The sequence below is a fragment of the Mirounga angustirostris genome, unplaced genomic scaffold (genome assembly GCF_029215605.1).
Source record: "Mirounga angustirostris isolate CCGP_5_RB_7025 unplaced genomic scaffold, mMirAng1.0.hap1 SCAF_13, whole genome shotgun sequence".
NCBI lineage: Eukaryota > Metazoa > Chordata > Mammalia > Carnivora > Phocidae > Mirounga > Mirounga angustirostris.
In genome coordinates this window covers 5,437,299-5,555,463 of record NW_026991721.1, presented here as the reverse complement: position 1 = coordinate 5,555,463, position 118,165 = coordinate 5,437,299, and the positions used below count along the sequence as shown (strand labels likewise).

The window sequence follows — 118,165 nt, the reverse complement described above, 5'->3', positions numbered from 1 at the left end:
AATGGCAAAAGTCTTTCTCTTCTGCTTAAAACAAGCTGCTGCCTTTTTCTATACCTACAGACATCCAGTTGCCTCTGGGACCATAGCACCAGTGTGAAAGACTGCTGCTTTTAAAATATATTTTACTGTAGTCTGAAAGACTTAAAAAGGCTTTAGACCTGATAGGGTTTTGGTGAAGATCTTCTTCACATCAGTGCTCCTGAGAATCTAAGAAGTCTGAACAAAACTGGTATCAGGATAAAGACTATTTCCCAGTGACTGGAATGCAAGAGGGTAAGACCATATTAACAAATCATTTTTTTAAAGTTTTTATTTTATTTACTATTTTTTAAAAAGACTTTATTTATTTGACAGAGAGAGACACAGCGAGAGAGGGAACACAGGCAGGGGGAGTGGGAGAGGGAGAAGCAGGCTTCCCGCGGAGCGGGGAGCCCAATGCGGGGCTCGATCCCAGGACGCTGGGATCATGACCTGAGCCAAAGGCAGATTTTTTAACGACTGAGCCACCCAGGCGCCCCTCAATTTTTTTATTTTAACTCCAGTTAACATACAGCGTAAATTAGTTTCAGGTGTATAGCACACCGATTCTACAGTTCCATACATCACCGGGGCTCATCACGACAAGTGCACTAACGAACCTTTCTTTTGTTGTTGGGAGATGTTGCAGTCCGCTATTGCAGAGCGCAGGACTCCTCTCCGTTCGAGTAATTAGGCAAACTCTTCTATACTTCAGTTGTCTACCTTTAAAATGAGTACAACACTCCCAAGGATACTGTGAAACAAAGTAGAGAACGTTTTTAAAACTCCCAACATGTGCATGTAGAAAAACATCCTGTGGTAATAAATAATACTACCTTGGGTTTACATAGTGCCTTTACCCTAGAGCTCAAACCTTGATAGAAACAGAAGCTATCATTACTTCAATTGTCTTTCTCGGTCTCCTAAAAGAGCTGAAGTTTGTTTATAGAAGTTATATGATTCACTCCATGTTCTTTCCCCTCTCCTGCATTCCTGAATCCCAGGATCAGAGGTTAAAGAGTAGGAACCCAAGGCAGGGAGAAAAAGATCTGTGTGACACCTCTCAGCAAGTGTGTAGCGAAGCCAAGAGTGTCGACCCGGATGCGTAACGCCCAAGCCACAGTCCTTCATGGGATTTATAATTTAAACGGGCCCCAAAGCACGAGATTGGCTGGGGAAATGCCCTGATCGCGGTTGGGCTGCTCGCATGGCGTTGCTCAGATACCTCTGGCCGAGCTCCGTCGACGTCCCCAGCCTGCTAGCCCGTCGGGCAGCTGTCGAGCCGCGGGAGCCCGTTCGTGGGCAGGGCCGGCGCGGCTCGGGCGGCCGCTGCCCCGTCGCTGACCCTCGCGCGAAGCTGCGCGCACGGAGAGGAGACATCTTCCCAGCCGGGCCTCCCGCGCCCGCCGCGGCCCGGGGCGGCGGGGTCGGCCCAGGGAGTGGGGGCGACCCGCGCACCCCTCCGTGGAGGGCGCCCCGACTCGCCGGGGGCGGGGTCACATCCCACCCGGGGCGCCGGGGGCACCGGCGCTGCGGAAACCTGAGCGTGGCCGAGGAGCGGGGGCTTGCAGGGCCACCTCCCCGGGCGCCTCGGGCCCGCAGTGGGCGCGCCGGCCGCCGCCGCCCCCGGGCCGTCGCGGAGACCACTCCCGCGCCTGGTACCTGTGGACGCCCTTGTCAAGCGCCTGGAGCTCCCCAGGGGGAGCCGAGCCCAGGACAGACATGCTACTCCCGTTTCCTGCCCCTTCGGAGCGGCGAGGAGTGGGTGAGGCGGGGCCGAGCCGCTGCACCGAGGAGCCCCCCGAGCCGTGGGCGAACGGGCCCCGCGGTGGGGGCGCTGGGGCCTGCCCGGGGATGGCGGGCAGGCCGCCCTCGGCCCACCGGCCGGCGGGCGAGGGGAGGGCAGCCAGGGGAAGGCGCCCCTTCCGTGCGCCCACTCGCCCTGGGCAGGCCCGAACACGGCGCCGAGGTCGGACCGGCCCAGCCCAGCAGCCTGACCCCGGGAGACCCCGCTTTGAGGCGGGCAACGGCTGCTCTGGCCCAGGCCACCCGGCCTTCAGGTTGTGTGACTGTGACGGGCCGACTGGGGCAAAGGGCGGTTGAAGGGGAACGGGGCGCTGCTTCCCACCGCTTGAGGGGGGTTGTTGTGCTTTGTGGGGGCTTGGGGGGGTCACCACCCTCCCGCGAGGGGTGGGGGAGGGCCGCCGGAGCAGCTGGCCGGCGAGGGGCGGGGCCACAGAGCCGAAGTGTGTGTGTTCCAGCGAGGGCGTGTGGGAGGGGAGGGCGCGCGGAGGAGGATCCTGGCCTGCGCGCAGGCGCGAGCAGCGGGTCGGGCCCGAGCCCAGGAAGAAGGCCCTGGGGGAGCGGGGGCGGTGGGCCGGCGGGAGGGCGGGCGGGCTGACGCGAAGGGGGGCGGGGAGCCGCGTCGGCGTCGCCGGGCGCGGGCGATTCGAGGCCGACGCATCCGCGCGTGCGCGCGCCGCGGAGTGTCCGCGTTAGAGGGGAGTGACGCGTGCGCGTTCACGTGCGCCCGGGAGAGCGGTAAGAAACGAAGGGAGGCCTGAAGGGGGTGGGGGTGGAGGCGAGCCGGAGGAGGGGTGGGGGGGCGGCGCCTGCGCAGTGCGCCGCGGAGGAGCTGTGTGTATGTGAGAGTCTGACGGGTTCAAAATGGCGGCGGCTGCTTCAGCGGCTCCTCCTGTGTGAGGGAAACAACACCCCTCCCCGGCGGCAGCGGCGGCGGCGGCGGCGGCTGCGGCTCGCAGAGCACCTTCCCAGCGGCTGGGCCTGTCGCCGCTCCGTCTATCCTGGGCAGGGGGCGCTCCGGGAGGAGGGGCAACGCCAGGGGGCCCATCCCCCGGAATCCCTCCTCTGCGACTGGGGAGTAGCCGGGGGCTCGTCCCGCAGCGCGGAGCCCGGGCTGAGGGGGAGACGCGAGGGGAGCCCGGGCCCCCAGCCCGGCGCGCCGCGCCGCTCCCGCCCTCTCCGCCCCCCGGGGCCGGGGCCCGCGTTCCGGGGGGCCGGGGCGGCGCGGGGAGCCTCGGGCCGGCCGGTCTCAGCTGATCGGCTGCCGCTCCTGGGCTCCGGAGGCGGCCGGGCGGCTGCTCGCCGAGGGCACGGCGAAGAGGGCGCTCCCCGCGGCCGGGGCTGGCCCGGGGCTCGGGCTCGGGCTGCTGACCGCTGGCCCGGGGGAGGCGCGGGCGCCCCGGGCTCGGCGCCGAGGGGTCGCGCTCCCCTCTCCTGACGCCTCTGACTCCCGGTCTCTGAAGCCTGAAGAGGAGGTTTGATTCAGCAACTGTTTCCTCTTTTCCGGGTCGCTCTGACCCTCTCTGGATACTGGGCTGATCCACGGAAAAAAACGAAGACGACGTTTGGGATTTAATTTTTCCTCTCAGTTTTTGGAATCTTTTACTTCTCACTTGGACAAGAACTCACGAGCAAAATCCCCGGTGAGATTCCCCCTCCTAGCCCCCCCACCCCCCCTGGAAGTTTGGTTCACCGTGTTATCTAAAGTCTTAATGTAAAGTTTCTATTTCTTTTTCCGATGGGTGAACCATTGAAGCGCCTTTCCTTCGGGGAGCCCGGCGAGATTTGCCATTTTTCCTCTCCGGCCCTGGCTGCTTTCAGTCCCCGGCGGTCCTCGCCCAGGGGGTGCAAACACGGTTTCTTTCCCTCCCGACTTGGGACAAGGGTTTCCTCTAGGAGGGCTCTGCCACGAACTGCTCTTGCAACTGTGTCATTGGGTCCTTTGGTCTTGTAGCAGTTTTGAAAGGATGCTATTAACGTGGCTGAAAGGTAGTTGCGAAAAGGGAAAAAAAAAATTCTGCATTCCCTATGGAAGCCATTATCCTTGAGAATATTTCGGAAAAAAGAAAAACCTTTCTTGGTATTATGGATCGACCGTCGCGCAGATCGGTCGTAATTTTTGGAAAAGATGTATTTTACTTATTTCTATAGATGGATTCGCTCATTTTATTACTTTATTCAAAAAGATCTAATGGAATTTTTGTCCCTGGTTTACAACTCTCTTGAATTTGTTTCAGAGTTGTACACATATTGTGTTGGGGTGGAGTGTTGGTTTGGGAATGAGAAAGATCCAGGGAGTCTAGGAAGGCAGGCAACGATGGTGTACGGCTTTACTAGAGGGGTATGGGAAATTGTTTTGGAATCTTTCTGTATCCTGATTTTTTGGTCCTTTTTTAATATAGTCTGCCCTTTTTTCCTTTAATTTCTAATTATCAGTGAGAGAGAGCTAATTTGGTTGGGATCTGGATTTGTTCAGTGCCTGCTTCACCTGGTCCGTTCTCTATAGATACAAGTCTCCCCCCCAACACGTTTTTTTTTGTTTTGTTTTTTTTTTTTTCCTACTACTGCCATCAAAGGGAGGCTTGCTTATTGTAATCCTGTGGGGAAGAAACAGTGGTGTGGCCCATCCACAAGGAACTGAAACCAACATCATCTCCTTTTGCCTAGGCCTCGGACAGTTGTAATGTGATTAACGGTGGTCATGGCATGGAAACACTTGCCCCAGAGCAGAGGGGTCCCAAACTGATGAAGAGGAACCAGATTTGTCAGAGAGCCTTTAACTTGCACATATCTTAAATACTTCTTTCTGTGAAAAGAAAGCTTGAGTTTGGGGATGAGTTCTCATCTCTGCTCATATCATTATGCTTTAGTGTTGCAACCTGGTTCCTAAGGAGGAAGAGGAAGGCAGCCCTGGAGTGGTTTCTTTACAGTAATTTCAACAGAGGAGTGAGAGATGGAACCCGAAGAAGAAAGGATTCGTTACAGCCAGAGATTGGTTAGTATTTTATTCTCTCTCTCTCCTTTTTTTTTTTTTTCCCCAATTTTGAAGCACAATAACTATTCTGTTTCCATTTGTGGACCTACTGTGATTAAAACTTTTCAGGTGGCTTTTCTGTATACCAGAGGAGAGATGATGTATTAATATCTCATTTGGTTTTTAGGCCAAGCAATTAGAGCCTTAATATTCATCCTGTTTGGAAATGGACTTATATGTAACCTTAACTTCTATAGAAACTGTTGTAAATCAAAGGATTTTGTGGATTACATCATGACAGGGATTACTAATTTTGCAATACTGACACTGTAATAAATCTGATTAAGTTAGATTAGAATGTAAATTTTAGGGGCAAAACTGAGGAACGTTAGTTCTGTATCATTTTTGTAGATTATGGTATGTCAGGATTTGTGGCTTTGAGCTGGGAAGTAGAACTATGGATTTCTATTTTTAACACAAGTAACACTGATAGGTTTAGAGGGTTGGTGGGGATTGATTGAGAAAGGGTAGAATGCCAGAAGTTCTGTATTTTGTATTTTGGGAAGGAAGTATGAGATATATCTTGTTGAAAGAAATTTTTACTTAGTAATGATTTGGAGGGAATTTGCTTATATGTGCCTATGAATATTTGCTCCTTTAAGCCCTATTTTCCTCTCAAAGTTTCCCTATTGGAGTTCAAGAATTTGATTTTTGTATCCCCTAGTCAAAGAGAACTTTATTAATATTCTCACCGTATATTCATTTGAGAAATTTGAATTTGTGTCTTTAGAGTAAGGTATGGGAGCCAAAGAATTGTCTCTATCATGTGAAATTCGGTGAACTGAGAGACCTAGAAGATTACTAAAGGAATTATGGTGGTTTTCTTTGGCTCTGTGTTTTAGACTGAGTTTGGAGGAAAACAGAGTGATTCTGTAATCATTCTCTGATGATCTCCACTCTTTTTGAAAAAAGGCTACTTTGTTTAAACGTGACTGTTAGAAAGGTGTGGAGTGCATTGGCAAGTATATCCAGCAGGCATATGCTCTGGCAAGACTTATTCCAGAGATTTGCCTCTTGTCTCCCAAAGCATGTATTGAGAATATAGTTCTTTAACATTTAGAAATAAACTACGGTTCTTTAACTTTCAGAAATAAACTATGTATGTCAGTAGTGAAATTTTGTATGCTTAAGGTTTATTTTTGTTTTGATATTTCTTAAACTTTTCTTCGGGACCATAGAAGAACAAGGATGCTGCAGAATTCTCTTCCCAGGTGTTATTCCCAGTTATATGGGGAATCATTTTTATCATGTCAGGCTTGTAGAATTGTTGAGCTTATTTTAAGCTCAACAATACATTGTTTATGTATTGTTACATAAATACTAGAGGGCTCTTGGATCTTGGGATCCAGTCTTTCAAAGGAAGAGCCTTTCATTCAGCCAGAAAAAGTTCATATTTTTTAACAAGGTAGGGAGGTAGTGGTAAGGAAATCCAGGGAATCTGTGACTTTTGTCTTGGTAAGATGATTTTTTAATTGTAAAATGATTGCTACCTGTTGCACACATTAACCCTTTCCATATCTAGCATATTTTTTCTTTTGGTTCATGTGCTGTTGTAGCAGTGTTGTATTAGGGGGGTACATCAGATATTTGGTGGGGATCTTGAAATTTTGGGTAATTCTGAAGTTTAGGATGACTGATGTCTTGTTTTTCTTTCTAAGATTACATGACAAAATTATATCTGAAGTGTAAATTCCTTCTGTAGCATACCTTTTGATAAGAGCATATTGGCAGCTTATTTGAGTGACAAGTTTGCCTACCAAACTTTTAATGTCTGTCTCTGTGGTGAGTCCTCATGTTACATTGATAATGGCTAATTTTTGTAGTAGTTAACTGTTTTTTAACACTGTCTGTCTTTAAAGGCGGTCAAAGTGTAGAACTTACTTTTGTTTTGCAGTTATTGGCCATAGAACATAAAGTTTGAAGGAGAGACAAACGACAGGTTTACTTACTTAGCTTAGTGATTAAAATTTGTGTGGTCTCATACAATATATATTTGTCAAATTGAATTGAATTACTTAGTACGTTGATTATAGTGTTATTAAATGTTACTTAATGTTGTTTTAGGGGATAAAACCTAAATGGGCGTCCCTTGTGATATACCTCCAAAATAGCCTCTTGAGAGAGAAAATGGTATCAGTATTAAAAGTCTGAGTCCAGACTCATTTTGTAATGACTTTTTTGTATTCAGGACCTTTTACCTATCAAGAAAAAAAAAAGTTGTATTCTTACTAGTAAGAATACTATTAAAAATTGAAATAAATCATTTTAATGCTTCTTACTGAGATAGCTATTTCAAGTGCACAGGCTGAATTTGGTAAATTTTGATATGTTTATATCAACTTTGTGACAAGTCATTTTTTAAAGTCAGAAATAGCTAGTTTAAAAAAAATGGCTTGCCTCTTGCCAAACTTTATTACATGTAGAAGAGAATTTTACCTTTGAAGTTGGTGTATATGTATAGATTTGGGGCATAAGCTCTACTTTCTGGAACTAGAATGCTTGTTTTGCAGTGTGGGAAATGAATGATGTTTTACTATTCTTAAGCAAGACATAGTTTTGTTTTGTTTTTTAATGAAAAGATTAGTAGTTTTGTGTATAGATTCCTAGAACAAAGCCAGACAGATCTCTAAGGCAAGTTGATGTACCTGGAAAGGGTATTCAAGTGAGAGGGATAGAAGCTTCAGCTTCGGCAATGGGTGGGTATTTGGTTGTCCTGAGGTAAAGAGGATTTATTTCTGTCTTTTTAGTAAATTTAGATGGAGGACCTAATTGAGAAATATTGACAAGTACTAAAGATGGAACTTCTTTTTTTCTTCATTTGATTTCAGCAGCTAAAGTGTTGGAGTAGGTTTAGATGTTTGTTTCTATCCATGTATATTTAAGTATTGATTTGTAGGGAATATTCAGCATAGTATCTTACAGTTACTTAATCTAAAACGTTAATTAGATCCTTAGCAGTTATAATTGATGATCTTTTAGGTTTTTGAAATCATACCAATTCTGAGTAATCCTTATTGCATAGAAAATCAAGGGCAAAATAGCATGCATCGAAGTGCTTACGTTAATATTTCTATGCTATGTAGTATCGTTTTAACTTGGGGCTTTTTTCATTTTTTTTTGGAAAAGATGACCTTTGTTATATATTTTAATACACTGGACTATGATATGTGCCCTTAACTTGTTAATATATTGTACATATCATTAAATTTAGTATGGAAAAAATTCATTAGCTCCTGCCAAAGGCAATTGTAGAAACAAATGGACACCTAAATCAATGTAAAAGAAAGTGAAGACAATATACTTCAGGGTAAAAGAAGTTATGTAACCTGAATATTTGTTTCTCTTGAATTCACCTAAGTCTAGTAGTGTTATCTGAAGGAGAGATGTTGATTTTCTTGAGAATTCAGTTTGATTGTCAATCTTGATGATGAGATTAAGAGATTTTCTAAAGGATATTATACTATTAGAGGTTCAATGCTGTTTATTTCTTACATATGTTTTTCTTTGAAATAGCTAAATCATTTATCTTTTGTAAGAAACTGGGGCACTGAAGCCCTAATGATACTCTCACCATTCTTTGGGTTACACTTAAAAATTGTCTCCTCAGATTCAGCATCAATTACCAGATTATCCCTTTTACAAACAGTCCCACTTTGAATGACCCCACTCTCAGTAAGGTCTTTCTGACCAGGAACAAACTAGGCAAAATAAAATCCTAGTTTTAAGCCGTATTTTCCCTAGCATGAAAATGTCATATTGTTAACAATTAGAAAATAATTATAGGTGGTCTAAATTGTTGAATTTGCTTATTTATAATTATTTCATTAGACTTAACCTTCAATCTGTGATGGTGGAGGAGTACATTGTTCTGAGTATTGCAGCCTCCTTCCTGATGATGTAGGAAAAACTTGTTGCCCATTTTTGGGTGATTCAAAATGCATATAATGAGGGAACTAATTCTTTATTCTTATGCATCAATCTTCCACAGTAAGCTACATTTTGGGGACCCATAATGAGGACTGTATTTAAGCCCTATCACTTTCTCTTGTTTTATTTTGCTGAGCACTAATCATTATCATACTTGTTTGTTTTGTTTGTGCATATCTCTCCTTTGGAGTGTAAGCTCCTTGAGAGTTGGGACTTTGTTTTGTTTATGGTATATACTGGATGCTTCGAATAGTGCCTGACACATAGAAAGTGCTCTAAGTAGCCTCAAAAAAAGAGAAAGTACTCCATCTACAACACAGAAAGTGCTTAATAAGTATCTGTTGATATTGTTGAAAGCCCTGATAAATACTTTTCTTTGCTACCAGTTTCTTGAGGGCCAGCAATAAGTCACTGGAATGGAGGAGAGTTTGTGTGTAGGGATGAGCAAAATATCTGGGTATTAGGTCTTGCAGTGTGCATAGAACCAGAAGCTTTAAGCTATGACAGAAAAAATTTATACTTAACACACATGCCAGATGAACACATTTATAGTATTTGGGCCATTAAAACCAATGAAAAAAATGTCTAGTTAACTTTAAAAGCTCAGTCTGAATTTTAAGTTCTTCCCTTAATCCTATGTAAATCTTCTGTTTCAAGGTTTTTGCTGGCTTTTAGACAACTTAAAGTTGTGAAGTTGCTAGTGATGGTGTTTGTGTTATTCTCAAGTCTTCGTTTTGGCCATTAAGCAAGACAAATAATTGATACATTTACTGTATACCATACGGAGAAACATGCCATTATTTTATATCTTTAAAATTTTTCTTCTTGGGGTGCCTGGGTGGCTCATTTGGTTAAGCAGCTGACTTTTGGTTTCAGCTCAGGGTCCTGAGATTGAGCCCTGCATCAGGCTCCACATTCAGCGAAGGGTCTGCTTGTCCCTTTCCCTCCCCATCTGCCTCCTCCTACCTCTAAAATAAATAAAAATAAAATCTTAAAAAAAATTTTTTTTTCCTTGTAAACGGACGTCCTTGACTAGGTTTCATTAATTTGCCCTGTGTAATCTCATTTTTGGAATAATACTATATTGTCACATTGTGGTTTTACATCAATTCAGTATTTATGTGCTGAGTACGAGGCTAGGTTCTCTCATACACATTATCTTGTTTAATCCTCAAAACTGGCCTGTAAGGTAGATGGTATAGTTTTAAATTTTAATTTTTTTAATTATGGAAATGGAGTTTTTGGTCTGTGACTTGCCCAAGATCACCAAGTTGGTGAGGGGTGGAAGCAGACCTTGAACCCCATGTTTCTTGTGTTATTTCATACAGAAAACATATGATACCCATTTCTGTTGTAGGAAGTTGCAGACTGAGTGCTTTCTCTTTTTTTGAGGCTACTTTTAAAATTTCTTCCCTTACAGATGTCTGCTTAACATCCTAAATGAGATAGCTACAAATATTTGACAGCCAGTGTTTCATCATGTTAGAAAAAGGTGGCACATTCTTTTTGTGAACTTTGAACTTATTGCACTTGATCTATTAAAACAGCAGTATTTGTGTATATGTCCAGCTTTTTATTTATGCATGTCACTCATATCATTGTTTTCTGTTTTAAATTTTAGGTTCTTGGGGGTTTTCTCTATCTGTGAGTACTTGGTAAAAACTTAAACCATAAAAAAAGGCAGCAGATAGTGACCAAGCGAGTGGTTTTGGCAAATACAGTGGTGAAGGCCTCCTTCAGGTAGGTAGAGAGGAGGAGGGAAGAGGGTGGCCTTGCAGGAGGTAAAGACAGCATAAGCTTTACTATGGAATGGGATGCTTATAAAGCCTAGTCTGAGGACATTTCATTAGATTCATAGGACTAAAGTAGAAAATTTCCAGGTATGGAAAATAGAGAGTCATTGGAAGTTGTGGTTTGTTTTTAATCAAATAGTAATTTGATCAAAGTGGTGTTTTAGGAATAATATTTTTGCAGTTTCAAGTCAGGGATGTGTCCAAAGGAATATTGAAATAAGTTATCTCTTAAGGTATTAGGTACCTGATCTCTAGGGCAGTGATTCTTGAAGTGTGGTTCCCTCACCAGCAGCCTCAGCATTATCTGGGTATCTGGGAACATGTTAGAAATGCACATTTGGGGGGCCCTGCCCTGTATTTACTGAATCAGAAACTCTGGAATTGGGGCCCAGCAATCTGCGTTTTAACAAGCCAGGTGATTCCATTACATGCAGAAGTTTGAGAGCCACTGTTCTGGGGTACAGTTAGTAGAAATGGAAAGGAAGGGAAAGTGAAGGACTGACAAAACTTGCTGACTGATGGATAGCAGCATGTTATGGAAAAGAGTTCTTGATTGAGGATCATGAGTGCTGAGTCCTAGTGTCAACTTTATCACCAGCTGTTTTGAACAAGAGAACTGACCTGTCATGGAAGGAGTTGTACTTAGTGATTTCTGAGGATTTTGGAGACAAATGAAGAATTAAGGTGGACTCTGGGATTAAGTCTGCATTATCAGCAAGATCAGGAGGGAGTTTTGAAAAGGAGAGGAGAGGACATTGGGTGGATGTTTTAGAAAAGTGGGACAGAGGGCGCCTGGGTGGCTCAGTTGGTTAGGCGACTGCCTTCGGCTCAGGTCATGATCCTGGAGTCCCTGGATCGAGTCCCGCATCGGGCTCCCTGCTCAGCGGGGAGCCTGCTTCTCCCTCTGACCCTCCCCCCTCTCATGTGCTCTCTCTCTCTCTCATTCTCTCTGTCTCAAATAAATAAATAAAATCTTTAAAAAAAAAAAAAAGTGGAACAGATTACTTAAAGCAGGGGTTCTCAACTGGGTGTGATTTTTTGCCCCCTTGGGATATTTGGCAATATATGGAGACTTTTTTTTTTTTTTTTGAGACATTTTTGATTGTCAGACTAGGGGAGTACTACTGGTATTCTAGTGAGTAGAGGCTAAGGATGCTTCTAAACATCCTAAATGCACAGGTCAGCCCCCCACAGCAGAGGGTTATTGGGTCCAAAATGTCAACAATGCGAGATTGAAAATCCCTATTTATTTATTTTTCAAGATTTTATTTGTTTATTTGACAGAGAGAGAGACAGCGAGAGAGGGAACACAAGCAGGGGGAGTGGGAGAGGGAGAAGCAGGCCTCCCGCTGAGCAGAGTCCGATGTTGGGGCTCAATCCCAGGACACTGGGATCATGACCTGAGCCGAAGGCAGACGCTTAACGATTGAGCCACCCAGTCACCCCTGAAAATCCCTATTTAAAGAGAAATACCCAGTAGAAAGGTTCTGTGTACGTTTCCATCCTGGTTTTCTGCTGTTAATCTTAGAGTTTTAAGTTTAACACAAAACATCTCAGAAGCACTCTCAGATTCCCTTTCGCAGGGCTTTGCTCAAAGTAAGCATAAAGGGTTTTGTTGTTGCTGTCAAATTTTCACAAAAGTAAATGGTATGGAAAATCCTCGACCAAGGTGCAGATTTATTACTCCTTTTAACTTATCCTAAAGCAACTTACTTGGATAACCAAAGTAAGTATTCATTGTATTGATTACAACAAGAAATTTCCTTTTGATATTCTCTCTGAAGGATAGAAAAATGAGTTAAAAGTTGTGGTATTGATGTGAGCAAATATTGACATACAGTGAATTGCACTGTAGCTCAATACCCTATGATCATTTTTAAGAAACAACTTCATGAGCTGGTTGTGGCCCTCAGTGTGAATTCAGTATGTAGCCTCAACCTTAATCCATCTCTTTATATCCCTGGATCTCAGAAGTTAGGAACTCTGTCCTGTCAGGGCAGTAATCTGGCCAACACACTTGCTTCTGACAGTGACCTCAAGAGAATGTAGATTCATAAATATAGTGATCACTTAAAGTACTTTTATAGTTTCCAAAGTACTTATCTGTTTCTTGTGTCTTTTGATCCTCTTAATCTTCTGATCATCCTAATTCTGTGGGGTTGCCAGAACTTGAGGTTGGTGCTACCATATTGCACAATTCCAGCAGGTGCCATTCACATATCTTAATCTGCTGAAAGATGCCCTTGGAGTTGTGTGGTCAACAACAACAACAAAAAATTGTGAGCCTTTTTGGGTGGATAAGATAAAGGAAGAGTCACCCCGTATATTTGAGACAAGGTAGGAAAAAGCCCAATCTGATGGATAATAGTACACATTGAGTATATACTATGTGCCTGGTACTGGCACTTTACACGTTTTAACTAACTTAATTCTTGGCAACCCTTTGAGATAGGCTCTATGATTCCCATTTTCTGGCTTAGAAACTGAGGCATAGTACAGTTAAGTAACTTGTCTGAGGTTATCCAGTTAAGAAGACAAGGAGGATTCAAAGCAGGTGGTCTGGCTCCCAAGCCTTCTACGCTATCCTGCCTCTTTTTGACTTTGTTGGAGGACAGTTTGTATATGTTTTGTTGATGAACTTTGGGTATTCCCCAGGTAATATTTCTCATTCAGGATATTCATTCGCATAAATGTTTCTTAGGTGCTTATACTGTGACAGCTACTTTACTTGGGCCTTACTTTTTCATAACTTCCAAATACTGTGGTTTCAAGTAGTGCTGAAGAAATTAGTGCGTTGAAGAAATTAGGAGGGTGATGAAATACAGTTGACCCCGAAACAAGCGGGGCTAGGGGCCCTGACCCTCTGCACAGTTGAAAATCCACATGTAACTTTTGACTCCCCCACAACTTAAGTACTAATAGCATATTTGACCAGAAGCTTTCTGTAACATACACAGCCAACAAACATATATTTTCTATGTATGGGAAAATATCTGCATGTAAGTGAACCCATGCAGTTCAAACCAATGTTGTTCAAGGGTCATCTGTACTTGTTTGGGTGAGGATTGTTCCTTTAGATTGATGGTTACTAAGGCTGCCTGAGAAGATGGCATTTTGTGACTGAGACCTGAGTGGTGAGGAGCCATTCTTGTGAAGTTCAAGGGCTTAAGGGGACCAGATCTGGGTCAGCAGAGCTCTGGCTAGAGGGACCAGCTAATGCAAAGCCCTGTGGTATGAATGAGAAAATATTACAAGCACTTAACTTTGTGTCAGACACCATGCAAAGCTCTTGGGATACAGTGATGAGTAAGACAGGCATGGTCCCTCTGTTGTGAAGCTTCCAGTCTGTCTGGTGGGGAAGTCAGTAATTAAATACTTCTGTTAGTAATGTCAATCATAGATACGCAAAGGACTACAAAGGTAAATATAGGATGCAGTGAGAATATATGATAAGGTGACCTAATCTAAATTTCAGGAGTGGGAGGAGGCATCAGAGAACGCTTTCTCTGAGAAAGCTTTTAAAACTGAGACCTGAAGGATGCGTAAGAGATAACCTGGCGAGAAGGAAGTGATTAGCATATGTAGAAATCCTGAGGTTGGAAGGAATCTGACCTGTTTGAAGAACCTACCAACCACACAAAACCAAAAAAGCTAGGGTAACTGCAGAGAAGTAAGTGGAGGAGAGAATTAAAATCCTGACAAGGTAGTCAGGGGTCAGGTCAAGTAGGGCTTTATTCTGAAGACGGTGGGAAGGCACAAGTTTAGCAGAGGAGTAATATGCGTGAGCTATTAACAGCTGCAGTATAGAGAAAGGATCAGGGAGGGAGAGAGAATGGATTTAATGATGCAAATTAGGAGGCTATTGCAGTTATTTAGATAAGAAACGATGGAAGTATGGTTGAGAATATGGATAGTGGAATTAGGGAGGTTTTGAGAAATACTTAGAAAACAAAATTGTAGGACTTTGGTTCCTTGGATGTGTGGGAGGGTGACACAAGGTTTTCTCATGTGAATGGCTTGTGGTGTAATAGTCCTTTTATTGAGAATAAGGCACACTGAAGGAAGAGCAGGTATGGAGATTGAGGGGATGAGCATAAGCTCAGTTTTGAGTAAGTTTGGACAGATTGAATGTGAGGTACTTGTGAAACATCTGGTAGAACTGTTAGAACTGTTGAGTAGGTAGCGGACTATGATTCTGGACCACAGGAAGGGCTTTTTGGCATATACCTGTGTCTCGCTGGCATATTATGGTAAATGAAGTTGGGTAGACATGGAGTAGCTTACAGAGGGAATGAAGGGGGCCCAGGGAGGTATGAGGAAAATCAAGAGAGTAGTGATGTCTTAGAAGCCAAGGGACTGTGGTAATTACTGTTTATCAAGCACTGTGTTAAGTGTTAGTGTGTTTTTATTCATTTAATGCTTGTAACTATGAAGTAGGTGCTTTCATTATCTCAATTTTATAGATCAGGAAAACTACATAAGAAGGGGCTATATAATTTGTCCCAGACCACCAGATAATAACTGGAGAGGTTATTGGTTTTTGAACCCAGGTTTGTCTGGCTCCAGTTTGTATTCTTAAACAACATTTCATGGTGTATAAAAAAGAGGAGGGGAGTGGTCAGCTGAGGTGGATGCCACCCAGAGGCTGAGTATATTGAAGACAGAGATTTTCGTGGGATTTGGCAACATAGAGGTTAATGGTGATTTTAAACATTAGTTTCAGTGCATTTGGAGCAGAAGACATTTTTCAAAATAAGTGTGAGATTAAACAGAGACAGTGAATGAAGAGAAGTTTAAAGAAGTTTGGCTGTGAAGAGAAAAGGGGAGCAGGTCATAGCTGGAAGTTAAAGTGCAGAATCCAGAGAAGGTTCTCTCAGGTTTTTGTTTGTTACATTTTGTTTTAAGTTGGAAGAGGCCACTGCATTTTTTTTGTTAATGGTGCTATCATCTATTATTCCTTCTTCTGTCATCCTTCATATTTAATCAGTAGCTAAGACTTGATGGATTTCTCATATTCATATATATATTTTTTAAAGATTTTATTTATTTATTTATTTTTTTTTTTTTTAAAGATTTTATTTATTTATTTGAGAGAGAGAGACACAGCGAGAGAGGGAACACAAGCAGGGGGAGTGGGGGAGGGAGAAGCAGGCTCCCCGCGGAGCAGGGAGCCCCAGGCGGGGCTCGATCCCAGGACCCCGGGACCACGACCTGAGCCGAAGGCGGACGCTTAGCGACCGAGCCACCCAGGCGCCCCTAAAGATTTTATTTATTTATTTGACAGAGAGAGAACGTGAGAGAGGGAACATAAGCAGGGGGAGTGGGAAAAGGAGAAGCAGGCTCCTCGCTGAGCAGGGAGCCCAATGCGGGGCTTGATCCCAGGACCCTGAGATCATGACCCGAGCCAAAGGCAGACGCTTAACGACTGAGCCACACAGGCGCCCCTCTCATATTCATCTTTATGTAGTTCTCACTACCACTCCAAACAGTTTGGACTCTTAGACTATTGTAGTAGTCTCTTCCTTGGATTTTTTTGGGGGGGGGGATATTTTTACCGTTCTTTCTTTCTTTTTCTTTTTTTTTTTTAAAGATTTTATTTATTTATTTGACAGAGAGAGACACAGCGAGAGAGGGAACACAAGCAGGGAGAGTGGGAGAGGGAGAAGCAGGCTTCCCGCCAAGCAGGGAGCCTGATGCGGGGCTCGATCCCAGGACCCTGGGATCATGACCTGCGCTGAAGGCAGATGCTTAACCACTGAGCCACCCAGGCGCCCCTACCGTTATTTCTTAATATTGTGCTTCCAGGGTTCTGATCATGTTGGTCCTGTCCTCCGTAATATTCCCACTCTGTAAAGTCAGTGGTGGTGTGGGTAACTTTATTTTTAAGTTTTTATTAAGTAAACTCTACCCCTAACGTGGGGCTCAAACTTAAAACCCCGAGATCAGGAGTCATATGTTCTACTGACTCAGCCAGTCAGGCGCTCCTATGAACTTTAACTTTTCATGTGTGGATTAGTGAAAATAAAACTTACCTTTTGGGAAAAAAAAAAATTTTTTTTTAAAGATTTTACTTATCTGTCAGAGAGAACACAAGCAGGGGGGACTGAAGGTAGAGGGAGAAGCAGGCTCCCCGCTGAGCAAGGAGCCCGATGCAGGACTCGATCCCAGGACTCTGGGATCGTGATTTGGAACTGAAGGCAGACGCTTAACCGACTGAGCCACCCAGGCATCCCTGGAAATTGTTTATAAATGCTTGGTTAACTTGAAGGGTTTTGCCATTGTAGGCACAAACTCCTTAGCCTGATATTCAGGCCCCAGTTGACTACTACAGTCTTATTAGCTACTCTTTTAAAGATTTTTTTATTTATTCATTCGAGACACAGAGATAGAGAGAGCATGAGCAGGGGGAGAAGCAGACTCTCCGCGGAGCAGGGAGCCTGATGTGGGGCTCGATCCCAGGACCCTGGGATCATGACCTGAGCTGAAGGCAGACGCTTAACCATTTGAGCCACCCAGGCGCCCCTTATTAGCTACTCTTAATTCATATATGTTCCAGCCAAACCAAACTACCTTCTTGGTTTTTTTCTACATACTTGTGCTATCTTGTCTCCCTGTCCCTACCATAGTTCTCATCTTCTAAAGCCCATTTGCAATACTGTTTCCTTAGTGTATTGAAGGCAACCTTTTCTAAATCCTCATATTTTTTTCTCCCTACCTCTTATGGTATCTAACTGGATACAAGATAAAAAATTTAATTGTCTTTATTATATGCTCCATGAGGACAAGTCATGACTTCCCTGGCACACACATAGCATAATACCATTTATATCATTGAGACTCACATTGCAGGTTGGTTAACTTTTCATGAAGACAAAGTATAGTGTAATAAAATTAATCTACTCCATTCTGTGGTTCAGTGCTGACAGTTATCAGAAGGGTGATGGTTAGGGCGCCTGGGTGGCTCAGTTGGTTAAGCGACTGCCTTCGGCTCAGGTCATGCTTGATCCTGGAGTCCCTGGATCGAGTGCCGCATCGGGCTCCCTGCTCAGCAGGGAGTCTGCTTCTCCCTCTGACCCTCCCCCCTCTCATGCGCTCTATCTGTCTCATTCTCTCTCTCTCAAATAAATGAGTAAAATCTTAAAAAAAATAAAAATAAAAAGAAGGGTGATGGTTAGAACAGAATCAGAGAAGGAGAGGCAAGGAATAAAAATTTGCCATATCTTGTTCTGGTTGTTAGAGAAAGGAGGAACAGACTACTCATTTCTTGAGACCATCTAGCTACCCTTGCTCTTATACTGTGTTCACTGGGCCACTTTCATAATTAGTTCGGTTCCCCTGTTTGTTGATGTTGGGAAATGGGCTTCCTGGATAATAGGCATGAGTATTCATAGTCTGTGCTAGGCGTTGTGAAGAAGTTAATTGACAGTCCTTTTGTCTTGCATAGTTGAGTAGTAGTAGCCTACCAAGATCCCTCCTTTGAACTTTAAAAGGACACAGAATGTCCATTTAATAGTAATAGTGTCTACAAACACTCTTCATGCGCAAAGGTTTGAACATGGTGTATAGAATGATAAAGTACCATTCTCCAGACCTTTTTCTTAGGGAAGCATTTCTTTGACTAGATCTTCCAGTTATAAATTCTTAAGAGTATAGTATAAAATATCTCTTATGCATAACACCTATCAAAATTGCAACTTTATATTTACTATATTTACTTGAATTATTGTTTGATTGTCTGTTTCCCTTTCAGATTGTAAGCATCATTAAAGCCTGCTATGATGCCTTTTCTCACCGTTTTATCCCCATGCTTGGTACAGTATCTGGTCCACAGTAGGTGCTGGATGGATTTTTTTGTGTGTGTGAATGTGCATCTCTAAAATGCTCTCCCTCCAGCCCTATTCTGTCTTCTTGGTAAGCTCCTAATTATTCTCCAAAGCCCGCAGACATTCTTCTCTTGAGTTCTCCTCAGTTAAATTACTGAGGCACTTTATTTATTGATTGATTGATTGATTGATTGATTTATAAAGATTATATTTATTTATTTGACAGAGAGAGAGAGAGAAAGCACAAGGAGGGGGAGCGGCAGGCAGAGGGAGAGGGAGAAGCAGGCTCCCCGCTGAGGAGGGAGCCCGATGCGGGACTCGATCCCAGGACCGTGGGATCATGACCTGAGCCGAAGGCAGACGCTTAACCAACTGAGCCACCCAGGCATCCCCCTGAGGCACTTTATATGCATTTCTGTTGTGGGATCACTTTGTGTTGTAATTATTTGACCATGAGTCTTTTCATCCAGCTAGAGTAGACTTCTTTAAGGCAAGGATCATGTCTTAATTTAAGTGCTCAGAAAAATGTCTATTGAATTGAACAAAATGTGTTGTGCACTTCTTAAAATATATAAATTTGTATAATATAATAACTGAACTCTAACAATGGGAAGAACCTTAGATTAGTAATCAGGAAGACTGTTATCCAAGCTTTATTTTATTCATCTGCAAGGTCTTTCTCAGTTCTGATAGTTTAAACTAGTTGTTTTCAAAGTGTGCTCCTTAACCACATCATCTGGGATCTTGTTAGAAATGCAGATTCTTAGGTCCTACCCCAGATTTACTAAATCAGAAACTCTGGGAGTGGCTGACTTCAACAAGCCCACCAGGTGATTCTGGTAGATGGTAAAGTTTGAGAACCACTGGAATTACTTTAGTAGTTTTTCTGTTTTCTGTGTGTTTCCGAAAACTATAATTAACTATCTTAATTTAAATTTCAGAGTTTAAAAGTTATTTTTAAAGCTTTTCTTCATGTGTTTTCTACCAGTTGAATTTGTGGACATTTTTTAAACTGATCATAGCTGTATAGCCATAGTGTCTGAATCACAGGCAGTCAGTTCAGAAGTATGTGGAAACTGCTGCTTAATGCTGCTTGCACAAAGCAAAGTATGTGCATGTGTATTTATATCTGTGTGAATGCACCACACACACACATACACACACGTGCTTTTCTCTCTGTCAGTGGAAATTTCTCCATGATGAGTGACTGAAGGAAGGGAGAGGTAAAGTACAGGCCTTTATGAGGCCAACTTGAATGAGTGGTATGGCAGAATAAGACATATCAAAAAGTAGAGGTTGCTTTTTTGCAGTAGCAGTTATATACATATTCATCTCCTAAACCAACGAGCTTATTTAATTTTATTTCTTTTAATTCACGTATAGTTAACATATAGTATTAAATGAGTTTAAGGTGTACAATATAGTGATTACCAAGGAGCTTTGTTCGCAATAAATATTTGCCTCAGTGTTACCTGCAGCAGGTTGTTCTGGACTGAAAAGTGCTGATTGTTGTTATTCATTGACTTCCTGTAGAGGGAGTTGCACACTTTACTGATAGAAGCCATATAATAGCATATCTCAGGTGTATATTTTGTGCTTGGCACCATGCTAGGTGCTTCATATGTGGCCCACTTCCGCCATTGTTGTTTTGGCTTAGTACCTTGAGTTTAAATTTACTCTGTTAAATGGAATCTTTTAGAAATGGAATTCCTAAAAAGAACTCCTTTAAGATACAGTGTTGGTGCCTAGTTGAAAACTTCTAGGATTTAGTCAGTAGTATCATTTGTTCCATTTACCTTTTGTACCTTTAGTTATAACACATCTCAGACTTTCTAAATTGAAGAAACCTGTTTTTTTTAGTCTTTCCTTACATGGAGTTGCTTCTTTTTTTTTTTTCTTCTTTAATTATTATAATTGCCTTTCTCCACATCTTTTCTACCTGTCAACTATTTCTTGATGTGGTTATCAAAACTATAAGTATTATCATAAGTTCAGAAATTTTGTTCTTTTTGGTTTTGTGCTCATTTATTCAACAAACATTGTCAGGCTTACTGTTGGTGTTTAATAAATGTGTTGGGTATACAGAAATGAATATCTTATACCCTGTCCTCATACTGTGATAAGAGCCATATAAACAAATAATTATGCTATACTGTGATAAATGAAATTTAGGAAGTACAAAGTACAGAGGCAAGAGAAAGGAGCGAATGACTGAGGAAGAAATTCAAAGAGGTGGTAACTACTAAGTTCGGTATTGGAATGTGAAGTATCGTCTAAGCAGGTCAGAAGGCAAGGAAGGAAATTCCAAGCAGAGGAACCAGCATATCCAGAAGCACATATATATGAAACAGCATTTCAAGATCAAAACAGCGTTGCCAGGAGTTGAGTGTTACTAGAACATAAGAATGGGAGGGAATCTGAGATGCGAAGAATCAATCCTGTAAAGTTATATGTACTTTTGCAGTTGGTAATGGGGATACATTAGAGGAAGTGTAAACATGGGGGAGGCTTGATTGTATTTCTTATTTATTTGTTTTAATTTAATTTAATTTTATTCTATTTTATTGAAGATTTTATTTATTTGTTTGACAGAGAGAGACACAGCTTGTGTTCCACAAGCAGGGGGAGTGGGAGAGGGAGAAGCAAGCTTTCCGCTGAGCGGAGAGCCTGATGCGGGGCTCGATCCCAGGACCCTGGGATCATGACCCAAGCTGAAGGCAGACCCTTAACGACCTAGCCACCCAGGTGCCCCTGTTTATTTGTTTTAGAGAGAGAATGAGTGAGCGAGAGTTCAGAGGAGGGGCAGAGGGAGAGAGAGAGGCTTAAGCAGACTGCACTGAGTGAAGAGCCTGACTCGAGCTCAGTCTCATGACCCATCATGACCTGAGCCAAAATCAAGAGTTGGAGGTTCAACCGACTCTGCCATCCGGGTGCCCCTAATTTTGATTTTTTTTTTTTTTTTAAGATTTATTTATTTGAGAGAGAGAGAGAGCAGGTGTGCACATGAGGGGACGGGAAGAGGGAGAGAGAGAATCCTCCAGCAGACTCCCCACTGAGTGTGGAGCCCAATGCAGAGCTCAATCCCAGGACCCTGAGATCATGACCTGAGCCCAAACTAAGAGTCAGCCCCTTAACCGACAGAGCAACCCAAATGTCCCTAATTTTGATTTTTTTATGTTAATTTTTATGTCTATGGTAGTATATTTAATTCACCAGTTATTGAGTGCACTTTATGAAAAACCCTACCCTACCAGAGATTCTTGGCTAATGTCATGAGGTATCAATATAGATTTGGATGACTTTTTATTGGGTAAAATTAGTTCAGAAACCATTTTATTTTAAGTTACTGTATGAATTACTTAATTTTTTTCTAGGCCTTTTACCTTACCCAAGTCAGAGGCTAATCATATAACATTCATTCACTTGGCTTGTGAGCTTTCTCAGTTTATCTCCCTGTGTTCGCAGTGTTACCCCCATGTTGTCTTCTGTGTCATTTATGAAAATATTAGGAACCATCCCAAACATTGTGTTATGGAGGACACAAACAGTTGGGGAGATCCATTTTCTTCTGTACTTTATTTCTTCGTTTTTTACCAGTTCTTCATATGGGACACAAAATTATTCCAGATTCTATATTTAAAAATTCTGGGGGTGCCTGGTTTGTTCAGTTGGTAGAGCATGTGACTTGTGATCTCAGAATTGTGAGTTTGAGCCCCACAATGGGTGTAGAGTTTAATTAAAAAAAATTGAAATAAAAAAAAATTGTAAAAATTCTGTACATGGCCTTATTAAAGGTTTTTATAATTCAAATAAATTATATTTTTTGCATTTCTCCCTTTATGGAATCCATGTGGCCATTATAATAGCACATTCAAGAAAGCCCCTCTTGATACTTGTGCCATCTTAAGTCAAGTTGGAACTTTGTACCAGCTGTGAGCCAAACTCCACTGGGTAAAAGTAGAATAGGAATTTCTAATGCCATGGTCAAGTGTGTGTGGTGGTTTTAGATGAAGTAAGGCAGCACATCTCTATGCTTCTCAGCCTTCCCTGTGTAAGAACAACCTTCTCATTTTTCATAGGTTGAGAATTTTCTAATCACCTGATGTATCTACTTAATTTGATGATAGACTTAGTTTTAAGACCCATCTGAAGGGGTGCCTGGGTGGCTTAGTCACTAAGCATCTGCCTTCGGCTCAGGTCACGATCCCAGGGTTCTGGGATCGAGCCCTGAATTGGGCTCCCTGCTCAGCGGGAAGCCTGCTTCTCCCTCCCCCACTCTCCCTGCTTGTGTTCCCTCTCTTGCTGTCTCTCTCTTTCAAATAAATAAAATCTTTAAAAAAAAAAAAGAAAAGACCCATCTGAAAACAAAACTATTGGCTAAAATTTCTCAAACTTGTTCTATTGTAATAATCATTTGAATGACTGTGTATACCTGCCCATATTAGTAAAATTCATTGGCTTCTGCTAAAGCTCTAATGGGAATAAAATGGCAAGCTGACACATGTCCATTTGAATAAAAATCTGTTCATTTCACAAGCATCTGATAGGTTCATTGCCACAGGACTTCAAACCAGAAGCACTGGCTTAGCTGTGAAATAGCTTCTATTCAGTTTCTGAAAAGAAGTTCCTTTGGGTATAATGCTTTTTTATATGCTGTTAAAGTCTAAAAATAGTTTATTGGCTAGTTGTACTAAGGGATTAATTGATATTAAAAAGACTCTAGAATTGTAATTAAATACAGGGATAATACAAAAGACTTGAGAAAAATTCAAATAAGATTTTCCCATGGGTAAAATTTTGTTTACCTTTTTCCATACTGATCAGTCTTTTGGAATGTAATAGTGATGACTCTTCCACAATTTATTAATGTTTTTGCTTCCCTCAGCTTTGATAGAATCAATATTTTTAAGAGGACTTTCCCCCCTCTAGTGATAAAAGTTACGTATGCCTGTTAGGAAAAATACAAGAAAGTCATTCATCCCAAACTTAACCAGCATCACCATTTTAGCATATCTTCTAGTTTTTTCCCATGCATAAAAGTATTTTTATGTACCTGAGATTATGCTTGATATAATTTTATATCCTTCTGAATTTATCACTGTCATTTACATGTCACTAAAAACTCTTGTGAAAGTTTACACTGTGGACTCCTCTAGTTTATTTGTTCATTTTTCTGTTATTGGGCATTAGGTTATATTCACTTGGGAGGGGCATTCAAAAGAAAAACACAGTGAACTTAATTATGTATTTGTTTGTCTTTGTTTCTGAGTATATCCTTGTTCCTTAGAAGTGTAGTAATTGAGGTTATAAACATTAAAAAACTTATGGAAAAATTTAAACGTGCACAAAGTAAACAATGGTGTAATGAACTGTATACTTAATCACCAACTGCAAAAATCATTGACATAAGGAACTCTTCTTTCATCTGTGTCCTCCACTCCCTCTCAGTTATTTTGAATTAAATCCCAGATGCGTTTATTTATTTCATCTATAAATATTTCAGTTTTATATATCTAAGTTCTTAGTAAGTCAGTAGGAAAAGTAAAACTTACTATTTGTGAAGTATAATGCACATAACAGAAAAGAACATAAAACATAAACTTATTATAGTTCAGTGAATGATGAATACCCTTGTAGCTACTACCACTCAGTCAAGACTTGGAATTGCCACCACCTCAGAAGCTTCCTCATGCCCTCTCCCAATCACTAGTTTGTTTTTCTTCCCCAGGGGAGACTTCTAGCACTGTAATTAGTTTTACTTGATTTTGAGCTTTTAAGAAAAATAATATAGTGTATTCTTTTGTGTCTGGCTTGTTTTACCCAACATTGTGAGATTCATTCATGATGCTCTGTAATACAAAGACTTTAAAAGCATAGCCACATTACCAATGTCACAGTAAAACAATGAACAATTTCTTTCTTCTTTTTTAGATTTTATTTTTAAGTAATCTGTATACCCAGTGTGAGGCTTGAACTTATAACCCTGAGATCAAGAGCCGCATGCTCTACTGGCTGAGCCGGCCAGGTGCCCCTGAACAATTTCTTAATATCTTTATTATTCAAATTTCCCAAATCTTTTTTTTTTTTTTAAGTGTTTGGTTATCTCATTTTTCAGACAATGTCCGTCCATATGTTTTGTATGTTGCTATGTGTCTGAAATCTGTCTCTCTCTTTTTAAAGATTTTATTTATTTATTTGACAGAGAGAGACACAGTGAGGGAGAAACACAAGCAGGGGGGTGGGAGAGGGAGAAGCAGGCTCCCCAGTGAGCAGGAAGCCCCATGCAGGGCTCAATCCCAGGACCGTGGGATCATGACCTGAGCCGAAGGCAGACACTCAACAACTGAGCCACCCAGGCACCCCTCTGCAGTCTCTCTTAACCTATAGGTCGCTTCTCCCCCTTTTTCTTTTTCTTTTCTGGTGGAAAAACGTGGTCACTTGTCTTACAGAATTTCCCACTTTCTGGATGTTGCTGATTGTATATCCATGGTGTCATTTTTTTAAAAATTGAGATATATGTAATGTACATTAGAATGCACAGATCTTGTGTTCAGTTTGGTGAGTTTTGGCAGTGTAGTCGTTATTCAATTCAAAACAGTATACAGAGAACATTTCCATCTCAATGGAAGGTTCCCTTGTGCCCATTTGCAGTTAGTGTCCCTTTCCATCCCTGTATCTGACTCGTATCATCATAGATAGGTTTTCCCATTTGGTGTTCATATATATGTGGAATTTTAGCACGTTCTCTTCTGGGAGGGGCTTCTTTCATGTAATACTATATTTTTGAGATTTGTCCATGTGTTTTCATAGTTTGTTCCTTTTTATTGCTGAATATATTCTGTTCTGTATGGATAGCACGATTTGTTTATTCTCTTTTTGGTGGACATTTAGGTTTTCCGTTTGGGGTATTATGATATTCTTATGCAAGTTGGTATGGACCTGTTTTCATATACGAAGCCATAATTGCTAGGTCATACGATAAATGTATGTGTAACTTTAGAGATTGTTAAACTCCTAAAGTGCTATTCCATTTTATACTCCATCCCACCAACAATGTATGAGAGCTGCCCTTGCTCCATATACCTGAGAGCATTTGTTTTTGTTTTGTTTTTTTAAGATTTTATTTATTTATTAGAGAGAGAGGGAGTGAGCAGGGGGAGGGGGCAGAGGGAGAAGCAGACTCCCCGCTGAGCAGAGAGCCCAATGTGGGACTCTGGCATCATGACCTTAGCTGAAGGCAGATGCTTAACCAACTGAGCCACCCTGGTGCCCTCATTTGGTTTTTGATATTGACCATGCTAGCGAGTATGAAGTAGTATCTCATTATTTTAATTTGTATTTCTCTGATGGCTAATGATGTTGAATGCCTTTCCATGTGCTTATTGGCCATTTGTATATCTTCTTTGATGAAATGTCTATTCAGATCTTTTGCCCCCCTTTTTATTGGTTTGTTCATCTTTTAATTGTTGATTTGTAGATTCTTTTTTTTTTTTTTAAGATTTTATTTATTTGACAGAGAGAGACACAGCGAGAGAGGGAACACAAGCAGGGGGAGTGGGAGAGGAAGAAGCAGGCTTCCCGCGGAGCAGGGAGCCCGATGCGGGGCTCGATCCCAGGACTCTGGGATCATGATCCGAGCCGAAGGCAGACGCTTAACGACTGAGCCACCCAGGCGCCCCTGTAGATTCTTTATATGGATACAAGTTCTTTCTTAGATGTATGAGCCACAAATACTTTTTCCAGTCTGTAACTTGTCACTTTATATATTCTTTTTTTTTTTTTTTAAAGATTTTATTTATTTATTTGACACAGAGAGAGACAGCTACAGAAGGAACCCAAGCAGGGGGAGTGGGAGAGGGAGAAGCAGACTTCCCGCTGAGCAGGGAGCCCGATGTGGGGCTTGATCCCAGGACCCCGGGATCATGACCTGAGCCGAAGGCAGACGCTTAACGACTGAGCCACCCAGGCGCCCCCACTTTATATATTCTTAATGCTGTATTTTGGTGAGCAGAATTCTTTTTTATCATTCTTTTGCTTTTATGGCTTGTTACATGCTTTTAAAAATTTGATTCTAGAGACAACCTTTTGAGGGGGAATATGGTAGTGTCCTCATTTTGCTCATTAGGAAATAAAGGCCTGAAGAGGTAAAGAGACTTGTCTTAAAGTTATATAACTATTAAGCTGTAGAGCAGGGCGCCTGGGTGGCTTAGTTGGTTAGGCGACTGCCTTCGGCTCAGGTCATGATCCTGGAGTCCCGGGATTGAGTCCCACATTGGGCTCCCTGCTCGGCAGGGAGTCTGCTTCTCCCTCTGACCCTCCCCCCCCCATGCTCTCCTTCTCAAATAAATAAATAAAATCTTTGAAATGAAAAAAAAAAAGTTGTAGAGCAAAGCCTGGAAATCAGGTCTTTTCAGGTTGAATTTCTTTCCATTACGCTACATTCTCCCTTTCTCTTTTCCCATTAACTGAAAATGATACTGTGCTCAGCTATTTTCTCTTTTCTTAAGAGTTCTGTGCCCTCTTTTACTTTGGGCCTTTGCATATGCAGTTCTTCTGAATTGAACACATTTCCTCCTCTCTTTAATTCTGTTTATCATTCAAGTCTCAGCTTAGATGTTAGTTATATCCTTTAGGAAATTTTTGACATCTCCCTCCTTTCCTGCTAGATAAGGTTCTCCGCTTCTCTTTTCTGCAGATAGCAAAATATAACCCGATTGTCTTTCTACTTATTCTCTATAGATTCTGAGGGCAGGAGCCATGCCACACTTAGTAACCAGCATATTGACAGTGTCTGGCACATGGCAGATGCTAAAAAAATGTCATTAATTCAATTAAATATAATTCCTTCCTGGGGCACCTGGCTGGCTCAGTTGGTGGAGCATGGGACTCTTGATCTCAGGGTCCTGAGTTCAAGTCCCATGTTGGGGGTAGAGATTACATAAAACAATAATAATAAACTACCTTAAAATAAATACACAATATGTACATAAATACATAAATAAATTTCTCTCCCTGACTACTTGTGATAATTTTTTTTGTACTCTGTACTTAAACCAAACCCTATCATGGATTTAATTTAGCATTTTTGTAGCATCATGAGGTTCCATTTGTGATTGTTGAATTCCTGGAAGGATAACATATTTTAAAGTAAGGGTTACAAAAATTATTTTTTATTCCTAATATACGTAGGAAGTGTTTAAAATTATTGAATTTGAATATTTGACTAGCTTTAGGAAGTTTTCTTTACCCATCTACTTTTTTTTTTTTTTTTTTGAGAGAGCTCGAGAGCGAGTGGGGTGGGGGAGAGCAAGAGAGGGGGGTAGAGGGAGAGAGAATCTTAAGCAGGCTCCACGCCCATCATGGAGCTTAATGTGGGGCTCGATCTCATAACCCTGAGATCATGATCCGAGCCAAAATCAAGAGTCAACACTTAACGGACTGAGCCACCCAGGCCCCCCCCCCGTACTTTATTTTTATCCTTTGACTTTTACTACTGATATTGTCTTAAAACTTCAAAGTTAAACTGTATAATTGCCTGAATGATATTACATCTGAAAAACTAATTTCTGAATTTCATAGCTACTGTTTTTGTCTTTGAACAGCAGGCATTGACTCCATCTTTCATTCCTGAAGAGTAGATTCTTAAAAAGTAACTTGAAGAATTTACCGAAGTTGACAAGTGTTCTGTGGTTAGATTAAAAAATATTCTTAGGAAACATACACTTAAGTATTTAGGGGTGAAAGAGCCATGGTATATGCAGCTTACTACTCTTAGATGGTTTGGGACTAAGTGAGAAAAAAATATATATACATAACCCCCCACATATATCCACATATATATGTACCAGCAGTCTTCACTTTGCATGGTAGTGTGGGGCTATAAAAATTACCATGCAAGCTGAAACCACACAAGATGATCAACGGGAAAAATTATGAAGTGACCTTTTAAATTTTTTGTTAAGGGCGCCTGGGTGGCTCAGTCGTTAAGTGTCTGCCTTCGGCTCAGGTCATGATCCCCGGGTCCTGGGATCGAGTCCCACATCGGGCTCCCTGCTCAGCGGGAAGCCTGCTTCTCCCCCTCCCACTCTCCCTGCTTGTGTTCCCTCTCTCGCTGTCTCTCTCTGTCAAATAAATAAATAAAATCTTTAAAAAAAAATTTTTTTTTTGGTTAAAATATTAAAAAACTATTTCATTGTTGGTTATAAATGTATGAGGAAATGCAAAAATAGTAAAACTGATATTTGGTATACTTCTTTATTTAGGTACACTAATTTAAAGGATTAGAAACATTGAATATTAAAGTGTTTTAGGGGCACCTGGCTGGCTCATGCAGTAGAGCATGTGACTCAATATCTGAGTTGTGAGTTCAAGTCCTGTGTAGGGCGTGGAGCCTACTTAAAAAGCAATCAGTCGGGGCACCTGGGTGGCTTAGTTGTTAAGTGTCTGCCTTCGGCTCAGGGCATGATACCAGGATCCTGGGATTGACTCCCACATCGGGCTTCTTGCTCAGCAGGGAACCTGCTTCTCCCTCTGCCTGCTGCTCCCCCTGCTTGTGCGCTCTCTCTCTCTCTGACAAATAAATAAATAAAATCTTTAAAAAGTAATAATAATAAAAGACATTAAAAAACATATTGAGCAGTTTAAGTAGTGCTTGCCTGCTCTTGTCATATAACTTACAATGTGGAGCAAGTATCTTTTGGATGCCATGGCTTCTATCATTAATCCTTTGCACTTTCAGTGTCATGTAATATCTTTGAGAGTTCTTTTTTTTTTTTTTGCTGGTGTCACTTCCTCTGGGACGTCTTCATCCTTGTTGTCGTAATCACTTTCCTTATTTATGTTGAAAACTTTGCCTGTACTAAGTTCCTCTGATGCATGTAACTCCATTTATTTCCTATTCAGATTTTACTTCCAGTATTATCACTTTTCATTTCTTTGCTTTCTTTTCTTTTTTTAAGTAGGCTCCATGCCCAGTGTGGATCCCAGTGCAGGGCTTGAACTCAAGACCTGAGTTGAGATGAAGAGTCAGATGCTCAACCAACTGAGCCACCCAGGCACCCCTCATCTTTGCTTCATTTTCATCTTTGTAGGCCAATTCTCTCTCTTGATTGTCCATTTTTGTAAATGGGTTTATCACTGGTAGACTAGAAGGTAACACAACTACATGCTATTTGCTGTTTGTATGTACAGAACTGAAAAACATGGCCAGTGACTCATCACTAACAGACTTTGAAAGAAGTGATGAGATTGGTTACTGATCATGATGCACATCTGTTGTGGACTGAGGAACCCACAGTAAAGTTTATATTTTATTCAACCACTCACAGTTTATATACCATGGTAATTAAAATTTGAAGGATGTTTTTGGGGGACTGGTGTTACTTAACTGTGGTAATTGAAATTTGTGCATATTGGGAGTATGCAAAACCAGTACTACCAGTATAAAGAGCATGTACAAATGAATACAAATGCTTTGATCTTTATAATGTTAGAAAAATTAACTCCTTGCAGGAAGATTTATGTTATTGTATTCATTTTTACTGACTTGTAGCTATGGTTTACAGGAAGAATCAGATGAGACTATATGTATATAAAAATCCTTTGTTAACCATGACACATCATAGAGAACGAATGTGTGTTATGGTTGGGCAACCTACATATAATAGCTCTAATATGCCAGGTGGTATTTTAGACATTTTACATTTATTAGATATGTTATTTGATTTTTAAAGCAACCTCTGAAGTTGGCAGTATTTTATACAATCTCATTTTATAGATGAGGAAACTGAGGCCCAGGGTTTATGTAAGTTTAGTAGGTAGCAGATCCAGAATTCAGAGTTAGGTCTCTTTGATACCAAATTCATATGTATTCTACAACTCCATTCTTTATGGGGGTTGTTGGGGGTCCTCCCAGAGACCCTTTGATAGTGGCAAAATTGAGACTAAAACATGAGGAAAAGAACATTTTAGTTAAATTTTAAGTTTATGAGGCTTTAGGTGGTTAGATTCAGGATAAATATTTTGGCAAAAATACTGTATCACTTGTGTGTATTTATTGTATCCTACCATGAGACACAGTATCAGGTTGCCTCACTCTTGGTGATGCTAGGTTTGATAACTTTGTTACAGGTATGACTGTCAGGTCTTTCCTGTAAAAATGTATTTTGTTCTTTGTACTTAGAAATAATTTATGAGGGCGCCTGGGTGGCTCAGTCGGTTAAGCGACTGCTTTTGGCTCAGGTCATGATCCTGGAGTCCTGGGATCGAGTTCCGCATTGGGCTCCCTGCTGAGCAGGGAGTCTGCTTCTCCCTCTGACCCTCCTCCCTCTCCTGCTTTCTGTCTCTCATTCTCTCTCTCTCAAATAAATAAATAAATAAAATCTTTAAAAAAAAAAAAGAAGAAGAAATAATTTATGAAAAAAATTGTGGGATGGTACTCTGAGATTCTCCCAAAAACTTTTCACTGATCATCTCTTTATTGTCCTTGCTCTGATATGCTTTAATCTATAAGAATTACCAAATAAATTTTTTTAAAGATTTTATTTTTAAATAATCTGTACAGCCATCGTTTGACTCGAACTCACAACCCCAAGATCAAGAGTCGCATATTCCACCAGCTGAGCCAGCCAGAAGCCCCCAAAATTACCAAAAATTTTAAAATTAAGTAGCATTTTTTTAAAAGATTTTATTTATTTATCTGAAAGAGAGAATGGGAGAGAGAGAGAGAGCATGAGATGGGGGAGAGTCAGAGGGAGAAGCAGACACCCCGCTGAGCGGGGAGCCTGATGTGGGCCTCAATCCTGGGACTCCAGAATCATGACCTGAGCCGAAGGCAGTTGCTTAACCAACTGAGCCACCCAGGCGCCCTAAATACATATTTTTTATTGTAGGAAAGAGAACTAGATGATCTCAAGAGAAAAGGTCCAAAGGCACCATTGAACTTTTATATTTTTATAACTTTTTAATTCCTAAATTTATCTCATTTTATTGTTTTTAAAGGTAAGAATCTTTTTTCTATTTTTTAAGAATTTAAAAAATTTAAAGATTTTTATTTATTTATTTGACAGAGAGGGACACAGCGAGAGAGGGAACACAAGCAGAGGAAGTGAGAGAGGGAGAAGCAGGCTTCCCACAGGAAGCCCGATGTGGGGCTCGATCCCAGGACCCTGGGATCAAGACCTGAGCCGAAGGCAGATGCTTAATGACTGAGCCACCCAGGTGCCCCAGAATTTTTAAATTTTTTTTAAGAGGAGAGGAGGGACAGAAGGAGAGAGAGTATCTTTTTTTTTTTTTTTTTGAAGATTTTATTTATTTGAGTGAGAGCACGTGTGCAAGAGAGAAAGGAGAGCACGAGCAGGGGGAGGGGTGGAAGGGCAGAGGGAGAAGTAGACTCCCCACTGAGCAGGGAGCTAAGGATGGACTCCATTCTAGAACCCTGGGATCATGACCTGAGCCAAAGGCAGACGCTTAACCAACTGAACCACTGAGGCTCCCCGAGGGAAAGAGAATCTTAAGCAGATTCCATACCCAGCCCCAATGTGGGGCTCGATTTCATGACTCCGAGATCATGACCCAAGCTGAAATTAAGAATTGAATGCTCGGGACGCCTGGGTGGCTCAGTCGGTTAAGCGTCTGCCTTCGGCTCAGGTCATGATCCCTGGGTCCTGGGATCGAGTCCCACATCGGGCTCCCGGCTCAGTGGGGAGCCTGCTTCTCCCTCTGACCCTCTCCCCTCTCATGCTCTCTCTTGCTCGCTCTCTAAAAAATAAATAAAATCTTTAAAAAAAAAAAAAAAAAAAAAAAAAAGAATTGAATGCTCAATTGACTGAGCCACCCAGGTGCCCCAGTATTTCCTAAATTATTTTAGAATTATGTATTCTTTTTTTTTTTAAGATTTTATTTATTTATTTGACAGAGAGAGGGAACACAAGCAGGGGGAGTGGGAGAGGGAGAAGCAGGCTTCCCGCCGAGCAGGGAGCCTGATGCTGATGTGGGGCTCGATCCCAGGACTCTGGGATCATGCCCTGAGTTGAAGGCAGACACTTAATGACTGAGCCACCCAGAGGCCCCTAGAATTATGTGTTCAATGAAGTATGTCAAAGGCACTATTGTTACAGTCTAGTAGAACGCAACACAACATACACATACACATTTGGCCTGTTAAAATTTTCTGAGTTTTTGGGGCGTCTGGGTGGCTCAGTCGTTAAGCGTCTGCCTTGGGCTCAAGTCATGATACCAGGGTCCTGGGATCGAGCCCCGCATCGGGCTCCCTGCTTGGCGGGAAGCCTGCTTCTCCCTCTCCCACTCCCCCTGCTTGTGTTCCTGCTCTCCCTATCTCTCTCTCTGTCAAATAAATAAAATCTTAAAAAAAAAAATTTTTTTTCTGAGTGTTTTTTTTTTTTAATTGTCATCAGTAAGCAAGATACAGCAATCAGTTGTAGAAACTTTAAAGAGAAGACAGAAGTTGAGCTTTACTTGGTTGGTCTAGTCTGGCAAAAGAGTTATTTTATGGTTATAAGTAGATAGAACTGGGTAGATTGTGGTGATAGGAAACTGGGTAGATTGTGGTGATAGGAATTCAGGAATCAGGATTAAATAATGGCTTTTCTGGAAATGGTAAATCATGAACTGGTGAGGGAAGAGAGCCAAAGAAATCATAATTTTAGAAAGTAAGGTGGGAAAAGCACAATATAGAACTTACTTGTCTTTGGGGCGCTTGGGTGGCTCAGTCAGTTAGGTGTCTGCCTTCAGCTCAGGTCATGATCCTGGGGTCCTGGGATCAAGCCCTGCATTGGGCTCACTGCTCAGCGGAGAGTCTGCTTCTCCCTCTGCCCCTCCCCCTGCTCGTGCTCTCCCCTCCCCCCAAATAAATAAAATCTTTAAAAAAAAAGGAACTTAGTTGTCTTAATATCTGAGTGAATTTACTGAGACCCACTGAGAGGGTGAGGAGGTAACTGTGTTGGGGGCAGGATGAAAGAGGGAGGGAAAGGAAAACTATAATTGTTAGCTTTTAAGGTTTTGATGTTCTTGAAAAAGTCATGAGGTCATCATTTATAAGGAAAGATGGTAGATGGGAGAATAGAGTTTGGGAAAGGAACTTGAAACAGCATGTGTAGTATGAACTGATGCTACTGAATATAAAATGAGCAATACCAAGACTGTAGATTGGACGTAACCGTTTCTTCTTCTTCTTCTTCTTCTTCTTCTTCTTCTTCTTCTTCTTCTTCTTTCTTCTTTCTTCTTTCTTCTTTCTTCTTTCTTCTTTCTTCTTTCTTCTTTCTTCTTTCTTCTTTCTTCTTTCTTCTTTCTTCTTCTTTCTTCTTCTTTCTTCTTCTTTCTTCTTCTTTCTTCTTCTTTCTTCTTCTTTCTTCTTCTTTCTTCTTTCTTCTTTCCTTCTTTCTTCTTTCTTCTTCTTTCTTCTTCTTCTTCTTCTTCCTTCTTCTTCCTTCTTCTTCCTTCTTCTTCCTTCTTCTTCCTTCTTCTTCCTTCTTCTTCCTTCTTCTTCCTTCTTCTTCCTTCTTCTTCCTTCTTCTTCCTTCTTCTTCCTTCTTCTTCCTTCTTCTTCCTTCTTCTTCCTTCTTCTTCCTTCTTCTTCCTTCTTCTTCCTTCTTCTTCCTTCTTCTTCCTTCTTCTTCCTTCTTCTTCCTTCTTCTTCCTTCTTCTTCCTTCTTCTTCCTTCTTCTTCCTTCTTCTTCCTTCTTCTTCCTTCTTCTTCCTTCTTCTTCCTTCTTCTTCCTTCTTCTTCCTTCTTCTTCCTTCTTCTTCCTTCTTCTTCCTTCTTCTTCCTTCTTCTTCCTTCTTCTTCCTTCTTCTTCCTTCTTCTTCCTTCTTCTTCCTTCTTCTTCCTTCTTCTTCCTTCTTCTTCCTTCTTCTTCCTTCTTCTTCCTTCTTCTTCCTTCTTCTTCCTTCTTCTTCCTTCTTCTTCCTTCTTCTTCCTTCTTCTTCCTTCTTCTTCCTTCTTCTTCCTTCTTCTTCCTTCTTCTTCCTTCTTCTTCCTTCTTCTTCCTTCTTCTTCCTTCTTCTTCCTTCTTCTTTTTCTCCTTCTCCTTCTCCTTCTCCTTCTCCTTCTCCTTCTCCTTCTCCTTCTCCTTCTCCTTCTCCTTCTCCTTCTCCTTCTCCTTCTTCCTCCTTCTCCTTCTTCCTCCTTCTCCTTCTTCCTCCTTCTCCTTCTCCTTCCTTCCTTCCTTCCTTCCTTCCTTCTTCTTCTTCCTTCCTCCTCCTCCCTCCTCCTCCCTTCCTCCTCCTCCCTCCTCCTCCCTTCCTCCTCCTCCCTTCTTCCTCCCTTCTTCCTCCCTCCTTCCTTCTTCCTCCCTTCTTCCTCTTCCTTCTTCCTCTTCCTCCTTCTTTTCTTCTTTCTTCTTTCTTCTTTCTTCTTCTTTTTGCTATAGAAAACTCTTCAGTTTATTATTGATTATAAACTATAATGCCATGTTTTCCCTATCATTTTAGTGGGTTTTATCTATTTATTCCTTAATTGGAAGTAAGTATTTTATAAAAGTTTTCAAAGATACATAGCTTTCTGATCTCATTTAGGATCATGTTAATGTTTGAAACTCTCAGAACTTGACTGAGTACTAAAGTTAATTTGTAGTGAAGATTTCCTGAACTAGATAAAAATAACCAGAAAAACTATGCAAGATGGAAGTTGAAACAGAGCTAATATTTATTAAAGTGTCTGCCATGTAAGTCCAGAGTATGTAATCAACTTAGAAACAATGCTGTTATGAAAGATTTGGTGTATAAGAGTAGAAATAAGCCTTGTGTGTATTTCATCCAGGCTTAACCACATCTCTTGTGCCATCCTGGGAAAGGTCAGGTTAAAAGATAGGCTGTTCACTGGATTTCAAGAGTCATTGAATGTAGCTAAACCTTATTAAAGTAAGAAGGAAAGAATTTCAGGAATCAAGGGCTTCCCCAGGGACTGAGTAGTTCCCTTACATTAGAGATTCTTGTAGCAAGACTCTTCTAGTGGTGATGTAAATCAAATTGGTACATATTGATTGAAGGAAGTGTCTTTACTAGATCGTTTATAGTTGGTGTAAAGAAAATTACGGGGTTTCTTGGGTAGGTAAAACTCAAATCATAGATTTTTTTTCCTTTATTAGAAACAGATCCATACCATAAAGTGCAGTCCGGCTGAAACTGTCTATTGTACTTCACTTAGAATTAACCAAAATAGCTGAGGTATGGGCCTGTGTACCTGGCTCAGTACTACAATTCTACTTAAATCTCTTAAAACTTTAAGTAAGTTCAGGATGCTACAACCATGTTCAGCATGGTTAATAAGCCAATCAAATACCTCAGAATGTTCATACTGCTTGCTTTATTGAGGCTGACAAATAAGCAAATTTTCTTTTGGAGCTCTTTAACAAGGGCAAAAGTTAAAAAGTGTTTTCACTCCTGAATTAACTCAGTATTCCTTTAGCAGGACTATAACTAATATGTTAAATTTCCTGTGTTTGCTTTAGTGTGGTTTTGGAGTTCCTTTTGGGTCCCAACATTTGTGTGACCTTGAACAGGGCACTTCCTAACTTCTCTGAGTCTCAGTTTACTCATTTCTAAATGGGGGGGGGGGGGACAATAATGGTATCTTCTTAGGGTTGTTTGAGGATTTAATGGGATAATGAATGTAGACTACTTTGTAAACAATGAACTTTCAATAAATATTATAATTTTCAAAACTGAATAAGTTATATAACCAACTAGTTCTATGTATTTTAGATCTGACTGGTTTTTAATTGTGCAAATAAAATATGAATGCATTATTGCACAAAATTAAAGTTTTACAGATAAGGTTAAAGAGGCTCTTGAACTCTCCAATCCTAATCCCTTCCCCAGAAGTAACCATTTTTTTTTTTTAAAGATTTTATTTATGTATTTGACAGAGAGAGATAGCGAGAGCAGGAACACAAGCAGGGGAAGTGGGAGAGAGAGAAGTAGGCTTCCTGCTGAGCAGGGAGCCCGATGTGGGGCTCGATCCCCGGACCCTGGGATCATGACCTGAGCCGAAGGCAGACGCTTAATGACTGAGCCACCCAGGCACCCCAGAAGTAACCATTTTATCAGTTCATGTATCTTCCATGTCTTTTTCTGTACACACACAGTTTCTACTTTATAGATTAAGAATTAAAAAGATAGTGATTTAGTAACTTTGTAAATATTTACAGTTACTAGTTATTAGAATCTATATTTTGTAGGCTCAGTAACCAAAGGATAGCAAAATTCTCCAATTTGTTATAATCTTGAGCCAAATTACAGATTTTTTTTATACACCTAGAAAGGCTTAATCAAAGGGAAGAAGCCAGAAGAAATAAACATAGCTTCAGCCATTTAGCTCAAAAATGTACATTTGCTTTTCTGGCCAATAAATAGATCAAAACTTATGAAATTTACTGTCAGCTTATCTTAAATTCCACAACTAGGGGTCAAAGATATTGTTTGTAGTCTGACAAGTAAGAAATATTTCCTTTTCTCAAAAATGTGAAAATTTTGCCACTTTCTTTTTGGGGCAAGGAAGGCATTTGGGGAAGGGTAGTAGGAAAGAGTAATTGAACTATTAGCTTATCATCGATCCTCAAGTATATTTAAATTACTTTTGTAGTGACTGTGGCATTTTTGTTTGTAATCTGTACGCATTGGGAAGTAGATTCCAGGCCACTTACGGAAGAAGTTTGATCTTGAAGTGAGGTTAGTTCTCTAAAAGCCACTTGTTCTGACAGAATTTTCTTTTTAAGTAAGGGAATGTCAGGAGGAAGAGGCCACAGTTAATTTGGGAGCAGGGATCTGAGTTGGAGAGTGTGGATTTGCATGATCTCTCTTTCGGGAGTTAGAAGTCAGTTGGATACAATTACGTGGAGGGGGTTGGTGGACAAAGGAAAATGCCAAGTTAAAATGGTGTTCTCTCTCATCACTTTGGGAGAGTGGTGGTGGAGAGTGGAGCAAAAAAGACTCATCTCCTCTTCTTTCATTCCAGTCTTCAGGCTGAACCTGGTGATGAAAGCCAAAGGACAGAACTCCCAATCCAATATATGTGTATGGGAATGTGTAGTAAAGTTCCTCTTACTCAGAATAGAGATGTGAGAACTTCCTTTGCTTGGATGATATCATGGAGGGTTCCAGAGCAGGGATTGAAGTTAGTTTGTAAGTTTATGCCTTGGTGAAGGGTTGTTTACTTTATTATCATATGAAAATATAGAACAATTCCAGCATATGTTGCTTTGGGAGATTCATATACATACATTAAATCACTTTCTTGGTAGCTCATTTTTAAGCTTGCTTCTGTTGCTTCTTCCAAGAGCTAGATTGTCCTGTCCAGTATAGTAAGCCAGTGTCACATATGGCTATTCAGCATGTGAAATGTGGCTCATCTAAATTGAGATGAGAGTGTAAAATACACACTGCATGTTGAAGACTTAGTATGGAAAAAGAATGTAAATTATCCCTAAATGTTTTTATAATGATAACATTGAAATGCCCTTTTTTCAGGGGAGGGGTTGTAAAAAGGTGATTTTTATTAAAGCACGGGGACAGGACCCATGGGCAGAAAGAGATACCAACATATTGAAATGCTATTTTGATTACATATGAATAGATTTATTAGATTAAATAAAATATATTAAAAGTTAATTTCACTTTAAAAAAATACAGCTGCTAGAAAGAATTACACATGTAGATGACATTATCTTTCTGTTGGGCCTTGCTGGTCTAGAACAACCTGCACTAGGAATAAATAACTTCTTTTTCTTGCTGTAAAATTTCATATGGGTCATTCCAGAGATGTTGAGTAATTTTAGTACAATAAAAATGTTTAAGGGCGCCTGGGTGGCTCAGTTGGTTAGGCGACTGCCTTCGGCTCAGGTCATGATCCCAGGGTCCTGGGATCGAGTCCCACATCAGGCTCCCGGCTCGGCGGGGAGCCTGCTTCTCCCTCTGACCCTCTCCTCTCTCATGCTGTTTCTCTCTCGCTCACTCTCTAATAAATAAATAAAATCTTAAAAAAAAAAAAATTAAAAAAAATGTTTAAGCAGTCGTTTAATTTCTATAGTTAGATTTTTTTTCCCTCTTGGGGGGAAAAGTGTTGTTTTTTTTTTTTTTCAAGTTTTTATTTAAATTCCAATTAGTTAACATACAGTGTAATATCAGTTCAGGTGTAGAATTTAGTGATTCATCACTTACATACAACATCTGGTGCTCATCAAAACAAGTGCCCTCCTTAATACCCATCACCCATTTAACCCATCCCCCTGCCTGGGGGAAAATTTTTTTTAATTTAATTTTATAAATCAGTGGGAATATAGGATTACAGTACCAAATTATGTGTGTTGTGTGTTATGTGCATGCATGTGTTATTTTTCAGGAATTCCTGTATTGTAGTGATCATGATGCATCTTATACCCATGTTCACAAGGCACAGGTCCAACCAGTCCTCCTACCTGATTAAGCCTGTCCATAGAAAAGCATTACTTTTCCAAAGGAATCTGGAACCAGGTATATTCCTCAGCCCAGCTCTTATCAACTCTTATTCCCGAGGAATGTGGAACATTAATCTTAACATGTCTGATTTTGTATTGGGCAATCCCAAGCCAGTTTTCTACATTCATGAAATACATTTTTCCCCAAACTTTTTTATTTGTTTATATTTAAAGATTTTACTCATTCATTTGACAGAGAGCACAGCAGGCAGAGGGAGAGGGGGAAGCCGGCTCCCCGCAGAGCAGGGAGCCCGATGCAGTTTCAATTCAGGAGTCAATCCTGTTTAGTCATTGCATTTAATTATGACTCTTTAGTCTCTCTTTATCTAGAACAGAGGTCAACATACTACAATCCATGTGCCAAGTCTCGCTAGCCACTTGTTTTTATACAGCTCACCAGACAAGAATAGCTTTTACATTTTTTTTCTCCTATATCAATAAAAAAATTAAGGTAAAACTCACATAACATAAAATTAACCATTAACCATTTAAAAATGTATAATTCATTGGCATTTAGTATATTCAGTAGGTTGTGTAACTATCACCTCTGTCTAGTTCAAGACATTTTAAGCACCCAAAAGAGAAACTCTGTATCATTAAGCAGTCTCCCCATTCCCTCTCCTGCAGCTTCTGGTAAACACTAGCTGACTTTCTGTGTCTGTGGATTAACCTCTTCTGGATGTTGCATATAGATGGAATCATACCATAGGTGACCTTTTATGTATGGCTTTTTCCACTTAGTGTTTTTGAGGTTCATTCACATTTGTAGCATGTATCAGCATTTCATTCCTTTTTATGACTGAATAATCCATTGACAGAGGTATACGACATTGTTTATCCATTCATCTGTTGACGGATGTTGGCATTGTTTCTATGTTTTAGCTGTTTTTTTTTTTTTTTTTTTTAAAGATTTTACTTATTTGAGAGCAAGAATGAGTGAGAGAGAGAGCGTGAGTGTCATGGGGGAGGGACAGAGGGAGAGGGAGAAGCAGACTCCCCTCTGAGCTGGGAGCCCGATGCAGGTCTCAATCCCGGGACCCCAGGATCATGACCTGAGCCAAAGGCAGACACTTAACTGACTGAGCCATTCAGGCGCCCCCTTTTAGCTCTTTTGAATAGTGCTGTTATGAACATCTGTATATAAGTATTTGTTTAGGTACCTGTTTTCAGTTCTTTGGTTTTAACATTTTTAAATGGTTGAAAAAAATCAAAAGAGGCATAGTATTTCATGACATATGAAAACTATATGAAATTCAAATTTCAGTGTCCATAAATAAAGCCATGCTTATTCATTTATGTGTTGTCTATGGCTGCTTTCATGCTGCAGTGGCAGAGTGGAGTAGTTGTGATAGAGACCATATGTTCCACAAAGCTTAAAATATTTACTCTCTGGCCCTTTGTAGTAAAAGTTTGCTGACTCTGAACAGTCCCTCTGTCTTTGTGTTTTTATGACATTAACTAGTGTTTTCTGTTGTTTTTTTAACTAATAAGACTTTATTTTTTAAGGATTTTACTTATTTTAGTGAGAGAGCACGTGAGCGTGGGGGGTTGCAGAGGGAAAGGAAGAGAGAGAGAATCCTAAGCAGACTCTCTGTAGAACCTGATGTGGGGCATGATCCCACGACCCTGAGATCATGACATGAACCAAAATCAAGAATTGGACGCTCAATCAACTGAGCCCCCTGGGCACTCCAAGACTTTATTTTTACTTGTTATTATTTTTTAAGATTTTATTTATTTGAGAGAGAGAGAGCAGGGGACGAGAGGGAGAAGCGGACTCCCTGCTGAGCAGAGAGCCTGATGTGGGACTCAATCCCAGGACCCCGGAATCATGACCTGAGCCGAACGCAGAAGCTTGACTGACTGAGCCACGCAGGCACCCTCAAAACTTTATTTTTAATGGAGTTTTTTTTTTAAAGATTTTATTTATTTATTTGAGAGATAATGAGAGCATGAGAGGGGAGAGGGTCAGAGGGAGAAGCAGACTCCCCACTGAGCGGGGAGCCCTATGTGGGACTCGATCCTGGAACTCCAGGATCATGACCTGAGCTGAAGGCAGTCGCTTAACCAACTGAGCCACCCAGGCGCCCTAAAGGAGTTTTAGATTTGCAGACAAATTGAGCAGGAAGTAGAGTTCCCACATACCCCTCCTCTGCCCCCCAGTTTCTCCTACTGTTAATATCTTGCATTAGTTGGCACAATTGTTACAATTGATGAACCTACATTGACATGATATTATCACACAAAGTCCATAGTTTGCGTTAGAGTTCACTCTTTGTGTTTATAATTCTGTGGGTTTTGACAAATGTGTATCGTCATGCATCCGTCATTACAATTATCATACAGAATAGTTTCACAGCCCTAAAAATCTATGCTCCACCTATGTATGCCTCCGCATATCCTTTTCCCCTTTCCCTCACACCAGCTGCTAGTGATGTTTTTATTGTCTCTGTAGTTTTGCCTTTTCTAGCATGTTGTATAGTTGGAATCCCAAATATAGTATGTAGCCTTTTCAGCCTGGCTTCTTTCACTTAGCAATATGCGTTTAAGGTTGCTCCATGTTTCTGTGTCTTGGATAGTTCATTTCTTTTTATTGATGAGTAATATTTCATTGTATGACTGTACTGTAGTTTATCTATTCAGCTACTGAAGGACATCTTGGTTGCTTCCAAGTTTTGGCAATTATGAGTAGAACTCCTGTAAACGTTTGTGTGCAGGTTTTGTATGGACATACTTTAAAGAAAATACGGTAGGGCGCCTGGGTGGCTCAGTTGGTTAAGCGACTGCCTTCAGCTCAGGTCATGATCCTGGAGTCCCGGGATCGAGTCCTGCATCGGGCTCCCTGCTCAGCAGGGAGTCTGCTTCTCCCTCTGACCCTACCCCTTCTCATGCTCTATCTCATTCTCTCTCAAATAAATGAATAAAATCTTTTAAAAAAAAAAGAAAAGAAAAGAAAATAGGCTATTAATTAATTAATTATTTTTGAGATTTTATTTATTTGAGAGAGACAGAGCATGAGCAGGGGGAGAGGCAGAGGGAGAGGGAGAAGCAGACTCCCTGCTGAGCTGGAAGCCCAACGCAGGGCTCGATCCCAGGACCTTATTATTTTTTAAGGTTTTATTTATTTGAGAAGGAGAGCGAGCAGGGGGCAAGAGGGAGAAGTGGACTCCCTGCTGAGCAGAGAGCCTGATGCAGGACTCAATCCCGGGACCCCGGAATCATGACCTGAGCCGAAGGCAGAAGCTTAACTGACTGAGCCACGCAGGCACCCTCAAAACTTTATTTTTAATGGAGTCGAAGGTAGATGCTTAGCCATCTGAGCCAACCAGGCGCCCCCAAATAGGCTATTTTTTAGAGCTGTTTTAGATTTCATAGCAAAATTGAGTGGAAGATAGAGAGATTTCTCATATATCCCTTCCCTGCTATGTGCACATAGCTTCCTTTAGTATCAGAATCTCACACCAGAGTGGTATATTTATTAACACTTAATGAACCTACATAGACATTACTCCCGAAGTCTGTAGTTTACATTAGGGTTCACTTTTGGTATTGTACACTGTATGGGTTTTGACAAATGCATGATTATATATATTGCACCATTCTAGTATTTATACAGAATAGTTTTCACTGTCTTAAAAATCTATGCCCTGCCTACGTCTACATCTCTTCCTCTCCATATCCTCTGGCACCACTTAACCTATTACTATTCATAGTTCTGCCTTTTCCAAAATGTCATATAGATGGAATCATACAGTATGTGTATAGCCTTTTCGGATTGGCTTCTGTCACTTAGTAATACACATTTTAGGTTTCTTTCGTGTCTTTTCATGGCTTAATAGCTCATTTCTTTTTAGAGCTGAATAATATTCCATTATCTGGATGTACCACAACTTATTTATCCATTTACTTAAGAACATCCTTGATTGCTTCCACATTTTGTCAGTTATAAATAAAACTGCTGTAAAATTTGTGTGCAGGTTTTTGTGTAGACTTAAGTTTTCAACTCCTTTTGCCAATTGGCTTATCTTTTCATTCTCTTAACAGTGTCTTACACAGAGCAGTTTTTGATTTTTTTAAATTAAATGGTAAAGTTCTGAGCAGTTTTTAATTTTAAGGAAGCCCAACTTACCCATTTTTTCATTCATGGATTGTGCTTTTGGTTTTATAGCTAAAAACTCATTGCCAAGCCTAAGTTTTCGATTATCTTCTAGAAGTTTTATTTTTTAATATTTATTTGTGCTCGCTTCAGCAGCACATATACCAAAAAGATATTTGAGAGAGAGAGAGTGCATGCACGGTTGGGGGGTGTGGCAGAGGAGAGAGAATCCAAGCTGACTCCTCGCTGAGTGTGGAGCCCAGTGCGGGGCGCTGTCTTATGACCCTGAGATCATGACCTCAGCTGAAACCAAGAGTCGGACGCTTAACCTAAGACTGTGCCACCCAGGTGCCTCTCTTCTAGAAGTTTTATAGTTGTGTTTTACATTTAAGTGTCTGATCCATTTTGTATTAGTTTTTGTGAAATGTCAATATTTGGATTTGGGGGGAGAATATATATATCTAGTTGTTCCAGCACCAATTGCTGAAAAGACTTTTTTCCACTTTGAAATGTTGAATTGTCTTTGGTCCTTTGTCAAAGATCAGTTGACTATACTTATATGAGTGACATTATCATTTAAAATAAATTTGTTTCTTCATTGTATAGTTTGTTTTTCTAAAATGTATCGCTTGTAAACTGGAACGTGGGTCTAGAGGATTAGATTCACATTAAACATTTTGGCAAGAATGCTTCCTGGGTGATTGAGCATTTCAAATCATATCAAGTCAGGAGGTACCCAGTACTAGAATGTCCCACTGGTAGTGATGGTTAAGATTGGTTAAGGTGGTAACCAGCAGATCTTAGCATTGTAAAGATGTATTTTTCCTTTTATGATAAGTAATTTGTGGGGTCATACTTGGGCCATGTAGCAAATGAATATTTGAATCTGTATTTGTCAGGCATGTGCTAGGTTCTGGGGAGACAGCTGTAAAAAGAAAGATTTCTACTCCCAGAATTTGCCTTTATCCCTCTAGGTTTCAAGACAATAGTGGGATTGTGTCTATTCTTAGAGGGGGATATATTTGCATCTTAGTGTACTTTGATAGAAAAAAATTAGATCTTCGAAAAGTATATGCCAGTAAGTACAGAGTTTCAGTATGGAATGATATAAAAGGTCTGGAGAAGAGATAGTGTGATGGTTGCATAACATTATGAATGGACATAATGCCATTGAACTGTACACTCAAAAATAGTTATGAAGATAAATCTTAAGTTATATGCATGTTACCACACTAAAGTATATGCCATTATGATACATCACTGAGTTTAGCCCTGCCTCTGTCTTTGATAATTTTCATCAGGCTTCCTATTGGTCTGTCTGGACTAGTTGGGAGAGAAACGATTTCTGAAATAAAATTCTGTAGTTCAGTTCTGGTAGAGAGGAAAAGGCGGTGATTTTATATTTCACCACTGCCTCCAGTAGAGTGGTCTTTGTGGCTTCTCAGGGAAACCATTGAGACTTCTGGATGTCCTGGATTGAGCCCAGGCTGTGGGTGGAGCTTCAGCTGTTGGTGCAGGCTGGCTCTGCCTTTCACTGTGTGCTGTTTCCATTTGTTGAAGTTTGCCAGATGCAGGCCTTCTTTTGCCAGGATACCAAGAGAGATCTACAACTTGAACCATTGTCCAGTCGGAATGCTGCAGTTTTGACCCAAGAAATCTTAGAGATTCAGGATGAGAGCAGTAACTATAATGTCTGTAGCAAAGTGATTGTTGACCAGTTTGATGTGAAGGCAGGCCCTTCATTTTGGAAGTGAATCCTGTGATTAAAAACAAGAGTTCTGTTTAGAGGGAAGGAAAGAACACCTTTATTTGTGGCTGATGGAACTTGGATAACCTCTCTTGTCTTCCTTTTTCCCTGAATTGACTGTGGAAGAGAAGGTGGTAGGAAAAGCTTTATTGATGGCTGTGACTAACAGCAGGATATGGTGAGGTGAACTGTGACTTTCTTATGTCTATAGAAATTTTATCCATCTGAAACCTTTAATTGCCTTCTTTTTTTTTTAATTAAAAAAATTTTTTTTTCACAGTCGGTGTCCTATAGACACGAGTTTATTAGAGGGGCCAGGGTCAAGAGTGGGTACATTTGGGAGGAGGTGACAGGGGTCCTGGGCAGTTCTGCCAGCCTGATGGCAATAAGACAGAAGGCTGGGGCGCGGGGGGGTGGCGGCGCAGCCAGTGGGGCTTGGGTCAGCTCTCTCGCTCTCTCTTTTTTTTTTTTTTTTTTAAAGATTTTATTTATTTATTTGACAGAAACACAGCGAGAGAGGGAACACAAGCAGGGGGAGTGGGAGAGGGAGAAGCCGGCTCCCCGCTGAGCAGAGAGCCCGATGTGGGACTCCATCCTAGGACCCTGGGATCATGACCTGAGCCGAAGGCAGACGCTTAACAACTGAGCCACCCAGGCGCCCCTCTTTTTTTTTTTTTTTAAGATTTTATTTATTTAGGGGCGCCTGGGTGGCTCAGTTGTTAAGCGTCTGCCTTTGGCTCAGGTCATGATTCCAGGGTCCTGGGATCCAGCCCAACATCGGGCTCCCTGCTCAGTGGGAAGCCTGCTTCTCCCTCTCCCACTCCCCCTGCTTATGTCTCCTCTCTCGCTTTGTCTTTCTCTGTCAAATAAATAAAATCTTAAAAAAAAATTTTTTTATTTATTTATTTGACAGAGAGATAGAGAGCACAAGCAGGCAGAGCGGCAGGCAGAGGGAGAGGGAGAAGCAGGCTGTCCACCGAGCAGGGAGCCTGACGTGGAGCTCAGTCGCAGGACCCTGGGATCATGACCTGAGCTGAAGGCACACACTTAACTGACTGAGCCACCGAGGCACCCCTTTAATTGCCTTCTTGGAAAATATCTGGTTTATCACAAATTCTCAGTTTTCCGTCTACAGAGTGTAGGTTATGTGTATGGCCTTTATTTTGGCAGAATAGGGAAATTAGTTGTTGTACAGTGTTTTCCACAATTTTTGACTGACCTGCATTAGAAAATACATTATTCTGTGTTACCACCTAGTACTTTGCATACAACTGGACATACATAACTAACAGAAGTCTCAGGAAATGGAACTTAACCCATACTACATTTTCTGATATTTTCCATTTCATTCTATTCTATTATTTCATTTTTCAAAAAGCATATATGACCTAAATTGATTTTTTTTTTGGTTTTTTATTTTTATTTTAAGTAATCTCTACACCCGAGGTGGAGCTCAGACTTGTGACCCCAAGATCAATAGTCGTATGCTCTCCCAACTGAGCCAGCCTGGTGCCCCAATGATCTATTTTTTTTAAAGATTTTTATTTATTTGTCAGAGAGAGCGAGGGAGAGAGCACAAGCAGGGGGAGGGGCAGGCAGAGCAGGCAGAGGGATAAGCAAACTCCCTTCTGAGCAAGAAGCCCGATGTGGGACTCGATCCCAGGGTCCTGGCATCATCACCTGAGCTGAAGGTAGACGCTTAACCAACTGAGCCACCCAGGCGTCCCATGCCCCAATGATCTAAATTGATTTTTGTAACTCATTGTTTAAAGATGATTGGTATGGAACAGTGGTTCTCAAAGTATGGTATATACTCAGGATTCTTTTATAGGGATCTGCATAGTCAAAACTATTTCCATAGTAATAATTAAGATGTTGTTTGTTTTTTTGTTCTCATTATCTAATTGGAGATTTTGCAGAAACAGTAGAGTTTTCCAGAACTATATGATGTGTGAGGACATTACTTGCCGAGCTAATGGCATGTGTAATTGTGTATTCTTGTGTTTTCTATAATTTCCTAAGGTAGTAGGATATAAATGTGCTTTTTCAGACATTAAACTCCATTTTCAGTACTCCCATTGTGCTCTTACTTTTGATTTATACCTACCTGCTCTAATCTCTATAATCTCATTGTGGTCCAGTGAATCATTACTCTGAAGTCCTGAAGTTTCCTTGAGTCTATATGGAAATACAAGCACTGTGTTGTCTTGTTTTGCAATTTTAATTTAGAGAATTCCTCTGCTTTAATTTGTGATCAGTAAATATTGACATAAATAACCTATATTAAACAAAAGCTATTTGGGGTCCTCAGTAATTTTTAAAGAAAATGTAAGGGATTCCTGAGACTACGAAGTTTGAGTTAAGAATGTCGACTTGGGGAGGGTGTCACACCGCGCGCGCGCGCGCGTGTGTGTATATTTAAAAAAGAAAAAAATATATGGCATGAAATCTCTACCCTTAACAAGTTTTTATGTATACAGTTTTGTTCACTATAAGTGTTGTACAACAGATCTAGAAACTTTTCATCTTGTCTAATTGAAACCTTAAAAACTTTGAACAGCACCTCCCCACTCCTCCTCCCCCTAGCCACAGTTTTACTTTCTGCTTCTGTGAATTTGACTAGAATGTAGACTTTTTTGTAACTTTTTTGTAACCAACCTTTTGGACCTAGATTGAAATCCGAATTTGGCTACTTGTTAAATTATCCTGGTTCAAATTACCCAACCTTTTTGATTCTTACTTTCTTCATAACTAAAATTGATATTTTACTATCTTATTTCATAGGACTGTTGTGAGGATTAAATGAGCTAGAAAAATGGCCTTGAAAATGCTTAGCATATAGGAAGCATTCCTATGTTAGCTATTATTATTATTATTATTATTATTATTATTATTATTATTATCTTATTTTTAGCTATTATTTTTGACTCTGTAGTAACATCTGGCCACATTGACATAGCTGTTGCATTTCTTTTCTTTCTTTCTTTCTTTTTTTTTTAGATTTTATTTATTTATTTGAGAGAGAGAGAACGTGAGCACAAGCAGGCGGAGGGGCAGAGGGAGAAACAAACTCACTGTTGAGAGGGAGCCCGATGCAGGGCTTGATCCCAGGACACTGGGATCATGACCTGAGCCGAAGGCAGATGCTTAACTGACTGAACCACCCAGGTGCCCCCAGCTGTTGCATTTCTTAGCCACATTCACCTGTGTGAAACTGGATTGTTTAAACTTTCTCTACGTTCTTGTTCTCATTCTGCTCTTGCCTGTGCCTCTAAACTTAATTCTTAATGAACTGGGTTTTGTTTTCCATACAAATTGTGGGCCTCTTGAAAATAGCAGTTCTCTTCTATTTCTTTCTGTTGTGCCTTAGACACTACTCTGCCTTCAGTAAGCACTCAAGATGTGTAAGTCCTCGAACAAAGGCCATGGGACACACAGGCTTAGAATTCCCATGAGGATGGTGGTGGGAAAAGAGCTGTTAGGTCCCTCTTCTGATTATTTACTCTGTCTGTCTTAGGAACTTTCTTCCCACTACTGAACAGATTTCCTAAGAAGTATAGTGAAGGATGAATTACAGTTTATTAAATAATATCAATTTCTTTGGTTAATCCCGTTCCTCTTGGCAGTATGAAATTCTAACATAATTGGCATACTTTTCACCAGGGTTTCTCTCATTACATTCCAACAATATAAGAGAATCGTAACAATAGATACCAAATAACTTAGATTTAGATGATTTAATTCTTACGGTTTGTAAGTACATATCATGGTTCCTTCTAAAGCACCTTCTGAGATTTAGAGCAACACAGGCAAACGGTGTGAATTTTGTTTAGGCCTTTTATTTTTGTTGGTCATCCCTCTTCTCTCCTTGAGTCTACTTTCAACCTTCTGCTCTAGTCTGTTGTTGTTTTTTTTTAATATACTTTTTAAGATTTTATTTATTTGTCAGAGAGAGGGGGAGAGAGCGAGTGAGCACAAGCGTGGGAGTGGCAGGCAGAGGTAGGAGCAGGGAGCCCGATGTGGGACTCGATCCCAGGACCCTGGGATCATGACCTGAGCTGACGCTCAACCGACTGAGCCACCTAGGCAGACGCTCAACCGACTGAGCCACCTAGGCACCCCAGTCTGACTGTCTTGACGTCCAGGAGTTTGTTCTAGTATAAGCTCATTGCTACTCTGTCTTCTGGCTCTACACCTTGTTCAGATTTGACAATTCCTTCAAGCTCCCTCTACCTAGCAATCAGGAACAGAACTAACTCTATTACTTAGAGCAGGGCCTTCTCCTGGATAACATCTTCCAGAAATTAAACCACTTCATATTAAATTGCTGGCAGTGAGGGGGTGGAGAGAATGCAGTTGTTGGTTTTCATAAAATTTCATCCCTAGGATTAGACATTTGGTGTGAAGAGGTTTAGAGATGGTGTAATCAAAAAAGAGCTCCATTCCAAAGGGATGGACTTGGAAAACTTATTAAAAGCCTACTACTTGGGATGATAAAAGAAAAAAAATCTTACCTGATATTTAATGCTATTTGAGAAGAGGCATGTGAAGTATGATTTGTCTCTAGCCACATAGACCCATTCTTTTTGGGAAGAATAGTTGGTTTCCCAGTCTAATTTTGATTCATGTTCAAAACTACAATTGCTAGGGGCGCCTGGCTGGCTCAGTCGTTAAGCATCTGCCTTCGACTCAGGTCATGATCCCAGGGTCCTGGGATCGAGCCCCGCATCGGTCTCCCTGCTCCGCGGGAAGCCTGCTTCTCGAGAACCTCTCCCACTCCCCCTGCTTGTGTTCCCTCTCTCGCTGTGTCTCTCTCTGTCAAATAAATAAATAAATAAAATCTTTAAAGAAAAAAAAACTACAATTGCTAATTTTTTTTGAGCCTGTGCTGGCTACCTTGTTTCTGTTTCATTTAATCTACATACAGTCCTGGCTGATGGCTTCTATTAGTTAAGTAGCTCATATATAGTGAGAGGCTAAACCAGGATTTGAACCCTGGAAACCTGGTCCAGACCCTGCCACTACTCTGTATTGCCTCTCTTTCTATGGGCACTTCACAGTTTGCAGAGTATTTGTACATATGTTCTCATATATTTATTTTTTTTAAAGATTTTATTTATTTGAGAGAGAGAGAGAACATGAGCAGGGGGAAGGGGCAGAGGGAGAGGGTGAAGAGAGAGAAGCAGACTCCCCACTGAGCAGGAAGCCTGACGTGGGGCTTGATTCCAGCACCCAGGACCATGACTGGAGCCGAAGGCAGATGCTCAACCAGCTGAGCCACCCAGGTGCCCCATATGTTCTCATTTAAACCTCACAACAATCCTGTGCATTAGGTGTAATTCTTGACATTTTCACCCAAGAAAAAGGCATCTTAGGGAATTTGAAGCTTATCGAGGCGGTACTTAGACCCAGGCCCACACCCACTTCTTACTCCAGTTCCTTTGTTCTCATTATGTAGTATTGCTAAAGATAATAAATAATGCATAGGGGAAATCGGAGGGGGAGACGAACCATGGGTGGGAGGATGGGTTAGCCTGGTGATGGTATTAAAGAGGGCACGTTCTGCATGGAGCACTGGGTGTTATGCACAAACAATGAATCATGGAACACTACATCTAAAACTAATGATGTAATGTATGGTGATTAACATAACAATAAAAATTTTAAAAAAATAACGCATAGAGTTGTACCTGAAGGTGATTTTTTTTTTTTTTTTTTTTGAGGGAGAGGTGAGGGGAAGGGCAGAGGAAGGAGAGAGAGAATCTTAAGGAGGCTGTGTGCCCAGTGTGGAGCCCGACGTGGGGCTTGATCTCACAACCCCAAGATCATGACCTGAGCCCAAATCAAGAGTTAGACACTTAACTGACTGAACCACCCAGGGGCTCCTGAAAGTGAATTTTCTTAGAATTTGAACTTGGCTGAAGGTGACTGGTAATATTGTAGATGTGATACTTAAGTCTAGAGAAATCTAGCAAAGATATGATCATTAATTTGCACTTTTGAGTTCTCTTCGTAGCTTAAGTATAACTGCCTTATTAAATATTTTCTTGAGGGATGCTCAGTTGGTTAGCGTCTGCCTTCAGCTTGGGTCATGATCCCAGGGTCCTGGGATCGAGTCCTGCATTGGGCTCCTTGCTTGGTGGGGAGCCTGCTTCTCCCTCTGCTTGTGTTCTCTATGCCTCTCTCTGACAAATAAATAAGTAAAATCTTAAAAAACAACAACAAAAAAAAGACTGGTAAACTGACCCCAAGCATTAAAAGGTCCAGCAACAAGAAAATATTTACCAGTCTTTTTTTTTTTTTTAAGATTTTATATATTTATTTGACAGAGAGAGAGTGAGTGAGCACAAGCATAAGCAAGGGGAGAGGGAGAAGCAGCCCCCTGTGGAGCAGGGAGCCCAATGTGGGGCTCGATCCCAGGACCCTGGAATCTTTTTTTTTTTTTAAGATTTTATTTATTTATTTGAGAGAGAGAGAGAGCATGAGAAGGGGGGAAGGTCCGAGGAAGAGGTAGGCTTCCTGCTGAGCAGGGAGCTGGACATGGGACTCGATCCCGGGACTCAAGGATCATGACCTGAGCCAAAGGCAGTCGCTTAACCGACTGAGCCACCCAGGCGCCCGGACCCTGGAATCTTGACCCAAGCTGAAGGCAGACACTTAATCGACTGAGCCACCCAGGTGCCCCCATTTTACCAGTCTTAAACTAATGTTCCTAGGTAGTTACAGGAGTGAAAACATAGTGTTCTCTGCTTTAACTTTAGTTGGCACAGATTCACCGGTGACTGAAAGCTCAGAAGGAAAGAGGTCTTGCCAGGATTATAATGTAGTCATGACAGTGGGAGAGGGGGGAGTGTATGTGTTTGTGGGGGACAGTTTAAAATATCAGCTCTTGATCTTTTGCCAATTACTTCTGGAGCTTCTACTTCTAGACATGAAATTTCATGCCCCTTTAAATCTCAAGTTTGACAGTTTGAAAAAAAGGTCATATGTTGCTTAGGAGATTGACCTTTGTGAATCAAAACATATCAGCTCTAGAGAGAAGGGACATAGAGGAAGGCATCCTGATGAGAGCAATGTAGCAAGACTGGAAATAGGTGCATTTATATAATCGGGCTTCCAGGGACTATTTGCTGGCTCCCTAAACTTAAAGACTTAGGAGAAGATGCATGTGTGGCATATTTCATTGTTTGTGTTATTTAATGAGCAAATGTCTCAAGTTAGTGTTTTTCGGAAGCTATCCTCTAAGGTCTGCAGTACCTTTCTCAGTGACAGGCAGAAAGATCATTTACTTCTCCTTTAGATTTAAGATAAAATTCTAGGGTTTTTTTATTTCCTTTTTCTATAAATTGTTATTGCCTAATAGGTATACTAATCTTTACCTTCTAGGAGCTGCAATGGCATGGCTTGTACCATGTATTATACTAATGACTTAGAGTTGTATCAGTTACATCAGTTACAGAAGATGGTGAAAAAACTAGGCATTATCTTTGTTTCTGTGTTCTGGGTGTCTGTTGCTATAGAAACAAATCAAGCAGTAAACAGAAGTGTTCAGGGAGTATTTGAATCTCAGTGGATGTTCATTGGCTATTGAAAATAAAGTTAAGAAATTCGTTAGGTTGAGCGAGAAACTGAATGTTTCTGAGTTCATTATTGTTTCCGTTTTTGGTAGGTGATATTTTTTGTTGTGTGGGGGTAATTTAAAGACTGTTTCCTAGTAATTAGGCCTTCTAAATTCCCTTTTTTGTTCTAGGAGATAAATAATTAGAAAAAGCAAACCTTTTATATTTTGTGGGGGGTATGATTTCCCTTAAACTAATTTTTAAATGTCAGATAGTGAAAGTGATAAGTTTAAAAATTGTTCTGGGGCCACAAAAAGTAAGTGAAGATTTGAAAGAATGGGACAGAAGGTAGAGTGAAGAATTACACATCTTTACCAGGCTACTTGTGGATAAACTAATTGAATATTTGCATGTTGATAGAAAGTGTAATATTGCTGATACTACTTTTGCCAGTATCCAAGGAGAAGAGTATGTGTATTCGAATTTTTGTTCCTTTGAGGGAACAAAAAGTGTGCTTTTGGTATAACATCTGAACTCAGATTATTTTTCTTCAGGATGTTGTTGAGATGCCTTATCTTCATCCTGAATTTCAGAGGGTGATTTTGCTACTTGTAGCCAGTTTTTTCCTTTGCAGAATTGTGGAGGTATCATGGTTAAATCTGCAGCAAGCACACTGAACAGTTGATTATACTAAATGGTATGTAGAAAAGCAGGCAATGTTGGTGGAAGGGATCCAGCACTTTAACTCATTTCTCAGCCAGTTGGTTTTGTGGAGGGCATATTTGTGGTCAGGGTAAGTGTATGTTGACTCTTTCAGAGAATTTTAGGATCATTCTGTATATATAGTAGGTATTTGACACTAGTTCTGAGAGAACTTTCAGGAGAAAGTTCACTTTGTGTCGTATATCCCTCTTTGAGCATTCTGCCTTCTCAGCTGCCTTTTTTCCCCCCAAATCAAGAGAGACTTAGTTATGAATAAGCTTCTTGCCAAATTCTGTAGATAATACCTTCCTTTTATGGATTATTTTGTCTTTTTCTTGGAATTAACTGTGGTCCCCTAAAGATTTCATATATAGAAAGTGTTCTGTGTACTGTTGATCTCTGCAGAAGTTGATCTAAGTTAGCCCAGAAAATACTTGAAGGCGGACATAGCTGAACTTTCAAAAAGAAATGCAGGCTTTTTCAGTCATGCCAGTTGATCAGTACACATTCTTTTAATGTATTGAAGCAGTTATATTAAAAAAACAAAACTAAGGGTGGGTTCTTCCTTAATCCTCGTGCTCAGGTCTCTTACTTTTGGGGACAGTAAGTGTTACATAGATCAAAAGTTGAAAACTGTAAGGCAGTGATTGCCACTATTTTTGTACTACCTTAAGATGTTCCCATTAAAATCCCCCATTAAGTAAGGTATAGTGAAATTATTCAGATTTTCTAAATAAAGATTACAACCTTTTTTTTTTTAAAAAAAGATTTTATTTATTTATTAGAGAGAGAGTAAGAGAGAACATGAGAGGGGAGAGGGTTAGAGGGAGAAGCAGACTCCCCACTGAGCGGGGAGCCCGATGTGGGACTCGATCCTGGGACTCCAGGATCACGACCTGAGCTGAGGGCAGTTGCTTAACCAACTGAGCCACCCAGGCGCCCTGAGGTTACAACCTTTTTAAAAAAAAAGAATTTATTTGAGAGAGAATGAGCAGGGTAGGGGGGAGCAGAGGGACGAGGAGACTCCCCGCAGAGCGCAGAGCCTGACATGGGGGCTTTATCCTAGGACCCTGACTGAGATCATGACCTGAGCCAAAGTCAAATGCTTAACTGACTGAGCCACGTAGGCACCCCAAGATTATAATCTTTTATTTTTGAAAAATGCTTGCATTCTCTCTATCTACCTATATCTTATTAATGAGATACTGAGAAATCCAGTAGGGTGAGGGGGAAGCCCAGAAAAGTTTGAAGAGGTCAGTGACCTCTTCATAGAGGTGCAACGTAAGAGTCTATATTCTTTGTCCTTGGAACTTAGTAGGTATTTAGTGAAGTTATACTTAATGAATAAACATTTCCTCCTCTATCAGTTCTTATGGTGGAGCCTTAGCCAACCCCTCTGTGCTAGTTGTTCTTCCGTCTGAGCTTTAATAACATTTGTATCTACTTGTCTTAATACATGTCACATTGGGAGCGCCTGGGTGGCTCAGTTGGTTAAGCGACTGCCTTCGGCTCAGGTCATGATCCTGGAGTCCTGGGATCGAGTCCCGCATCAGGCTCCCTGCTTGGCGGGGAGTCTGCTTCTCCCTCTGACCCTCCTCCCTCTCCTGCTTTCTGTCTCTCATTCTCTCTCTCTCAAATAAATAAATAAAATCTTAAAAAAAAAAAAGTATTAAAAAAAAATACATGTCACATTGAATTGTAATACTGTAATTTATTTACATGTCTGTCTCCCCCTACTGGCCATCAATCTTCTTGAGGGCAAGAACTGTGCCTTTTTCTTTGTATGGGGAGCATCTGGCTGTTATTCTATATTCTGTGTGTCCCTGCTTTATGAATGAATAAGTGTTCAGAAAATAATTTTTATAGTACACACATGCACACAGTATGGGGGGGTATAGATAGCAGTCTATCAGTGTGTGTATATATGTCTGCCTCTGTGTGGCCTTAAGGTAGAATATGTTGATTTCTCAAAAAACATGGAACAGAGAAAATGAGAACACTTTAAAGTTCACTTGATTTTGGGGATATGTATGTATTCATATGTTTGTGAAGGGTGGGGGAGGATGAGAGCCTGAGCATGTTTCTTCTTTTAAAGTGTATATAAGTGCATATTAAGGCTAATCAAGTGGGGATTTGGCATATGTTGCAAAAACCCAGATTTAATCCATCTAAATTCATAAAAATATGCCCTCAAACTTTTTTTTTAAATAGCAGTATCATGATGTGGGACATGAAAATCTAGTTGTTTCTTGACTTCTTTTTTTTTTTTTTTTAAGATTTTATTTATTTATTTGAGAGGGAGAGAGAATGAGAGACAGAGAGCATGAGAGCGAGGAGGGTCAGAGGGAGAAGCAGACTCCCCGCCGAGCAGGGAGCCTGATGCAGGACTCGATCCCGGGACTCCAGGATCATGACCTGAGCCGAAGGCAGTCGCTTAACCAACTGAGCCACCCAGGCGCCCGTTTCTTGACTTCTTATACCATCCAGCAGAGGCTCTGTAATTAAAATTTTTTTCTCAGGCAGTGGAGTAAGATCAGAATCTTAGAGAAAATAGGAGATGAAGAATTAATCTTGGTAAAAAAATATTGGCAATTTCATCTTTATAGAAGGTGTGTAAATAAATGTCACTTTGACTACAAATTTAGAGAATGAGAACAAATTTTAATAGCATACACAATAAATGTACTGAGTTCAAAGCACTCTGATATAAAATGGTCTCTGGTTAGGAATAGTAATATTTTTCAGTCAGAATAGATGAATGACCAGTAGCATAATTTGTCAGGTAAAAACTAGAATTAGAAATCAGGAATGGTAGGGGGCACCTGACTGACTCAGTTGGTGGAGCATGTGACTCTTGATCTCGGGGTTATAGGTTCGAGCCCCACAGTGGGTGTAGAGATTACTTAAAAATTTTTTAAAATCTTAAAAAAAGAGAGAGAGAGAGAGAGATCAGGAATGGTAGAATAAACAGTGGCAGAGCTAGAAATGTAGTGTCCCTTAGCAAATACCAGAAATCTCCCACCCTGGGGGAAGATCTTTTGTTAACCTCCTATCTACAAAGCAATTTTCTAATTTATAGAGAGTCTCATTTGTTTCCAAAAGGTCCCACCACTTCACCTCTCTTTGCCAGAGCCATTTCAGTTGTCTGGAGTCTCCTTCCTTTGCCAATTTCTTCCAGCTGCCTCAAGCTACCGGTGTGGCTGAAGTTTCATTCCAAACTAGTGTCAGCATAGGGCCGCAGTGAAGACCATTGGTTCTAGAACCAAAGTGTCAGAGTTCAAGTTCCAGTCACACCAATTTTACTAGCTTTGTAACTTGGGCAAGTTACTTCTGTCCTTCATTTTTTTGTAAAGTAGGGAGGATGATAATGTTTTGTGGTTGTTTTTTTTTTTTTTTTAAGATTTTATTTGAGAGAGAGAGAAAGAGAGATAGCAAGAGAGAGCAGGAGCGGGGGTGGCGGTGGGGGTGGGGTGGGAAGAGGGAGAGGCAGACTCCCTGCCGAGCAGGTAGCCTGACATGGGGCTTGATCCTGGCATCCCGGGATCATGACCTGAGCCAAAGGCAGATGCTTAACTGACTGAGCCACCCAGGCATCCCCAGAGGTTGATAATCTTATAGGGCTGTTGTTTGCCTTCAGAGCAGTAGCCTTTCTGGGTGTCATTAATAGTAACAGCCTTTTCCTACTTCATGCAACTTATTCCTTCTCTGATTTCTTTGTGCCTTTGGGGATGAGAATTGCCTAAGCTCTCCAGAAAGAACTACTTCTAACATCTGGTAGATTGAGATATGTGAAGGTTTGTTTAATAAGGGGGCAGGGGTTATGGGAGGGCAGGAGGAAGATGTGGAAGTCCCTAGGAGGGTTACCCTGCCAACCTCTGCCAGGTCTCTCCCTGGTCAGGACACAGGGAGCTGGGTCTAAAATTAGATACTCTTTGAATAAAGAGGGGCAAACCTGGGGTGGGGGGACTGGTATGTAGCAGATTTTCCACATTGTATAGTTTATATGGGAGCAAGACTGAGATCTTAGTTGGAACCAGATTGTAGAGGACTTTATTTTAGAACACAAAGGGACCTTAACTTACTTACCTCCAAGGGAAAATTAGGATCTAGAGAAGTTAAATGATTTACTTAACTGCCTAAAACCACACAGCAAAATAGTAATAGTAGAATTGACACTAAATAAGTTCTCCCTATAGACACTTTTGCTTTCTTGTTTTTCTGTTATCCAAAAAACTTAACTTAGGTCAATTTTACCTTTTTTCCCCCTCGTTTGTAAAATAATGCCATCCTATTTCCTGACTTTCATAGGGTGATTATCTTAGGCAAAAAAACCTATTTGATATAGAATTTAAAATGATAAAATTGTACATTAGTTCTCTAGGGGTGGTTTTTGGTATATTGTGTGATTTTTAAAAATTGTGGCAAAATATATATAACAAAAAATTTGCCATTTTAACTATTTTAAAGTGTACATTTCAGTGGCATTAATTACTTTCACAGCTTTGTGCAGCCATTGTCACTATTTTCAAAACTTTCTAATTACCCCAAATAGAAACTCTAACCATAAAGCAGTAACTCCCCATTCCTCCTCCCCACAGCTCCTGGTAACCTTTAATCTATTTTCTGTCTCTATGAATTTGCCTGTTCTAGGTTCTTCATATAAGTGGAATCATACAATATTGATCCTTTTGAATCTGGCCTATTTCACTTAGCATAATGCCTTCAAGGTTCATCCAAGGTGCAGCATGTGTCAGAACTCCATTCCTTTTTAATGCTGAGTAATATTCCATTGTGTCAATATCCCACATTCTCTTTACGTGTTTATCTGTCAATGGCCATTGGGATTGTTTCTACCTTTTGACTATTGTGAATAATGCTGTTATGAATATTAGTGTGAAAGGATCTGTTTGAGTCCCTGCTTTCAATCTTTTGGGTATATACCTAAAAGTGGAATTAATGGATCATATGGTAATTCTATGTTTAATTTTTTGAGGAATTGCCCTACTGTTTTCCATATAGGCTGTACTGTATTATGTTCCCACCAGCAATGCATAAGGGTTCCAATTTCTCCATTTCCTTGCTAACACTTGTTGTTTTGTGTTTTTTTTTTTTATAATAGATATCCTAATGGATGTGAAGTGTATCTCATTGTGGTTTTGATTTGCATTTCCCTGATGATTAGTGATGTTGAGCATCTTTTTGTATGTGTATTGGTCATTTGTTTTTGGTTTTGTTTTGTTTGTTTTTAAGATTTTATTTACTTATTTGACAGAGAGAGAGTGCGTGAACACAAGCAGGCAGAGTGGCAGGCAGAGGGAGAGGGAGAAGCAGGCTCCCCGCTGAGCAAGGAGCCCGATGCAGGGCTCCATCCCAGGACCCTGGGTTCATGACCTGAGTCAAAGGCAGTCACTTAACCAACTGAGCCACCCAGTTTCCCCTGTTTTGTTCTTTGGGGTTTTTTTTAGATTTTTATTTATTTATTTATTTGACAGAGAGAGAGAGAGAGACACAGCGAGAGAGGGAACACAAGCAGGGGGAGTGGGAGAGGGAGAAGCAGGCTTCCCGCGGAGCAGGGAGCCCGATATGGGGCTTGATCCCAGGACCCTGGGATTATGACCTGAGCCGAAGGCAGACACTTAGCGACTGAGCCACCCAGGCGCCCCTGTTTTGTTTTTTTTAAGATTTATTTTAGAGAGAGGGCGCCTGGGTGGCTCAGTTGGTTAAGCGACTGCCTTCGGCTCGGGTCATGATCCTGGAGTCACAGGATCGAGTCCCGCATCGGGCTCCCTGCTCAGCAGGGAGTCTGCTTCTCCCTCTGACCCTCCCCCCTCTCGTGTGCTCTCTCTCTCTCTCTCTCTCTCTCACTCTCTCAAATAAATGAATAAATAAAATCTTTAAAAAAAAAAAAGATTTATTTTAGAGAGAGAAAGCAAGCAAGCGCCTGTGCAGCTGGAGGAGGGGCAAGGAGAGAGGGAGAGAGAGAATCTCAGGCAGACTCCATGCTGAGCACAGAGCCTGACATGGGCTTGATCTCATGACCCTGAGATTATGACCTGAGCTGAAACCAAGAGTTGGATGGACACTCAACCAGTTGAGACACACAGGCACCCTGTATTGGCCATTTATATATTTTCTTTGGAGAAATGTGTATTTAAGTCCTTTGCCCATTTTTGAATTGGGTTATTTTGTTGTGAGTTCTAAGAATTCTTTTTTTTTTTTTAATTTTATTTATTTATTTGAGAGAGAGAGTGAGAGAGAGAAAGAGCACAAGAGGGGGAGCGGGAGAGGGAGAAGCAGACTCCCCGCCAAGCAGGGAGCCCGATGCGGGACTCGATCCCGGGACTCCAGGATCATGACCTGAGCCGAAGGCAGTCGCTCAACCAACTGAGCCACCCAGGCGCCCCTAAGAATTCTTTATGTATTCTAGATATTAATCGCTTATCAGATATATGATTTGCAGATATTTTCTCCCATTCTGTAGTTTGTCTTTTCACTTTGTTGATAGTATCCTTTGCATAAAAGTTTTCAATTTTGGTGAAGTCCAGTATGTCTGTTTTTTTCTTTTGCTTTTGGTGTCATGTCTAAGAAATCGAATGTTATGAAGATTTTCCCTGTGTTTTCTTCTAAAAATGTTAGAGTTTTAACTCTTTTGGTTAGGTCTTTGATCCATTTTAAGTTTATTTTTGTGAGGTGTGTATATGGTGTGAGGTAAGGGCCCAGCTCTATTCTTTTGCATGCAGATATCCAGTTTTCCCTGCATCATTTGTTGAAAATGTATTTAATCTTAATTTAAGTCTTAGAGCCACATGTGGCTAGTTGCTGCCATATTGGACAGCACAGATAAAGATGATCATATCATTTTTGTCCTTTAATCTGTTAATGTGGTGAATTATATCAGTTGATAGGAGTGGAAATTTTTAGAACTAACAAACTGCTTTTGCATTCCTGACACATTATGGTAGTTCATTAACTACTTAACTTTTTTTAGTCACTTGTCTATTCATATAAAATCAACTAAAATGGCTATGGCAATTGTTTAGAAAAAAATTGCGCTTTATCAAAAAATGTTATTAAGCAGTGTGTCTTGAATTAGTCTACATCAGACTCTGTTCTGATATTATCAAACTACAATGGCCTTTTTTTTTTAATTTGAGAGAGAGAGAAAGCAGGGGGTGTAGAGGGAGAGTGAAAAGCAGGCTCCTCGCTGAGCAGGAAGCCCAGTGCAGGGCTCCATCTCAGGACCCTGAGATCATGACCTGATCTGAAGGCAGACGCTTAACTCACTGAGCCACCCAGATACCCCTACCCCTGTATTGCTTTATTTAAACATATATGTGTATTACCTTTTTTCTTTTACAGATTGCCAATCATTTTTTATTGAGATACAATTCCTGTGCTATACAATTCACCCTTTTAAGGTTTACAATTCAGTGGTTTTTCAATATATTCACAAAGTTGTGCAGACATTACCACTATCTAATTCCAGAACATTTTCAGGACCTCAAAGAAACCCAAAACACATTGTCAGTGATTCCCCATCTCTTTTTCCTCCAGCTCCTGGTAACCACTAGTCTACTTTCTGTCTCTGTAGAAGTGCTTATTCTGGACATTTCACATAAATGTTATCATATAATATGTAGTCTTTTGTGATTTTTTTTTTTTTTTGCTGAGCATTGTTTTCATAGTTCATCTGTGGTGTAGCATGTATCAGGATTTCACTCCTTTTTATTGCTAAACAATATTCCATTGTGTGGATATACTATTTTAAATATTTTACTTATTTATTTGACAGAGAGAGAGAGAGATAGCGAGAGAGGGAACACAAGCAGGGGAGCGGGAGAGGGAGAAGCAGGCTTCCTGCTGAGCAGGGTGCCTGATGCGGGGCTTGATCCCAGGACTCTGGGATCATGACCTGAGCTGAAGGCAGACGCTTAACGACTGAGCTACCCAGGCGCTCCTGGATATGCTTTTTTTTTTTTTTTTTTTAAGATTTTTATTTATTTGTCAGAGAGAGAGAGACAGAGCACAAGCAGTGGGAGAGGCAGAGGCAGAGAGAGGGAGAAGCAGACTCCCTGCCGAGCAAGGAGCCCGATGTGGGACTCGATCCCAGGACCCCGGGACCATGACCCGAGCTGAAGGCAGCCGCTTAACTGACTGAGCCACCCAGGCGTCCCGGATATGCTATTTTTATCTACTCCTCAGTTGACGGACCTTGGGGTTGTTTCTGCGTTTTGGCAATAATGAATGATATTACGAATTTTTGTGGGTATATTTTTTCATTCTCTTGGGTACATACCTAGGAATGAAATTGCTGGGTCATATGGTAACTCCGTTTAATGAGGACCTGCCAGACTTCTTCCAAAGGGGTTGTACTATTCTGCATTTCCACCGGCTGTGTGTGAGGGTCTGACTTTCTTCACACCCTCGCCAGCACTTATTATCTGACTAGTGGGTATGAAGTGGTGTCTCCTTATGGCTTTTATGTGCATTTCCTTAATGATTAATGATGAGCTCCCGACTGATGATGTTTCATGTGCTTATGGAGCTGGTTATATATCCTTGAGAAATAACTATTCAAACCCTGTAAAAATTTTTTTTGTCATTTTATTATTAAGTTGTAAGAGTTCTTTGTATATTCTAGATGTCTATCTAGATGTAGATATATATTCCGGATACTTGTGAGATACATGATTTGCAAATATCTTCTCCCATTCTGTAGTTTTATTTTTCTTGATAGTGTTTTTTGAAGCACAAAAAGTGTTAATTTTGAGGAAGTTCAGATCATTTATTTTGTTAGACTATTTTGATGTCATATCTAAGAATCCATTACCTAATCCAAGCTCATGAATATTTACACCACATTTTCTTAAGAATTCCAGTTTAAGCCTTTACATTTAAGTCTTTGATCCATTTTTAATGTTTGGTCTTTTTTTTTTCCTTTTTTTTTTTGTATATGGTATGAGTTAGAGGTCCAACTTCATTCTGTCACATGTGGATATATAGTTGTTCTAGCAGAATTTCTTAAAAGGACTCTCATCCCAGGGTGCCTGGGTGGCTCAGTCAGTTAAGTGTTCAACTCTTGATCTCAGCTCAGGTCTTGATCTCAGGCTCGTGATTTCGAGCCCTGCACTGGGCTCCTTTTCCCATTGCATTGTTTAGGTAGGCGTCCTTGTTGCAAATCAGTTGACCGTAAATGTAAAGGTTTATTTCTGGGTTCTCAGTTCTGTTCTACTGATCTATATGTCTGTCCTCATGCCCACACCACACAGTCTTGATTATTATATAGCCTTCTAGTAAGTTTTGAAAGCAGGAAGTGTGAGTCCTCTAACATTATTCTTTTTCAAGATTGTTTTGGCTATTCTGGTTCCCTTCGTTTCCAATAGGAATTTTAAGATGATTTTGTTAATTTCTGCAGGAAAAAAGGCACCTGGGATTTCATTAGAGATTGTGTTGAATCTATAAATCAGTTTGAGGAGTACTGACATTATAATAATAAATTTTGCCGTCCATGAACACAGGATGTCTTTCCATTTATTTAGATCTTTAATTTCGACAGTGTTTTGTATTTTTCCAGTGTACAAGTCTTGGGCTTCTTTTGTTAAATTTCTTTCTTTGTATTTTTTTGATGCTATTATAAATGGAATTGTTTTCTTAATTTCATTTTTGGATTTTTCATTGCTAATATATAAATATATAACTGATTTTATTAACTCTATTTTTTGGTGTGTGGATTCCATAAAATTTTCTATGTACAAGATCCTGTCATTTGTGAATAGAGATAGTTTTACTTTTTTCTTTCCAAACTTGTATGTCTTTTTCTTGCTTAATTGCCTTCACTAGAACTTGTAATACAGTGTTGAATAGAAGTGATGAGAGCAGACATCCATGTCTTGTTCCTGATCTTAGAGAGAAAGCTTTCAGTCTTTTACCATTAAGTATGATGTTAGCTATGGGTTTTTGGTAGATGCCCTTTATTATTAGCTGGAGGAAGTTACCTTCTATTCCTAATTTATTCAGTGTCTTTTATCATGAAAGGGTGTTGAATTTTGTCAAATGCTGTTTCTGCATTTATTGAGAGGATCATTATCATTTTTGTCCTTTTTTTTAAAAAAAGATTTTATTTATTTGAGAAAGAGTGTGAGCGAGCACGAGTTGGGGTAGGGGCAGAGGGAAAGGGAGAAGCAGGCACCCTGCAGAGCAGAGAGCCTGATGTGGGGCCCGACTGAGCTGAAGGCAGGCGCTTAACCCACCCAGGCGCCCCTCGTGTGCTGATTTTTTTTTTTTTTAAGATTTTATTTATTTATTTGAGAGAACACAAGCAGGGGGAACAGTAGAGGGAGAGGGAGAAGCAGGCTCCCCACCAAGCAGGGAGCCCGATGCAGGGCTCGATCCTAGGACCCTGGGATCATGACCTGAGCTGAAGGCAGATGCTTAACCATCTGAGCCACCCAGGTACCCCCATGTACTGATTTTTAAACTTAATATTCCATAAGCACTTTTCAGTGTTATTTGTTGTAATAAACATGTTAATGATCCCATTATATTCACCAGAGTATATGTTCGCCTTGGATGGCTTAGCCGTTTTCCTATAGGACAAGTCTAGTTTTATCTGACCTTTAAAAAATGATTTCTCTTTCTCACCTCATTCCACTCCCACAAATATCTAAGAGAGGCAGATGGTTTCTGGCATCAGGGAATATTCCCTGCTCAGAATTCCTGATTTCCTGACTCTGCTCTGCTCTTTTACTTTTTAGGTGTATTACATAAAGGCATCTTAAGACAGTGCCCTTCCCATCATTCTTTTTTACTACATGTTTAGAAAAGAGAATGCCAAAAGTTTCTATATAATGATTGATAACCTATTTGCATCTAACCTTGCTTCATTGTCTTTTCTTCAGCTAATCATCTAGGAGAGATATTAGTATAACTAATATTTATATCCCTTGAGCTTGATCTATCAATCCTTGAGTTAATCTAAGTAGTCATTTATATGGCCATTTTTACCATTTAATATAGTTAATTACCACTTGACTAAGGGTGGTGAATATTTTTTAAGGCAGTTTAAAAATTCTTTTCATCATTTGGATCCTGGAAAATATGAGTTTGCTATATAGTTTGGTCATCTAAATAGAATAAACAGTTATTGGTTATAAACTCACTTTTGGGGTGCCTGGGTGGCTCAGTCGTTGAGCATCTGCCTTCAGCTTGGGTCATGATCCCAGGGTCCTGGATTGAGCCCCGCATCAAGGCTCCCTGCTCAGCAGGAGGCCTGCTTCTCCCTCTTCCACACCCTCTGCTTGTGTTCCCTCTCTCGCTGTCTCTCTGCCAAATAAATAAATAAATAAATAAATCTTTAAAAAAAAAAAAATAAACTCACTGTTGACCCTGCAAAGTACAAATTGCTTTTGAGTGAAAATGTGGTTGGAATAGATTTCAGTGTTCGGTTTGTGCCTGTTACTTTCTGTGACACTGGGTTCAGTGAGGGCTGGCATCTATGGGAGGCCAATAACTTCCTTTGAGCTGCCTAAAATTGCCTGTATGGAAATCACCTAGAATAAAGAAGCACAGCACGCTGGTAAACCATTTTGAATTATTTGATAATGTTGATGGGCTAGAGGAGATTGGTGGCTGCTTTCCTTAGTATTTAAAGTGGCCTTGTCTTTTGGGTTTTACCTATAGCAGATTGTGTTATTGCCTACTGATTTCCAAGCTTGAAAATGTTTTTGTGCTTTTTTTTAAAGATTTATTTATTTGTTTAGAGGAGGGACGGGGGAGGACAGAGGGAGAGAATCCTCAAGAATACTCCCTGCTGAAAGGTAGCCCGACTCAGGGCTCAATTCCAGGACCCTGAGATCATGACCTGAGCTGAAACCGAGGGTCAGACATTTAAACATCTGAGCCACCCAGGCGCCCCAGGATTGAATATATTTTTAAAGCACTTAGAGGGGCGCCTGGGTGGCTCGGTTGGTTGAGCGACTGCCTTCGGCTCAGGTCATGATCCTGGAGTCCTGGGATCGAGTCCCGCGTCGGGCTCCCTGCTCAGCGGGGAGTCTGCTTCTCCCTCTTCCCTTTCCCCTCTCATGTGCTCTCTCTCTCTCTCTCTCTCAAATAATAAATAAAATCTTTTTTTAAAAAAAAGGCACTTAGAGATTTGCTATAGATGTTTGTTTACTTGTCACCCGAATTTACGTTAAGAGGGGGATAGACAAAAAAAAAAAAACAACAAACATTCTTGACAGTTGGTTAAGCGTCTGCCTTTGGCTCTGGTCATGATCCCAGGGTCCTGGGATCGAGCCCCACATCGGGCTCCCCGCTCAGCAGGGAGCCTACTTCTTCTGCCTGCCACTCCGCCTGCTTGTGCACGCTCTCTCTGACAGATAAATAAATAAAGTCTAAAAAAAAAAAAATTAAAAACTGATACAAATAATTTTCACATTATTGCTGACATACCAATTGCAACAATCAAAAAGAAAACAATCCAGATTCATTTTTCTGTTGTCTTTAAGTGGCTTGGCTGGAGCAAGAGCCTTCCGCATATCCTTATACTCTCTATATTGAAAATGTAAATGGAAGAAGAAATCTTGAATATAGGAAGAAGAAAAGGAAGGAAGGATGGGGGAGCTTCTGGCTACCATGTTAGAAATGTTGGGATAATCAGGGTGATTATGTCCTCCTTACTGACGAAGAATCAGTAATGGTAGACCTAGGAAAGGTTGAAGTTTGAAAACATGACTAGGGGGGTGCCTGGGTGGCTCAGTTGGTTAAGCGTCTGCCTTCAGCTCAGGTCGTGATCTCAGGGTCCTGGGATTGAGCCCCATATCGGGCTCCCTGCTCAGCGGGGAGCCTGCTTCTCCCTCTCCCTCCCCTGCTCAATCTCTTTCTGTCTGTCAAATAAATAAATAAAATCTTAAAAAAAAAAAAATGCCTGGGATTTTTTTTTGACAAGTGTATTAGAAGTTACAGCACAAATGAGAGGAGGGGATATCTACATTTATTTTGATGGTATTGTCCTTGCTCTGTGATACTTGAAATTCATCTTTTGGAGTTCTCTTCAAAGACACATAAATAAAGTGTGTTAAGGAGGGGAACTGAGGATATCTTTTTTTTTTTAAGATTTTGTTTATTTGAAAGAGAGCACAAATGATGGGGAGGGGCAGAGGAAAAGGGAGAAACAGACTCCATGCTGAGAGGGGAGCCCGATGCGGGGCTCAATCCCAGGACCCTGAGATCATGACCTGAGCCGAAGGCAGACGCTTAACTGACTGAGCCATCCGATGATGTCTTTTACAAAAACAAATTCATTCAGCCACTGTGCCCCTGAAGCTACTGATGGTGGCTGGTATTGATGACTGCTATACCTCGGCCCAGGGGCTGTTTTGCCCCCCGTGGGCAACGTTGCTAAGGCCGCTTTTGACGCCATTTCCAAGACCTACAGCTACTTCACCCCTGACCTCTGGAAAGAGACTGTGTTCACCCAAGTCTCCCTATTAGGAATGTACTGACCATCTTGTAAAAACCCACACCAGAGTCTCCATGCAGAGGATTCAGGCTCCATCTCTGGCCACCACATAGTTTTATACAAGAAAAATAAAGTGAATTAAAGCTTGTTAAGAAACAAACTCATGTTAGAAATTGTCAGTGAAAATGCCCCCCATAAATGTATCTGAAAATATTTTGAGCAGTGATGGCATTATTGAAATAAGTGAAACGTCTCCCAAAATTAGGTCTTCTTTTGGCCTTTGAGCTGGGACTTTGGGCAGCAAAGATGCTAGGTAAGAGTGTTAATGAGTTTTTGCCAAATAATGGAAAAGCTATCAGGTATCCCTGTGTTTCAACCCAGACGTACCCTGGTATGTTAAATCTGGCTCTCCTCTGGTGTGTAATAGTCATTTTTATTTGCTTTAATTTTTATTTCTTATTACTCATTTCTGCCCCTTCCCTGACCCCCACTCCCCAAAAGACCTTTCCCCAATATCTAACTTTAAATTCCAGGTTTGGTTGTTCTTAGCACATCCTAGGGTAGGGTTACTGTATTTACCCCTGCCTCTATCATGCCCACAGATGATTGTCCTGTGTGTGTGTATTCAAGAAATTTCAGCAAAATTTGGCACTGGCTAAAGTAAATATACTAGAAGGTAAATTTGCAGCAGAAGCATCATGTTATCTTTTTTAAAAAAATAATAGCTTGTGAAATATTCATATACTGTAAAACTCACCTGTTTAAATGTATGTAATTAATTGGGTTTTTAGTATATTCACAGAGTTGTACAAATCTCACCATTCTCTAATTCTAGAATATTTTCATGGCTCCTGAAAGAAACCCAAACCATTAACAGTCACTTCCTATTCCTTTCCCCAACCCCTGGCAACTACTAATCTACTTTCTGTCTCTATGGATTTGCCTATTCTGGACATTTCATGTAAATAAAATTATATCATCTATGATACCTGGTCTGTTGCATTTGGCTTCTTTCACTTAGCATAATGTTTTCAAGATCCTTCCATGTTGTAGCTACATACCAGTATTTCATTCCTTTTTATGGCCAAATAATACTCCACTGTGTAAATATACTACATTTTTTAATCTGTTCATCCATCAGTTGACATTTGGGTTAATGCTGCTGTGAACATCTGTGTACAAGTTTTTGTGTGGACATAGGTTTTAAATTCCTTTAGAAATGTACCTAGGAGTAAAATTGTTAGTCATAAGATAACTCTATGTTTAATTTTTTGAGGAACTGCTAAGCTGTTTTTCAGAGTGGCTGCACCATTTTACATTCCCACCAAAGTGTACAAGGCTTCGTTTCTCTACATTCTCACCATCACTTGCTATTGTCCACATTTTTTAAAATTTTTAAAAATTTTTTAAAGATTTCATTTATTTATCTGAGAGAGTGAGCAAGATAGAGCACGAGTAGGGGGAAGGGCAAAGGGAGAGAGAGAAGCAAACTCCTTGCTGAGCAGGGAGCCCGAGGCTGGGCTCCTTCCCCGGACTCAGGGTTCATGACCTGAGCTGAAGGCAGACACTTAACCTACTGAGCCACCCAGGCACCACCCCTATTGTCCACCTTTTGATAATAGCCATCCTAGTGTGTGTGAAGTGGTGTCTCCTTGTGGTTTTAATTTTCATTTCCCCTAATGACTAATGATATTGAATATCTTTTCATGTGTTCATTGGCCATTTATATATTTTCTTTTTTTTTTTTTTTTTAAGTTTTATTTAAGAAATCTTTATACCTAACCTGGGGCTCGAACTCATGACTCTGAGATCAAGAATCCCAAGCTCTTTTTTTTTTTTTTTTTTGAAGATTTTATTTATTTATTTGTCAGAAAGAGAGAAGAGTTGCAGGCAGAGGGAGAAGCAGGCTCCCCACTGAGCAAGGAGTCCGATGCGGGACACGATCCCAGGACCCTGGGATCATGACCCAAGCCAAAGTCAGATGCTTTACCGATGAGCCACCCAGGCATCCTGACCCAAGCCAAAGTCAGATGCTTAACTGATGAGCCACCCAGGCATCCTGATTTGCATGCTCTTCTGACTGACCAGCCCAGCACCCCTATATATTTTCTTTATTTTATTATTTTTTAAAAGATATTTATTTCTGTGACAGAGAGAGACACAGTGAGAGAGGGAACACAAGCAGGGGGAGTGGGAGAGGGAGAAGCAGGCTTCCCACCGGGCAGGGAGCCCTATGTGGGGCTCGATCCCAGGACCCTGGGATCATGACCTGAGCCGAAGGCAGATGCTTAACGACTGAGCCACCCAGGTGCCCCCCCCCCCATATATTTTCTTTAGGGAGATATCCTTAAAGCTAAATATTGATGGTTTACTATTTGGAATCCTATTATTTAGGTTAACTCTCTTTTGTCTGATGTAAAGGAGTTTTTGCTTCATTAATTCAAATGTTTTAGTCTGTTCCTAAAGATTGTTTTAGAGAACTATTGTAGAGGGGCACCTGGGTGGCTCAGTCGGTTAAGTGTCTGCCTTCAGCTCAGGGTCCTGGGATTGAGCCCCGCATTGGGCTCTCTCCTCAGCAGGGAGCCTGCTTCTCCCTTTGTCTCTACCCCCCGGCTTGTGTTCTCTCTCGTGCGCTCTCTCTCAAATAAATAAATAAAACCTTAAAAAAAAAAAAAAAACAACTAATGTAGATACAGTTCTTTCCCCTGTGAAAACACTATATTTTGTATCCTGACCTGAAATGTCTATAAAGACAGTTGGTCCCCAATCTTTAGTGGACCTTATTTGGTTATATTTCTATTGTAAATTTATATCCCTAGGCTCAAAGAGGTAGCAGAGGTAAAATTCACAAGTAGGGAACCAGTGACTCATCAAAATTTTGTTACTCTCTGAACATTCGGAGGACATTAGCTGACCTTTAGTTGAGAGAAAGATGTATAAGGCAAGGAAAATTGATGTTTGACATAACAACTGAAGTTGAAAGTATGTGAAATTGAAGTGTGCATGTGTTTATGAGCTCTTTTAGATAGGCATGAAAAAGTACATGATTTGATCTTTATGTCCCTCTCTCCTCAGCGTGGTACCATGCGACGACGTTATGAAGATGATGGCATTTCAGATGATGAAATTGAAGGGAAAAGAACTTTTGACTTGGAAGAGAAGCTCCACACCAACAAATATAATGCAAATTTTGTTACTTTTATGGAGGGAAAAGGTCAGTATCCTTTTGGTTCAGGGGACCTATAGTCCCTTGATGTAGGAAGTTGTAGATTCTGGGAACTGTGGGCTCAGCATCTCTGCAGCTAAATATTGCCTGTTGATGTTGTGATGCTGTTTATTTTCTCTTATGACACAATGCCATTCACACACACACACATACACACACACCCCACCCTCCCCTAATCCTCCCACCCTGTGAGTCATTCCCTGCTATATGAGAAGAAACAAGCATTTATTAGGGCCAGGAGCATTGTTGGAGTTTTTCCCTGAAGGCCTTTCCCTTCTCCTCCCATCCCTTGTTTTGGGTTTAATTAAAAATAGTACAGTAAAAATTCATTTATGCATGCACCCCCTCCCCCCAAACAAAACAGAGGTGGGATTCCATATGCACCATGCAGCTTTTTTGCTCCTTGGCAAACTGACAAGGATATTATGGTATGTATGGTAGTGGACAGAATTAAATTTTTTGGCTATTAAGAGACAAGGTGATGATAATTTCTGTTTAGGATTTAGAAGATGACTCAGTTATAGTACTACCCCCCCTGTTGGTTAAATTCTGAATTTACTGTGTAAATATAGACTTAGCAAACCCCTTGAACCTTGCCTCTCAGTGTGCTTTTCCTGTATCCTAAGCGATGCTTCTTAATAACAAACATATATTGTCTAACAGAGCAAAACTATATACACAGAAACAGCAAAGACTATCTCCACCTTATTACTTAGGATCTTTTTTTATGATCCTTTCATCTTTTTCCAACTATACTTCTTGCCTTTCTAATAATTTATTATGTTTTGCTATGGTGACAGATTTTAATGTAGAGTATATCCAGCGGGGTGGCTTAAGAGACCCTCTGATTTTCAAGAATTCTGATGGACTTGGAATAAAGTAAGTATCCTTGGCCTGATTGGATATGGTTGTGAAATGACCATGTTACACCAGGGCTATAGACAATGCAGTATTGATAACCCAAAGCAGTAGATAATTGAAAATAATCCCCATTTAGATTTTAAAAGCATGTATTTTTCGGGGCGCCTGGGTGGCTCAGTTGGTTGGGCGACTGCCTTCGGCTCAGGTCATGATCCTGGAGTCCCGGGATCGAGTCCCGCATCGGGCTCCCTGCTTGGCAGGGAGTCTGCTTCTCCCTCTGACCCTCCCCCCTCTCATGTGCTCTCTCTCTCTCATTCTCTCTCTCTCAAATAAATAAATAAAATCTTTAAAAATAAATAAATAAATAAAAGCATGTATTTTTCTTCTTTTGTTACAAAAACATTTGATGGTTGTTATAGTTAAATGAGAAAATACGGTGAGCTAAAAAGAAATATCTTAAAATCTATTACCCTGAGATGTTCTTTCATATATTTATATTTATATTTAAAATATATTGTTTTATATATATTTAAAATATATTGTTAAACCTAAATGTAAGATTTATGTGTCTCAACTTAGGAGTTTTTTTGGGGGCGCCTGGGTGGCTTAGTCGTTGGGCGTCTGCCTTCAGTTCAGGTCATGATCTCAGAGTCCTGGGATCGAGCCCCGCATCGGGCTCCCTGCTCCCAGGGAAGGAAGCCTGCTTTTCCCTCTCCCGCTCCCCCTGCTTGTGTTCCCTCCCTCACTGTCTCTGTCTCTCTGTCAAATAAATAAATAAAATCTTAAAAAAAAACCAAAAAAACCCTTAGGAGTTTTTAGTACTCTAAGAAAAAACTCACACTGACTAGAGAAGGTGTGCTTCCCATTTATACTTACTGGTGTTTGTTTCGTAGGATGCCAGATCCAGACTTCACTGTGAATGATGTCAAAATGTGTGTGGGTAAGTATTAAGCTTTGTGGGCTTTGTGTCTTTTAGGCGAAGATATAAGACTTGGGACTGAGTTCTAAATTTCTGACTGAGATTTAAGACTTAGGAACATGCAAGTACATTATTTGATTGAAGTATACGACTTGAAGTAGTTTTTTGATAGAAACTACTATTAGCAACTGAGAATTTTCTCAAAGGGAGTTACAGAGTTGCTTCATTTAGTACTCATTAGGCGTAGGCATAGAACTCTTACTTCTTTCCTACCTACTGTTTTATCACTGTGTCCCTCCTTCTCTCTATGAAGAGCCTGTTCGAGGACATTTTATATCTCTGAACCAATAATGAAACTTCACTCATATCTGTGATTCTCTTCTGTTCTCTAAAAGCAGTACAGAAATGTCCTGGAAATTTTCACCAATGCTACATTTGGTAACTTGGTCAACGTTTAAAACTTTTTAAGCTGAAGCATGGAACTCTTGATCTGGGGGTTGTAGGTTTCAAGCCCCATGTTGGGTAGAGAGATTTCTTAAAATCAATCAATCTGTGTAAGCTGAGAAATAGATATATTAAAATTTCTCTTTGTCAGTGACTGGTTAACTTGTCTTTCATCTGATTTATATTTCAAAATTTAGGAAAAGAAAGCAAATTGGATCGATCTAATTAAAGAAAAAAACTTCCTGGTGTCAGTAAAGATTCAGGTCAATTTTCTGCAGACCATTTGGTGTTCAGTGTAGCCCTGAGACCCACTAGGATCCTTAGGAATTCAGACATGGTCACTCTCCTATACACATTAGAGCAGTATGGATTAAAACCTTTTGGAAATGTTTCCAGCAGGTTATGAAACAAAGGAGGTTTTTCTGATGCTTTCCTCCCAGCATTACAACTAAAGCTTTGTCCTCTATGTTGAAGTTCCAGTGCAACCTCTTGCTTTGGAAATTAAGTATTGCAGTACTGTCTCTTAGCCACTTGAGGGCCCTTTTTAGATAGCTGAATAACTTGTTTATCCAAGAGGTGAAAGTTACAGATAGCCCAGGTAGAGGAAAGTTCTCTAATTCCCTGTATTTTTCACTCCCTCACTATTTCTTTGTTATATTTCAGCTATCTGCCTGTGACTGTGTATTTTCTTTTTTTCTTTTTTAAAGATTTTATTTATTTATTTGAGAGAGAGAATGAGAGATAGAGAGCACGAGAGGGGAGAGGGTCAAAGGGAGAAGCAGACCCCCCGCTGAGCAGGGAGCCCGATGTGGGACTCGATCCTGGGACTCCAGGATCATGACCCAAGCTGAAGGCAGTCGCCCAACCAACTGAGCCACCCAGGCGCCCGTGACTGTGTATTTTCTAATATCTAGCATAATCTCTGGAGTATAGTAGGTACTCAGTAAATCTGTTGAGTAATTAAAATGTTTTCCCACTCTTCACAAAGCAGGGGCTCTCTCAGGGGACCTCAGAAAATCTTCTTGAGTACTTAAAGTCCATCATTGGACTTCTTTTCCTCATAGACCTCCAGGACAGTAATAAATTAATGGACCACCATAGCTTTTCTCTATTGGTCAGGCATTCTTATGGTTTGTGATCTGCAAATGCACTGCATCAGAATCATCTGTGGTACTTGTTAAAAATACTCTGGATTCCGTCAAAGACTTATGGTATCCAGATTTCTGAGCTATACACGTATGAGGACTTATTCAGCCACTTATTCAATCACTAGTCTCCTTTTGGATTTTTTCCCACTTCCTTCCCACTTTCCTATTTCTTCAGTAATATGTACACTGCTAATAATGATCTTTGGAACCCCTTCATAACCTTATATTTTACAAATAGACCTTTGGGTGGTGATAGATATCTTTGCCATGATTTAAAATAACAGCACTGGGGCACCTGGGTGGCTGGCTCAGTTAGTTAAATGTCTTACTCTTGGATTCAGCTCAGGTCATGATCTCATGGATTGTGAGATGGAGCCCGCATTAGGCTCCATGCTCAGTGGGGAGTCTGCTTGAAGGATTCTCTCCCTTTGCCCCTCCCGGTGCTCACTTGCGTGCACTCTTTCTCTTTTAAATAAATAAATCTTTAAAATAGAGCGGTGATTATATCTAACCTAATAGACTTAGCATAAATTTCAGCTGATGCCTAACTTTATATCCATCCAAATTGTTTGAAGTCCAGGTTTTTTTTTCTTGGATAACTAATGATTGTCAAAATGTAGTGAACAAAATATTGGTGATTGCAATAATCCATTATCACTACATGTACTTTGGCTAATCCAGTCTTCTTTTCTACCTCAAGTAAATGCTACATTTCCAGTGTCAGTTCATGTCCCATAAAGAAGAAAGCCAGTCTGTCATGTAAACTTTAGGTGATGGGGTATATTAGTTGAGAGTATAGACTCAAAACTGCCTGGTTTCAGATTTCAACTCTACTAATTACTAACTGTGTAACCTTGGACAAGTTACTTAAATATGAAGTGTTCAGAATAGTGTCTGACACATAGTACATGCTCGATAAATGTTAGCTATTATTATGATTCATTATTTTATCTAAGTGCTCTGGTACATACAGAGTCTTAGGTGCTCTGGTACCATTGGCAGAATGGAATTGCTTTTGCTTTGATACGCATTCTTGAAGGAAAGTATTCACTTACTTTTTTTTAATTGTGGTAAAATACAAATAACATAAAATTTACCATTATCATAGTTTTAAAGTGTACAGTTCAGTGGCGTTAAGTATATTCACAACGAGCAGCCATCACCAGTATTTTTTCATCACCTGAAATGGAAATATCTACTAAGTAGTCACTCCCCATTCCCTCCTCTGCACATCCTGGCAACCACTATTGTATTTTGTCTATGGATTTGCCTGTTGTGGATATTTCATATAAATGGAATCACAAAATATGTAGCTTTTTGTGTCTGTTATGTATGTATTATATTATGTTCCAGCATGTAACAGCACTTCATTCCTTTTCCGTGTTGAATAATATTCTACCATGTGGGTAAACCACATTTTGTTAATCCATTCATTTATTAATGGACATTTGGGTTGTTTCCATCCTTTGTTGTGACTAGAGCTGCTATGAACATTCATGTACAAATTCTTGTTTGAATATCTGATTTTTCTCTTTAGATACATACCTACTAGTGGAAATCACTGGGTCATATGGTCATTCTATTTTTAACTTCTTGAAGAACCACCACCCTGTTTTCCATAGCATCTGCACCACTGTACATTGTTACCAGCAAAGCCTTGATTTTCCTTGCCAGCACTTGTTATTTCCTCTTTCTTTTTTTTCTTTGACTTATGGCCATCATGGTGGGTATAAAATGGTATTTCAAGGCAATTTTGATTTAGGCATTCACATTTTCTTCCAAAATATGAAGGGTAGGTGTGGTTCATTGCCTTATATTATCAGTTGTATTTTATTGTATTCTGCCACATCTACTTTATTGTGGCCATATTCTTGTCCTTCTGTTATCTCTTATCTGTGACTAGCCTATAAACTTCTTGGAGGCAGGGGACCAGGTCTTAATACTACTTGTTATATCCATGAAGGCCAGGCATATAGTAGGTGTTTGTTAGTTTCTTACAAATTGAACAGTATTCTTAATATTCTACCAGCAGCTTTTTATTCTCTCTCTCCCTTTCTTGGCCACTAATATCTTAACTATTTTAGCTGTCCTGCCTCTCCATATCTTCTCTTAAACTGCTGCCTCTGCTTGCAATTCTCTGTTGAATCTTTCTTATTTAGCTTCTGCTTATTCTAAGGCCCAACTTAAATGACTCTTCTTCCTCCCGTTTTCCTAAAAGGTTTCTCTGGTCAGTCCAATGTTATTTAAAAAAAAAAAAAAGATATTTTCCTTTTATTTTTACTACTGTTTAATTGACACCTACTTTGTGTTAAACATTTTATTTCATTGACTAAATCCACACAGCAGCCTACAAGGTGATATTATTCCCAAGTTATAGAAGATATTAAGGTTTGGAGAAGTTTAACTTTCCCAACTATTATTAGAGCTGAAATTTAAATTTAGGTATCTTTGACTTTAAAGCTGTTGTTTTTCCCCCCCATGCTATTTTACACATTCTGCCTTTTGTTGTAGTTGTTACAGTTGGTTGAGAATCTGATATAGATCTTTATGTCCATCATGGTGTCTTTATCATTCAGCAAATATTTGTTAAATGAATGAAAAGGGGTTTATATTAGAAATGCTTAACAGGGGCGCCTGGGTGGCTCAGTCGTTAAACGTCTGCCTTCGGCTCAGGTCATGATCCCAGGGTCTTGGGATCGAGCCCCGCATCGGGCTCCCAGCTCAGCAGGAGGCCTACTTCTCCATCTCCCACTCCCCTATTGTGTTCCCTCTCAACTATATCTCTCTCTGTCAAAGAAATAAAATCTTAAAAAAAAAAAAAAAGAAAGAAAGAAATGCTTAACAGGTTTGGGAAATAACCCTTTTAAACAAAAGAATGTATCACTGTATAGTGGATCCTTTATTCAAATTGTGGGAAGGATCTAGGCCTCAAAACTACTTTAAAACAGTGTAGCTCGGTGGATAAGAGCATTGACTTGAGTTGGTCCAGGATTTTTGAGTTCTAGGATTTTTGTTCTGCAAGTTACCTAATACCTTTTTTCTCATCTGTGAAATGGAGATTTTAGTACTTAACATTTAGAATTGATGGGATTGAGTGAGATATTGAATATAAGATTCATTGCCTGACCATATAGAAATATGCCATAGGGAACTGCTTTTAATATTACCTGTTGTCTTTCCCATTCTCCGTGGTTTGATTTTCTGTTGATTATCCTCTTGAGTGACAACTCTCTGTTTATTCCTGAATATTCTAAATAAAGGACAGCTTGTTTCCTTCCACTTGTATTTTATATTCTTAATATATTTAAGGATAATAGTGGCTCAGAAGAGATGACTGATACACATCTTTCGTGGCAGGGAGCCGTCGCATGGTGGATGTCATGGATGTGAACACACAGAAAGGCATTGAAATGACCATGGCTCAGTGGACACGCTACTATGAGACCCCAGAGGAGGAGCGAGAAAAACTCTATAATGTCATCAGTCTAGAGTTCAGCCACACCAGGCTGGAGAACATGGTGCAGAGGCCCTCCACGGTTAGTCTCCGCATTTTTTCCACATTATCATTGTCACCAAGAGGGTTGTTCATATAATGGGAGAATTTACAACTTTTTATACATACCAAGATGAAATTGATGAACAAGACAATTTATTTGATAATAACCTTCATTTTTAGAAAATTCATCATTTTTAAAAATCACTTAATTTTATATAGGGAGGGGCCATTTAATTCTGATCACCAGTAACCTAATTTAAGAATAACATTGGTCTTGGAATGTAATGGAGAAGTGTCTTAAAATTCATTCTTGTGGGGGCACCTGGGTGGCTCAGTTGTTAAGCGTCTGCCTTCGGCTCAGGTCATGATCCCCGGGGTCCTGGGATCAAGTCCCGCATCGGGCTCCCTGCTCAGCGGGGAGTCTGCTTCTCCCTCTCCCTCTGCCTGCCACTCTGCCTACTTGTGCTCTCTCAGTCAAATAAATAAAATCTTTTTTTTTTTTTTTAAGATTTTATTTATTTGACACAGAGAGAGACAGCGAGAGAGGGAACACAAGCAGGGGGAGTGGGAGAGGGAGAAGCAGGCTTCCCGCAGAGCAGGGAGCCTGATGCGGGGCTCAATCCCAGGACCCTGGGGTCATGACCCGAGCCGAAGGCAGATGCTTAACAACTGAGCCACCCAGGCGCCCCTTATCATTTCTTTTAAAGTCAAGATCTTGGGTGCCTGGGTGGCTCAGTCGGTTGGTAGTTTGCCTTCAGCTCAGGTCATGATCTCAGGGTCTTGGGATCAAGCCCCACTTTGGGCTCCCTGCTCGGCGGGGAATCTGCTTCTCCCTCTCCCTCTGCCCCTCCCCACTGCTCCTTTTCCTCTGTCTCTCTCAAATAAATAAGTAAAATCTTTAAAAATAGTAATAAAAAATAAAGTCAGGATCTCGGTGTTTTATTCTATTTTCATTTAAATTATCCTAATTATACCTTTTGACTTTCAAAGTTAAAATATAATTGCTTTTATATATACACACCTATAATCAGCTTACTAGTAAGTGACATTGTTATTATCACTAAGACATTGAAATGTACAGACCAACAGGAAAATGTTCTCAGTATTTCACTATTATCTGAAGAGACAGTATATAATTTTTTGTCACTGCTTCTTGTTATTGGAGATGCTACAACTAAGTACAGAATTTCTTGGGGTGCCTGGGGGCTCAGTCACTTAAGTGTCCTACTCATTTTTAAAGATTTTTTTTTTTTTAAGATTTTATTTACTTATTTGACAGAGACACAGAGAGAGAGGGAATACAAGCAGGGGGAGTGGGAGAGGAGAAGAGAAGCAGGCTTCCCACAGAGCAGGGAGCCTGATGTTGGGCTCAATCCCAGGACCCTGGGATCACGACCTGAGCCAAAGGCAGACGCTTAACCGACTGAGCCACCTAGGTGCCCCCTTTTTTTTAAGATTTTTATTTATTTATTTGAGAAAGGGAGAGGGAGAAGCAGACTCCCCGCCTGCAGAGAGCCCGATGGGGCGCTCAATCCCAGGACCCTGAGATTATGACCTGAGTTGAAGGGAGATGCTTAACCAGCCAGGCCACCCAGGCGTCCCTTGTGTCCTACTCCTGATCTCAGCTCAAGTTTGACCTTAGGGTTGTGAGCTTAAGCCGCATGTTGGGCTCCACATTGGGCTCCATGTCCAGCCCCATATTTAAAAAAATAAAAACTGTTTTAGGTGGCTCCATTGGTTAAGCATCTGAGTCTTGATTTCAGCTCAGGTCATGATATCAGGGTTGTGAGATCAAGCCCTGCATTGGGCTCCGCATTGAGCATGGAACGTGCTTAAGATTCTCTCTCTCCTGGGGCACCTGGGTGGCTCAGTTGGTGAAGTTGGTGAAGCACGGCTCAGGCCGTGATCCCAGCGTCCGGCTCCCTGCTTAGCGGAGAGCCTTCTCCCTCTCCCTCTACCTCTCCCCCTGCTCATACTTCCTCTCTTCCTCTCTCTCCAATAAATAAATAAAATCTTAAAAAAAAAAAAAAAGATTCTCTCTCTCTCCTCCTCCCTGCCCCTCCCCACTCGCTCGCTCTCAGAAAAAGAAAATTGAATAAATGAAAAATACAGAATTTCTCATTAGGAAAACTTTATTTCCCTAAAATGATAAAAATTCTTTTTATATTATCATTTGTTTGGTCATATGGAAATACAAGAAGACAGGTGGTTAGAATTTAGCCTTGTTAGGGGTACCTAGGTGGCGAAATTGGTTAAGTTTCTGTCTCTTGGTTTTGGCTCAGGTCAGGATGTCAGGGTCGTGAGATCAAGCCCCTTGTTAGGCTCTATGTGTGGAATCTGCTTAAAAGATGGTCTCTCCCTCTCCCCCCAACATACTCCTCTCTCAAATAAATTAATATTAAAAAAAAAATTTAGTTTTATTATTAGTCAAATATGGTCCACTTAATAAAGAATAAAGGGCGCCTGGCAGACTCAGTAGGTAGAACATGCGACTCTTGATCTCGGGGTCATGAGTTCAAGCCCCACGTTGAGCATAGAGCTTGCTTTAAAAAAAAATTTTGGGGGGGGCGCCTGGGTGGCTCAGATGGTTGAGCCTCTGCCTTCAGCTCAGGTCATGATCCCAGGGTCCTGGGATCGAGTCCCACATCTGGCTCCCTGCTCAGCGGACAGCCTGCTTCTCCCTCTCCCTCTGCACCTCCCCCTGCTCATGCTCTCTCTCTCTGTATCTGTCTCAAATGAATAAAGAAAAAAAAAATTTTTTTAAATGTACAATTGAGTGGTTTAAAATAAATAAAGAATAAGGGAGGAATCGCAGTAACATTATTTATGAATTGTTTATAATATTTATAAATTAACACTGTTCATATTTTTAGAATTTCAATTTAAAAATAAAATGATTGTAGCTGTAAAAGTAAAACTTATAGGGCACCTGGGTGGCTCATTTGGTTAAGGTTTTGGCTTGATGGTGATCTCACGTTGTAGGATCGGGCCCCATGTGGGGGCTCTGTGCTTGTCCCTCTCCCTCTGCTCCTACCCCTGCTTGCATGGGTTCTCTCTCTCTGTCTCTCTCTCACTCACTCACTCGCTCTCAGATTTATAAATAAAATTTTTAAAAATAAATAAAACTATTCATACCTTTCCATTCTTAAAATTTAGAAATGTGTCATTACACTTAAAGCCTTTTTTTGTAACATTCTTGATTTATTCATTTTGTCCTTTTAATGATAAAAATGCTACGTCATTTTATAGCAGAAAAATAATGGACCATTAAATGGAGGAGTAGAACTATGAAAGGGCTCAAAAATAGAAAAAAAAATTTTTTTTTTTAAGATTTTATTTATTTATATGACAGAGAGAGACACAGCGAGAGAGGGAACACAAGCAGGGGGAGTGGGAGAGGGAGAAGCAGGCTTCCCGCCGAGCTGGGAGCCTGACATGGGGCTCGATCCCAGGACCCTGCGATCATGACCTGAGCCGAAGGCAGACGCTTAATGACTGGCCACCCAGGCGCCCCAAAAATAGAAAATTTTTTAGAGGACAGAGAACAATGCACCAGTATTTTTTAGGGACCCAAAACATAGCTGGAAAGATTGAGTGAGCTATTACCAAGGTCCCCTCCTGAAAGCAGAAAACCTTTTGATGACCTTACCATGTAAGCAATAATATGCTTATTCTGCTGGGGTATTATTTATTTATTTACGGGAGTATTTTTCCCCCCACAGTGTATCTTTCCATTTATCTAGGTCTTTCTAATATATCTCAATAATGCTTTTTCAAAAACCAACTTTATTGAGGTACAATTGACATACAATAAAGTATACTCGTTTTAAGTGTACCTTTCAGTGAGTTTGAATAAATCTCATTCGTGTAATAATCTTTCACATAAACTACATAATCTCTTGTTCCCCCTGACATTCACACCTTCAGAGTTAGCTTATTACTAGTTCGAGTGCCTGCCACATGCTGAGCACTATGCTAGTTGCTAGAGGACCTGTGGAAAATAAGGTCATTCTCATTCTCAAAGAAATAAGGTCATTCTCATTCTCAAAGAACTTAAGAGTCTCACGGGGAAGAAAGACCAGAGGATAGACATTTCTGCAGACCACAATAATGGTGAGTGCCTCAAAAGTGAATAAATACAGAGTATTGTGAGGGCAATAGGAAGGACCCCCCCTAACATAAACTGGAGGAGAATTAGGGAGAGGAAGCTCTTTGGAAGAAGTGATGGCTAAGCTTGACATGAAGGAAATAAGGAGGCAGAACGAAGACCAGAATTCCAGGCAGAAGGTGTATAAAAGTAGGTACAGGGAGAGAAAGGTGGGCAACCTTTAAGTGCCTTTTATGGGGTGTTAGCATAAAGCGGGATTATCTGGTGAGAAGAGAGAGATCGTTTTCTGCTGTCATTCCAACAGTACCTGAGAGGTAGATGAAAAGCAACATATACAATGTGCAAATTTGTTTGGTGGTGGGGAAATTAGTTCATGGAAGGCCATGAAGTTGTGTGTGTGTGTGTGTGTGTGTGTGTACAGTATATGAATAGATTAGTTCCTAGGTGTTGGACTTCTTACCACTTTGGCCCTAGTATTGATGCAGAACAGGTAGAACTGGTGATTACCTCTACTGGAGACTTGCTCTCACATAGATCAGGACATTTAGCAAAAGACCTATCCAGAGCCTAAAGGTTAACCTAAGGAAAAAAGTATGAATACCTTAACACAATATTCTCTTGGCAGTCAGACGATACCTAATAATACCAGTTAAAGAGAGGCCAGAATGAGTAACTTACTGCTGCAGGTGGGAAATTCTGGCCAAAGAAATTCAGCTTTCTCTGAATGAACAATTGATTAAAAAAATACCCATGTGTTTCTAACCTTTCCTTTCCCCCATCCAGACATAAGAGCTTGTAGTGTCTTGAGCAAGTAAGATCTTCATTATTCTTCAAAGGCTTTCCAAAGGAGAATACCAGGAGATGGGAGATGAAGAGAACATGAAAGAAAACAGAAAGTAGATTTTGTTTGAGGGAAAGAAGGAAGCTGGAGTTCATTCAGTGTTCTAGGCCCAGTGGATGCTTGGTTAAAACTGTTGGCTTCCTGAACAGAAATCCTTTAAAGTAAAGCAGCAAGTTAACCTTCATAGTTGCTCTTCAGTTCTCATGTCATTGGTGATCCCTTGTACCCACTCCCCCACAGAAATCTGAGTGTTCCATAGACGCCTGCCTCATATCATTATGCACAGATTGTATGCATTTGTGCAGGTCTGTATTGTAAGGGAAATAAATGATCAAATATAGATTTTGTTGTAAAGCTTACCAGATACATGTGTTTTATAGCCTTAAGTTAGATATTTGCAATGTCAGTATTGTACTGGATTCGTGGTTTGGCTCACATTTTAGCTACCTGAGACTGTTTCTTGGAGGTCAGTGGTGGGGTGGTACGCACATTTGAAGGTACAGGACATGCTACAATTCATTGTAAAGTGCAGATAAGTTCTTACTGCTGTCACTTCTTCTTTCAACACGTATTATTTAAAATAGATTCCGGGGCACCTGGGTGGCTCAGTTGGTTAAGCGTCTGCCTTTGGCTCAGGTCATGATGGGATCCAGCCCTGCATTGAGTCCCACAGTGGGCCCCCCTGCTCAGCGGGGAGTCTACTTTTCCCTCTCCCTTGGCCCCTCCCCACACCTGGTGTGCTCGCTCTCATGCTTTCTCTCTCTCTCAAATAAATAAATAAATCTTATTAATTAATTAATTAATTAAATTCCTAAATTCTGATAACATTATTTTTAAAAAATTTTAGCATGTATTTACATGTAATCCTCATAATATCACTCTGAGTTAATTATCCTCATTTTTACAAATGAGTTCCAGGGACTTGCATGTGATCCTGAGAAAACATGACAGACCTGGATGTTCTGATTCCTAACCTAGTAGATTCTACAGCACATTGTTGTGCAAGGCTACAAATCCCTATTGGATTTCTTTCCTTTAATTTATTTTTATTTTTATTTTTGACATCTTAGCTGCTCTAACAGTGTTACATCTTTTGATAAGTTTATGGTACCTTCCAGACAGTGCCTTTTATTGAATCAGAAAAAGACAGCTGATTATACCAGTATTGACACAGAAGAGATACTGCTGTGTTCTTTAATGACTTCATTTTGATTAGTGCTATCTTTATGGTCATGTTGATGGAACCATTAGTCTTTATTCTCACTGAATAATTATTTCTAGAATGTTTGCCTACTGACCCTGTGATTCACCAACAGATTGTTTATAATTAAATTATCGTCTTTCAGGGGTGCCTGGGTGGCTCAGTTGGTTAAGTGTCTGACTCTTGATCTCAGTTCAGGTCTTGATCTGAGGGTTATGAGTTTAAGCCCTGTGTTGGGCTCCACGCTGGGTGTGGAGCCTACATTAAAAAAAATAAATAAAATTAAATAAATAAATTGTAGTCTTTCAGTGTGTATTTTGAGAAATTCTATTTTCCTGACATTAAAATTTTCTTTAATCCCAATCCTTCCATTGAATCCTAAATGTTTCCTCCTCTTTAAAGGTGGATTTCATTGACTGGGTAGACAACATGTGGCCAAGGCATTTGAAGGAAAGTCAGACTGAATCAACAAATGCCATCTTGGAGATGCAGTACCCCAAAGTGCAGAAGTAAGTGGCTTTCCCTGCATTTCAGGTGCATTGGGAAATCAAAGTGATAGCAAGGACTGGTTCCTCCCTTCAGAGCCTTGCTTTGTGTCCTAAATGATCAAAAAGATGAATTCTTGGACACCTGGGTGGCTCATTTGGTTAAGCGGCTGCCTTCAGCTCACATCATGATCCTGGAGTCCCGGGATCGAGTCCCGCATCGGGCTCCCTGCTCGGCGGGGAGTCTGCTTCTCCCTCGGGCCCTCCCCCCCTCATGCTCTCTCTCTCTTTCTCTCTCTCAAATAAATCTTTTAAAAAAATAAATTCTTTAAACAGTAGGCTTTACAGTTCCAAAGGGAAGGGTGTATATAGTAAGTGTCATAACCATGATTACGTACTTTAAAGAAAATGTATTGTCTGGTACTATGATGACTTGAAATTGCATTCCTCTCACTGGGAATTGATTAGGCGGAAAATGGGGTGCAAAAGGGGAGAGTGTGGCATTGGGGTAGGGCAGGCTCTCTTTTTTTAATCAGTGCACTAATGCTGCTGCTTTTTTTGGGTCAGGTACTGTCTAATGAGTGTTCGAGGCTGCTATACTGATTTCCATGTGGACTTTGGTGGTACCTCTGTTTGGTATCACATCCATCAAGGGGGAAAGGTACGGTCATAGTCATGATGGGGGTTGGAATCTGAAGCTGGTTTTATGACTCTGCTTCAGTTCATGCATGCTTAATATACCCTGGAAATGAATCTACTAGGGAATTGTCCCCTATTCTAGAGAGAATCCTAGATAAGTTGATCTTCTTGGCTAGACTTCAGTAGGAATTAGTATTCATCTGGTCTGCTATCATTACACCAATATTAGCACAGTACTTAGTAAACCTCAACAGTCCTATTTTTAGATTCCCAGGACAGAATTCACCACATGAAGGTGGGGAAGTGGTTTTAGGAAGACAAGATAATTTCTCTACATGGAAGTGTAATAACGTAATAGAAGGCAACACAAAATTTGTATAGATTCACAATGATATCAGCAAATTAGAATCCAGACCACCTTTCCCTATATGAAGGTATTGATCTGAAATGTGGTCAGAGGAAGCCTTTAAGACCTCTGTAAGGATATGAATAGATTTTGAAAGATTATTCTCATTCATAAAGAACTATATTCCATCTTGTCAGATTGTTTCTGAGTGCTATGTGAGAACAGAAATCTGGGATTAATGTCAGAGGTTTATAGTATTATACTCTTATTGTTACCCTTTTGTGAGAGAAAAGGTAGAACTAGAATGAAAACAGACAATGCTTTTAAAATGTGAGGTCCTAATTTAGAACAACTGTACCTCCAAATCCAAAGTCATTTTGTTTACTTTGGTTCCATTTCAGTGATATCTCAAGTTTTGTCCTTTTGATCTTGGTTACTACCCTGGAACAAAGTGACCTAGGCCTGTCTCTTGAAGATATTATACCTAACTGTACTTCTTAGAACTATAGAGGCCAGACAGCTAGGGGCAGGTAAGGGACTTCCTAGGTAACAAACTGAATGCCCCCCTTCTCTCTCAATCCTGGATGGGTTATGGACTCTACAGTCAAACCCCTGGGAAGCTCTAATGTCATTTCAACAAGTGAAGGACAAAAAAAGATCTACTTCCTTAGGGCCTCTAGAATTTCCCAAATGGTCAGGTTCTGTAAGCTGGGAGAATTGCTTGCTGCTCTTCTACCTGTTGGCCTTAACTTTGTACCTGTTTATCAGTTGAGGGAGACGACTGGGTCATGTCAATGGCTGTTAACAGACTGAAGTTTTTTAACTCACAGGTCTTCTGGCTCATCCCCCCTACAGCCCACAACCTGGAGCTGTACGAGAATTGGCTGCTGTCAGGGAAACAGGGAGACATCTTTCTGGGTGACCGGGTGTCAGATTGCCAGCGCATTGAGCTCAAGCAGGGCTATACCTTCGTCATTCCCTCAGGTAAGCAAGATGGGGAAAAATGTGTTGTTTAGCCACTTTTTCTTTAAGAAAAAGGAATTGATGGATTATCATCAAGAATGGGTATGATTGGGTGAGCAGAAAACAATAGTGTCCTTTTCTGTCATTATGGAGTATCAGATGCTAAGAATTTGGATTTTTTTTTTTTTTTTAAAGATTTTATTTATTTATTTGACAGAGAGAGACACAGCGAGAGAGGAAACACAAGCAGGGGGAGTGGGAGAGGGAGAAGCAGGCTTCCTGCCGAGCAAGGAGCCAGATGTGGGGCTCGATCCCAGGACCCTGGGATCATGACCTAAGCTGAAGGCAGACGCTCAACGACTGAGCCACCCAGGTGCCCCAAGAATTTGGATTTTTTAAAAAGGCACTCATTTTCTACTTAAAGGGGCGCCTGGGTGGCTCAAGTCGGTTAAGTGTCTGCCTTCAGCTCAGGCCATGATCCCAGGGTCCTGCTCATTGGGGAGCCTGCCTCTCCCTCTCCCTACTCATGCTCTCTCTCTTGCACTGTGCGTTCTCTCTCTCAAATAAATAAAATCTTAAAAAAAAAAATTGCTAGTGGTGGCTTTTCAGATTTACGTGTTTGGGCCCCACATTAGCTCTAGGTAATCAGAATCTCTTAAGGATAAGACCTGGTCAGCAGGCGATATCTAACCTCCAGATAAGAGCTACCTATTCTAGGGTGCCTGGGTGGCTCAGTCGGTTAAGCGGCTGCCTTCGGCTCAGGTCATGATCCCAGGGTCCTGGGATCGAGTCCGGCATCGGGCTCCCTGCTCAGCGGGGAGCCTGCTTCTCCCTCTCCCTCTGCCTACTTGTGTTCTCTCTCTATCTCTCTGTCAAATAAATAAATAAAATCTTAAAAAAAAAAAAGAGCTACCTATTCTAAGGGATGGCTGCAAGGAGTGTAGAAATTAGTGATATTTTTATCAGGTCACTAGTTATAAATAGAGCACAGATTTTGGAGTCACAGACATGTATTAGAATTCTATGTGTTTACCTGCTAATACTATGTTGGTCAAATATTTAAATCTCTGTCACATTTTTTTGTGAGGGGTAAATGGAAATACATGTAAACTCTCTTGTACTGTGCCTTCACAGTAGGTGCTACCATAAATAGAAGCAGCATTTGTTAAACGTGCTGTATGCTAAACACTTTACATGCATTTTCTGATTTAATGCTTACTAACAACCATAAAAAGTTTAATTTTTACAGAGGATATTGGTTTTATAGAGGATATTGAGGCTACAAGAGATTAAATAACTTGACCAACCACTAAGTGGCAGAATCAGAGTAAAATGTGTGATCTAGGAGTCTTTTACTAGTTCTCTGAGAGCCGTATTATAACATGTGCTTAAGCCACTGCCCTCCACTCCCTTTCTTCTAGGCTGGATTCATGCTGTGTATACTCCTACAGACACATTAGTCTTTGGAGGCAATTTTTTGCATAGCTTCAATATCCCCATGCAGTTAAAAATATACAACATCGAAGATCGGACACGGGTAAGTAATTCTGCCTAACAACTGGATGTGAAAGAGTTGATCTCCATTTTAGACAGAGATTCATTGGTAGTTATCTCCAAACTTCCATTTTTCTCTGAGTTAAAATGCAGTGTTCACATTTCGAGGACACCGAGAAGAAAACTTTAATGAGATCTACATGCTTGGTTTGGGGGTCTCTAATTCTTTGAGGGTTTTGGTATCTTAGATTTTTTTTAGGGCTAAAAGTGGACATTTGGTAATTGATGTTTTTAATTTTTATGCTCTTAGAATAATTCGATGTAATGAGATTTATCAACTCAGGAGTCACAACTTTGAATTCATGTATCTCTCTTTACTGCGATTACTATCCACCACCCAAACTGTTGTACTTGAATAAATCAATGTGCATACTGCTTTTCCCAGCTTGGGTTCCTTGAGAGAATGAAGTCCTCTAGAAAATGATTTGTGCATCTTACTTTCTTGGTTTTCCCTGGGAGGGTATGGAGCTGATACCATTCTAGATATATAGGAAAAAAGTTAAGTTCCTTACAGTGCAGTGGATGCCCTGGCAAGAGTTGGCAAACTTTTTCTGTAAAGGATCAGATAGTGAATATTTTAGGCTTTGTGGGCCGTACAGTATCTGCTGCAAGTACTTAACTGCCTTGTAGAATGAAATACTTAAATGAATGAGCATGGCTCAAATAAAATAAAAATTTTATTTATGGACACTGAAATTTGAATTTCATATAGTTTTCCCATATAACAAAATGCTCTAATTTTAGTTGTTTTTTTTTCCAGTCATTTAAAAATGTAAAAAACCCTCTTAGCTCACAGACCTTGCAAAAATAGGCAGCAGACCAAATCCGCTTGCTGCTGTTTGCTGGCCAACCGATGTCTTAGGGAAACAGGGCTTAATTCTTTAGCAGAACCCAAATTGGTAAGGGCTGAATTACATATGATTGAGGTATAAATGGCATTGACCTTAAATAGCAATTAGAGTGTAGAATCTTTAGAGGGTATAATGTTCCCCTCTTTCTCTCAAGTAGTTCAGCAGAATAATAATAACTGTATATGAATAGAGATTAACAAATGTGGGTAAATGTTAATAGCTGGTGAATCTCGAATAATGCTGTAGGCAGTGTTTGGTACTGCTCTTAAAACTTTTTGGTGCATTTGAAAGTTTTCATTGTTAAATTTTTAAAAAATCGCAATTAGGGTGTGCCTGGGTGGCTCAGTCGGTTGAGGTTGAGCATCTGCCTTCGACTCAGGTCATGATCCCAGGGTCCTGGGATCAAGCCCCGTGTCAGGCTCCCTGCTCAGCCAGGGAGTCTGCTTCTCCCTTTGTCCCTCCCCCCGTTCATGTGCTCACACATGCTCTATCTCTCAAATAAGTAAATCTTTTTTAAAAATTACAATTAGGGGTACTCGCGTGGCTCAGTTGGTTAAGCGGCTGCCTCCGGCTGGGGTCATGATCCCTGGGTCCTAGGATCAAGCCCTGTGTGGGGCTCCCTGCTCACTGGAGAGCCTGCTTTTCCCTCTGCCTCTGCCCCTCCACCCCGCTCATGCTCTCTCTCACTCTCTCTATCTCAAACAAATAAAATCTAAAAAAATTTAAAAATCACAATTAGTGAAGAATTTACAATTTTTAGAAGGAATGGTCATTGACCTATTTATTGTGAACATGGTCAACCATTTTGGTGCCTATTTGAAACTGTATTTTGGTTAGCAGCTACCTATAATCGAACACACAAGAGTAGTATTGTTGGAGTTATAAGGATTGCCCTGTTAGAATTAAGAAGATGCAGTGCTGGCGCCAGTCGGTTAAGGGGCCAACTCTTGATTTCCGCTCAGGTCATGATCTCAGTGTCCTGGAATCAAGCCCCACGCTCAGCAGGGAATCTGCTTCAGGATTCCCTCTCCCTGTGCCTCTTCCGCACACACGCACGCTCTCTGCCCCTCTCTCTCAAATATATAAATAAATCTTTAAAAAAAAGGGGGGGTTGTCTGGGTGGCTCAGTCAGTTGAGCATCTGCCTTTGGCTCAGGTCATGATCCTGGGGTCCTGGAATTGATCCCCGCCTCGGACTCTCTGCTCAGCGGATAGCCTGCTTCTCCCTCTCCTGCTCCCGCCCCCCCCGCTTGTGCTCTCTCTGTCAAATAAATAAATAAAATCTTAAAAAGACGATGACAATCCAGTGCCCTTGTTTATTGGGGTGCCTGGGTGGCTCAGTCGGTTAGGTGTCTGCCTTTGGTTCAGGTTGTGATCTGAGGATCCTGGGATCGAGCCCCATGTCACAGAGGGAGAGAAGCTTAAAGCAGGCTCCCTGTTGAGCGTGCAGCCCCACACGGGGCTTGACCTCACAACCTGAGATCATAACCTGAGCCGGAACCAAGAGTTGGACATTTAACTGACTGTGCCACCCAAGTGCCCCTGCAGTGCTTTTAAATGCCCTTTTTTATTATTATTTTTTTTTTTACTGTCAATATTACTCAGCTCTCAACAGAGTCCCAAAGGGCTTTAGAATTTTGGGTTGTCCTGAACTTTTAATAAAGACCCTTCCAGAAAAGTGTTAATATGCGTAAAAGGTAAGCAGAGAGGCCTGTGTATTGTGTTTAATTTGGGGGGACCTAGTATATATTAATTGTTGTGGTTCCCCCCACACACCTTACTAAAAGTAAATTAATAGGATCTTTTTAAAAACAAACTTTTATTTATGTATTTTTACGTAGGCTCTAGGCTCACTGTGGGGCTTGAACTCATGACCCTGAGATCAAGAATTGCATGCTCTACCGACTGAGCCAGCCAGGTGCCCCTAATTTGACTTTAAAATAAAGGAGGAAAAACCTCTTAGTTGTTAAAACTGTAGTCACTTATGAAACCCAGATTCAAAGCCTAGCTCCTCTGAATTGGAAACCTAATGAAAAGTATATGCCTCTCCTGCCTAGAAAAGTAATCTCATTCCACAGTCATGCTCTGTGACCTGGTGAAGGGTTTTGAAAAGGGCCTTCCATCCAGATCTCCTTGATTCAGGAATACTGCCTGACATGGAGCTTTGAAAAGGAGATTAAAACGTTCTCAGTTGCATATTCAAAACAATCTATAAGTATTGTTGGGCTTCTCCTTTTGAAAGCTGTCCTCTAAAAGAAGACAGCAAAATATATAGGGTAGTCCCCATTGTTGGTCTTCCTCACTGATTAATCCATGCTGATTTGCCTTTGTTTCGACTATGCTAGATCTGAAGGGCAGTTCTTTTTGTTATTATTCAGCTGGAATGATTTTATGCTGCTTCTGGAGAGAATGGAAGGAACTAAAGGCAGTGGCTGATTAGGCCGAGTGGAGCAGCAATCTAATTTGTGGACCTGCCATTGGGGCAGACTGCAAATTACTGTACAGACCAGCGGAGAGCTGATGGTGGGAAAACGCGCAATCTTATGTCCTAGACTAGACATAGCTTGAGAATGAGTATCTCTAATCATACTTTCATAGATAAGGACATAATAAAAACATATAACTTCATCTCGTGTCCTCTTGCCCATTAGATTCTTTGTCTCATGGTCTTCTGATTCAGATTAAAACTGTAGTAAAGGTAGGACTGCTTGGCAGGCCTTTGTATCCTAAGAACCCTGAAACAATTTTCTCAAGTATGTTGTGTCTTACTCTAACACTTCACTCTCTGTCCCAAAACTTACTTTTGATGCTTTCCCAAGACACCTTCTTGGTGGTTCTGAAATACCTTTTAATTTTAGTGGTTGTTTCCCAAGACCAATTTTTAGGTTGACAGATCCACTTAGGTTCTTGTTCCAAATGCCTCCCTAGGTGTTGACTACAGTGTTTTTCCTGGCTTAATTTTTTCAGTGATTCAGTTTATCTTACTCTCTTTCCTTGAAAATTGTTATCAGCTTGTTTTTCCCATTATTTTGTTCCCACGTAGGTTCCAAATAAGTTCCGTTATCCATTCTACTATGAGATGTGTTGGTACGTGTTGGAGCGCTATGTGTACTGCATAACAAACCGCTCCCACCTAACTAAGGAATTTCAAAAAGAGTCCCTCAGTATGGGTAAGTGTTCTGCATGAACATGAATTTACCCGCTTGGAACTACCAAATTCATTCATTGGAGTTGAACACTGGTTACAGCTGATCTCCTACCCAGACATGAATTACTAGGCAACATGAAATATCTGGATCTCCTCTTTGTTTGAATTTTTAATACTTAGCTCCTTAAGAAAGATGATCACTTGTCTACTCTGTTTTATTATATACAGAATGGTCTTTGGCACAGTAAAAACTAAAACTTCGTCATGCTATCTCTTACTATATTCCAGGCACTTTACTAAGCAGTTTATATACATTAAGTTCTAATTATTACCTGTGAGGTAGGTATTATTATCCTCACTTTACAAATGGTGACATTAAGTTTCAAGGAGATTAAAAAACTTGTCCATGATCTTATAGCTAGTAAGTGTGAAAGTACAGTTTGAATCAAGTTGGTAAGACTCTAAAATCTATATCCTTAACCTCTGTGCTTTAATGTTTCCCCAACTTATATCAAGAGAAGTATTTTATTGGATGGCAAAATACTTTTAGTTACACATTTTTAGGCTGTTTCATGCCCTAAGGTGTAAAGGAGCCAACACTGTAATATCCTATGGTCACATCTTTCATGGAATCTTCAATCTCAGCCAGATATTTTTTTTGCTTCAGCATTATCCTTTGAGGATAGTTTATATTCTTGTTTGAAAATAAAATGATCACCCAGTACATTAAAGCAGGATACAGAATTGTATATGCAGCATAATCCCAGTGCAATCATAGTCATGCACATACACATAGAAAAAGATGGAAGGGTGCCTGGATGGTTCAATCAGTTAAGCACCTGCCTTCTGATCAGGTTGTGCTCTCAGGGTCCTGGGATCCAGCCCTGCAGTGGGCTCCCTGCTCAGCGGGGAGTCTGCTTCTCTCTCTCCCTCTGTCCCTCCTCCCACTCCCCTCTTTCTCTCAAATAAATAAATAGAATCTTTAAAAAGAAAAAAAAAAGATGGAAAGAAAGTACATCAGCTGTTGAGTTGTTACTCAAGGACGGAGGGGTAAGGGATGACTTTTTTACTTCTTTGCACCATCCTACATTTTCTAAATTATTAACAGTAAACATATTACTTGTTTTCCCCCTTTGGATTGGTTAGGTAATTTTTATACTTTAAGTTTTTATTCAAATTCCAGTTAGTTAACGTGCAGTGTAATATTAGTTTCAGGTGGACAATATAGTGATTCAGCTCTTCCATACAGCACCTGGTGCTCATCACAACAAGGACACTCCTTAATTCCCATCACCTATTTTCCCCATCCCCCCACCTACCACCCCTCTGGTAACCATCAGTTTGTTCTGTATAGTTGAGAGTCTGTTTCTTATATTGCTTTCATGATAAAGGACCAGTGAACATTTAACAATTTTTCTTTCATTAAAACTTTTGACTCTCAAAATCTTTTAAAAAATACTTGTTTTGTTTTGTTAGCCATATTGATAGGATTTCAATTCCAAAGTTTAATTTTATGACCAAAACTTTCAACAAAAGCAAATGTGCTTTGTACTATCTGCTTCTTAAAAAGTTAATGAAGGGTGGCTCAGTTGGCTAAGCATCTGCCTTCAGCTCAGGTCATGATCCTAGGATCGAGCCCCACCTCAGGCTCTTTGCTCAGTGGGGAGCCTGCTTCTCCCTCTCCCTCTGCCTGCCGCTCCCCCTGCTTGTGCTCTCTCTCTGTCAAATAAGTAAAATGAAATAAAAAATTCATGAAATCATAACCTCAAATTTCAGTTTGGACTTGAAACTAATTTACAGCCATTTTCAGCTGACTTATTTCTAGCACACAGTTCACAGACCCTTCCTAATCTTTTGAAAAATCAGTTGATCATTACCTTAGTTGTCCCACTAACTCAGGATCCTATTCTTACCTGTAACTGTGGGCAAATAGGTTGGGATAAAGAGAGACCATTTAAAAATATCACAGCTTTGTCATTTATAACCTCAGAGTCCCTCCCATGCTGCCTATTTCTCTTGTTGATCTCGTGGGTCGAGTGTCATGTCCTTACTATATTCTTTCTTTTCATTGGCAGATTTGGAGTTAAATGGGTTGGAATCTGGAAATGGGGATGAAGAAGCAGTGGATCGAGAACCGAGGCGCCTGAGCAATAGGCGTTCTGTCCTCACTAGCCCTGTAGCCAATGGGGTCAACCTGGATTATGACGGACTGGGCAAAACCTGCCGAAGTCTTCCAAGTCTGAAGAAAACCTTGTCAGGGGATTCATCCTCTGACTCTAGCCGGGGCTCTCACAATGGCCAAGTGTGGGATCCCCAGTGTAGTCCCCGAAAGGACAGACAGGTGCATCTGACCCATTTTGAGCTTGAAGGCCTCCGCTGTCTTGTAGATAAGTTGGAGTCTCTGCCACTGCACAAGAAATGTGTCCCCACAGGGATAGAAGATGAAGATGCTCTTATTGCTGACGTGAAGGTAAGGGTTGGTTATGTTGTATAATAGCCACTGATCTGGCTCGGGCAGGCAGTTTCTCAGTTCTTAGAAAGTACAGGAATTCTGGACAATCTGGTCCATTCAGAAAGAAGTTAATACACATGCGTGCACATGCGTGCACAGTGTTTAAATTCCTAAAGTGAGGTTAGGTCCCTGCTGGGAAAATACTGACATTTGTATGTTCAGTTAGAACTTAAATTTAGACCTAAAAACACAGCTTTCAGATTCATTCTAAAAATAAAGGAGAGCCTAAGAATTAGTATTAGGAAATATTATTTAAACAAGTTACCCGCAGATAAAGCCTGTTTCAGAATAAAAGTGGCCGATAACAATCTCTAGTAGTCTCACCCCAAGCAGATAAGAAAGAAGTTTTTCTCTTTCTTGAGTAGGTGTCACATATTTAGTTTCATTTTTATCTACTATTAAGATTTAAATTTTTAAAAATCATTGGGACAGCTTCTGAGAAAGTGTCATTGTAAACATAATCTGTCCTGTGGCGCCTGGCTGGCTCTGCCAGTGGAGCATGCGACTCTTGATCTCAGGGTAGTGAGGTCAATCCCCACGTTGGGCATAGAGATTAAAAAATAATAATAATAAAAATAACCTATCCGATTGCTGTATCAGGATTGCTATCATTTGCTATAACAAATATATTGTTATATATTTTTCTACTTTTTCAAGAGGTCTCCCAGTATTAGTAATTTCCAGAGAGTCTGTCCCACCCTTCATGTATTAGTCTCAAAGAAATGAGCTTACTTTTCAGGAATCCAGATAACAGCTGTCTAAATTGGAGGAAGTTCTCTTAAGTCTTTCCTCACAAATAACCATTACCATGAACACCAAAAATTATAAAGCTGGGAATATCAGTTTTCTTTTCTTTTTCTTTTTTTTTTTTTTTTAGAATTTTTTTTTTTTTAAGATTTTATTTATTTATTTGACAGAGGGAGACACAGCAAGAGAGGGAACACAAGCAGGGAGAATGGGAGAGGGAGAAGCAGGCCCCCCATGGAGCAGGGAGCCCGATGCGGGGCTCCATCCCAGCACCCTGGGATCATGACCTGAGCCGAAGGCAGACGCCCAACGACTGAGCCACCCAGGCGCCCCTATCAGTTTTCTTTTTAAGTCATTGTTTGGAGTGACAGTTTGGATGCAAGGCATGGATATGTGAATTAGAAAGCTGGTTCGCAGTTGGTAATAAGTATTTTCAAAACTTGTCATATAGATTATTTTAAGCCACAGAAGTATTTATATTGAATAATTTTATGTGACCCTAAGGAAGATGGGCTTAATATCTCAGTATGTCTTTTCCATCCCTGATTTCCTGATTCACGTTTTTCCTTGGCCACTTCTGCCAGCCACCTCAGGAAAGAATTCCAATGTCTAGGATAGGACCTGAACTTTCTTTTCTTCTTGTTTTTTCTTTTTATGATAAACTTTTTATTTGTATCTTAATGTTTATGCATCAGTGAAAGGGTAAAAAACTAAAGAGGCTAAAAAAGAGTGGTAACCTGGTGAGGTTGGTCCTCTCCAGTAGTGATAGAAATGGGGACAGTTGGTTTTATAGTTTGGTTTTATAAGGTTTGTTCTAGAAAAGACAGGTGGTATCATTGTGGCTTGTATTTAGGGGAGGAAATAACAAAGTTCCAGGTGTAGGTGTGGTCCTATTTCTATAATGATTAATATGCCGCAAAACAAACTTAACCATACTTTTCCAGACTCACAAACTAGATTTTAAATTCACTTTCCACCCTAGAGTGAGCAAAGAACATTTAAATTTTTTCTTTTCCATTGTGATAGGACATATATGTTTATACTTTCCTGAGAGTTTGATTGTAGCATCTTTCCCTTTTTCCCTCAGAAGTTTCTTTTTTATGTAGCTATTCCATCATAAATACATGTAGGAAACATTAAATTAACTTGCCTATAGGATCCCTAAAAAGAAAGATTTCTAAGTTTATATTTCACTGACATTCTTTTGGTCTGGATATCTGTATTTCTGAAAGGGATTTGACTCCATTGAATCCAGGTGTAGGAAGCCATATTATAATCCACCAGTCAGTTGTACAAGGTCAAGTGTCATGATAGAATACAGAAACTCCCTTAACTATAGTAGTTAAATAAAGATATTTGAGGAGGCAGAGCGATAGGAGAAAATGTAGAAAAATTTGGGTTAAATACTAAGAATAAAAGGAAGCAGCAAGAAAGGGAATGAGTTAGAAAGATCTCTAAAGAGGGCTCTTAGCATTATGAAAAGTGTCTAGAGAGAGCTTCCTTGTGTTTGTCAGGAATCGTGAAAAACATGGCTGCCATCATGGGCTAAAATAGAATGGCATAGAGACCAGAGCATGAGGAAGGAGTGGCCACCAGGATGACTAGTGGGCTGACAGTGTTTGATTATTCCTGCAGGGGCTTGTCCCACACCTTGTCTTGTTTACCTGATACCATAGTTAAAATGCAGCTGATACCAGAAGACAACAGATTTAGATCCCAGCTCTGCAGGTAGTTTCACTTAAGATCAAGTGGATTAATTATTCCTGCATTTGACCGTTTATGCTTAATCCGACCTTAAGACAGTAGTGAGTTTAGAGCTTCAATACTTTGAGAATCTGAACATCACCCAAAAGAAAAGAAGCATTGGATTGAGTAGGTGCCATTCCTGCACAGCTGGAGCCTGCAGTGCTAGAGAACTTGCTGCAGTGGAGGACAGCTGCAAACCCAGAGTTTACTCTTCCTGCAGAGAGAGGAATTGTTTCTTGATGCAGCCTGTGTGGCTCTCACGAAGAACTAGCAGAAGAGATGAGAGCAGAAGTGGTGAGATGAAAGATCCATAATTCCGTATCCCCGAAAGAAAAGTCCATTTTAGTGATGGGGGGGAAGGGCTTTGAAGATTCTAAATGTTAAATTCTGCATGTTGAAGGAAGATCATAGAATATAAAATTGGAAGGGGATTCGAGAAAAAAGGGGACATTAAAAAGTGTTGACTTATTGGTAAAGATCAGGGGAAAGTAATCAGTAGTGTGTATGTTTGGGAGGGTGTGGTAACTTTGACTCCTAAAAGTGTACTAAAGGTAGAATGGAGTTCTCTCCCACTCCAGAAAGTATCCAGAGATACTTTCACATCTCTGAAATCAGAAAGTCTTGTGCTTGATAGATGTTGATTAGAGACAGAACTTAGAGCAGTGTGTATATAGTACAATCCCATTAATGCAAGAAAAGTCTCTTTTGTATGTGCATTGCAGGGGTGCTGGAGAGAGGGACATGCCAACTGTTGCCAGTGGGTCACAGCAATGTGGTGGGCGTCAGCTGGAAGACTGAAGACTTTATTTTGTTGTTTGTATTTATTTTGGTCATAAAGGAGCTTTTAATATATGTACATAGGCTGCCCACCTCAGTGAAACAAATTCAGTGTTGTGTATTTACTTTCTTGGTTTCTCTAAGCTATTTTTTTTTTTTTAAGATTTTTATTTATTTATTTGAAAGAGAGAATGAGATAGAGCATGAGAGGGGGGAGGGTCAGAGGGAGAAGCAGACTCCCTGCTGAGCAGGGAGCCCGACGCGGGACTCGATCCCAGGACTCCAGGATCATGACCTGAGCCGAAGGCAGTCGCTTAACCAACTGAGCCACTCAGGCGCCCTCTCTAAGCTATTTTGATAAGCTTAGCAAACATGTGACTTTTGGTCAAGATACTAGATCTATGAAAGCCTATTTTCTCTTCTGTAAAATAGCATCTACCTCAGTGGAGCTATTCTGAAAATTAATGATAATGTTAGTAGAGTACTTAATAAGCCATATCACTATTACAGAAAATAAAATTAGATGTTACAAATCTTTGAAATTCATTTATTCCACTACTCTGAATAATGCCTGCCTACTCTGTGCCAGGAACCAGGCTGAGTATTGGAGTAAATATGCCAACATGCTATGGATCAAGCCCTCAAGGGGCTTACAAGTCAGTGGTGGAGCAGGCATTTAAATGGGCTGAGAAAGTAAGTGCATTCTAGGTTTACAGGTACCATGCATGACGTAGAGTGTTGAGTGAACACTGTGGGTGGGTGGGTGGATTCTATCCTGAGGGAAGGAGGTGCCAGTCTTATTAATTCAAAAGTTAAGGGGCACCTGGCTGGCTTAGTCGAAAGAGCATGTGACTCTTGATCTTGGGGTCGTGAGTTTGTTCCCCACGTTGGGTGTAGAGATTACTTAAAAATAAATAAATAAGGGGTGCCCAGGTGGCTCAGTTGGTTTAAAGCATCCTGACTCTTGATCTCAGCTCAGGTCTTGATCTCAGTGTCATGAGTTCAGGCCCCATGTTGAGCTCCATGCTGGGCGTGGAGCCTACTTTAAAAAATAAAAAATAAAAAATAAATAAAAAGTTAGGGGCACCTGGGTGGCTCAGTCGGTTAAACATCTGCCTTCGGCTCAGGTCATGATCTCAGGGTCCTGGGATCAAGCCCCACAACGCATCGGGCTCCCTGCTCAGCAGAGAGCCTGCCTCCCTCTCCCTCTGCTGCTCCCCTGCTTGTGCGTGCACACGCATGATTTCTCTCTCTCTCTCTGTCAAATGAATAAATAAAATAAAAATTTCAGGCGAGCTCTTAAAAAAATAAATAAAAAATTAAAAGTTAATAAACTTTCCTATTAGATGATACATATTCATTACCAACATTATATAAATGGCTCTCAATTTATAAATTCCAGAATTCTTCTTTGTGGTGCAATAGGCTACTACTCCTGCTCTGATCTGAGATTCTAACATTTTGTAACCATGATCTAAAAATTTACAGTAGGCTCTATCTCAGGAGTACGATAGAACTGAAAGCAGAGAGTCATGGTTTCAGATAAATATAGACACTAATCACAAGTTTGCGTCATCTGACACTTTGGGGGTGATTCTGACACTAGTTAAGGAGAAGAACTGGTAGAGGACCCAGTATTAGATCTTAATCCATAAACTAGATTAGCGGGGGGAAAAGGCACCCTCTATAAATAAAACTTCATTTGCACTTTTTACTGTTATATGTAATAATTCACACATTCTTAATAAGTGATAAGTTTTGTTTACTTATACTTATTTTTTTTTTAAGTAAACTCTCCACCCCCTATGGGGCTCGAACTCACCACCCCAAGACTGAGTCTCATGCTCCACTGACTGAGCAGCCAGGCACCCCTAAATAGAAAGTTTTAAATAATTTAACAGCTACAAGGCATATAAGGTTAGGTTAAAATACATATAATTCTTCAAAGTGTTTTCATTATATTACTGTATTACATGTCATGTTCTTACTAATTCTGATCTTTGTTGCCTATCTTTTATTCTAAATTAATAGAAAAAAACTGGCCTTGTTTAACATTTGTGATTTGGAAACTTATTTGGAGTTCCCTAGTATCCTGTCTGGGTTTTGTCCTTTCCTGGTGACCTTTACGGTTTTCACTTGCTACAACATGATAATATGTTTTTCCTAAGTATTCGTTCTTTATCATCCCTCTAGGTTAGATAGGACTAACACCAAAACAAGGATTTTCCAAGAAGACCTCTCACACTATTAAGGAAAGTTTTTCAAACATAATAGGCTGATTGCCTTGGTCTTTGAGTCTTAAGATAAAGTGCAAACTAGAGGTTTAGGATTGGGATGATCACAGAAACTTTTTCAGGAAGAGCTCAGCCAAAAAGCATAGAACTCCCTCCTTTCCTTGGTAAACTACTGTAAAAATTAAAATATGTAGCCCCTGGCAGCAAAGCCTAGGCCCCATAAAGCCTATTAGCCACTGACTCTGCACTAGAAACTCACTGAAACAACTGTCCTGGAAATAAGAATGTTTCTTAGCTAGGTTCTTAGTGGCCTGAGATGTTTATTTCAAAGCAGCTTCTGTAATTTCTGAAAAAGCCAAGTTACATTTATGAGAGTCTAAAAATTACATAAATCTGGATCCAAAAATACAGTACACTGTAGCCTGAGAGAGTGCTCATTCAGTCTGAGCTTCGCTCTGACCGTGATCAATGCATGGAGAGTGCATGACACACATCATTCGAGGGGTTGTCAGAAATGGCATGGTTGAGGTGTCTGACAAGATGCAGAGTCGCCAGCTTCATCCAGGGACATCAAGAATGGGGCAGGCAAAATAAACAGCTAGAATACGAAATGTGCAAGAGTGCTGGAGTCCTGGAGAGTCTGAGGAGACTGGTGGATATGGAGTTGGCAGACACAAATTCAGTGGCTCCTTGTGCTGGTTCCGAGGCAGGAGAGTAAAGCACCTCGACCTGAGATTGAGCCTCAGCTAGTTTGACTTGGTCATGATGGAACTGTTAGAAGAGCTGCCTAGACATTTCTGTTCTGGTGGTAGAGTGCCCAGTCGCAACCAGAGGCAGGCATCTGTTGTAGAAGTAGTTGATATTAAACAGACATATGTATTGAATATCTCAATATTGGTTGAAATGTGTCGTTCCTGAAGGTTTTCCTGGAAACACGTATGCTTGTTCTGGATCCTGGGCTTGGGAGAGCAGCAATGAGGGCAGGTGAAGCAGGCGGGTGTGCCGGAAGAAAGGAACTCAGAGGAGCTCAGCTCCGGGTGCCTGGTTCTTGGACAGGCTGAACTTCGGGTGACTTGCTGTTTGCCTGAAGAGCAGGGGAGAGAATTGTGTGTGAGTGGTCAGCGAGAAAGAGTGCTGTCTGTAACAATAAAAGGTGACCCTGAGGGGAAGGGTGTGGACGGAGGCAAGGACACTCACGGGCCCAGGTGCAGAATGGGTTAAAGCCTTTCCTTTTGCTGGCGCCTTCCGAAGTCGGCCAGAGGGAGCCCTCTGGGGCCGGCCTTGGGTTCTCCTATTGCAGTGGTGGTGGGAGGGAGGAGGCGGGGGCGCGGCCCAGCTTGCCTCCTGGGCAGCCTTTCCTCCAATCACCGGGCCGCCAGCCCTCGCCGAGCACACCCCCTCCCGACTCTGCAGCAGGACGGCTGGGCGCTCTGCCTGGCTCGCTCACTCGAGCTCAGCTCCCCCTCCTGCCATCTTCCGTTGCAAAGCATTTCTGGGAGCTGCATGTGGGTGACGCAGCAGCATTGTTCGCAGGCACAGGAAGCCGCGGCTGAGCTGAAGGGCTTGAGAAGGAGCTCAGAGCACGACACGCTGCTCCCTCTGGTAGCCTGAAGGGTTATAGCCGGACTGCCCTGACTGATGTACTTTGGGAGATTCCAGAATTTTCAAGTAAATTGGGATTTTCCTAGAGGGAGAAAACCTAACTCCTTCAGCACAACTTCCAATACAGAAAACAAAACAAAGACGCTGGGGAAACTTCAACCAAGAGCCTCGGCAGCTCCAGAGCGACGAAAAACGCAAGGTCAGGCGGACGGGCGGCAAACCCTTTCTGACTCGGGGTGTGTGTAACTGTAGGGACTTTGTCTCGGCGAAGAGGCAGAAGAAGAGCCTGCCGGGCGAGTCCAGGACAATGCTCAGGTTACTTAGTGTTGCGTGAGCCGTCGCTGCACTTGTTCCCTCTCCTGGTGGGATATGCTTTTGAATTGGGTCGCTTGGCTTTTGGGAATCCTTTTCCCTTCTCTGCCCAGACGCCCGCTGTTCTCTTCCCCTTCCTGTGATGTGTGGGGTGTGGGCTTGTGTTTGAATGTTCTCCCGAATGCCAGGAGCCTAGATAGGCGTCAGCCTTTCCGCACTCCACCCCCGCTCTCGGCTCCCCGTCCCAAACCCCCTCTGGTGAAGGGTGGTGGCTTCTTTATATGGTTTCTTAGAGGGCCTCAGCTGGAGTCTGCCTTTTTTGATGAAGCAGGGCGAGCTTGGTCGTATGGCCCCAACAAAATAAGGCTTGGAAGGAAATCTGCATTTCCCTCCACACCCACACAGACCCCAGTAAGTGAGTGGTATATGGGTGAACAGCTGTCCCCTACCCCCCACGCAGAGACAGTTTCTCTACCCACCTTTCCCTATCCCCCACAAAAAATCTTGCAGGTAGAATTAGATTGCTTTTGGTGAACAGTTAGGTTCCTTTCCTACTCTTAAACAATCGCAGATCTTTCTGTGCGGTCTGTTTTGCTGAAAGTGGAAAGTCCCTGTTTGTGGACAGCTCAGTGCTCTCCGGCAGAGGAAATGGGCAGAGTCCTACTCCTCGCAGTACGAAGTGGGGGAGGGGAACTGTGCACTCCCTAGCACACATTTTGAATGGACCTGAGTTTTTCACCCTGGGGAGATTTGGAGCCCATGCCAGAGCCTAGTCCCACGTGGCACCGCACCCCGCCTCTTCACCCCCACGCTGTGCGGTGTTAAACAGGAGGCTTCAGAATAGGATGCCATAGCAACTTGAAGTAAATAAAACGTCTGCAAATGAAATCAGTTTGGGGGAGGGTGAGAGGCATCTGGAGACTTGGCAAAGGGGATCTTTGTGGAGGAGCTTCCTGGGTGTGAGTTTTAAAGGGTCTTTCTGAGTCCCAGCTCCGGGGTTTGGATCATGATCCTTAGGTTAAGGGTGAAAATGCTTGGTAGAGAAGTGCTTCATGCTTCAAAAAGTCCTGGTCTTCTAGGCATCGAGCCCATAGGAATATGGAAATGATTATTAAAGATGGCCCAGGAATGCTCACTGTCTAGGATCAAAGTTTAGTTTTTGTTGAAACAGTTAATATACTAGGGCAACCTGAAAGGAATCTTATAACTTATCTTCTGGATTTGTGTTCTTTTGCTGTTACCTTTGCATTAGGGCTCATGAGGTCAGAGGAAGAGGGATTTCATTCTGCTAGAAGGTTTGGGATTCAGAAATTTCTGTCTAAAACATAAAGACTTGCGTCCAAATAACACTCAACCAGTATAATTGACTTAAGTGGCAGTTTCTTACTGTAGCATTGTCCTCAAGTCATTCAAAGTAGATTGGTTAAAGCCATCTAAACTGTTGTCCCTACGTTTGTTCCTGCTCCATTTGTAAGAATAAAGCCAAATAATTGACTTTATGTGTGTGTGAGAGAGATTGGTCAATTGATCGGTTGATTTGAAGTTGAGATTTCTGTAATCAGCCTTAGAGCTCTGGGTTGAATCAGGACATTAAGACTCTGCCGTTCATATTATTAATCCAGTACTAGACAATCTTTTTTGCTACTTTGCCGAGATCTACAAAAATGAAGGCAGTACTTACTTCTTGATAATATTCATTGACTGGTATTGAAAAGTAAAGGGGCAATATAAAGTTTTACTGCCGTATACAGAACTGTGTGACAAGTAACACTTGTCGCCATGTAGCTAGTTACTTCAGCGCACATATTAAAAGTACAGTGAGTATGCAAGTGTGGGGTTGGGAGCAAAGGTAAATTCAAAGTCTTGATAGTACTACGCTAGTTGGAGTTTTCTCTTTCATCTTCAGTTTATTTGTTTTGCAGTGAGTCTCTATAAGTGAAGGGAAAACACAGTTGCCTGCCTGCCCTTCCCACATTGCTTTTAGGGACTGGGGCTAAGTCTAGATGCTCTTGGGAGTGGTTGGCTCTTTGTTCACTGTGCCCTGCTTTTCTTCCCCCTCTTCTGTCCTATCCTACCCTTAGATTTTGCTGGAGGAGCTTGCCAACAGCGATCCCAAGTTAGCCCTCACTGGAGTCCCTATAGTACAGTGGCCAAAAAGGGATAAGGTAAGAAACTATTCTTCTTGATCTTCAGGCTGCTGAAGCATTTGCTGGCTGACCATTACCATTCCAGGAAGAAAAAGAACGAGAGGCAGACAGCTTTTGGTGCATTAATATAAACTGACAGAAAATCATTACTCAGTTCTGTTTTAACTCTTAGGTCAGGATAATTGCCTATCTTTGGAGGTGACTCTCCTAACAGAACTATCAAACTAGAAACCTGCCTCCAGGTTTAGATGCAAAAGTGTGCATTTATTCGCCAGAATGGATTGGTTCCTATCCTTCTGGCCTGGTGATTCAGTTATTTTCACAGATATTTTTTAAAACTAGTTAAAATAATTACATATATATTTAAATGGCCAGAGTATTTCTATGATGGAGTGAGTGCACACTCAAGAAACCCCTTAATGTGGATTTTTCGGTATCAAATTGAAAAAAGAAGGAAAGGATTACCTGTTAGCAAATAAATTGTCAGGAGTTTTCATGCCTCTTCAGTTAGGTCCTGTATAATTTTTTCCCATATTGTTCTTTGTCAAGGTTATTTATTAAATAAAAGTAAGGGCTAGCATTCTGATCCTGGCCATGAGTCTGGCATGGCCAATCCCAGATCTGGCATAGGCCCTTCTTTGGTGTTCCCCAGTTGAAACTTGCAGAACCATCACATTCCAGGAGTGTTTAGGTGTATAGCTGTGAAACATGTCTTAAAAGAGCCACTTCCCAGGCGGAGGGGTCCCACTTAGCCTGTGCTTAACCACATGAGACTGCCTCAGAACAGTTTGTAGTCATTTCTGGCTATTGAATGTTTTGTGTCAGAAACATGTTTAAGGTGCCATGGAAAAATAAAGAACTAAAAGGCCCAGTCCTTGTTCTTGAAAAGATTACCAGGATGAATGCAAGTAATAAAATTATAACTGTATACCTGAGAGAGATATTCTACACTTAAGGGCTATTGAAGTATCTGTTATGTACCAGATTCAGAATACTAAAGAAATGAGCAAGATCCATCTCACCCTCAAGTAGTTTACGGTCTTCTTTACGAGTATCTTCTGAGTAGTAATATTCAGGTTAAGGAAATATTGGAGGGCTCCTGGAGTGACTTTGGTACATAGAAAGCTTCAGGGAGGGGGCACTGTCACAGTTCAGCAGAGTGAGAGGGATGTGGCTGAAGTAAAAAGCCTGATGGGATTGGCAAACCTTTTCTGTAAAGGTAATACATAGATGATAAATATAATAAAGGCAATAAATAAATATTTTCAGTTTTGCAGGCCATACAGTCTCTGTGGCAACTTCTCAACTCTGCCATTGCACGTGAAAGCAGCCATAGGCAATACGTAAACAGATGAGCGTCATTGTGTTCTGGTCAAATTTCATTTACAAAAACAGGCAGTGGGCAGATTTGCCCACAGGCCATAGTTTGCCAAGCTGTGTAATCTTCTACCCTATCCAGTCCTTAAAGTTACTTGATATATTTGACCTCACTGCTTTCTCTTTCCAGCTTAAATTCCCCGCCCGGCCAAAGGTGCGGGTTCCTACCATCCCCATCACAAAGCCTCACACTATGAAGCCAGCTCCTCGGTTAACACCTGTGAGGCCAGCTGCCGCCTCCCCCATAGTGTCAGGAGCCAGGCGGAGACGAGTGCGCTGTCGGAAATGCAAAGCCTGTGTGCAAGGAGAGTGTGGAGTCTGCCACTACTGCAGAGACATGAAGAAGTTTGGGGGGCCTGGTCGCATGAAGCAGTCCTGTGTCCTTCGGCAGTGCTTGGCAGTAAGTGGCCTGCTGGGTAAAGAACTTGGGGGAGGGGGAGAAGGGGGGGTGCCAAAGGGATTGAAGTATAGGTAGTGAGAGTTCTAAAGACTTAAGAGATGGAAAGAAATCTCTCTTTTTGGCTTGCTTTGTTTTGTTCCTTTTCTCTGTGGGTTCAGAAGAAAGATATCTAATACTAAAAATGATCCTATTTAATTTTTCATCCTTCCTCACCCAGTTTTCAAATGAGAGAGCAGTATTTCAAGGGCAACTCACTGCTGTCTGTCCCTTTAAGTGGATTAGAAAGGAGGGACATGTGAGGCCTGAGACAGACTGGGGAGAGTAAACTGGTCTCTGTCTCTAGTTCTCAGCTGGTTTGTTCTATCTTCTTCCTCCACTGGTTTCTCTACCAGAAACCTCTTTTCACCCAGTTTCCATGCTCCCTGAATGTTCCCAAGAGAATTACAGGAAGCAAATCACCCATCTTGAGTTAAAGGGAAGCTGAACTGATAAGGATCTAAGTCTCCTCTTTTCTTGGTTTCTATCTTTGTCTTCTTGTAGCCCAGACTGCCTCACTCAGTCACGTGTTCCCTCTGTGGAGAGGTCGATCAAAATGAGGAGACACAGGACTTCGAGAAGAAACTCATGGAATGCTGTATCTGCAATGAGATTGTTCATCCTGGCTGCCTCCAGGTGAGGAGAGGCGTAAGGGCACCTGAGGCCCCAGCTGGTAGAGTGAAAGCACTGAGTGGAGCAGAGAGTGGGAATTTGTCACAAGAGGCTACCAGCATCCCTGATGTGGACCATCAGCTATGAGTCATGTCATGGTCTAACATCTGTCCTTGATTCAGATGTCTAGACTGTGTGTCAGCCACTGTGCTAGACCCTGAGGATAGCCCAGGACATAAAATAATAGGTCCAGTTCCTGTCCTCCTGCAGTCTGGCCTCCAAATAGTGTATTTGGAGTCCCTAGGCCATTGTGGAACTGCCTGGTCTATTTTGGAATGCGTTGTGCCTTTAAGCATCTCTGCTATGTACTTCATTGTATCTCTGGATATGAGTTCCTGAAAGATGGTGAGAGTTACAGTATCAGCTAATGTTTAATGAGTGTTCATTCTGTATCAGGCTTGGTACCCACTTGAGGGCCTCTTAAGAAGGTAATAAGGAAGTCGATGCAGTCCTTAAGAAGTCACGTCCACTCTTCAAGCATGGACCCTGGGCCTAAGTGTGTTACAGAAGCTCCTTAAATGATACTAATGTTTAGCTGGGGTAGAGAACCACTGATTGATTGATTGATTGATTGATTCTGAGAGGGAGGAGGGGAAGGACAGAGGGAGAGAGGATCTTAAGCAGGCTCTACTACCAGCTCGTAGCCTGATGCAGGGCTCCATCTCAACCCTGTGGACATGACCCAGGCCAAAATCAAGAGTTGACCCTTAACCAGCTGAGCCACGCAGGCACCTGGGGAACCACTGTTTTACATGCATTCTCTTGTTTACATCTTTTTTTTTTTTTTTTAAGATTTTATTTATTTGACAGAGAGAGAGACAGCGAGAGAGGGAACACAAGCAGGGGGAGAGGGAGGGGGAGAAGCAGGCCTCGCACGGAGCAGGGAGCCCGATGCGGGGCTCGATCCCAGGACCCCGGGACCATGACCTGAGCCGAAGGCAGACGCTTAACAACTGAGCCACCCAGGCGCTCCTTGTTTACATCTTTTTTAAAAAAATTTTTAAAGATTTATTTGAGAGTAAGAACACGTGAGTGGGGGAAGGGGCAGAGAGAGAGAGAATCTCGAGCAGACTCCCCGCTGAGCACAGAGCCCAATGTGAGCACGAGCCTGAGATCATGACGTGAGCCAAAATCAAGAGTCAGACGCTTAACTGACTAAACTACCCAGGCACCCCTCTTGTTTACATCTTGAAGACAGCCCTATGAAGTCTGGTCTACCCTATTTCTTCATGTTTCTTTCAATTTAAAGGGCATTGGTGCTGGTATTTTGTTGATTTTTCCAAGGGTGACAACTATATCATGACTGCCACTTGGCTGACAGTGATTGTAAGGTACTGTTAATTGTGAGAAGCAGCCTAATTTTAGAAATACTCAAATGTGAAAAACTATGCATCTTAGGATCAGTAAGATAGGGTATCATCTCCATGTTGATAAAGTGCTTACTATATGCTAAGCATTTTCCTAAACACTTAACAGGTAATTTATTTAATCCTCACTACAACCCTGTAAGATAGGAATTGTTATTTATCCCCACTTTACAGTTGAGAACACTGTCACAGAGACCAGGCCACTAGTATCTGAATCCAAGCAGTCATAATTACTGTGCCCTACAATCAAGATGAGGTCTGGCACCTTCTGAATTGTGTAGTCAGTTCCTTTTGCAAAGTGGCAGGAAACTTTCAGGAAAATAAATGTGTTGGAAGAGATAAATACATACATCTGTATGTCAGGAGAGACCCCACATTGACCCAGACTCTTGGGAATCTCCTCATGGAATCTAACTTTGATCAAGTAACCAAGAGTGAGGGTGGCCACTCTCCCAGTGGCTGAGTTTTTCCTCCCCTATGGGTCAGCGTGTTTACGAATAGGTAACTTCCACGTTCTTCCCAACCATGTGGCTATTACTGAGTGATAAAGGAGCCTTAAGAAACAGGCTGGGGTGGGGGCGCCTGGGTGGCTCAGTTGGTTAAGCGTCTGCCTTCGGCTTGGGTCATAATCCCAGGGTCCTGGGATCGAGTCCCACGTCAGGCTCCCTGCTCAGTGGGGAACCTGCTTCCCCTCTGCCTGCAGCTCCCCCTGCTTGTGCGCTCGCTTGCTCTCTCTCTCAAAAAATTAAATCTTAAAAAAAAAAAAGCTGGGGTTTGTTTCATTTCGTTTTGTTTGTTTTTAATGAGACAGATTTTTAATATCCCTGTCTTACTCTAGATGGATGGAGAAGGGCTGCTTAATGAGGAATTGCCAAATTGCTGGGAGTGTCCAAAGTGCTACCAGGAGGACAGCTCGGAGAAAGCCCAGGTAAGGGAGCTTTTTCCAGACTGCCCTGGAGAAGAAAGGAAATGCTGGGCTTGGGGGATGGCTTGAATACGTTTGCCTTTGCAACTTTATTCACATGGTTCTTGTGACCCACAGAGATTATTTTGTATTGTGTATGATATCTTCTTCCCCCCTTTGGTTAATTATTTTTTTTCTTTTGTTTGAGTTTTTAATGTTTGGGGGTTTTTAAATTACTGAATACTGTTCCACTTGGAGTCTGCAAATTGCTGAGGTCCTTTTACACTCTGGGACCCTAAAAAAAGAGGCAGCACAGGTGGGTTCTTTGAGGAGGGCAGTGAGGCGAGCACAGTTGCTCCTGAGGAATGAAACTAGAAGGAAGGCAGTGACCTGAGGCAGTGGGTAAGTACAGTGGTGTGCTGGAGTTTCCAGTTAAGCAGGCTCACATTTTTGTCCTCTTCACCTTTGTGGCCTTGCAGAAAGCCCTGCCCATGTGCCCAAACATGTCTTACAGAGGTAGCCCCTCCCTGCAGGGGGACCAGTGCCATGACCTTGGCCCTGAGTAGTGGAGGTTGCTGGCCCAGTGGGTAATGCTAAAGGGCCAAAAGGACTCTGGTTACTCAGACCAGCAAGAACAAGACCTGTTGAGGGCACATGCGGAGGAGGCAGCTGGCCTAGTGGCAGCCATCCAGGCCCCAGTGGTCTCCCCTGGGTCCGTTGCAGCACAGGAGTAGAGACAAGTTTCCTTATCTTCTTTCTGTTTCTTCCCACTTGGGCACTGAGGTAGTTGAATTTTCAGTCTGTCTTGGGAGTGCAGGGATTTAGAGTTGACTAGTGCTGAAGTTCTCCTTACCTCAAGTTCTTATACTGGAAGCTTTTACATTTTTCTTCATTGGCAGCAGCGGCAGCGGGGGTAGTGGTGGGTGTTTGCCTCCCTCCTGTAACAGATGGGCTGACAGATGCTGTGTTTTAGGGTTACCTTCTTGCATTGTAAAAGCCGGCACCCAAAAGGTGGTCATTCTCTTCCAACCGGAGTGCTCTAAGAAGGTATAGAGGAAAGGGAGTGGGGCTTGTTGCCGAGGGACAGAAACGGTCTCCTTGAGGAAAATGTGAACCCCTGCTCGCTGATCCCTAGTGGAACACTGGTTCAGCGTCATCACGGCAAAGTCACAGTGGGCTCCAGGAAGAGACAAGTGGCCTAGGATGAGGTTGTGGGCCTTTGTGGAACGTTGGCTTCACTGAGCCCAACCCAGATTCCTCTTCTTCATCCAGCGCAGATGCATCTGAAGCATTGCAGTTCCTCACAGAGGTTCTCGTTCTCTGCTTTATCTCCCGTGCAGTTGCTCTCTAGGGATAGGGTGGGGTATGGAGTGGAAGCAGCAACCGGGGAGTCCATCTAAGACACTGGTGGAGCTAAAGTGGTGTTCACGGCTGTCAGATTCTTTGTCCTAGTTGAAACGGCATCTGTGCGCTGCTCTTCTTCTACCACAAGCATCTACCATCAGAAGCATCTCCAGGGTGAAGGAGCTCTCTGAATTAAAAATGGTCAGATTGCATAGGGGTAAAGTTGTGGCCTCTTTAAAGGATATCTTTATCCAGGGAATAATAATCCCAAAATTTGGGGCAAGAGATGCATAAGGTGGGCTGTGGAATCATGCAGCCCAAATTTGGATCTCACTCCTCTGTACTTGGACACAGACCTTTGTGTTACAGGTAGATTTCCCAAGTGACCTATTTTAAGGGTTTGTTCTGTAATCAGCTTTCTCCAGCAGACTTGAGCTCAGTTGCCGATCCAGCAGATTGCAGACTCTGAGGAAGTGACCACCCTGTAGCCTGCAGCTACCCCTTTCAGCGTAGAAGAGCAGCAATCTGTCTTCTTTCGAGTCTCCTGAGAGCAACCATGAGGCTCACGTAAATTTAGAGGGTTTTGGAGAAAGGCGCTGACGGGGCTTTTGGGGGCCTGTTTTGCAGAAGCGGAAAATGGAAGAGAGTGATGAAGAAGCCGTGCAAGCCAAAGTCCTGCGGCCCCTGCGGAGCTGCGACGAGCCCCTCACGCCCCCGCCTCACTCACCCACTTCCATGCTGCAGCTCATCCATGACCCAGTCTCCCCCCGGGGTATGGTGACTCGGTCATCCCCTGGGGCTGGCCCCAGCGACCACCACAGTGCCAGCCGCGATGAGCGCTTCAAACGGCGGCAGTTGCTGCGGCTGCAGGCCACAGAGCGCACCATGGTACGGGAAAAGGAGAACAATCCCAGCGGCAAAAAGGAGCTGTCTGAAGTTGAGAAAGCCAAGATCCGGGGATCGTACCTCACTGTCACGCTGCAGAGGCCCACCAAAGAGCTCCACGGGACCTCCATTGTGCCCAAGCTGCAGGCCATCACGGCCTCCTCTGCCAACCTTCGCCATTCCCCCCGTGTGCTAGTGCAGCACTGCCCAGCCCGAACCCCCCAGCGTGGGGATGAGGAGGGGCTGGGGGGAGAGGAGGAGGAAGAGGAGGAGGAGGAGGAGGAAGATGACAGTGCAGAGGAGGGGGGTGCAGCCAGGCTGAATGGCCGGGGCAGTTGGGCTCAGGATGGAGACGAAAGCTGGATGCAGCGGGAGGTCTGGATGTCTGTCTTCCGCTACCTCAGCCGCAGAGAACTTTGTGAATGTATGCGAGTGTGCAAGACGTGGTATAAATGGTGAGCAGGGATACAGGGATCAGGAATAGGGGTATGGGAGTAGGTGGCAGGTTTTCCATATGAGAACTGCATGTGTCGTGGCATCTGGAGGCTGGCTGGGTCCCCAAGGACTGACTCAACTCAGTCTGTTCCCTAGATAGTGGGTCCTGTTAAAGATGTGGCCATTTGTGCCTACAGGTGTCCTCGGGGAAATTTGGCCCTTTGCTTCCTCTCCCTGCTCCATATTTTCCCGTTTCTCTTTACTGGATATATGAAACTGATGTAGGGGATGTATTTGTACAGTTTGTGCTAAAACTTTAGTCATTAGTTTTCCCCCCTCAAGTAACCTGTACTCATCACACAGTCGTTGAAGAGCGTGTGCTGTGCCAGTCACTCCTGTTGCTGGTGACACAGGTGACCGCTCTTAAGCTCCTGCCTCAGTTACCTCTCCATCTGCTGAAAGAGGTGGACATGCTTTTCAAAAAATGTGAATGTGTTCACAGTTTTCCAGTTTTTGTTCTTAAGCCCTAAGTCTGGACCAGAAATCCTTTCTCCAGGAAGCAGAGTCCAGTTTTGAAGCTTCCTGAGACTTATTCATCCTTCCTAATGAGACCTACCGTTCCTTCTCAAGCTCAACAGTAAGACACTTAGGGGGGGAAAAAGTCCCTCGAGATGATGAACAAACGTTTCCATAGGGCATTAATTTTTCCTGTGGTTCCTAGACGCTAGGACATAGCATATCCTTTGTATCTGGGTCAAGCCCAGTTACAGTAGTTCTCAAAATGTGATGCTCAGACCACTGGTGGACCACTGGCATTACCTGGGATCTTGTTAGAAATGCAGATTCTCAGGGCCCGTTTCAGTACTTCTGGGTCAGAACCTTTGGGGGTGGGGCCAGGCAATCTGTTTTTAACACGTTTTCCAGGGGCTTCTGATACATGTTAAAGTCTGAGATTCACTGCTCTATCATAAGCAGCTTGTTTTTGCCACACAAGTCTTATGTGCCATTGGTGAAATATTTTCAGTCTTTAAATAAAGACCTCATTCTTTGCAAACGCGATTTTATTTCCCAAATCTGAATTAATATGTGATCTACCCAAATTGTCCTAATATTTTCTCTTTGTAGGGCTAGCGGGCCTGCCTGGCTCTATCTCTCAGTTTCCAGGCCAAGTCACATAAGACTCATATTATGTGCTGTCTCCCCTTCCCCTGCTGACCAGACTCTGAGCCAGGCTTGGGGGCAGGGGCTGTAAAATATTAAACAGAAGCCTGCATGTTACACTGCTATTTGTGGCCTATGGACTGTAGACTGTAGTGGAAAGGCAGGCCTTTCCCTTCCAGTTCTGGTCTGGACTGGAGCAGAAAATAAAAAGATAGCACTGAAGAAACCCAAGACAGGGAGAAGACTCTCCTGGCCTGATGATGAAGAGCCTCTTTCGGCCTGATACAGTAATGGGCTCTGTACAGCTTAAGGCAGGTTGGATTGTATATGTGCCAAGGAACGCCCGGCATCCCAGGCGGCTGGGCTTGACTGACAAGGGAGAGAATGGAGGCAAGCCTAAGGCTTCAGGCAGTAAGAAGTCAAATTTTTTAATACTTCCTTCTACAAGCTTTGGCGGGAGCCATATTTTAATACAAATGAGGGGTTATAGTATATTGTTTGCTGTGTGTTCCTAACAGTTGTGTTCCCAGCCCTTCCAGAGCAAATCGGTGAACTGGTCAAGTTATCCACTACTTACCCTGTAGGGTTGCAGTAAAAGACAAGCCCTTTTCTCTGAGGCAAAACAAAGAACCCAGGGCGTGGTACTTGTCTGCTTGTAGAAGAGCCTAACTAGGAGGGCGGCTCTCCGCGAGCTCTGCTTCTCCCAGAAGCCCATAGCACCCTTTGATGGGAGCTCCTCTGACAAGGGGTACCGGGTTACTGATGGCCAGTTCTCTCTCCTTCTATCACAGGTGCTGCGACAAGAGACTTTGGACAAAAATTGACTTGAGTAGGTGTAAGGCTATTGTACCCCAGGCTCTCAGTGGTATCATCAAGAGGCAGCCAGTCAGCCTTGACCTCAGTTGGACCAACATCTCCAAGAAACAACTGACGTGGCTCGTCAACAGGCTGCCAGGTGAGCAGGCAGGGAAGGCTGGCTCTAGGAAGTGCTGCTTTAAATTGCTTTAGGGCAGGGTGCCTGGGTGGCTCAGTCGGTTGAGCAGATGCCTTCAGCTCAGGCCATGATCTCGGGGTCCTGGGATCGAGTCCTGCGTCAGGCTCTCTGCTCAGTGGAGAGCCTACTCCCTCTCCCTCTGCTTGTGCTCTCTCTCTGTCAAATAAATAAATAAAATCTTAAAAATAAAATTGCTTTAGGGCAATATCGGGCAGCAGTCCCATGCCATTGTCATCTTCCTGCTTATTAGCAAGGGCTTCACCTAGGGCCCTCTAACTGCCAGTCCCCAAGGCACCACTCCAGACTAACTGGACTAGTCAGTTACCACCCGGACAGCAAAGACCATGAATCTTGTTGGCACAGCCACTGCAAAGATTTGAGTATGACACCGCCATGATTGGCCCCTTAGAATGCCTTCTTCCCCTCAGCATTTTGAGGTCCTAGGAAGACAGGAAGTCACTCACACTTACTATATTATTCTGGTAGGAACTAAGCAATTGGTTTTACCACCAAAGCTGGAAAATGTAATAGAGTGTATGGTTGGTTTCTTCCCTTGTAGGACTGAAAGACCTCCTCCTAGCAGGCTGTTCCTGGTCTGCAGTGTCTGCCCTCAGCACCTCCAGCTGCCCCCTTCTCAGGACCCTTGATCTTCGGTGGGCAGTAGGAATCAAGGACCCTCAAATTCGGGACTTGCTGACTCCACCGGCTGATAAACCAGGTATGCTCTGGGCCTGACTTCTCTGTGTTCATCTTAGGGTAGCTTTGTCTTTCGACAGACGGTCTCAGAAACTAAGGAAGTGTCCGAAATGATGCTGTGGATGAGTGCAAATGGAGAACAGAGTGATAGGCTGTGTGTAAGTGCAGGTTAGCTATTTACAGCCGTCTGCCTGCCTGCAGGCAAAGGAGGGAATCGTCTTAGGGGGTGCTGGAGTTTGGGACCCAGACAGTGTTATCGTGAGGAAGTCCGGGAAGTCTTCATGGTTGAGGTGGGACATTAAAAGCTGTTTGCGTTGTGGCCTAGAAAAGTGTGGGAGTGTGGAGAGGGGTGGAGCGTTCCACACATACCCTTTTGCTGTGTAAATGAGGCATAATCTAGCAGCTGGGAAGAAAGAAAACGTGTCTGGTTTCCTAGAAACTGCCCCCACACCCTGCTCACTGCCTGCAGGCAGGACTGGGTGTGGGCAGTTCTGCTTAACCCCTGCAAGGAGGTCTGGCTAGGAAGAAGCTGAAGCTGCCTGCAGTTTTGGAGCTGGACTAGGGGTAAGAGTTTTGACCTAGGCTCTTTCCTTGCCTGTGCAGGTCAGGACAATCGCAGCAAGCTCCGGAACATGACTGACTTCCGGCTGGCAGGCCTTGACATCACAGACGCCACGCTTCGCCTCATCATTCGTCACATGCCCCTCCTTTCTCGACTCGACCTCAGTCACTGCAGCCACCTGACAGATCAGTCCTCCAATCTGCTCACCGCTGTTGGGTCTTCCACTCGCTACTCCCTCACAGAGCTCAACATGGCAGGTACGCCGCTGTGACGTTTCATGACAGACAGTGCCCTGTGCCTCCTGAAGGGCTCAGCCCTCCCTGGAGCTTGACCAGTAAAACAGAGGACCTGGGTCTGTTTGAATGGAATTGTTTCCTCATATCTGGACAAGGACACGGATTTCTCTCTCTTTTCACTGATTGGGGGATGGAGGCCTCAGGTAGTTGTCAGGTGCCTGAGGGCGTGGCCATTGCCGGTGCAGTTGGGTCAGCCCTGTGGAGCAGGGAGTGAGGGGCATCAAGGGGCACTTCTGGTCTCTGAGCCAGGTAGTTACGAGACAAAGAGGGCTTTTGCTTAGCATTTATTTTAAGGGAAAGCTGGGGAACTGGGTGGCGGAGGTAGGCTCCTGTGGCTGTGTGTACACAGCATTGTCCTCATGCTCACTGTCCTCACAGGTTGCAATAAATTGACAGACCAGACCCTGATCTACCTACGGCGCATCGCCAATGTCACCTTGATCGACCTTCGAGGATGCAAGCAGATCACTCGAAAAGCCTGCGAGCACTTCATCTCAGACTTGTCCATCAACAGTCTCTACTGCCTGTCTGACGAGAAGCTGATACAGAAGATCAGCTAAAACACACGCAGCCCAGACTGCACAGGAAACCGATCTTCCCCTGACTCCCCAGCCAGGAGAGCCTCTCTCCCCGACCCTGCACGGGCTCTGAGGCCAGCGTCACACTCCCTCTCTGCTCTCTTGTCCCTTGAGCCCTTCCCCTACAGGCGGGGCAGAGAGGGTGGTAGACACCAGGCTTACCTGCCTGCTCCTCTCCCTCCTGAGGAGAAAGGAGTAGAAAATTGATCCGAATCCAAGGGGAAAGCACAGGCTGCGTGCTGTCGAGGTGCCTGCTCGCTTGCTCACCTGCCCACCCGCCTGCTCGCTCACCGGCCAGGAGGCCGGGCTCTCAGTTTGGGGTGTCTGCAACCATCATCTGTGCGGGGCCCGGGGGCCCTTCTCCCCATCCATGGTCCCCAGCCGTGCCTGGTTCTGAGCAAATTTCCAGGGAAGAAAGCGGCCCTGTCTCTGTGGCCAGGCTCTCCTTGTGGTGTCCAGTGCGTGTCTCTCCTCCACCACACTCTCCCGGCTTATGCAGGAGGGGCCAGCAGCCCCAGGAAGGCCAGACCCATGCCGATCATACTGGTGCTGTTGAGGTGTATAAAACCTCTCATCCGTGTCCATGCTCTCCCCCTTCCTTTAGCTTGATCCTGTCCAGTGCTCGTGGTAGTTCACGTAATGAGGTTACCCCACCCCAGACTTGCCTGCTAGTCTCTATGAGGTCCTTGTTGCACTTATTGGGGTTGAAGCTCTTCAGAGGAGCTGGAACTGTGTACCCCAGGGACACCCCCATTTTATTGCTTCCTAGGCAGATTCTGAGACAGGCACCATCTCCTTACTCCCCTCCCTCTTTAGCCTCCCTGCCCATTCCACATGTTCCTCCTTGCTGCCTGGACAGGGCTTTCCCAGGATGTGTGTCCTCAGAGGGAGCAGCTGATCTCCCCGAGCTGGGGAGAGCAGAGAACTTGGCTCCCCACCTGCCTCCCAGCAGGCTCTGGGCCTCCGGTGTAGTGTAGCCCCCAGAGCCCAGCCTGTGTTCAGCCCCAGTGGCTCACTGATCTGGCACCTTGTGGCGGGGTGGGGGGGAGGGGGGTCCTGCTTTGAAGCCAGTCACCTGCCCTCTGCCTGTAGCCGTGGAAGGGGGTGTGCATGTGCCTCGGTGTGTGTGGCTGAGTGTGTTACACGTGTGTGTGGAGGGAGGGAGGGAGGGGAGCATGGTGTCTCCCCCTCCACCGCCCTGTGTTGAGCCCCATCAGCTGCCCCCTTTTACTTTGCATTGAACGGCCTGTCCAAAGATCCTCTCTCTAGGGCAGCAGAGAGCTTTTTGCACTTTAAAAAAAAAAAAAAAAAAAGAAAGGTCGGAATTTCTTTTGGGTCAATATTTAAGTGTGTGAGGAGATGCTCAATAGCAGCAGCCTGTGGCAAGAGCTTATAAGTGATAGACGCGGATTTGCACTCTGCTCCCCATCTGTGAGGATAGCGATAGCACAACCTTGCCCCGCCTTCTCGTCCTCCAGGCCCCTCCCTTCCTGGCCCCTTTTCTGCAGCCCAGTCTCAGGCTCTCCTCCGCCTGAAACCCTGTGGGGGGAGGGGAAGGAGCCCAGGCACCAGGGGTCTGAAGCGTGAGCCACCCTGAGGAGAGACGCCAACTGCACACTTGCCACTTCCAAAGCAATAGAGGCAGAGGGGATCCCTCTTTGCCACCTAGCCCAGCTTTGACCCTGGCATTGACTGGCCTCCTAAGAAAACTGGGTCCTGGGAAGGGGTGGCATTGTGTCTATTTCTTCCTATCTGCTGATTCTCTTGGCTGCACCTTAAAAGCAGCAGTCTGCTCCCGTGACCCTCTGCCCCTTCCATTGGTCTCCAGGCCCCAGTGACCTGGGGCTGAAACTTTGAGGAAATGCCAGTGACTTATTCCAGAGTGCCTCAGTTAGGGGAACTTCTCTGTAAAGAACCCTGGGTATTGAGCAAAAACCTTATTAATATTATTGTTAATGACCTATAATTGGAAGCTTCCTGCCTTTTTTTGGTTGCTCCTGTGGAAAGTACTGAAAAGATTGTTTCATTTTGTTGTCTTTTTATAAAAGGGGAGGTGGAGAGACCCCTTCAGAGCAGGGATTGTGCCGGGAGAGTGCCTCTGACTTTGGGACATTTCATCCACAGAAGTTTCCAAGCTGATGGTTTGGTTGGGGGGGGGGGGGGGGGGTTATTTTCGTTTGTTTTTGGTTTGGAAAAACAAGCATTTTTACCGCGCACGTAAATTGGTCAGCAGGAAAGGGAGCCCAGGAGTGGCAGCAGATGGACCTATGCCCTTGCTGGGTTTCCTTTTTCTCTAGGACTGTGAGGGGGGGGGAAATGGTTTTTAGAGGTGAGGGTTGGTCTGCGTGGAGGAAAGAAATGTCTCTGGGGACAGAGGATCCCGGGAGTCCCATCACATTTCCCGAAATCTGCTCTGAGATGTGGCCTTGCCAGGAGAGCCTGCCCTCCTCAGACTGCAGGGCCAGACACCCCGCCTCCATCTTTCCAAGCACCGGGGCGAAAAACCACAAAGGAAAGGAAGAAAATTTATATATATATAATATAAAATCACTTGGTGATTAAAAAAATAACTGCTCCATAAATAAAACTCCTAAAGTCACTATGTTTAAAGGGTTTGGTTGTGTTTTTTTTGTTTTTGTTTTTCGGAGAAATATTGTAAATATATATTTTTTGTTGCTGATTTAGAGTCAATCTCCAATGTTGTGCTAAAAATTTTAAATTAAATGTAAGCATTAAGGGGGCAAGTCCTGCTATCTCAGTTGACACATTGGGGTTATTTTGGGCCAGGGAAGGAGGGAAGCTAGTTGGACTTTCGTTTTCTAAACGTTCTCCACTATTGGTTTTAGAAAGAGCAAGGACATCTTTCCTCTGACACATGGGAATGGGAGATATTTGTGTAATAAAATTTTTAAAAGACAAAAAAAGAAATAGCCTCCAATGGGAAATATTTTGATTTGGGTTTTGGGCTCCGGGTGGGTTTTTTTTTTTTTCTTCTTTTTTTTTTTTTTAATAAAAAGGCTTTAAAAACGACCAAAAACAAAACCTTTTCTGCCTTGGTATGTGTGTGCCGTGAGAGTGTCAGGTCACGCAGGCTCCGATGCTGGAGGCCAAGGCTAAGGGTTGCCTGCTTCATTCCTCTGAGCAGAAGCAGCAGAACTGCCACATGTCTGTACTACTTGCCTTGCATTTTTGTTGTTGTTAATGTCAAAAAGCATTACCTGCTTCTAGAAACATCATGCATTTTACTTGATCAAGGTGAACTTTTTAATGGATGTACAAATGTGATTCCCTGATTCCCTGAAGTCCCCATCCCCCTCCCATGGTGCTATGCTGAGAAGGCCTGGGGATTTCTAATCTTGCCATCCCTGGAGATTCGAGGCCAACCTCCATCCGCTAAAGCTGCAAAACAGGCCCGTTGACAGTGCCTGCTCAAGGTCACTGAGCAAGGTCTGGACCAGACAGGCAGGCTCCAGTCAGCATTTGTCCCACCACATCTTGCTGCTTCTCATCACTTGGCTTGTTGAGTACAAGCTTGCAGCCGGTAGATCAGTGTGCTAGGTGCTGCCAGCCGACTACCACCTCAACCCTGATGGCAGCATCTCGGGAGAGCTGAACTCCCATCTGGGAGGTCGTTGAGTAGGCTTCCACCACTACCTTCAAGGGAGCGGGGAATCCCTGCCCATCCTACTCCCAAGGCTGACAGTGAAGGACCATCTCCAG

At 41.9% G+C, this 118,165-nt stretch overlaps 1 protein-coding gene across 6 annotated transcripts; it reads left to right on the top strand.

Annotated features, from left to right (window-relative positions):
- The first annotated feature begins 2,574 nt into the window (after window positions 1-2,574).
- Window positions 2,575-117,055, top strand: KDM2A (lysine demethylase 2A). Of its 6 annotated transcripts, none has more exons than XM_045893197.3 (21): window positions 2,575-3,464; window positions 4,692-4,816; window positions 69,508-69,646; window positions 70,459-70,537; window positions 71,413-71,459; window positions 76,388-76,566; window positions 83,079-83,185; window positions 83,729-83,822; window positions 84,977-85,130; window positions 86,531-86,646; window positions 90,557-90,683; window positions 92,737-93,131; window positions 102,673-102,756; window positions 104,246-104,515; window positions 105,056-105,187; window positions 107,429-107,518; window positions 109,466-110,178; window positions 112,111-112,274; window positions 112,873-113,031; window positions 113,613-113,828; window positions 114,246-117,055. In XM_045893197.3, the coding sequence occupies exons 2-21, from the start codon at window positions 4,775-4,777 to the stop codon at window positions 114,425-114,427; spliced, it is 3,489 nt and encodes a 1,162-aa protein (XP_045749153.1). In that variant the 5' UTR covers window positions 2,575-3,464; window positions 4,692-4,774; the 3' UTR covers window positions 114,428-117,055. The 6 variants fall into 6 exon arrangements, with proteins under 6 accessions (XP_045749153.1, XP_064432177.1, XP_064432179.1 ...); XM_064576107.1 differs by lacking the exon at window positions 2,575-3,464 and adding an exon at window positions 18,326-18,386 and having other exon boundaries at window positions 4,691-4,816; XM_064576109.1 differs by lacking the exon at window positions 2,575-3,464 and adding an exon at window positions 10,404-10,426 and having other exon boundaries at window positions 4,706-4,816.
- The last annotated feature ends 1,110 nt before the right edge of the window (window positions 117,056-118,165 follow it).

What these genes read in the sequence shown, in the direction of transcription:
- KDM2A (XM_064576106.1), top strand. Translation starts at nt 18,439, where the DNA reads ATGTGCATCTCTAAAATGCTCTCCCTCCAGCCCTATTCTGTCTTCTTG. An exon ending in ACATCGAAGATCGGACACGG is followed by an intron (nt 86,647 to 90,556) that starts GTAAGTAATTCT and finishes GTTCCCACGTAG; the next exon opens with GTTCCAAATAAGTTCCGTTA. An exon ending in ACAGCTCGGAGAAAGCCCAG is followed by an intron (nt 107,519 to 109,465) that starts GTAAGGGAGCTT and finishes CCTGTTTTGCAG; the next exon opens with AAGCGGAAAATGGAAGAGAG.